The sequence below is a fragment of the Zingiber officinale genome, chromosome 1B (genome assembly GCF_018446385.1).
Source record: "Zingiber officinale cultivar Zhangliang chromosome 1B, Zo_v1.1, whole genome shotgun sequence".
Taxonomy (NCBI): Eukaryota; Viridiplantae; Streptophyta; class Magnoliopsida; order Zingiberales; family Zingiberaceae; genus Zingiber; species Zingiber officinale.
This window is the reverse complement of record NC_055986.1, coordinates 2,350,453-2,488,243: the sequence shown is the minus strand read 5'-3', so window position 1 is coordinate 2,488,243 and position 137,791 is coordinate 2,350,453. Positions and strand designations below refer to the sequence as shown.

Sequence of the window (137,791 nt, the reverse complement as noted above, 5' to 3'; positions counted from 1 at the left end):
ATCAAAGACGTGCTTGGACTGTAGCAGTATGGCGTCAGGCAAGCTCTCCTACAAGCACATACCAAGGTATGGGCTAAGGACACTGTGGGTACGCACGAGTTCTTTCACCGCTCTATATAAGGAGCCTCATACTTCGCCGGAGGTACGCGTTCTACGGTTTTTGAGAGCCACTTCTTTGTTAAGCTTTGCCTGACTTGAGCGTCGGAGGGTCGTCGCCGGGAACCCCTTCCCGGCCCGACTTCTGTGCAGGTTCACCGGAGGTCCGTGCGGGCAGTCAGGAGATCTACGACAGCCGTTGGGAGAGTGTCACGTGCCCAGCGTCCGTTGGTTCGATTTTCGGATAGGATCAATTTGGCGCCGTCTGTGGGAACGCTCCTGCATCCGAACGGAAACCATGGACGAGGCTGGACGACAACATACAGTGACGCTTTCTACGGAGGAACTCGATGCTCTGGTAGAGTCAAGGGCCGCCAAGCTTGTAGAACAAAAACAGAATGCAACAGCCGAGCGGCCCGAGCAACCAGCAATGTCAGCGTCTGGTGGCCGAGCGGAGGCACCCCCGGCCATAATTCAATTTCATCGAGCCCTCTTCCGCACTCCTCCTGAAGCTGCCGCAGCCCATCGAGATAGAGGCTCTTCGTCAGAAGAAGTGCCAATGCGAGACAACAGAAAAGGCAAAGCCCCCCGATCGGACGCTTCGCCCGATCGGGTCAATCGTCAATTCTCAGAGGCCATCTTAAGGGACCCTTTGCCAAAGCACTACGTGTCCCCGGCGATCGGCGAGTACAATGAGACCACCGACCAGGACGATCATTTGGGTAAATTCGACAATACTGCAACCTTTCACCAATATACGGACGGGGTGAAGTGTCGAGTTTTCCTAACCACCCTCTCTGGATCGGCTCAACGGTGGTTTCGGAGGCTGCCGGACGGGTCCATCACAAGCTTCAAGGATTTCCGAACGGCCTTCCTCCACCATTTTGCAAGTAGTCGGCGCTACCAAAAGACTAGCGTGAGCCTCTTCGCCATCAAACAAGAACCAAGGGAGTCGCTCAGGGCGTACATCCAACGCTTCAACCAGGTGGCCATGGATATTCCAACGGCCACCTCAGAGACAATGATGAACACATTTACACAGGGCCTGACAGACGGGGATTTCTTCCGATCGCTCATCCGGAAGCCGCCCTGTGACTACGATCATATGCTGCACCGGGCCAACGAATACATCAATGTAGAAGAAGCTCAAGCGGCCCGAAGAAAGGAAATGCCCACCGAACGACCTCCCCCGTCCGAGCGGAAGCCTCATACCGCCCACCAACCGCCAAGGGGACCGAGGATCGAAGCAATCCGCTCCCCCCATGTGAGGACCCACGTGCAAGAAGTAGCAGCCGAGCGGCCCAAGCCAAAGAAGAAATGGACTCCCATGTTCTGTTCTTTTCACCGAACGGACACACACAACACTAGAGATTGTCGGAGTCTCCCCTTGATCGCTCATCCCGTTCCTCGGAGTGGCGGTCGTCGATCACCATCGTCAGACAGGAGACAGAGAACCCGGGAAGCCGATTGAGCGATACCCGACAGGCGGCACAGGCAGGCTCCTGAGCGACACCACACCCCTAGGCGTGAAAATAATCCGCGGATGTCCAGAGAGCGGCCCAGATCGTCCGCTCGGGAAGAAGAAAATAGAAACAATACTTCCCGAGGTGAGATCAACATCATAGCTGGAGGGCCGACCGGCGGAGACTCCAACCGGGCAAGAAAGGCGGGTGTCCGACTACTCCAAATCCATGCAGTCGGCTGCAGCCGGGAAAAAGCAAGCAGACCTGAGATCAGCTTCGGACCCAAGGATTTGGAAGGGGTCGAAGTGCCGCATGACGACGCTCTGCTCATCAAGGCGGTAATAGCCAATTACACTATTCACCGCGTCTTCGTTGACACAGGGAGCTCGGTCAATATCATATTCAAGAAGGCCTTCGACCAGCTGCAAATTGAATGGGCCGAGCTGCTGCCCATGACGACCCCCCTCTACGGGTTCACAGGCAACGAGGTTCTGCCGGTCGGACAAATCCGATTGGCCATCTCACTGGGAGAGGAGCCGCTCAGAAGGACGCGGACAGCAAATTTCGTGGTAGTCGACTCTCCCTCATCGTACAACGTCATTTTGGGACGACCAGCGCTCAACGAGTTCAGAGCGGCCGTGTCTACCTTCCACCAGAAGATCAAGTTCCCTGTTGAAGACAAAGTGGGAGAAGTACGTGGAGACCAGTTAGCCGCTCGACGGTGCTACATCGAGATGGTCCGATCAGAAGCCAATTCTGCTCGAAAGATGCCCCGGATCGAGGTGAACGCGGTAACTGAAAAACCTCCCTCTTTAGTTTATGAAGAAAAATAAGAAGTACAAATCCACCCGACCCGATCGGAGGCCACAACTTTCGTTGCGTCCGACCTAGAGGCAAGCCAGAAACAGGAAGTGGTCAGATGCCTCTAGAGAAACTGCGATGTCTTCGTCTGGTCAACACATGAGCTGCCGGGGATTTCGCTGGATATAGCGCAGCATGAGCTCCATATTCGATCGGACGCTCGGCCAGTGAAGCAGAGGAAAAGGGATTTCAGCGCCGAACAGAATGCTATCATCCGGGCGGAGGTTGAGAAGCTTCTGGAGGCCGGACATATACGTAAGATTCAGTTCCCGAGCTGGCTGGTGAACGTAGTATTAGTCTCCAAGCCGGGCAACAAGTGGAGAGTCTGCATCGACTTTCGGGATCTGAACAAAGCATGTCCGAAGGATTTCTACCCACTGCCTCGGATTGATCAACTAGTGGATTCCACGGCCGGATGCGAGTTCATCTGTATGTTGGACGCATATCAGGGTTATCATCAGGTGCCGCTCGCCCGAGATGATCAAGAAAAGGTCAGCTTCATCACCGCTGACGGCACTTACTGTTACAATGTAATGCCGTTCGGATTAAAAAACGCAGGAGCAACTTACCAGCGCATGATGAATAAAGTATTCAAAGAGCAGATCGGACGCAATCTAGAAGTATATGTGGACGACATTCTCATCAAATCCATCCGAGCGGCCGATCTTTATACGGACATGGAAGAGACATTCCAGACGCTGAGGAAATATGGAGTGAAGTTGAATCCGCAAAAATGTTTATTTGGAGCCAAAGGCGGACGCTTCCTGGGCTATATTATAACCGAGCGGGGAATCGAAACCAATCCAAGTAAAGTGAAAGCGGTACAAGACATGCTGCCTCCCAGAAACTTAAGGGAAGTACAGCGCTTGACCGGTCGGATAACTGCCTTATCAAGATTCATATCCAAGACTGCTGACCGGAGCTTCCCATTCTTCAAAATCCTGCGAAAGGCCACTAAATTCCAGTGGGATGAAGAATGCGACCGGGCGTTCGAGGAGTTAAAAGCATATCTCAACTCTCTGCCTATACTTGCCAAACCGATCGGGGGTGAGCCGCTTTATATTTATCTGTCTTCTACCACGCACGCTGTGGGCTCAGCACTTGTGAGTTTGAGCGGCGGAGAACGACCGGTGTATTTTTTAAGTCACATTTTAAAGGATGCTGAATCTCGCTACACCGGGCTCAAAAAGTTGGCTTTTGCTTTGGTCCTTGCCGCTCGGCGCCTTCGCCCCTATTTCCTGGCTCACACCATCATTGTCCGTATGAACAGCCCATTGGGGAGAGTATTGTTGAATCCTGAAGCGTCCGGCCGGCTCATCAAATGGACCACGGAGTTGAGTGAATTCGACATTCAATATCAACCCCGCTCGCCGATTAAAGCGCAGTCCCTAGCGGATTTTGTGACTGAGGTGCAGAATTCAGAGTCGGAAGCTATGTGGAGAATATATGTGGATGGATCATCCACTTGGCTCGGAAGCGGGATTGGAATACTGCTGCTCTCCCCCCAAGGAGAAAAGATGCACTTATTCGTCCGGCTGGATTATAGAGCTACAAACAATGAAGCGGAGTATGAAGCCCTCATAGCCAGATTGCAAGCAGCTCGGCATGTTGGAGCCGGTCGGGTAACGCTCCATTGGGATTCACAGTTGACCGCTCAGCAGCTCTCTGGCACCTTTGAAATTAACAACGATCGGCTCAAGCTCTACGCTGAAGCCTTTGAGAAGCTTAAAGCCAATTTTAGAGAGGTCATTATCCGGAAGATACCCCGAGCGGAAGACCGACGAGCTCTGTCGTTAAAAATCGAGAGACGAGCCGGCGTCTATAAACCCGCCGAGCGGAAGACCGACGAGCTCCGTCGTTAAAAATCGAGAGACGAGCCGGCGTCTATAAACCCGCCGAGCGGAAGACCGACGAGCTCCATCGTTAAAAATCGAGAGACGAGCCGGCGTCTATAAACCCGCCGAGCGGAAGACCGACGAGCTCCGTCGTTAAAAATCGAGAGACGAGCCGGCGTCTATAAACCCGCCGAGCGGAAGACCGACGAGCTCCGTCGTTAAAAATCGAGAGACGAGCCGGCGTCTATAAACTCGCCGAGCGGAAGACCAATGAGCTCCGTCATTAAAAATCGAGAGACGAGCCGGCGTCTGATGTGCGTAGATTATATACTCTTTTATGCATATTTTTACGCACATTTACATACTTTGAGCATGCTTGATCTATGCATTTTTATACTTCCAGCTTTCCTTTTAGCATATTTACTCTTTTGGTTCGGAGATCTTCTTTTTGTGCATTTTCTGTACACAGGAGTCAAAATTGGTGAAGATTATGCGTCCTCGGACAAGTTTGGAAGGAATTGAAGGGAGAGAGAATTAGGCCGTGTACCACACACGACCGTGTAGTTTTAACAGGAAGGGAAGAAGACATGGCCGTGTGAATCTCACACGGCCGTGTCTTGATTTGAAGAAATAAGAGCAGATGCTTTACATGGCCGTGTAGATCTACACGGTCGTGTGAGGTTTCCAGAGGCCAAGCAGGTGGTGGCCGTGTGCACCACACGGCCGTGTAGCATTTCCAGAGAACAGAAGGGTCCTGGCCGTGTGGATCTACACGGCCGTGCTTGGTTGCTTTAAAGAGAAGAGAGCTAGGCCGTGTGAGTCACACGGCCGTGCAGCTTTGGCAGAGAAGGAACTGGACATGGCCGTGTGAATCTCACACGGCCGTGTCATGGGGCCATGTGGCGCCCGATTTCTTCCTCTATTTAAACCCTCCTTCATGAATTGAAAATGGATCTCTCCCCCTTTTGGGAGAAGGAAGATTTGGTGGTTTCCTCCCATTCTTGGGAGGATTTCTGGGCGATTCGAGGGGAGTTCTTGACGATTTCGACTCCGGAGCGAGGATTGGATCCGAAGACGAGGCTTCTTCGTAGATAAGTTTTCTCTTTCCCCCTTTTCTTGGTTTCTTGGATTGGGGATTTAAGAAATGCTTGTAATCTTTATTTCTTCGGGTATTCTTCCTCGATTCATGGAGTAGATCTTGTATTCTAGGATTAAGGGAGTATTTGTATGATGGATTGATGTAATCTCTTATGGATTTGTCATTTTCTTGTTTCAATGACATTGTCTTGCTTGTATCAATTAGATCTTGAATGATTAATGGTGATTTGTGCTTAATTCTCATTCTTGATTGATTGTTTGGATTACTTGTAGACTTTGTAAAGATAAACTCTCACTCGATCATCCGAGGGATCCACGTGACAGGTGCAAGCCCGTGTAAGGACGTTTGAGAGATAATCTTGAAGAGGAAATAGGAATATTCAAGAGAGTAGGATGGATCTTGTGATTAGTTTCTTGTATCTTGATAGATTAATAAGTGTTGGGACCGAAATGTTGCTAGAGGGGGGGTGAATAGCTCTTCGCGCTTCTCGTGTGCTTGACGTTGCTTGTTTCTTCAAAGATGTGCAGCGGAAATACAAAGAAACAAAATGCACAACGCTAACAAAAGGATTTACTTGGTATCCACCTCACAAGAGGTGACTAATCCAAGGATCCACACACTCACGCACCCTCTACTATGAAAACTCTCCTTTATGGTAACTACCAAAGGCGGAGAAGCCCTACAAGTTCACTCTACAAGAAGAAAGGGAAAGGATACACAAATACAAGCAAAAGCTTACAATAAACCCTAACCCTAGCTTTCTTCTTCAACTGTAGATCCGCCTCTTGACTTGGAAAACCTCCAAGAACCTTCAAGAACTGGCGATCTGAACTTTGTGGAAAAGCTGTGGAGTTGCTGTGAAGATCTAAGATGAAATCTAGAAGTTCTTCCGCAGCCATCGCACGCCTGCAGCTCAAATACGACACAACGGTCGGATCTCGATCGATTCGAAAGCTCCCAATCGATCGGGGAGGCTTTGGATCGATCCAGAGAACCTCTGTGCTCTGGGAAAATGCCTGGATCGATCCATGGATCGATCCAGTGCTTATCGCGAGAACCAGCAGCGTCCCAATCGATCGGCTGATCGATTGGGACCTCTGGATCGATCCACTGATCGATCCAGAGGCTTTCTGTTCGCTGGGAAAGGCCTGGATCGATCCAGCTCTTGGTTTTTGCCCAAAACCAAGTCCCAAGTCTCTCACACCAACATTCGGTCAACCTTGACCTGTTGGTACATCATGCCTAGCATCTGGTCACTCCCTTGACCTGCCAGGACTCTCCACCAAGTGTCCGGTTAATTCCTTTGACCCACTTGGACTTTTCTCTTCGTGCCAAGTATCCGGTCACTCCTTTGACTTACTTGGACTTTCACCAGATGTCTGGTCAACCTTGACCCATCTGGATTTCCTCATGCCAAGTATCCAGTCAATCCTTTGACCTACTTGGACTTTCACCAGATGTCTGATAAACCTTAACCCATCTGGATTTCCCTTACCTGGCTTCACTCACCAGGACTTCCCTTCTGCCTAGCTTCATTCACTAGGACTTTCACCTAGCTTCACTCACTAGGATTTCTCTTCTGCCTGGCTTCACTCACCAGGACTTTCTCTTCTGCCTGGCTTCACTCACCAGGACTTTCACCTAGCTTCACTCACTAGGATTTCTCTTCTGCCTGGCTTCACTCACCAGGACTTTCTCTTCTGCCTGACTTCACTCACCAGGACTTTCTCTTCTGCCTAACTTCACTCGCTAGGACTTTCACCTAGCTTCACTCGCTAGGACTTTCCCCGTCAAGTATCCAGTCAACCTTGACTTACTTGACTCTTCTTCAATCACACTGATCAGTCCCTGATCAGAATCTCCCCACATGAAAAACTGCATTGTCCATGTGTCTACCTGCATTGTCAAACATCGAAACTATGACCAAGACTCAAGCTTGGTCAACTCAGTCAATCTTGACCTAAGGGATATTGCACCAACAATTTTCCCCTTTTTGATGTTTGACAATACCTTTAAGTTAGGACCACTTTGAGTTTAGCTAATCTCATAGCCTTAACTCACTTCATGCCAAAGTATGAATGTTGGTTCCCTTCATTCTTGCCCTATGATCACCCCCATAGGTAATGAAAGCCTAACTTAGACCACACATTCTCCCCCTATTGGCACACATCAAACCATGCCCCATTCTTGGGCACACATCAACAAATTCACTTGTTGAAAAAAACAAACTCTCCCCCTGAAGAGTTGCTCATCGTTATTCACAACTTCACTTGTTGTGATCAACACGATAATGAAGGTCTCATACCCTTCATTTTCCCTACATTCTCCTTCAATGTAGATAAATGCCCAACCTTGAGCATTTTTCATTCTTTCAATCACTTGAAAGACCACTTGAAATAAGGAAGATACCCACTCCCCATTTCAAGGTCAAATGCTCATTCATGAGCATTTTCGCTAAGGAAGGTTAACCACCTTCCAAGGTTTATGAAAAATAATTTTCATGTCTTTAAAGAGTCCCTCCCCGTAAAGACATGGTGGTAACTTCTGTCATTGCACCAACAATGACTTGGAATCCCTAAACCTTTAGGAAACCCAAATTTAGTAGTTTTGAGATTCAAATGTTCAAACTTTTAAACAAATCTCAACCTAAACTTCAATTTAGCCTTCCTTTAACCAATCCATCCTTGTTTTCAACATGAAAACACCCTTTTTATGTATACAAATTTATTTTGAGGGGTTAGGAATGGTTACATAGACTAAAATAGGTTCAAAATGCTGAAATCAGGCCTTCCCAACCAAAATCAGCAACTTGGATCGATTGAAGTTGGGTTTCAATCGATTCAACCTATTTGAATCGATCTACTGATCGATTTAGGATGTGTGGATCGATCGGCTGATCGATCCAGCGAGCTTCTGCTCGCGAGAATTGCCTTCTGAATCGATCCACTTATCGATCCAGGCACTCCAATCGATCCATGGATCGATTGAAGCTCTGATAGTTGCTGAAATTCCATTTCAGTCAACTTCAGAAACCCCTAGAAAATTCTACAAAAATCTAAAAATTGTGAAAATTTGTGTAGATATTATTTAGGGCATATACTATCATGGAAAAATAATTTTATAAGAAAATACTTCATATTTTCCAAGATTGACACAAACTAGAGAACTTGCAAAAGCTTTAGTGTTTTCTTCTAGTTTGTGCTCAACTATTCAATGATGATCACTATCAAAAGATAGGCTTCATCAAGGTTTTCCAAAAGCATTTTAAAATGTTTTTTTAAAACCAATATCCCACCATGTTCCTTGGGCTTAATGCACATGACTTGTACATTAGCTTTCCCAATGATGGGAAAACACATAACTATGTGTTTTGATGAACTTAAGACTCAAAAGAATGCACTAAATCAACATCTTGAGTTTTGTTCATCATCCTAACATCTCACTTGTATCTAATGTGCACTAAAACACATACAAGTCACCTTATAGTCCTTGTGAGATGTGAGATTTTGGTTTTGCCCTGTTCTAGGGATCATGCATATCTATCTAGGCATTTTAAAGATATTAGACATCCACCTAGGATGTCACTTGTTAATAAGTGTTGTTAAATGACATTTGTCCTTAATTACAAGGAAATAAACTTAATGCATGGTTATGTTATGGCATACATCAAAAGAAAATAATTTTTAAAAGAAAATATCCTATAACTACATGATGTATGAATGTCATGACATGGTATTTTTGGATTTTTCATAATAAGATATGAATGCAAAAATAAATATGATGTCATGGCATATAATGGGCAAACAATCATGTCAAAGTTTAGCATAAATAATAATATACCTAGATTACCTATCTAAGTATCTTTAACCACTAAGCTAACTCAAAATACCACTTGTTTTAACTTAAAACGTTAAACCTAGATTGCCCTAAATGCTTTAAAGAAATGCCAAAATCTACATTGACATTCCTATTTCTCTTGATTTGTTTATGCCACTTAAAATTAAGCATATCCTCAAATGTTGGCATATTTCATTTTTCCACAAGAGTAGCACTTTAAATTAAGGCTTAGCTTGCCTTTAATTTCCTAAGAACATACCAAAATCCCAACTTGGTAGTTCTTATGTTTTCTCAAATTGTGTCAATTTAAAATAAAATCAATACTTCTCCAATTTGGCACATTTTACTCTTTCAAAGAGTAAATCATAAATCCATTTCATTTTCAAAGGTTAATAATAACCTTGAAAATGCTCCTTGAGTGTCAATTTCTTCAAAGTTGGGTTAACTACCCTTCTTCTTAGAGTTGACACTCTCTAACCCATCTATGGGGTAGAGAAAATGCTCCTAGGAACCCAAAACCTATTGGTGTTCCTTGGATGCTCTAGGTATTCGCTAGGGATACCTTCCTTAGATACCTTCCTAGTGACCTTGTTTGGCTTCTTAGAAGTCTTGGTCACCATTTCTAGGTCAACCCTAGGGATTTCTTCCCTTGTGACATTCTTTGTGACTTTCTTTAACTTCTTAGAAGTCTTAGTCACATTAGTTGCAAAAATACTCTTAGGGATAGCCTCCCTAGTATTTTTGACTTTCCCACTAGACCTAGGGTTGGTTCCATAGCTATATGGAACCCTATGATAAGAAATTTCATCCTTCTTAGCCTTTGGTTTGTATCCCAAACCTTTATGGCCATTGGATGACTTTGATACTCCTAGCCCTAGATTTTTACCCTTAGACCCTTGTGTCTCTTTTTCGATTTTTCTAACGGTCCTTTCTAATTTATCAAGTCTTGACCTCAAGACTTGATTTTCCTTCCATAATCCCTCAACCATAGATTTTTCACTAAAATCATGATTTTTATTCTTCTTAGGCACATACCTAGAATCCTTTGGGTTCTTGCCTAAGTCCCTATCTATCTTTCTAAACCTAGATTGAGAGGTCTTAGCATGATAAGCTACATGATTTTTCTTAACCTTATCATGCCTCCTATTTTCATGGTAAATAGCATTGAGATGATATAAATTTGACCTAGCATGCTTTTTACCATTATGTAGAGGGGTAGGCTCAATAAATGTTACATTCTTCTTTACCTTGGAGGCTCCCCCTTGATTAGAGCTTTCTCCAAGAGCTTTGGCCACTTTCTTCCCCTTGGGACATTGGCTCTGATAATGTCCCTTTTGTTGGCACAAGAAGCACACAATGTGCTCCTTGCTTTTCTTTTTCGTGGGGATGGTCTCCTTGGGTTTCTCCTTGCCCTTAGGTGCCACTTGGTCCTTCTTCTTGGCCAGTTTAGGGCACTTGCTTTTGTAGTGCCCATGTTCCCTACATTCAAAGCATATAATATGATTTTTATTATTAATTAAAATTTTTATACCTTTTTGTGTAGGGATGACACTTTCTCCTTTTGATCCGGAGGTTGAAACTTCCTCTTGATCAGAACTTGATTCTCCTCCATTTGACTTTGCTTTACTCGTGGAGGTGGAAGCTTCTTCCTCTTCCTCTTCTCTTGACCCGGATGTAGAAGCTTCTCCTTCTTCTTGATCCGGCGTCACCAAGGATTGCTCCCCCTCAATCCTAGAGTTGGAGGCTTCATCATCTTGAACATGGAACAAGGAGTATGCTCCCTCCTTGTTACCTTCATTGCATTCCCTCGAAGATGAAGCTTCTTCTTGGACTTCTTCTTCGGAGGTTGAGCATCTCTCAACCTTAGAGTCCTCCTCTTGATCTTGCTCCAATGAGTCGCCCTCTTTGGATTCTTCATGATCTTGTACAGTGGAGGGGATCTCATGGATTGATGCCACCTTGCTCCATAGCTCCTTGGCATTTTCAAACTCTCCAATTTTCTCCAAAATGTTGCTAGGCAATATGTTGACCAAAAGCTTGGTCACTTTATCATTTGCCTCACATCTTTGGACTTGCTCCGGGCTCCATTTGCTTTTCTTTAGAACTTTTCCCTTTGAATTTCTTGGAGCCTTGAAGCCTTCCATTAGAGCAAACCATTGCTCTATCTCCACCATCAAGAAATTTTCGATCCTTGATCTCCAAAGATCGAAGCTTGTCATTGTGAATAGTGGAGGCACCCGTGTGTCAAATCCAAGTCCATCTTGGAATTGCATCTTGAAGTTGAGCTTCTTGAATTCTTTGACTTTGATGAATTTGCTCCAACTTCTTTACCCTCTAGCTTTGCTTGTTTTGTTTGCCCCTTCCGGCGATGATTCCGGTGAAGAGCAACCTGGCTCTGATACCACTTGATGGGACCGAAATGTAGCTAGAGGGGGGGGGTGAATAGCTCTTCGCGCTTCTCGTGTGCTTGACGTTGCTTGTTTCTTCAAAGATGTGCAGCGGAAATACAAAGAAACAAAATACACAACGCTAACAAAAGGATTTACTTGGTATCCACCTCACAAGAGGTGACTAATCCAAGGATCCACACACTCACACACCCTCTACTATGAAAACCCTCCTTTATGGTAACTACCAAAGGCGGAGAAGCCCTACAAGTTCACTCTACAAGAAGAAAGGGAAAGGATACACAAATACAAGCAAAAGCTTACAATAAACCCTAACCCTAGCTTTCTTCTTCAGCTGTAGATCCGCCTCTTGACTTGGAAAACCTCCAAGAACTGGCGATCTGAACTTTGTGGAAAAGTTGTGGAGTTGCTGTGAAGATCTGAGATGAAATCTAGAAGTTCTTCCGCAGCCATCGCACGCCTGCAGCTCAAATACGACGCAACGGTCGGATCCCGATCGATTCAAAAGCTTCCAATCGATCGGGGAGGCTTTGGATCGATCCACGGATCGATCCAGAGCGCCTCTGTGCTCTGGGAAAATGCCTGGATCGATCCAGCGCTTATCGCGCGAACCAGCAGCGTCCCAATCGATCGGCTGATCGATTGGGACCTCTGGATCTATCCACTGATCGATCCAGAGGCTTTCTGTTCGCTGGGAAAGGCCTGGATCGATCCATCTCCTGGATCGATCCATTGATCGATCCAGCTCTTGGTTTTTGCCCAAAACCAAGTCCCAAGTCTCTCACACCAACATTCGGTCAACCTTGACCTGTTGGTACATCATGCCTAGCATCTGGTCACTCCCTTGACCTGCCAGGACTCTCCACCAAGTGTCCGGTCAATTCCTTTGACCCACTTGGACTTTTCTCTTCGTGCTAAGTATCCGGTCACTCCTTTGACCTACTTGGACTTTCACCAGATGTCTGGTCAACCTTGACCCATCTGGATTTCCTCATGCCAAGTATCCAGTCAATCCTTTGACCTACTTGGACTTTCACCAGATGTCTGATCAACCTTGACCCATCTGGATTTTCCTTGCCTGGCTTCACTCACCAGGACTTCCCTTCTGCCTAGCTTCACTCACTAGGACTTTCACCTAGCTTCACTCACTAGGATTTCTCTTCTGCCTGGCTTCACTCACCAGGACTTTCTCTTCTGCCTGGCTTCACTCACCAGGACTTTCACCTAGCTTCACTCACTAGGATTTCTCTTCTGCCTGGCTTCACTCACCAGGACTTTCTCTTCTGCCTAGCTTCACTCGCTAGGACTTTCACCTAGCTTCACTCGCTAGGACTTTCCCCGTCAAGTATCCAGTCAACCTTGACTTACTTGACTCTTCTTCAATCACACTGATCAGTCCCTGATCAGAATCTCCCCACATGAACAATTGCATTGTCCATGTGTCTACCTGTATTGTCAAACATCGAAACTATGACCAAGACTCAAGCTTGGTCAACTCAGTCAATCTTGACCTAAGGGATATTGCACCAACAATAAGTTGTGGGCTTCTATGTTGATATCCGAGGAAGGCATAGTAATAGGTGCGCTTCTGTGTAAGGACAACGTAGGTTCACATCTATTTGATCATATTTAGATACATTTCTCAGTCATTAGCCGGTTATCTATTGCAAGAGACAACCGGCAACTTTCTACAAGTGTTTGGCAATTGAGGGATAAGAATTGGTGAACCATTTACATTCAAGAAATCTTACAAAGAAACCGAAACTCCTAGAATCTCCCTTTATCATAACCCAAAACACTAAACTCTTGTTTGTTGATCTTTAATATTAGATTTGTTTACCTTCACTTTGCATTTGAAACAATTGGATAGTTGTTTAGCTAATTCGCATTGAGACATTTCTAGTGCTTACTACAGTCCCTGTGGATACGATAATCTTTTATATTACTTGCGACATTTCCGTACACTTGCGGAGCGTAACAAGTTTTTGGCGCCGTTGCCGGGGAACTGCTCTATAACATTAGGAATTATCAATTGAGTTAGACTAAACATAACATTTGTTTTCCTTTCATATTGCATAGTTGTAACTAATCATTAGATTTCTGTTTTTACTTTCTTGTATAACTTTTACTTCTTGTTAATTCTTTTTGTACAAATTCAATTCTACATTTTTTATTCTTTTTTATTCTTTAGATTTCTTGACACTATCTTGTTCTTGTATGTCTTAAGATCTAACTTTGCAGGGGAATTCTTTCCTTTTGACCCTGAGATTGACAGAACTTTTCATAAAAGAAGAATTCTGCAAAGGCAAATTGAAGAACAGGAACATTTGAATATGGTGAATAGACCACTCAAGAATTATGCAGCACCTTATGCAAGAGGTTTTCGATCTAGTATTTCAAGACCTTCAGTGGAAGCTAATAACTTTGAGATCAAACCCGTAATTATATCTATGGTGCAGCAGAACCAATTTGGTGGAGGACCTCATGAAGACCCCAATCAACACTTAGAGGTCTTTTATGAAATATGTGGTACCATGAAAATGAATGGAGTTCCTTCAGAAGCAGTTAGATTATTATTATTTGGGTTTTCTTTAAGAGATAGGGTAAAGCAATGGCTGAATTCTTTGGCCCCTAATAGCATCACCACTTGGGAGCAGTGTGAGCAACAGTTTCTTGATAAATTCTATCCACCAAGCAAAACAGCTCATATGAGGAATTTAATTGCAAGCTTCAAGCAAACTGACTCAGAATCTCTTTTTGAAGCATGGGATAGATATAATAGTATGCTCAGACAATGCCCACATCATGGGTTGGAAAGATGGTTAGTGTTGCACACTTTTTATAATGGTATCAACTATCATACCAAAGTGTCCCTTGATTCAGCTGCTGGAGGGGCACTTATGAATAAAAGTTTAGATGAAGCTGAAGAAATTATTGACAGTGTAGCACAAAATCATCATCAATGGGCAAATGAAAGAAGTGGTGGCTATTCTTCTGTAAACCCAACAATTAAAGCATCAGGGAAGTTTGATGTAGATGCAGTCACTCTTTTATCTGCAAAATTGGACGCTCTTACAAAGAAATTTGAGAATATGGGGACTAGTGATAATATGGTCAATGCTATTAGTACATCTTGTGAAGTATGTGGGAGTTCAGAGCACTCAAATGACTCATGTCCATTGGGAGCTATCACTGCACAAATCAATCAACTGGAACAATGTGATGCAATCATGAGTTACAATCAAAGGCAGAACAACCCATACTCAAATACTTATAACCCTGGATGGAAGTGTTAGGATGTATACTAAAAGCCTAGCTTTTGATATAAACATTTAATCTTGAAATAAGAATCACATTGGTCAAATGTCTACATTTATAATAAATGTAGTTGTCCAATTAATTTATATTGTAGATAACATGGTGTGTGGTGTCACACACAGAAGATCATGTTATTGGTTCCTTATAAATTATAAACAGTAGCTCACGACCAAGATAGAAAGGAACAAACCATTGGAAGGTCGTAGTGTAATTATGTATTAGTTTATCTTAACTATATAATTACACTAGTACACTTAGAGTGTATTGAGTAGGACCATTAGAGGTCGTTTCTTTTATACTGACTTTATAAAGAAACAATGACCTCAGTTATTATGGAAGTGTGTGCTATTAATCCTAATATAATAACAAGCACATATATTTGATATTTATTTCTTTAATTTATCAATGGGTGAGATTTAGTTCGATGAATCAATAAGCCCGATAAGTTGGGAAATGATATCACTTATAGTGTGTGTTGTTGATTATAGAAGGAAACTGTGTCCTAGAGATACTAGGTTGATAATGTCCCCAAGATGAGCTCATAAAGATTGTCATGTTAAACTCTGCAGGTGGACTTAGTCCGACATGATGATAAGGTTGAATGGTACTATTCTTGGACTAAGATATTAATTAAATGAGTTGTCAGTAACTCACTTAATTAGTGGACATTCGATATCTTAAACATAGGGAGACTAACACACTCATAATAAGAAGGAGCCCAAAAATGTAATTTGGGATTGGTGCGGTAGTTCAAAGATAGTTCTCTAGTGGAATGAATTATCATTGATAAAATTAAGTTGTGTGTTCGAGGCGAACACGGGATGCTTAATTTTATCGGGAGACCAAAATCAATTCCTCCTCTCGGTCCCTATCGTAGCCTCTTATTTATAGAGTACTATACCCACCTATACCCACCTTCATACCCATGATAAAGGGGCCGACCAAGCTAGCTTATGGTTCAAGCTAGGGCCGGCCAAGCCTTGATTCATGGGTGGTCGGCCCTAGCTTGAACCCAAGCTAAGGTGGCCAGCCCCCATTAAATTAAAAGGAATTTTTATTTTTCTCATGTGAAAGATATAATTTATTGGAGAGAATTAAAATTAAAATATCTCTCTTGTAAAAGATCTACAAAAGAATTAAAGGAGAGAGATTAGATCACTTTCCTTATTTGGAGATTGGAGAGAGATTTTATTTTCTCTTTAAAAATTATTCACATGATGAGAAATTAAAATTATGGAAATTTCTTTTGATCAACCATGAAGAGATTATTTTGGAAAAATTTTATTTTAAAATTTTTCCGGAAGCAAATAAGGAAACTTTAATTTTTCTTGTGGAAAAATTTTTCCTTAATTGATCTCTTTTGATGTGGTCGGCCATTATGTTTTAATTGGGGAAATTTTATTTTTCTCAATTAAATCATGTCAAGGAAATTAAGGAAATTTTATTGTAATTAAATTTCCTAATTTGCCAAGGCCAAGGAATATAAAAGAAGGGGTAAGGGTGCCTTCATGAGGTGAACCTCTTATTATTTCTCTTCTCTTTTCCTTGGTGATTGTGGCTGGCCAACATCCTTTCCCTCTCTTCCTCTTGTGGTGGCCGAATCCTTCATCTCCCTTGGAGTTCTTGTGGTGGCCGGATACTACTTGGAGAGGAAGAAGAAGAAGGAGAGAAAGCTTTGATCCCTTGGAGCATGGTGGTGGTGGCCGGCCAACCTCTCTTCCCCTCTTCCTCTTTGTGGTGGCCGAACCTTTCTCTTGGCTTGGAGCTCTTGTGGTGGCCGGATACTACTTGGAGAAGAAGAAGAAGAAGGAGAGAAAGCTAGTATCTCTTGGAGCTTGGTTGGTGTTTTAATCTTCATCCTTGGTGAAGCTTCCTTGTTGTGGCCGAACCTAGCTAGGAGGAGAAGAAGGTGGTTGGTGGTTTCTCGTCTCGGAAGATCGTTGCCCACACAACGTTCGAGGTTAGAAGAGGAATACGATAGAAGATCAAGAGGTCTTTCTAGAAGGTATAACTAGTAGTTTTTCCTTTTCCGCATCATACTAGTTATTTATGGAAATAATACCAAATACAATAGGCTTACGATTTTAGTATTTCGAATTTATTTTCGATGTAGTGTTCTTAAGTTTTTTTTCCCCTTGTGTTTTGATTGTTCTTTTCGGTTAACCTAAAGTTATTTTAGGAAATTAAATATTAGCTTTCCATAAAAGGTTTTGTCTAGTCGGTGGTGGTTGCTCCCATATCCAAGAAGGCCATGTGCCTCGCCACGTCAGTACTGGAAACCAATTATGGAAATTAATATTTAATCGAATTAATAACTTAGGTGATTTGGATCAAACGTGTTAAGTTCTGCAGGAGATCCAAGTCTAAACCTAAATGAATAAATAGATTAAGTTTTGGATCAAACGTGTTAAGTTCCGCAGGCGATCCAAAATTTAATTTAAAAGAACACATGGTAGCTAGGAATAGCTTCAGACCTTTGTACAAAATTTTTGTACAATGGAACCTCTAGGTTTTCCGAGTAGCAACCAACAATTGGTATCAGAGCTAGGGTTTGCCTCTATGTATTTGGTATTTAGGATAATTATGCACATGTCATACATAATTTAGGCAATATAATAGTAGGATGTGCTAACTCTTTGGTTGCAGGCTCCAACTATTATGGCTTTTAGTTATTATGTGTGTGATTGGACCCTTGGACATGTCAAGGGCATTTATTTGTGTGTGCATGATTGTATTATAAAATACAGCAGGAGCTGTATTTAGTTTTATTAGGATTTTATTTTTTGATCTAGTTACATGTACATTCCTTTTATGGAATATAGGATCAATGGATGTAAATTTTATTTTATGTTCGATCTAGTTTACATGTACATTCCTCCGAGGAATATAGGATCGAAAAATGTAAAATTCTATTTATGTCGCGGATCGAATCTTGCAAGGCGTGGAACCTTTTGAGGACCAGAGGCGCAGCGGAATAAGGAGTAAGATGGATGTGACAACTAGACCCGGTGGCGGTGGCCAAAGATGGCAGCAATTAGGCTTGGCAACACACGGAGGACAGCAATAGATAAAAGCCATAATAGTTAAAAATTAGTTTTTCTATTTATTGCTTTTTATGTTGTGTTGTGTGTGCTTGTTAGTATGTATGTTAGGTAGACTAGCATAGGCAAAATTCCTCACTTTAAATAACTAAGTGGGAGAGGGATTTATTTTAAATAAATTCCACGGTCTCCATTACTGGTTTATAAGTGATGCAACAAGCTTGCGCGTTGGCTCTGAGTGCCTTCCTCCATAACGGATGAGCTTGTTTGTGGATCACTAGATTAAACTTCCATTTTGGATGACTATAGGAAGTTAATTAAGAGCGTGTGATCTTCCCCAACGGAAGGGGCATAATCTTATTAATGGACTTAGTGTCAAGTAATGGTATACACTTAGGCACGTCTAATAGTATCCTCCCCATCGGAGTCACTGCTATTATTTGTGTGATCGAAGAAAACCAACTATTAATTTGTCAAATAACTAGGTTGACAAGATAATAAAATTAATGGGTTAAAACCTCTCTTACAAATGATTGATTTTGTATACATTCACACTAACGTGACATACAAAATTAATGGTGTTTGAGATAATTTTATTTGTCATAAAGTTAGGTTGACAAAATAATTAATGGGTAAAACCCTCCTCTTACAAATGTTGATTTTGTATACGTCCACACTAACGTGGCATGCAAAATTCACGGTGTTTTGAGGTGTTGGTAAATTTAAATAGTATTGTTAGAGGAATCAATATTATTTTAAATTTAGAGTCTTGACCAAATATTTGATCAAAGATAGACCAACTATTAATTTTATTTGTCATAGGTTGACAAGATAATAAAATGGATAAAATCTCCTTTTAGAATTTGTATACGTCCACACTATCGTGGCATACAAAATTCATGGGGATTTTGAGATGTTGGCCTTGATCAAATATTTTGTGATTCTTAGGTTTTCAAATGATTAGTCAATTCCCTAGTTGTTATACTATAGAATAGACTTAATTGTCCCAATTTGTAATACAGATGCTATTAATCATGTCTACAATTTATTGCAGGGGTTCCAGGAAACCCGACAACTAAATGAAAATAAAAACACCATCCACATGGGCACTGCTGTAAAAATGACAGCTGTTGCAGTGGGAGATGTTTATCTTTTGATAAGAATAAAACATGAATTTTTGAGTAATTGTCTTTATGTACCAAGTTTAGAAAGAACTAGTTTTCAGTTTCTAAACTATTCAAAGAACTTGATATTCTACCTCTTTTAATAACAAAGTTGTTATTAAGGAAAAGAGGGAAGTTATCTGTTCTGGTATGTTGGCAATTTATAAATCCAATAACTTTCACGATGCAACAAATGGAAATTAGTAACACATCTTCTAACTTTAAGAGAAAGCAACCTTCGGAAATGAACCAATTATATCTTTGGCATATAAGGCTAGGTTATATTAGCTTGAGTAAGATTCATTGGTAGCTGATGAACTTTTGGGTTCATTAGTAGTGGAAATCATTCCGACCTGCGAGTCTTACTTGGAAGGAAAAATAACCAAGAAGCCTTTAAGTCTAAGGGGTATGGATCCAAAAGATATGTAGGAATTGGTTCATTCTGATTTGTGTGATCCTATGACTATCCGGGCAAGAGGTTGTTTCAAATATTTCGTCTATTTTATAGACAACTATTTGAGATACGGATACATTTACTTGATGTGCCGCAAGTCTAAGTTCTTTGTTAGTTCAAAGAGTGCAAGGCTGATGTGGAGAAATGTCAAAGTAAAAGTATCAAGACACTACGGTAAGATTGTAGTGGCTAGTACCTCTTGGGAGAATATAGAAGTCACTTATCAGAAGTAGGGATTCAATCCCAACTAACTGCACCTCGTACACCCCAACTGAATGGTGTAGAAAAAGGAAGGTATAGGACTCTTATAGAAATAAGTAGATTGATGATGATTTATTTAGAAAATTACCAAATCATTTTAAGGATATACTCTGGAAACGGAAGTGAATATAGTACCTTCCAAAGTCAGAACTCTCTACTCATATAGAATTGCTGAATAGGCATAAGCCTATTTTGAAGCATATTCGGATTCGGGTAGTCCAGCACATATGCTGAAGAGAGATAATGATAAGTTGGACAGGAATTCACTTGTTTGTGGGTTATCCTAGAGAAATGAAAGTAGGTTTATAGTCTTAAAAATCAGAAGGTCATTGTTGGCATCAATGACCGATTTTTAGAAAATGACTATGTAATAAACCACGTGCCCATTAGTAAATTTGTTCTTAAGGAAATAATTAAGGACATGTCTAATCTAGTATCAACTGTACAAGATGAGATACCACAAGGAAACTGCAACACGTATCACAAATGATACACAATTGCAGAAACTGCCTCATCGTAGTGGGAGGGTTGTTAGGCAACCTAAAAAGATTCATGTTTTGGGAGAGTTTTTGGACTCAATCCCTGGAGGACATGAACCTGATCTCCAGACATATGATGAAGCACTTCAAGATAAAGATGCAGCATCTTGGCAAAGAGTAATGAATAATATAATTAGAATATATGTATTCTAATAAAATCTGGAAGCTTGTAGAATCACCAAATGGTGTAAAAGCCTTTGGGTGTAAAAAGGTCTATAATAGGCAAAGAGGGATAGACAGGAAGGTAGAAACTTTCAAAGCAAGGCTTGATGAAAAAGGAAACTTTTTCACTGGTAGCCATGCTTAAGTCTATCCGGATTCTTTTATCTATTTGGCAAGTGGATGTCAAGACAACATTCCTTAATGGAAGTCTTGAAGAAAGCATCCATATAAAGCAACCAGAAGGGTTCATTGCAAAGGGCTAAAAGCATCTTGTGTGCAAGCTCAATCAGTCTATGGACTGAGGCAAAGCTTCAAGGTCTTGGAACATCCGGTTTGTCAAAGTAATCCAGACCTATGGATTTATTTAGTAACCGGATAACTCTTGTGTATACAAAAGGTGTGATGGAAACGTGGTGGTATTTCTTGTACTATACGTAGATAACATTTTTGGTAGTTGGAAATAATATCAAAATGTTGTCAGAAGTAAGGGTATGGTTGTCCAAACAATTTGATATAAAGGACTTGGGAGAATGTATATATTCTTGAGATCAAAGTAATAAGGGATCGCAAGAAAAGAATATTTTTTACTTATCCCAAGCTTCATATATCGGAAAAATCCTTACTCATTTTAAGCATGCAGAACTCTAAGAAAGGTTTCTCACCTTTTAGGCATGGAGTAGCTTTATCTAAAGAGATGTCTCCGAAGACATTAAAGGAGATAAAGGACATGAAGGCAGTTCCTTATGCTTCGGCTCTGGGAAGCCTAATGTATGCAATGCTGTGTACGAGACAGGATATCTGTTTTGCCGTGGGCATGGTTAGCAGATATCAAAGTAACCCTAGACAAGGACATTAGTCTGCAGTAAAGCATATATTGAAGTACCTTAGATGCACTAGAGATTATATGCTAGTTTACAAGGCAGCTATTTTGGTCCCTGTGGGCTGCATGGATTTTGACTTCCAATCGGATAAGGACAATAATAAGTCAACCTCAGGGTTTTGTGTTTACTTTAGGAGGTAAAGTCATAACTATGGAAGAGTGATAAACATAGGTGTTTTTCAGGTTTCGACCATAGAAGCTTAGTATATGGCAAGCCTCTGAGGTAGCCATAAAAGCTAAATGACTCAATAACCTCAAGATAGACTTAGATATGATTTCTAGTTTGTCCAAAGATTATTACAATTTATTGTAATAATATTGGTGCAGTAGCAAACTCGAAGAAACCATAAGTCTATAAGGCAAGTAAAACACAATAGAGCGCAAGTACCACCCAATACGAGAAATCGTATAAACGAGGAGAAGTTGTTGCCGCCTAGATTGCATCAGGTGATGACCTATAGATCCTTTCACTAAGGTCCTTAAGGCAAGATTTTTTGATGGGCATGATGAAGGGTTGGGAATCAGATGTATGGTAGCAAATATGGCAGCTTAGTCTTTTAGTATAAGTGGGAGATTGTTAGGATGTATACTAAAAGCCTAGCTTTTGGTATAAACATTTAATCTAGAAATAAGAATCACATTGGTCAAATGTCTACATTTATGATAAATGTAGTTGTTCAATTAATTTATATTGTAGATAACATGGTGTGTGGTGTCACACACAGAAGATCATGTTATTGGTTCCTTATAAATTATAAACAGTAGCTCACGACCAAGATAGAAAGGAACAAACCATTGGAAGGTCGTAGTGTAATTATGTATTAGTTTATCTTAACTATATAATTACACTAGTACACTTAGAGTGTATTGAGTAGGACCATTAGAGGTCGTTTCTTTTATACTGACTTTATAAAGAAACAATGACCTCAGTTATTATGGAAGTGTGTGCTCTTAATCCTAATATAATAACAAGCACATATATTTGATATTTATTTCTTTAATTTATCAATGGGTGAGATTTAGTTCGATGAATCAATAAGCCCGATAAGTTGGGAAATGATATCACTTATAGTGTGTGTTGTTGATTATAGAAGGAAACTGTGTCCTAGAGATACTAGGTTGATAATGTCCCCAAGATGAGCACATAAAGATTGTCATGTTAAACCCTGCAGGTGGACTTAGTCCGACATGATGATAAGGTTGAATGGTACTATTCTTGGACTAAGATATTAATTAAATGAGTTGTCAGTAACTCACTTAATTAGTGGACATTCGATATCTTAAACACAGGGAGACTAACACACTCATAATAAGAAGGAGCTCAAAAATATAATTTGGGATTGGTGTAGTAGTTCAATGATAGTTCTCTAGTGGAATGAATTATCATTGATAAAATTAAGTTGTGTGTTCGGGGCGAACACAGGATGCTTAATTTTATCGGGAGACCAAAACCAATTCCTCCTCTCGGTCCCTATCGTAGCCTCTTATTTATAGAGTACTATACCCACCTATATCCACCTTCATACCCATGATAAAGGGGCCGGCCAAGCTAACTTGTGGTTCAAGCTAGGGCCGGCCAAGCCTTGATTCATGGGTGGCCGGCCCTAGCTTGAACCCAAGCTAAGGTGGTCGGCCCCTATTAAATTAAAAGGAATTTTTATTTTTATTTTTCTCATGTGAAAGATATAATTTATTGGAGAGAATTAAAATTAAAATATCTCTCTTGTAAAAGATCTACAAAAGAATTAAAGGAGAGAGATTAGATCACTTTCCTTATTTGGAGATTGGAGAGAGATTTTATTTTCTCTTTAAAAATTATTCACATGATGAGAAATTAAAATTATGGAAATTTCTTTTGATCAACCATGAAGAGATTATTTTGGAAAAATTTTATTTTAAAATTTTTCCGGAAGCAAATAAGGAAACTTTAATTTTTCTTGTGGAAAAATATTTCCTTAATTGCTCTCTTTTGATGTGGCCGGCCATTATGTTTTAATTGGGGAAATTTTATTTTTCTCAATTAAATCATGTCAAGGAAATTAAGGAAATTTTATTGTAATTAAATTTCCTAATTTGCCAAGGCCAAGGAATATAAAAGAAGGGGTAAGGGTGCCTTCATGAGGTGAACCTCTTATTATTTCTCTTCTCTTTTCCTTGGTGATTGTGGCTGGCCAACATCCTTTCCCTCTCTTCCTCTTGTGGTGGCCGAATCCTTCATCTCCCTTGGAGTTCTTGTGGTGGTCGGATACTACTTGGAGAGGAAGAAGAAGAATGAGAGAAAGCTTTGATCCCTTGGAGCATGGTGGTGGTGGCCGGCCAACCTCTCTTCCCCTCTTCCTCTTTGTGGTGGCCGAACCTTTCTCTTGGCTTGGAGCTCTTGTGGTGGCCGGATACTACTTGGAGAAGAAGAAGAAGAAGGAGAGAAAGCTAGTATCTCTTGGAGCTTGGTTGGTGTTTTAATCTTCATCCTTGGTGAAGCTTCCTTGTTGTGGCCGAACCTAGCTAGGAGGAGAAGAAGGTGGTTGGTGGTTTCTCGTCTCGGAAGATCGTTGCCCACACAACGTCCGAGGTTAGAAGAGGAATACGATAGAAGATCAAGAGGTCTTTCTAGAAGGTATAACTAGTAGTTTTTCCTTTTCCGCATCATACTAGTTATTTATGGAAATAATACCAAATACAATAGGCTTACGATTTTAGTATTTCGAATTTATTTTCGATGTAGTGTTCTTAAGTTTTTTTTTCCCTTGTGATTTGATTGTTCTTTTTGGTTAATCTAAAGTTATTTTAGGAAATTAAATATTAGCTTTCCATAAAAGGTTTTGTCTAGTTGGTGGTGGTTGCTCCCATATCCAAGAAGGTCATGTGCCTCGCCACGTCAGTACTGGAAACCAATTATGGAAATTAATATTTAATCGAATTAATAACTTAGGTGATTTGGATCAAACGTGTTAAGTTCTGCAGGAGATCCAAGTCTAAACCTAAAAGAACAAATAGATTAAGTTTTGGATCAAACGTGTTAAGTTCCGCAGGCGATCCAAAATTTAATTTAAAAGAACACATGGTAGCTAGGAAAAGGTTCAGACCTTTATACAAAATTTTTGTACAGTGGAACCTCTAGGTTTTCCGAGTAGCAACCAACAGGAAGAGCCATCCCAATTTTTCTTACAGAAATAATCAAGATCAAGGACCATCTATGGGGGCAAGACCAAATTTTCAAGCTGGGCAACAAAATTTTCAACATCTATCTTCTCAAGGCTTACCAAAGTCAAATATTGAAAAGATGCTTAAAGAAATTATCTCAAGTCAGAATGAAATGAAGCAAGATTTAGCAAAGCTCATTCAGAGAATGGATAATTCTGAAAAGCATCAAAAGATCCAGGATAGTCAAATTGCCCAACTAGCTTCCTCATCATCCAGAGCACCAGGACAACTTCCAGGAAAACCTGATGTGAATCATATGGAGCATTGCAATAGAATTGAGCTTAGGAGAGGACGGACCTTGAGAGACTCCCAAGTGACTGCTCCAAAAGGGATACAAAAAGAAGAAGAGCTCTCTCCTCTTATACCAAATCAGATTCAAGCTAATGAGGAGAGTACCATTGAGGTTGAAGAGACTCTTCCACTAAACCATCAGAGCAAAGCTATCCCTTTTCCTTAGAGACTTACAATACTCAAGAAAGATGAAGAATTTGGCAAGTTTTTAGAAAAAGTTAAGGAAATTTGTGTAGAGGTACCTCTTATTGATGTTATTCTTCAAATGCCTAGATTTGCCAAATTCCTGAAGGATCTCATGTCAAACAAGAGAAGAAGAGGAGAGGTTGAGACCATTGCACTTAGTGAGGAATGTAGTGCTATTTTGGAAAAGAACACTTCCCCAAAACTAAAGGACCCAGGGAGCTTTTATATTCCTTGCAACATAGGAAAAGAATTTTTTGAAAAATCTTTTTGTGATTTGGGGGCAAGTGTTAGCCTCATTCCCTATTCAATTTGTAATAAATTAGGTCTCAAAAATATTAAACTTACTACTATGGCACTTCAACTTCCGATCATTCCTGCAGGTACCCTTTGGGTATTATAGAAGATGTGCCAGTAGGGGTGGATGGGAATGTTATTCCCACAGATTTTGTCGTGTTGGACATGGAAGAGGACCCCAGGATTCCTATCATATTAGGAAGGCCTTTCCTTGCTACAGCTGGAGCTATAATTGATGTCAAAAATCATAAGCTTTCTTTGGTAATTGGTAAGGAAAGGTTGGAATATGATTTATCTAATATCTCTAACCATGTCTCATCTCTTTTAAATGCTTGTAGCAGGACAAGCATTTATAAACTTGAGGAATGGAATTTCCATCCTCATGGAAGGCCACCAAACGAAGGAGACAATGTGGTGGAAGATGTTGGGAGAAGATCTCCCAACAAAAACGAAAAGTATATCTGTCCTCCAAGGGCGAGGAAAAGAAGTGAATGATCAAGTTTGGTCGAGCTAAAGACCTTAAACAAGCGCTTCTTGGGAGGCAACCCAAGGGTTCTTTTAGTTAGTTTTGATTTGTATTTTAATTTCTTTTAGTTTAATGCATTCTTTTGATTTTGTTTTCAGGTTAGGTGCAAAACAGAGCCCGGCCGTGTGCTATACACGGCCAGGCAAAGGTAGCAGAGAAGGGAAGTGCTTGGGCCGTCTCATACAGACACGGCCGTGTAAAGAATCCCGAGGAGAAAAAGGTCTAGGCCGTGTCCCAAACACGACCGTGCAAAGAATTCCGAGAAGAAAGATGGAGAGGTCGTGTCCCAGACACGGCCATGTGAAGAATCCAGAGAAGGAAGAGGGGGAGGTCGTGTGGATCTGCACAGCCCGTGTAGGAGAGTTATTAAAGTCTTCTTTCTACCTTACACGGCCAGATCTTGGCCGTGTTCCGCACACCCCCAACTCTCCAAAACATCTCTTTCTCTCCCAATCTCTTAAAAACTACTCTCTAATCTCTCAAGATCTCTTAGATCCGGATTCTCCTCCTCTCTAAGACTTGGACTTTTTGTTCTCCTAACCTAAGATCTTTGCTCTTTGAAGTTTTGTTCTTTGAGTTCCATTTTTCCAACCTTAGATAATTCTTCCCCTATCTAAACTCATCAAGATGTCCAACATTTTGAAGAAACTTCGCAAAAGAGGTGGTGGATCCAGTGGAGACAAAGAGAAGGAGCCATCAAGGGACAAAGGAAAACAACCAGTGAAGGGCAAAGGCAAAAGGACTTCACGCAACGAAGGTAATGACAATGAATTCAATATTGTGTTTAGAAATGATGATCAAGTAACTAGATTTGCAATTCTTATCAATAGAAAGATAGTGTGTACTAGATATATGGACCCAACTGTTCTTGATATGCTTGGAATTAAGGAAGATGTAGATTTGATGATTGGGTTTTTGGATTGGAGTGATATTATGTACACACATTTGCCTACATATCCTCATCTTGTTTTGGAATTTTTAAGTTCATTGGATGTCCATTTTACTAATGAAGATGATTATTTTGGAAAAATCTCATTTAGACTAATGAATCAAGAATTTCTATGGGCATTTAGTGACTTTAATTCTTGTTTTGGATTAACCACCAGTAGCCCTCGTAGGTTTGATCCAAGGTTTAATTGGAATCATTTTTGGAATACAATAACTGGGTTAGATCAACCTTATGAGCCTTCAAGAGCTAAGGCTTCCCATATGCAAAACCCCATCTTTAGGTATCTACATAGAGTCATGAGTAAAACTATTTTTGGTAGGGGAGAGAGTGATGGGGTGGTTAAAAAGATAGAGCTTTTTGCTTTATGGGCTATGCTTTATAAGGTTGAATTTGATTCTGGTTTTCATTTTGTTCAAACCTTATTAAGATCTGCTAGGGCATCATCGGGATCAATTGTTTTTGGTGGTTTGATTACCCGAATAGCTTATAATTTAAATCTTAATGTTGATGGGTTGGAAATAATTCATGGTAATGACATGATTGACATTGATACATGTCTTGCTATGAAAATGATCGTTCGGGATGAGAATGGTTTCGCGTTTCCTAGGAGGAGTGGTTCTCCTTTACCCCTTCCTTTTCCTGAACGGACTACTATTCATAACCCGACTAATTGGGTAATTTCTGAGTTAGATTTTGAGGATAACCCTTCTATACCTGGAGACACTGAGCCACATCATGAGCCCTTGTCATCTGGACACCCGCAGCCTTCTAATTTTATGGAGTCTGCTAGGCATTCTTTTGCATATGGCACGGGATCTTCTAGGTTTGATTTTTCAGATTTTCGTACGTCTCTAGAATCACTTCATGAGAAGTAAGATGCCCAACGAAAAATGTTGGAGGGGCGCTTCTCTTTATCTGATGATCAGTTTAGGGAGGTACAAAATCATTTTCAGTTTACGAGGAATTTTCAAGGTCAAGTGGCTGAGTTTGTGCAGGATTATGATACTGATCAGGCTAGGATGAGAGATTTTATGCAGAGCATGATGCTTACTGGCCAACAAGTAGATGCTTTATATGAGTATCATATATCCTTGGGTGAGATTCCAGGTTTTCCTAGTTTTCCTATTGGCCAACCACGTCGTAGACCTCCTTTCCCTCGTCCACCTCCACCTCCTCCACCATATTGATTTCATCGGGACGATGAAAAGTTTAAGTCTGGGGGGATGTCATGTACTGTTTAGTTTGGTTTTCAGTTTTTAGTTTTTGTTAGTTTTTCATGTTGGTTCTTATTTTCATTGCTTGTTGCTTTATATTGCTTGTTTTTGAAATAATCATGGCAAAAAAAAAAAAATTGAGAACATCAAATCTTCACTTATATGCTTTCTTGGATTCAAGTGAAATGTTAGCACGATTATTGTCTTGATTCATGATGTTCGAATGATGCTAGTAGTAAACTTTGTGTAGTTCTTTTTTCTATCTTGGGAAGCATTAATAAGCTAAGAATCTTATGGTGATGAGTTTTAGTTTTGGTTCAACCTTAAGGATTTTATCTTCACTACACTTGTGCTTGATGCTTGAATAGTTGATGTTATTGAAATAGTCATGATTCATCTTGTTTGCTTAGTACTTGGTTTCCATGGTGATTTCTCAACTTTCATTTTGGTTACTGGATGAGGCTCAAATCATTAAAGCTCATTTGGAAAAATCAAAATATCCCAACATGTGTGCTAAAAGTACATTTGTGAATAAGTTTTGCGCAATGCAAACACTTATAAAAAAAATAAGGGATATAAAAAATAGTTGTTATGAGTGGAATCTAGCAAGTCACCCCTTTGAGACCGAGTTAGGTTACTGGGGAAATGACTGCTTAGCTTCCCTTGAGATTGAGCACACCTTTGAGACCTTGGGTTAGTTGAGAAATATGAACCAAGTGAATGGTGAGTAAGTGTCTATCACTGGTTACTTGTCTTTCACTGGAAACACTAGGAATTCAAATTTGATGACGACTTGACTAGGACATGGATTGAAACTTGAAGGGTGTTGAGTTACTTTTACACTGTGCACAAGATTCTTATGCTTGAACCATACTTTACTTGTTTCCATGATCACGCTTGTTAATGAAACTTTATGATAGAGTTAGGAAAGTGCACTAGGTTTTATGAATGTGTTGTAGAACATATGAATTTAGACTGTAGCATTTTGCTTGAGGACAAGCAAAGGTTTAAGTCTGGGGGTGTGATGTGCGTAGATTATATACTCTTTTATGCATGTTTTTACGCACATTTACATACTTTGAGCATGCTTGATCTATGCATTTTTATACTTCTAACTTTTCTTTTAGCATATTTACTCTTTTGGTTCAGAGATCTTCTTTTTGTGCATTTTCTGTACACGGGAGTCGAAATTGGTGAAGATTATGCGTCCTCGGGCAAGTTTGGAAGGAATTGAAGGGAGAGAGAATTAGGCCGTGTACCACACACGGCCGTGTAGTTTTAACAGGAAGGGAAGAGGACATGGCCGTGTGAATCTCACACAGCCGTGTCTTGATTTGAAGAAATTAGAGCAGATGCTTTACATGGCCGTGTAGATCTACACGGTCGTGTGAGGTTTCCAGAGGCCAAGCAGGTGGTGGCCGTGTGCACCACACGGCCGTGTAGCATTTCCAGAGAACAGAAGGGTCCTGGCCGTGTGGATCTACACGGTCGTGCTTGGTTGCTTTAAAGAGAAGAGAGCTAGGCCGTGTGAGTCACACGGTCGTGCAGCTTTGGCAGAGAAGGAACTGGACATGGCCGTGTGAATCTCACACGGCCGTGTCATGGGGTCGTGTGGCGCCCGATTTCTTCCTCTATTTAAACCCTCCTTCATGAATTGAAAATGGATCTCTCCCCCTTTTGGGAGAAGGAAGATTTGGTGGTTTCCTCCCATTCTTGGGAGGATTTCTGGGCGATTCGAGGGGAGTTCTTGACGATTTCGACTCCGGAGCGAGGATTGGATCTGAAGACGAGGCTTCTTCGTAGATAAGTTTTCTCTTTCCCCCTTTTCTTGGTTTCTTGGATTGGGGATTTAAGAAATGCTTGTAATCTTTATTTCTTCGGGTATTCTTCCTCGATTCATGAAGTAGATCTTGTATTCTAGGATTAAGGGAGTATTTGTATGATGGATTGATGTAATCTCTTATGGATTTGCCATTTTCTTGTTTCAATGACATTGTCTTGCTTGTATCAATTAGATCTTGAATGATTAATGGTGATTTGTGCTTAATTCTCATTCTTGATTGATTGTTTGGATTACTTGTGGACTTTGTAAAGATAAACTCTCACTCGATCATCTGAGGGATCCACGTGACAGGTGCAAGCCCGTGTAAGGACGTTTGAGAGATAATCTTGAAGAGGAAATAGGAATATTCAAGAGAGTAGGATGGATCTTGTGATTAGTTTCTTGTATCTTGATAGATTAATAAGTTGTGGGCTTCTATGTTGATATCCGATGAAGGCATAGTAATAGGTGCGCTTCTGTGTAAGGACAACGTAGGTTCACGTCTAATTGATCATATTTAGATACATTTCTCAGTCCTTAGCCGGTTATCTATTGCAAGAGAGAACCGGCAACTTTCTACAAGTCTTTGGCAATTGAGGGATAAGAATTGGTGAACCATTTACATTCAAGAAATCTTACAAAGAAACCGAAACTCCTAGAATCTCCCTTTATCATAACCCAAAACACTAAACTCTTGTTTGTTGATCTTTAATATTAGATTTGTTTACCTTCACTTTGCATTTGAAACAATTGGATAGTTGTTTAGCTAATTCGCATTGAGACATTTCTAGTGCTTATTACAGTCCCTGTGGATACGATAATCTTTTATATTACTTGCGACATTTCCGTACACTTGCGGAGCGTAACAGCGTCTATAAACCCGCCGAGCGGAAGACCGATGAGCTCCGTCGTTAAAAATCGAGAGACGAGCCGGCGTCTATAAACCCGCCGAGCGGAAGACCGACGAGCTCCGTCGTTAAAAATCGAGAGACGAGCCGGTGTCTAAAAACCCGCCGAGCGGAAGACCGACGAGCTCCGTCATTAAAAATCGAGAGACGAGCCGGCATCTATAAACCCACCGAGCGAAAGACCGACGAGCTCCGTCGTTAAAAATCAAGAGACGAGCCGGCGTTTATAATCCCGTCGAGCTCCAACGTTAAAAATCGAGAGACGAATCGACGTCTATAAACCCTTCGATCGGAAGACCGTCGAGCTCCGACGTTAAAAATCGAGAGACGAATCGGCATCTATAAACCCTCCGATCGGAAGACCGTCGAGTTGCGACGGTAAAATTTGACGTTAGAAGGCGGGCAACCGGAGCCTACAAGGTCGCTAGACGGATGGCTTTCTACGTAACCCTCAGTCGAAAGGGCCGGCCTGCGGTCGAGCCCGACGTAAAGGCGAAAAAGAAGACATTGCATGGCCGAGCGGCTCCTTTATAAAATGTACTTGGATACAAGAAACCTAAGACCCTGGCAAAAATTAAAGATTGACGCTGGAAGAACAAATGAATAGCAAAAGGAGATAATTCATTCGCGCCGACCGGCGGATAGACAAGATTTATAATGTTTGCCCCGAGCGGCATGCATACAGGAAATTACAAAATACTTAAAAAGAAACCTCACAGACACTCATTCACAATCATCAAAATTGAAAAGAGAGTCGGGGATGGAGCCCATCATGGTCGCCAGGTCTTCGGCAGGGACGGACAGATCGGCAGGAACATGGCCCTTGTTCTTCATGTAGTCCACCGCCACTTTGATCGCCTCCTCAAAAGTCAAGGAGAGCTTATCGCTAAACTTTTCGCCAAATTCGTCCGAGCGGACGAAGGCTTTGCGGACCTCCGCCGATCGACCAGGCTCTCCATCTTGATACTCTTTGAGAGTAGCTCTGGAAGAGTCCAGAGCAGCTTGAAGATCTTGCAAGGCCCCTTCTGCTTTTGTCTGATCGACGGAGCGACCCTCCCGTTCGGCGGTCAGTGAGGCGTCTAGCTCCTTCACCCGTTGCTCCAGCCCCCGATTCTCCACCTTCATCAGGTCCATGTCATCAATGGCCTTGAGCTTCCGAGCGGTCGCGATCTTTATTTCTTTATCCCGCTGCTTGACTAAGGCTTCGAGGCGGGCAACCTCGCTCGTCAAGCCAGAAGTCTTGCCCCGTTCGGCTTCCAGCAACCTCTTGGCCTTCTCCAGAGCGGTCGTTGACTGCCTACTTTCCCCCGCAGCCTTGAGCTTTTTCAGCTCGTCCTCCAGTTCGGCCAAGCGGTTGCTGATGGCAATCTGCTCCACCCAGTTCTGAGAACGAATGTGAACAAGTCAAAAACTCAATCCAAAATAAACAAAGCAGCGAAGGAATGTACCCCGGTCGCCTGTTGTAAGTTGATGTCGCCGAGCTGACTGTGAGTCATCGTGGTGATTCGGAGCCGAGCAGCCTCCCAGGCCTTGGCAAGGGGACCTGTAAGGGTGATCTGCTGCTCAGGGACCACCGACCGATCAGCAGCCGCCATATATCCTTCTGATGGGAGGCGTAAGACAGTTTTTAGCAACCTCGGGCTGCTTGGATCGCCTTGGGGCGCAGCGGCCTTGCCGGACGGCTCGCCGGTAGAGGAAGAAGGACGGTCGCCCAATCGCCTAAGATGCCGCATGGTTCGAGGAGGACTGGCTGGCGGCACTTCAGTAGCAGCTCTTGGAGAGCCGCGCGGCGTTGGTGTGCTCTCCATTGAGACCGTCCCGGATAGGACCGGGACTTCATCGTCCCGCTCGGAGCGTCGTTCGTCTGATACAGTCGGCCGGGAAACTCGCTCTGGTCGTCCTCGCTTCCGAGTGACCAGGGGGGCTTCATCAACCGAGCGGTCCTCTACCCCAACCTTAGTAGAAGGCTCCGCGTCGCCTGAGGCCTCGACGATAGAAGCGGAAGTGACTAAGGCTTCGGGAACGATTGGGGTCCCCTCACCCTCTCCCATGGTTGGGCCAACTGAAGCCAAGCCCCGTTCGGCAACCTCTTTGTTCTTGGTCGCCTCGATCTCGGTGGCTCTCAGTTTCAGCCGCTCGGTAGCCTTGGCTCGCCACATGACTTCGGCTGCAGTCACAAAAAATAAATCAGTTAGAACAAAAGAAAGAGGATGATAAGAGTACTTACTCATGCTGCCTGGCAGGTCGGCCAGGACAGAGGACAAGCCAAAAATGTATAGTACTCCCGGAAGGAGCAACTTGTCGATGTGGTATCGTTGTCCGACCAGCCGGTCAGCCGCATGAAGGTAGGCCAGATCGCCCCTAAACTTGCCGAGCTCCGGTTGTGTTGGCATCGCAGTTTGCCATTTGATGCGGAAGGACGGTGGCTCGGGAAAGCGAATGTAGAAGAAATGCTCCTTCCAGTGTTTGTTGGAACTCGACATGTTATCAAAAAGGACGAACCCTATTCTAGACTGGAAAACAAAAGTACCCCACTCAGCTTGCTTGGGGTAATAGAAATAATGGAAGATTTTGGGGTCGAGGGGAATGCCGTTCAGTTTAAAAAGAATTATCACCCCGCTCAGCAGCCTTATGGAATTTGGAACTACCTGGCCGAGCGGGATGCGAAAATAGTTGCATACTTGAAGGAAAAAATTATGAGGTGGAAAGCGCAGCCCGGCCAGGAATTGGTCTCAAAAGAAAGTGACAGTGCCGGGCAGCGGGACATGTGGCCGGTCGGTGGGGGTAGCTAATACTATATGGTGATCGGTCGGCAGGTCATAGGTTCGAGTGAGGCGCAGGGCGTCCTCCTCGTCAAACCGGCTCTCCATGGTCGTATACCAGAGGCCAGGAGTATCGCCGGTCGGCTGTGAAGTGCTGGTCATGATTGAAAGATAAAGGAATGCGGGACCGAAAGGAAGGGTTCGAGCAGGAAATGGATGGAAACCAACTGAATGAAACAGCTAATCAAAAGAAGAAAATGTAGGTAGCGAAGAAAAAAGTCTTACGAGCGAAAGGGACGATCGACTGAGGCTCGGAGGTTGCCGAAGGGCTAAAGGGCAGGATCACCGGAGAGGAAAAGGAGCAGAGAAGCGTGGGAGGCGGACGAAGCAGAAGTGTGGCGAGGAAGGAATCGCAAGCTTTATATCGCCGGCCGCGAATAGCCTCCGCCGTTCGATCCAGGTCGTGAAGAACGATGCCATCATCTAGCCGTTTATTTCAAACGGCGGCTGTCCCATCGGAGGTAACGTCGCCGCCATACACTGACCAAAGAGAGGTCGCCACGCGTCAGCAGGGTACAGGCCATTTAATGAGTTCCCCTTACCGAGAGCAGAGCACGTGATGCAAGGCATCGCCGAGCGGACGAGCATCCCTCAGCCTGGCCGAGCGGATCAATTTAATGGCTGTTACACAGTCAGATCGGCAGTCCGGTCAGTCGGACTCCACCTCCTTCGACCAAACTTGAGGGGGAGGCAAGTGATCCGGCAGTTAGAACAGGGGACCCCCATGTTGAGGGGACGATGCCACGTGGAAGTCAAAAGACCAGGCGTCCAACCAGAGGGGCGGCCAGCTGACTGGAGAATCAGCGATGGCAAAAGGTGCCCCGACAAGAGTCGGGGTTCTAGCGCTCAACTAAGCAGAGGGCCGAGCGGAGTTCAGGCTCACTCGACTGAACAGTAACGCAAGTCCGAGCGGAACTCATGCTCAGCCGAAGACAAAGTAACATACTGCAAACAGTCTCCATAACACCTTACCAAAAGGACTGCCGGCCGGCCGAACGTGAGATGAGTGCCGACTGGCCGGGCTGGGAATGAGTGTCGGCTGGTCTGACACCCCGACAGGGAATAGGGAGAGGATAAAGAATATCTTGTGATGGCTGTCAAGTCCTATGACTAAGCCATACCTCAAATCTGGCGACAAGGTGTTCTGCTGTCCCATCAAAGACGTGCCTGGACTGTAGCAGTATGGCCTCAGGCAAGCTCTCCTACAAGCACATACCAAGGTATGGGCTAAGGACACTGTGGGTACGCACGAGTTCTTTCACCGCTCTATATAAGGAGCCTCATACTTCGCCGGAGGTACGCGTTCTACGGTTTTTGAGAGCCACTTCTTTGTTAAGCTTTGCCTGACTTGAGCGTCGGAGGGTCGTCGCCGGGAACCCCTTCCCGGCCCGACTTCTGTGCAGATTCATCGGAGGTCTGTACGGGCAGTCAGGAGATCTACGACAGCCGTTGGGAGAGTGTCACGTGCCCAACGTCCGTTGGTTCGGTTTTCGGACAGGATCAGTACCTATCACTACCTCGATCACATGTGTTGTTGAATCTGCCAAAGCAGAGCAACACATATTATCTTGGTAGGGTACGGAGGGACAATCTTGGTCCCGCTTATCAACGCATGGGCGAGTACAAACTCAATTAGATTGAGTATTCCTAGTTAACTCGGTTGGATCGAGTACAACTATAGGTATTCTTCCAACAGTTGGAAAAATAGGACATAAATCATATTTATATTAATTCTTGGGCGTATTAGACAAAGCTAACTCAAGTTTTAATATAACTGCGAATAATGATCCTATAAACAAGAGTTGCATAGAGATGTAATTGGTAAATCGTTACCTACTGATCATACTAAATCTTGGGCGTATTAGCCAAAGCTAACTCAAGGGTTAGTATGATGTGGATCTTGTCCCACATGAATTATAGAATTCAGTGGGAGCATCATTTAGTTAAAGGCTCAATTAAATGATTTAAAAGTATATGATATTTATTTTCTGTTGTAGATAACCATGATGTCGAATACGAACACTTTCTCTCTGCGTTCTGTCATTGAGAAGGACAAGCTCAACGGAGCAAATTTCTTGGACTGGTACAGGAACTTGAGAATAGTTCACACCCAAGAACGTAAACTGTACGTTCTGGAGCAGCCCATTCCGGAGGCTCCTCCTGCCAGTGCCACGCGAGCTGACAAAGATGCTTATAAGAAGCATCAAGATGACGCATTAGATGTGTCCTGTCTAATGCTCGCGACCATGAACTCTGAGCTTCAGAAGCAACACGAGTTGATGGGCGCTTACGATATGGTTGAACATCTTCGTCAACTGTATCAAGGACAAGCGCGGCACGAGAGATTTGAGATCTCAAAGGCACTGTTTCAGTGCAAGATGTCAGATGGGGCTCCCGTAGGCCCATATGTACTCAAAATGATTGGGTACATAGAAAACCTACAGAGGTTAGGATTCCCGCTTGGCCAAGAGGTGGCCACTGACCGGATTTTGCAATCCTTGCCGGATAGCTATAGTCAATTCGTTCTAAACTACAACATGAACGAAATTGACAAGTCACTGCCCGAGCTGCTTAGTATGTTAAGAACTGCTGAGCTGAACCTTAAGAAGGTTAAGCCCCACTCTGTTCTGATGGTTCAGAAACACAAGGGCAAGGGCAAGCCCAAAGGCAAAGAAAAGTCCCAAGCCAAGGGCAAAGGCAAGGCACTGAAGCCTAAAGGAGGGGTCGCCAAGGATGCTACCTTCTTCCACTACGGTCAGACCGGGCACTGGAAGAGGAACTGCAAGGTGTACCTGGAAGATCTTAAGAAGAAGCGAAGTGAGACTTCCACTTCAGGTATATATGTTATAGAAGTCAATCTATCTATTTCTTCATCATGGGTATTAGATACCGGATGTGCTTCTCACATTTGTACTAATGTGCAGGCACTGAGAAATAGCAGGGCATTGGCAAAGGGTGAGGTGGACCTACGTGTAGGCAATGGAGCACGGGTTGCTGCTGTTGCTGTAGGGACTTATTTTCTATCTCTGCCCTCTGGGCTTGTACTAGAGTTGGATGATTGTTGTTATGTGCCTGCTTTAACTAAGAACATATGTAAAATACCGAAAAAATAGGGAATATTAATAAGGGAATTTTCTGAAAATTTTGGAAATTTTTTGGGAATTTTTCGGAGCTCGTATAGACGAGTTAACAGGGATAAAAATGAGACCCGGGAAAGCCTGTTTAGGCTACCCCGTTTTAACAAGGAAATGTTGATTTTTCTTTATTCCTTTTTCTTATTTCTTTTCCTTATTTTCTTTTTTCTGTTTTCTGCCTCGCCGAGACCCCCCGTGTGCGCCCGACGCCCTCACCCGCGTGCCCTAATCTCCCTTCTCCTCGCGCCGAGTTGCCGACTCCTTTCCCTAACCGCCGGCGGCGGTTACTCCTCGAGCATACAACCCCTCCGCCAAGCCCTCTCTTCTTCTTCTCCATTTTGTTCTCCTCCCTTACGCGCGCGACTACCGTTCTGACACTGAGACACCGCCGGCCACAGGAACTCCAATCGCCTGAGCCCTAGCCGGTGCCACCACAGTCCTCTTCCTCTACAGACTTGGCGTCTTTGAGCCCTAGCCTTAGCCGTGACACCCATCTCTTCGGCAACATCCGAGCACAGCCGGCCCTATCTGTGCCCTAGCGTAGACACACTTCTCTTGAGGGTGCCCTAGTGTGGAATCCAAGCCCTAGTTCTTCCTCTTGCTGCCACTGCCGAGCGAAATTGCTTCTTCCCTCTATTTTTCAGCGATCACCTCTGTGTCAGCCACCAAATTTGCCATTGCTCTTGATCAGTCCACGGTGAGGTTCAATTGTTGGTTGGGAATTATGTGGACTCAAGGATTTGATGAATTGTTTCCCTTTTGATTATCTACTGTTTTTTATTAGAATGTTGTGTTGTATTGTGGGATTGATCATTGTGGTAGTGAATGTTTTCCTGCAGCATCGTTTGATCTCCGGCAGTAGATAGATTCCAGCAGCAAACAATTCTACTTCCAACAGTGATAAACGGCTGTGAGTTTCAGGTAAGGCATAGGAATTTGATATATGCTATTGATCATGTATGGGATAAATTAGGTTTATGTGTTGGTCAGGGATTTGCCCTAATTTAGGGTTAGAGAGTTTATTTAGCTATTTATGAGAATGTAGCTAAATAAAAATATATTCAATTGGTAATACAGGATCTTGACGTGAGACGAGTATCTCGATTATCGAACTGGACCATTTTATCGGAGGCGGGTACTTTGACTTATGTCTTTTGATATGCATAATAAAGTGTTTAACAAATAGCAATGATTGTGTTTCCCATTTATTTCGGTTGGTCACTACATGATCTGATACATATTTGCTTGTTTACTTATTATGCACTGCATGTTATTATTTACCTGATCATACATGCTCTAGAGGTAGTGACACAACCATTTTATATATTATGTTCAGGACCTAGGGTTTATTTGATGCCCTATCTGACTTGTGTACCTTCTATTTGATACATCGTCCTGTGGTACACACTTTGTATTTATTCATATGATTATTGCTGTGTTGTTCATTAGATTGCCATGTTTAGTGTCATGCATCATCTTGCATGATTGTATGCTGTACGATTGTCTGCTCCATTATTGTCGAGCACATCGCCAGTTACATGTATCTGTACACACCACCACTCATGGGTTAGTGGTATTTCAGACAGGTGTGTGGTAGTTCTGTTGTTAGGCTCCGCTGGTCTGGTGACTTAGCGTGGTAGCCGGCGGACGGTTCTGCTCTGTTTGGCTCCGCTGGTTTATTCATCCGCGTAGTAGCCGGCAGGCAGTTGGATTTTGTTTGGCTCCGTTGGTCCGCTCATGGGTAGTGTGACGTAGCGTGGTAGCCGGCAAAGATTCCTCCCCGTCATCATGTACTGGGAGATGAGAGCATTGCGCTCCCCCATTTATGATTTGGGGTAGGAGTATGTGTGTACTCCGACAGCATCTCGTCCACTGGTCACTCATCAGGGGCAGTGATGTCAGAGTGCACGGTTGTCACAGCCCTACCCTCTCGGACTCACCATTGTGTGTGAGATGGCTTACTGGCGTCAGGGGTGACCATGTCATTGGCATCATATGCATGATGCATTTATTGCTTGTGTTTGCTGCATTTATATGGATGCATATGATTGACATGCATACAGGATTATGACACTTTCGGTCTGACGACCTGCTATTCTTATACCTTGGTCCTGGTTAGTACAGTTTTCTCCTATTTCTTTTGGTTGCATTTACTTTTCTTGTTTTAGGAGACTGTACGCATGATTAGAGCTTTTGTTATATTCTTTATTTTTGCATATCAGTTGTACCTGCTGAGTGTTGGACTCACCCCGCCTCCATTGTTGATATTTTCAGGTTGATGCTGTCAGGAGAGTGTTCCAGTTGCTAGTCCCCTGCAGCTCACGAGACTATTTACTTATCTTTTGACTTATGTATTAGACTATGTTTTGAATTTGTATTGTTTGGACACATGGAGCTTGTATGGATTATATTGTTGATGGATGATCCGGTGATAAGGTGGGCCCCCCTTTTTTTTTCTCTCTCGTAAAGAAGTCAACAACATGTGAAGACCAAGGCCAGAGGCCGATTGGGGAAGGGCGACCGACCGGGTAGTAGGGGCGGAACGGCCCAAGGGCGTAAGCAGAAACATAGACCCGACGAGGGGTCGGGTTTCAGACGCTAATGATAAACAAGTACGCCGAGCCGACATAGAGGTCCACTCGGCCGATGCACAAATCAAGCGGACTGAATAGGCATAGCCGAGCGGCAGGACGTTCACCATAAATGTGAAGCAAGGGCACATTTTCTGACAGTAAGTATGGTCGAAGGACCTGTTATGTACGAAGGTCTAGGACAGAATGTCCTCATGTCCCGTCAAAAAGGTGATCGAACTATAGCAGTATGGCGTCAAGCAAGGTCACCTGACAAGCAATACCCAGGTATGGCCACAGTACACGTGTACACCTCGATTAGTGTACATCAACTTCCTCCAGCTCTATATAAGAGCTCACAGATTTCGCCAGAGGGGGAGGTGACTCTCATATTCGAAACCACTTTTTTTGCTGCTTGCTTGCCTGACTTGAGCGTCGGAGGGTCGTCGCCGGGAACTCCTTCCCGGCCCGGTTTCTTTGCAGGTTCGCCGGAGCTCCACACGGTCAGCGGGGAAGCCACATCATCTACTAGGAGAGCACCACGTGCCCAGCGTCCGTTGGTTCAACGATTCAGACAGGATCAAATTGGCGCTGTCTGTGGGAACGCACCTGCATCCGAGTGGAAGCAATGGACGAAGCTGGACGACCGCATGCTGTGATGCTCTCCCAAGAAGAGATCGACGCTTTGATTGAGGCACGAGCAACCAAATTGGTGGAGCAACAAAAACAAAAGACACAGGCTGAGCGGCCTGAGCAGCAAGCAACGTCAGCATCTGGTGGTCGGGCGGAAGCACCACCAGCCATAGTTCAATTCCATCGAGCTCTCTTCCGCACTCCTCCTGAAGCTGCAACAGCTAATCGAGATAGAGGTTCTTCGTCAGAAGAAGTGCCAATGCGGGATAACAGAAAGGGCAAAGCCACCCGATCGGATGCTTCACCCGATCGGGTCAATCGTCAATTCTCAGAGGTCATCTTAAGGGACCCTCTGCCAAAGCACTACGTGCCACCGGCGATCGGCGAATACAATGGGACCACCAATCCGGATGATTATTTGGGTAAATTCGACAACACTGCTACCCTTCACCAATATACTGACGGGGTGAAATGTCGAGTTTTCCTAACCACCCTCTCTGGATCGGCTCAACGGTGGTTTCAAAGGTTGTCGGACGGGTCCATCACAAGCTTCAAGGACTTCCGAACAGCTTTCCTCCACCACTTCGCGAGCAATCGACGCTATCAGAAGACTAGCGTGAGTCTCTTCGCCATCAGACAAGAAACAAGGGAGTCGCTCAGGGCATATATTCAACGCTTCAACCAGGTGGTCATAGACATTCCAACGGCCACCTCAGAGACAATGATGAACGCATTTAAACAGGGCCTGATAGATGGGGACTTCTTCCGATCGCTCATTCGGAAGCCGCCCCGAGACTACGACCATATGCTACACCGAGCCAACGAGTACATCAATGTGGAGGAAGCTCAAGCGGCTCGAAGAAAGGAAATTCCAACCGAGCGGGTTACCCCCGCCGAGCGGAAGCCTCATACTGTTCATCAACCGCCAAGGGGACCAAGGGCCGAAGCAAGCCGCTCCACCCATGTAAGGTCCCACGTGCAAGAAGTAGCAGCCGAGCGGCCCAAGCCGAAGAAGAAATGGACTCCTATGTTTTGCTCGTTCCACCGAACAGACACGCACAACACGAGAGATTGTAGAAGCCTTCCATTAATAGGTCACCCTGTTCCTCGGAGTGGCGGTCACCGATCACCATCATCCGACAGAAGACAAAGGCCTAGGGAAGCCGATCGGACGATATCCGACAGGCGTCAGGAAAAAACTCCGGAAAGGCGCCACACTCCGAGGCGTGAAAATAATCCTCGGATGTCTGGGGAACGGCCTAGATCGTCCGCTCGGGAGGAAGAAAACAGAAATAACACTGCCCGAGGTGAGATCAATATCATAGCTGGTGGGCCGACCGGAGGAGACTCCAACCGAGCAAGAAAGGCGAGCGTCCGGCAGCTCCAGATCCATACAGTCGGCTGCAGCCAGGAGAGGGCGAGCGGACCCGAGATCAACTTCGGGCCCAGGGACTTAGAAGGAGTCGAAGTGCCACATGATGATGCTCTCCTCATCAAAGCGGTAATAGTCAATTACACCATTCACCGCGTTTTTATCGACACAGGGAGCTCGGTCAACATCATTTTCAAGAAAGCCTTCGATCAATTACAAATTGATCAAACCGAGTTGCTGCCCATGACAACCCCCCTCTACGGGTTCACGGGCAATGAAGTCCTGCCGGTCGGACAAATTCGGCTGGCCATCTCGCTAGGAGAAGAGCCACTCAGAAGGACGCGGACTGCGAACTTCGTCGTAGTGGATTCCCCGTCGGCATACAACATCATATTGGGGCGACCGGCTCTCAGTGAATTCCGTGCGGTCGTGTCCACCTTCCACCAGAAGATCAAGTTCCCCGTCGAGGACAAGGTGGGAGAAGCACGAGGAGATCAGCTAGCAGCTCGGCGATGCTATGTGGAGATGGTTCGGACAGAAGCCAACTCCGCTCGGAAGACGCCTCGGATCGAGGTGAACACTATAACTGAAAAACCTCCCTCTTTAGTTTATGAAGAAAAAGAAGAAGTACAAATCCACCCTACCCGATCGGAGGCCATAACTTTCGTTGCGGCCGATCTGGGGACAAGCCGGAAACAGGAAGTGGTTAGATGCCTCCAGAGAAACTGTGATGTTTTCGTCTGGTCGACGCACGAGCTGCCTGGAATTCCGCCCAGCATAGCACAGCACGAGCTACATGTCCGACCAGACGCTCGGCCGGTGAAGCAGAGAAAAAGAGATTTCAGCGCTGAACAGAATGCCATCATCTGGGCGGAGGTTGAGAAGCTTCTGGAGGCCGGACATATACGCGAGGTTCAGTTCCCGAGCTGGCTGGCGAACGTAGTATTAGTCTCCAAGCCGGGCAACAAATGGAGAGTGTGTATAGATTTTCGGGATCTCAACAAAGCTTGCCCGAAAGACTTTTATCCCCTGCCTCGGATCGATCAGCTGGTGGACTCCACAGCTGGCTGCGAGCTGATATGTATGCTCGACGCTTATCAAGGCTATCATCAAGTGCCGCTCGCCCGTGAAGATCAACAAAAAGTCAGTTTCGTTACAGCTGACGGCACCTATTGTTATAATGTGATGCCGTTCGGGTTGAAGAACGCGGGACCCACATATCAGCGCTTGATGAACAAAGTTTTCAAGGAGCAGATAGGGTGAAATCTAGAAGTATATGTGGACGACATTCTTATCAAATCAGTCCGAGCGGCAGATCTCTCTAAAGACATGGAAGAGACTTTTCGGACGTTGAGGAAGTATGGAGTAAGGCTAAACCCTCAGAAGTGCCAGTTTGGAGCAAAAGGCGGGCATTTTTTGGGTTACATAGTGACCGAATGGGGTATCGAAGCGAATCCCGGCAAGGTGAAAGCTCTACAAGATATGCCGCCTCCAAGAAATCCAAGGGAAGTGCAGCGCTTGACCGGTCGGATAACTGCTTTGTCCAGATTTATCTCCAAGACTGCCGACCGGAGCCTTCCTTTTTTCAAAATCCTGCGTAAAGCCACTAAGTTTCACTGGGACGAAGATTGTGACCGGGCATTCGAAGATTTAAAGACATATTTAAACTCCCTACCTGTGCTAGCTAAGCCAGCTGCGGGCGAGCTGCTTTGTATATATCTATCTTCGACTGAGCAAGCAGTCGGCTCGGCACTAGTAAGGGAGAGCGGAGAAGAGCCTGTGTATTTTTTGAGCCATATCTTAAAAGATGCTGAGTCTCGCTACACCGGACTCGAGAAGTTGGCTTTCGCCCTGGTCCTCGCCGCTCGGCGCCTGTTGGTTGCTACTCGGAAAACCTAGAGGTTCCACTGTACAAAAATTTTGTACAAAGGTCTGAACATTTTCCTAGCTACCATGTGTTCTTTTAAATTAAATTTTGGATCGCCTGCGGAACTTAACACGTTTGATCCAAAACTTAATCTATTTGTTCTTTTAGGTTTAGACTTGGATCTCCTGCGGAACTTAACACGCTCGATCCAAATCACCTTAAGTTATTAATTCCATTAAATATTAATTTCCATAATTGGCTCCCAGTACTGACGTGGCGAGGCACATGGCCTTCTTGGATATGGGAGCAACCACCACCGACTAGACAAAACCTTTTATAGAAAACTAATATTTAATTTCCTAAAATAACTTTAGGTTAACCGAAAGGAACAATCAAATCACAAGGAAAAGAAAAACAAAAGAACACTATATCGAAAACAAATTCGAAACACTAAAATCGTATGCCTCTTGTATTTGGTATTATTTCCAAAAATAACTAGTATAATGCAGAAAGGAAAAATACTAATTATACCTTTTAGAAAGACCTCTTGATCTTCTACCGTATTCCTCTTCTAACCTCGGACGTTGTGTGGGCAACGATCTTCCGAGATGAGAACCACCAAAGCCACCTTCTTCTTCCTTCTAGGTTTCGGCCACAATAAACTCCTCCAAGGATGAAGAATTTCGGCCACCACCAATGCTCCAAGGGATGCTAGAGACGAGACTTGCTTTCTCTCCTTCTTCTCCTTCCTTGATCCGGCCACAAACAAAAGCTCCACCAAGAGATAAGTTTCGGCCAACAAGAGGAGAGGAGAGAAATAGGGCCGGCCACCAAAACCAAAGAGGAGAGGAAAGAAAAGAATAGAGATCATTAGCCTTGAAGTCTCCTCTACCCCCTCTTTTATAATCCTTGGTCTTGGCAAATAAGGAAAATTTAATAAAAACTTCCTTAATTCTTTTGCCATTGAAAAAGAAAATTTATTTAATTAAAAACAATTTTTCCTTTTCAATTTGTAATGGCCGGCCACCACATAAATTCTCCAAGCAAATAAAATTTTAATCACAAATTAAAACTTCCTTATTTGCTTCCGGAAATTTATAAAAATTTCTCCAATAATTTTTATCCCTTCATGATTGGTTTATAAAAAGGAAATTTAATAAATTAAAATCTTTCTTTTAAACATGTGGATAAAAAGAAAGTTATCTATAAAAATTAAAATCTCTTTTAATCTACAAATAAGGAAAGATATCAAATCTTTTCTTAATCTTTTGTAGAAACTTATAAAAGAGAATATTTAATTTTAAACTCTCTTTTAAATCATGAACATGGTTAAAAAGGAAAGTTTTCTTAAAATTTAAAATCCTCCTTTAATCAACAAATAAAGAAAGATTTCAAATTTTAAACTCTCTTTTAAACATGTAGATGATTTACAAATAAGGAAAGTTTTTACCAAAAAATTAAAACCATCCTTTTAAACTACAAATAAGGAAAGAGATTAATCTCTTCTCTTAATCTTTTGTAGAAAGCTATAAAAGGAAATTTTTAATTTTTAAACTCTCTTTTAAAATCATGATATCCACATAAGAAATAATTTTAATAAAAATCCTTTTTAATATTCTAGTGGCCGGCCACCTAAGCTTGGGACCCAAGCTTTGGCCGGCCACCTACATGGCTCATCCACTTGGTCTTGGCCGGCCCTAGCTTGGGTTCCAAGTTAGCTTGGTCGACCCCATTGGATGGGTAAGAAGGTGGGTATGCGGTGGGTATAAATCTCTATATACTAGAGGCTACGATAGGGACCGAGAGGAGGAATTGGTTTTGGTCTCTCGATGAAATTAAGCATCCCGTGTTCGCCCCGAACACACAACTTAATTTCATCAATAATAATTCATTCCACTAAAGAACTATTATTGAACTACCGCACCAATCCCAAATTACATTTTGGGCTCCTTCTTATTATGAGTGTGTTAGTCTCCCTGTCTTTAAGATAACAAATGTCCACTAATTAAGTAAGTTACTGACAACTCACTTAATTAATATTTAGCTCCAAGAGTAGTACCACTCAACTTCATCGTCATGTCGGACTAAGTCCACCTGCAGGGTTTAACATGACAATCCTTATGAGCTCCTCTTCGGGACATTCTCAACCTAGATCACTAGGACACAGTTTCCTTCTATAATCAACAACACACACTATAAGTGATATCATTTCCCAACTTATCGGGCTTATTGATTTATCGAACTAAATCTCACCCATTGATAAATTAAAGAAATAAATATCAAATATATGTGCTTGTTATTATATTAGGATTAAGAGCACACACTTCCATAATAACTGAGGTTTTTGTTCCTTCATAAAGTCAGTATAAAAGGAACGATCTCAAATGGTCCTACTCAATACACTCTAAGTGTACTAGTGTAATTATATAGTTAAGATAAACTAATACCTAATTACACTACGACTTTCCAATGGTTTGTTCCTTTCCATCTTAGTCGTGAGCTACTGTTTATAATTTATAAGGAAACCGATAATATGATCTTCTGTGTGTGACACCACACACCATGTTATCTACAATATAAATTAATTGAACAACTACATTTATCATAAATGTAGACATTTGACTAATGTGATTCTTATTTCTAGATAAATGTTTATACCAAAAGCTAGGCTTTTAGTATACACTCTAACAATCTCCCACTTATACTAAAAGACTAAGCTGTCATATCTGCTGCCATACATCTGATTCCCAACCCTTCAACATGCCCATCAAAAGCTCTTGCCTTAAGGACCTTAGTCAAAGGATCCATAGGTCATCACCTGATGCAATCTAGGCGGCAACAACTTCTTCTCGTTTATACGATTTCTCCTATTGGGTGGTACTTGCGCTCTATTGTGTTTACTTGCCTTATAGACTTATGGTTTCTTCGAGTTTGCTACTGCACCAACATTATTTCAATAAATTGTAATAATCTTTGGACCAACCAGAAATCATATCTAAGTCTATCTTGAGGTTATTGAGTCATTCAGCTTTTATGGCTACCTCAGAGGCTTGCCATATACTAAGCTTCTATGGTGGAGTCCAGAAAAACACCTATGCTTATCACTCTTCCATGACTTTACCTCCTAAAGTAAACACAAAACTCCGAGGTTGACTTATTATTGTCCCTATCCGATTGGAAGTCAAAATCCATGCAACCCACAAGGACCAAATTAACTGCCTTGTAAGCTAGCATATAATCTCTAGTGCCTCTAAGGTACTTCAATATATGCTTTACTGCAGTCCACTGTCCTTGTCCAGAGTTACTTTGATATCTGCTAACTATGCCCTTGGCAAAACAGATTTCTGATCTCGTGCATAGCATACATTAGGCTTCCGTCAGCCGAAGCATAAAGAACTGCCTTTATTTCCTTTATTTCCTTTATCTCCTTTGATGTCTACAGAGACATATCTTTAGATAAAGTTACTCTATCCTGAAAAGGTAAGAAACCTTTCTTGGAGTTTTGCATGCTTAAAACGAGCAAGGATTTTTCCGATGTATGAAGCTTGGGATAAGTAAAATATTCTTTTCTTGCGATCCCTTATTACTTTGATCTCAAGAATATATACATTCTCCCAAGTCCTTTCTATCGAATTGTTTGGACAACAATACCCTTACTTCTGACAACATTTTGATATTGTTTCCAACTACCAAAAATATTATCTACGTATAGTACAAGAAATACCACCACGTTTCCATCACATCTTTTGTATACACAAGACTTATCCGATTACTAAATAAATCCATAGGTCTGGATTACTTTGATAAACCGGATGTTCCAAGACCTTGAAGCTTTGCCTCAGTCCATAGACTGATTGAGCTTGCACACAAGATGCTCTTAGCCCTTTGCAATGAACCCTTCTGGTTGTTTTATATGGATGCTTTCTTCAAGACTTCCATTAAGGAATGCTGTTTGACATCCACTTGCCAAATAGATAAAAGAATCCGGATAGACTTAAGCATGGCTACCAGTGAAAAAAGTTTCCTTTTTCATCAAGCCTTGCTTTGAAGGTTTCTATCTTCCTGTCTATCCCTCTTTTCCTATTATAGACCTTTTACACCCAAAGGCTTTTACATCACTTGGTGGTTCTACAAGCTTCCAGATTTTATTAGAATACATATATTCTAATTCTATTATTCATTACTCTTTGCCAAGATGCTGCATATTTATCTTGGAGTGCTTCGTCATATGTCCAGAGATCATGTTCATGTCCTCCAGGGATCGAGTCCAAAAACTCTCCCAAAACATGAATCTTTTTAGGTTACCTAACAACCCTCCCACTACAACAAGGCACTTTTTGTAATTGTGTATCATTTGTGATACGTGTTGCAGTTTCCTTATGGTATTTCATCTTGTACAGTTGGTACTAGATTAGACATATCTTTTATTATTTCCTTAAGAACAAATTTTCTTATGGGCACATGGTTTATTACATAGTCCTTTTCTAAAAATCGGTCATTGATGCTAACAATGACCTTCTGATTTTTAAGACTATAAACCTACTTTCATTTCTCTAGGATAACCCACAAACAAGTGAATTCCTGTCCAATCTTATCATTGTCTCCCTTCTGCATATGTGTTGGACTACCCAAATCCGAATATACTTCGAAATAGTCTTACGCCTATTCAGCAATTCTATATGAGTAGAGAGTTCTGACTTTGGAAGGTACTATATTCACTTCCGTTTCCAGAGTATATCCTAAAAATGATTTTGGTAATATTCTAAATAACTCATCAATCTACTTATTTCCATAAGAGTCCTATACCTTCCTTTTTCTACACCATTCTGTTGGGGTGTACCAGGTGCAGTTAGTTGGGATTGAATCCCTACTTCTGATAAGTGACTCCTAAATTCTCCCAAGAGGTACTTGCCACTATGTTCTTACCATAGTGACTTTTACTTTAACATTTCTCCGCATCAACCTTGTACTATCAAAGTACTTAGTCTTGCGGTACATTAAGTAAATTTATTTGTATCTTGAATAGTTATCTATAAAATAGACGAAATATTCAATATTACCTCTTGTCTGGATGATCATAGGATCACACAAATCAGAATGAACCAATTCCAATATATCTTTGACTCCATACCCCTTAGACTTAAAAGCTTCTTGGTTATTTTCCTTCCAAGTAAGATTCGTAGGTTGGAAAGATTTCCACTACTAATGAACCCAAAAGTTCATCAGCTACCAATGAATTCTACTCAAGTTAATATAAACTAGCCTTAGATGCCAAAGATATAATTGGTTCATTTCCGAAGGTTACTTTCTCTTATAGTTAGAAGATGTGTTACTAATTTCCATTTGTTGCATCGTGAGAGTTATTGGATTTATAAATTGTCAACCAACGTACCAGAATAGATAACTTCCCTCTTTTTCTTAATAACAATTTTGTTATTTAAAAGGGGCAGAATATCAAGTTCTTTGAATAGTTTAGAAACTGAAAACTAGTTCTTTCTAAACTTGGTGCGTAAAGACAATTACTCAAAAATCCATGTTTTATTCTTATCAAAAGATAAACATCTCCCACTGCAACAGCTACCATTTTTACAGTAGTACCCATGTGGACGGTGTTTTAATTTTCATTTAGTTGTCGGGTTTCCTGGAACCCTGCAATGAATTGCAGACATGATTAATGGCATATGTATCTATACTCCAGGTTCTGGTAGATAACACCACTAAACATGTTTCAACTAATAAATTAAATACACCTATGTTGTTCTTAGTTCTAAGAAGACAGTCTACCTTAATGTCCAAGTCCTATTTCCAATCATTACAATTGGGACTACTAAGTCTTTTCTATAGTATGACTACTAGGGGATTGACAAATATTTAAATCCTAAGAATCACAAAAATATTTAGTCAGGATCAACTCCTTAAAATCCCCATGAATTTTGTATGCCACGATAGTGTGGACGTATACAAAATCAAAGAGGAGATTTTTATCCATTAATTTTATTATCTCGTCAATTTTACTTTATGACGAATAAAATTAATAATTGATCTGTCTTTGATCAAATATTTGGTCAAAAACTTTTGAATTTAAAAAAAAAATATTGATTCCTCAAACAATATTATTTAAATTCACCAACACCTCAAACACCGTGAATTTTGCATGCCACGTTAGTGTGGACGTATACAAATTCAACATTTGTAAAAGGAGGGTTTTAACCCATTAATTTTATTATCTTGTCAACCTAACTTTTTGACAAATAAAATTAATAATTGGTATCATTTGGTCACACAAATAATAGCAGTAACTCCGATGGGGAGGATACTATTAGATGTGTCTAAGTGTATACCATTACTTGACACTAAGTCCATTAATAAGATTATGCCCCTTCCGTTGGGGAAGATCACACGCTCTTAATTAACTTCCTATAGTCATCCAAAAATGGAAGTTTGTTCTAGTGATCCACAAACAAGCTCATCCGTTATGGAGGAAGGCACTCAGAGCCAACGCGCAAGATTGTTTGCATCACTTACAAACCAGTAATGGAGACCATGGGATTTACTTAAAAATCCCTCTCCCACTTAGTTATTTATAAATGAGGAATTTTAACTATGCTAGCCTACTAAATATGCATACTAACAAGCACACACAACACAGTATAAAAAGCAATAAATAGAAAAACTAATTTTCAACTATTATGGCTTTTATCTATTGCTGTCCTCCGTGTGTCGCCAACCCTAGCTGCTGCCATCTTTGGCCACCGCCACCGGGTCTAGTTGTCGCATCCATCTTGCTCCTTGTTCCGCTGTGTCTCTGGTCCTCAAAAGGTTCCACGCCTTGCAAGATTCGATCCGCGACATAAATAGAATTTTACATTTTTCGATCCTATATTCCTCGAAGGAATGTACATGTAATCTAGATCGAACATAAAATAAAATTTACCTCCATCGATCCTATATTCCAAAAAGCAATGTACATGTGACTAGATCAAAAAATAAAATCCTAATAAAACTAAATACAGCTCCTGCTGTATTTTATAATACAATCATGCACACACATATAAATGCCCTTGACATGTCCAAGGGTCCAATCACACACATAATAACTAAAAGCCATAATAGTTGGAGCCTGCAACCAAAGAGTTAGCACATCCTACTATTATCCTGCCTAAATTATGTATGACATGTGCATAATTATCCTAAATACCAAATACACAGAGGCAAAACCCTAGCTCTGATACCAATTGTTGGTTGCTACTCGGAAAACCTAGAGATTCCACTGTACAAAAATTTTGTACAAAGGTCTGAACCTTTTCCTAGCTACCATGTGTTCTTTTAAATTAAATTTTGGATCGCCTGCGGAACTTAACACGTTTGATCCAAAACTTAATCTATTTGTTCTTTTAGGTTTAGACTTGGATCTCCTGCGGAACTTAACACGCTCGATCCAAATCACCTTAAGTTATTAATTCCATTAAATATTAATTTCCATAATTGGTTCCCAGTACTGACGTGGCGAGGCACATGGCCTTCTTGGATATGGGAGCAACCACCACCGACTAGACAAAACCTTTTATGGAAAGCTAATATTTAATTTCCTAAAATAACTTTAGGTTAACCGAAAGGAACAATCAAATCACAAGGAAAAGAAAAACAAAAGAACACTATATCGAAAATAAATTCGAAACACTAAAATCATATGCCTCTTGTATTTGGTATTATTTCCAAAAATAACTAGTATGATGCGGAAAGGAAAAATACTAATTATACCTTTTAGAAAGACCTCTTGATCTTCTACCGTATTCATCTTCTAACCTCGGACGTTGTGTGGGCAACGATCTTCCGAGATGAGAACCACCAAAGCCACCTTCTTCTTCCTTCTAGGTTTCGGCCACAATAAACTCCTCCAAGGATGAAGAATTTCGGCCACCACCAATGCTCCAAGGGATGCTAGAGACGAGACTTGCTTTCTCTCCTTCTTCTCCTTCCTTGATCCGGCCACAAACAAAAGCTCCACCAAGAGATAAGTTTTGGCCAACAAGAGGAGAGGAGAGAAATAGGGCCGGCCACCAAAACCAAAGAGGAGAGGAAAGAAAAGAATAGAGATCATTAGCCTTGAAGTCTCCTCTACCCCCTCTTTTATAATCCTTGGTCTTGGCAAATAAGGAAAATTTAATAAAAACTTCCTTAATTCTTTTGCCATTGAAAAAGAAAATTTATTTAATTAAAAACAATTTTTCCTTTTCAATTTGTAATGGCCGGCCACCACATAAATTCTCCAAGCAAATAAAATTTTAATCACAAATTAAAACTTCCTTATTTGCTTCCGGAAATTTATAAAAATTTCTCCAATAATTTTTATCCCTTAATGATTGGTTTATAAAAAGGAAATTTAATAAATTAAAATCTTTCTTTTAAACATGTGGATAAAAAGAAAGTTATCTCTAAAAATTAAAATCTCTTTTAATCTACAAATAAGGAAAGATATCAAATCTTTTCTTAATCTTTTGTAGAAACTTATAAAAGAGAATATTTAATTTTAAACTCTCTTTTAAATCATGAACATGGTTAAAAAGGAAAGTTTTCTTAAAATTTAAAATCCTCCTTTAATCAACAAATAAAGAAAGATTTCAAATTTTAAACTCTCTTTTAAACATGTAGATGATTTACAAATAAGGAAAGTTTTTACCAAAAAATTAAAACCATCCTTTTAAACTACAAATAAGGAAAAAGATTAATCTCTTCTCTTAATCTTTTGTAGAAAGCTATAAAATGAAATTTTTAATTTTTAAACTCTCTTTTAAAATCATGATATCCACATAAGAAATAATTTTAATAAAAATCCTTTTTAATATTCTAGTGGTCGGCCACCTAAGCTTGGGACCCAAGCTTTGGCCGGCCACCTACATGGCTCACCCACTTGGTCTTGGCCGGCCCTAGCTTGGGTTCCAAGTTAGCTTGGCCAGCCCCATTGGATGGGTAAGAAGGTGGGTATAAATCTCTATATACTAGAGGCTACGATAGGGACCGAGAGGAGGAATTGGTTTTGGTCTCCCGATGAAATTAAGCATTCCATGGTTGGAATTAGCGAAATATTACGTTTTCAAAAATTTGTGGTAATATTATTTTAATATTATTTTAATAGTATTTTATTTTTTTTTCTCGAAATTCCTGAATTACTATCTTTATTTCTCTCCCGCACTACTAATCCACGACTAAGTCTTGGAACAAGCTTTATTGTGTTTATTTTGCGAGATTGTGTTTCTAAAATGGCCCATCAAGAAGGCTACAACACTGCTCGCCCACCGCTCTTCTCCGGAGATGATTTCGGAGACTGGAAGGGTCGGATGGAGGCGTATCTCCAGACTCACTTTGAAGTCTGGATGATCGTCAAAACCGGGCTTCACCTGCCAACTGACGGTGTCGGCAAGCCACTACCGTACGAGAACTCGGGCGCGAACCTTATTAAAAAGGTAGAAGCAAATGCAAAAGCAATGTATACACTTCAGTGCGGCTTAACGAATAAGGAGCTGAATCGTGCAGGCCCATTCTCAAGCGCCAAGAAGCTGTGGGAGAATCTGATAGAACTTCACGAAGGTATGTCAAACGCAAGTAAGCATGATTTAAATGATTTATTTGAATTGGATGAACAGAATGATACTACTTCGGCCGAGGAAGGTATTACGATGGTTGCAGGTACAAGTAAGACAAAGAAACATATGTTGAAAGCAACCTGGTCTGAGTCATCAGATGAATCCGGATCCGTTGAAGAGCAACCGAGCCTTCTCGCTCTACCAGTACTAGCGAACATTATCGACACCGAGTCCGAGTTCGAGTCCGATTCAGAGACCGAGAGCGAATCAGACACTGAGTCCAAGCGAAACCACGGATCCGCATCCGTTTCCGAAGGACCAAAACCCACAGTAAGTGCTTTAATGTCTAGTATTAACTTAGATGACTCGCAAAATTTAATTCCATACTTGCTTAAAAAATTGGCTAAATCCAACGTCCGGGTTAAGTCGCTCCAAAAGGAGGTAACAACCCTTAAGGAAGCGACTGACTCGAGTTCTTTAACTGAGTCAGTTCAAATTGGAAGTTCAACTCAAGTCCAACAACTTGAGGAAGAAAATTCCAATCTGAAAGCTCAAATTAAAGAACTCAAGAACACATTGGAACGGTTCACCTTGGGTTCCAAGAATCTGGATCTGATTCTTGGAAAACAGCGAGCCGTTTACAACAAAGCCGGACTTGGATTTAAGACCAAAACGAAATACAAATCGTATTTATCATTAGTTAATAGAAATAATATAAAGGTAGTCCAAGCATGGGTCCCCAAGTCCAAATTGATCAATCAAGTTGGACTTGGCCAATACTGGATTCCGAAGGATCAAATACACTACCTCGATAGACCATATCGAGGCCATGATCCAGGGGGAGCAAAAAGAAAAACGCTATTAATCAAACCAACTTAAATTCAAAATTCAAATTACAAATTTAAAAATTCAAATTACAAATTTAAAAATTCAAATTACAAATTTAAAAATTCAAAATTAAATTCAAAATTCAAATTACAAATTCTAAATTCAAAATTAAAATAAAATTCAAAAATCAAATTACAAATTCTAAATTCGAAATTAAATTAAAATTCAAAAATTCAAAATTCAAATTACAAATTCTAAATTCGAAATTAAAATAAAATTCAAAAATCAAATTACAAATTCTAAATTCGAAATTAAATTAAAATTAAAAAATTCAAAATTCAAAATTCAAAATTCAAATTATAAATTCAAAATTCGAAATTAAAATAAAATTCAAAAATTCAAAAATGAAATTACAAATTCTAAATTCGAAATTAAATTAAAATTCAAAAATTCAAAATTCAAATTACAAATTCAAAATTTAAAATTAAATTAAAATTCAAAAATTCAAAAGTCAATAGAAGGAGGATCCAGAATAGCTGGCACCCACAACTAAATTACCCGACTGGGTAACCGAACTTAATCTACCCGGAATGGATAAATAAGAGTAGACTACCCGGCAGAGTAATTAAGGTTAGATAAATGGGAGAGGTTTAACTTGACCCACGGTACTGGTGAAGTTTTTGGATGATAGTACGTTAGGGAAGCTTGGGCATCGCATGTCTAGGAAGATATGGCTTCGACCTGATGCATTTGGCCAAGTGAAACTGACCGAAGCTACCCTTAAATGGATCATAACTAGTTAGACCAAGGTTTAGTATTAAGATCAGTGGGTAGGACTATTTGGAAAACCTCGAAGGCATGGTTACTTTAATGAGTTCCTTGTGACTCACCATAGCCCAGAAGTTTATCCAAAGAATACTTACTTGTTGAATCCAAAACTAAATCTAAATCTAACACAAAGTTAAACCAAACCCTTAAATTGAACCTCAATTCATCTCACAAAAATTATAGGATTACCTGATTGAAAACTTAGATCGGGTGAGATGACTAAGGAATTTAAAATTCAAATTAAACTCATAACTATAATTCTATAATCAATTAATCAATTTGAAAAATCATTTAAAATTTTTTTTCAAAAATCATTTTAAAATCTTTTCAAAACTTAATTTCAAAATCTTTCAAAATTATTTCAAAATCATTTTAAATAATTCCAAAATCTTTTCAAAAAAATTTTCAAAATTATTTAAAATTCTTTTCAAAATTAATTAAAAATCTTTTCAAACTTAATTTTAAAATCATTTTAAAAATCTTTTCAAAATTAATTTCAAAATCATTTTAAAATCTTTTCAAATCTCTTCAAAATTACTTTCAAAAATCTTTTTAAACTTCATTTCAAAATTATTTGAAAAAACTTTCAAAATCATTTTAAAAATCTTTTTAAACTTCATTTCAAAATTATTTGAAAAAAACTTTCAAAATCATTTTAAAAATCTTTTTAAACTTCATTTTAAGATTATTTGAAAAAATTTCAAAATCATTTAAAAAATCTTTTTAAACTTCATTTCAAAATTATTTGAAAAAACTTTCAAAAACATTTTAAAAATCTTTTTAAACTTCATTTCAAAATTATTTGAAAAAAAACTTTCAAAAACATTTTAAAAATCTTTTTAAACTTCATTTCAAAATTATTTGAAAAAAAACTTTCAAAATCACTTTAAAAAATCTTTTTAAACTTCATTTCAAAATTATTTGAAAAAACTTTCAAAATCACTTTAAAAAATCTTTTTAAACTTCATTTCAAAATTATTTGGAAAAACTTTCAAAATCATTTTAAAAATCTTTTTAAACTTCATTTCAAAATTATTTGAAAAAACTTTCAAAATCATTTTAAAAATCTTTTTAAACTTCATTTCAAAATTATTTGAAAAAAAACTTTCAAAATCACTTTAAAAAATCTTTTTAAACTTCATTTCAAAATTATTTGAAAAAACTTTCAAAATCAGTTTAAAAATCTTTTTAAACTTCATTTCAAAATTATTTGAAAAAACTTTCAAAATAATTTTAAAAATCTATTTAAACTTCATTTCAAAATTATTTGAAAAAACTTTCAAAATCATTTTAAAAATCTTTTTAAACTTCATTTCAAAATAATTTGAAAAAACTTTCAAAATCACTTTAAAAAATCTTTTTAAACTTCATTTCAAAATTATTTGCAAAAACTTTCAAAATCATTTTAAAAATCTTTTTGAACTTCATTTCAAAATTATTTGAAAAAAAACTTTCAAAATCACTTTAAAAAATATTTGAAAAACTTATTCAAAACCTTTGAAAAATCTTTGGAAAACTTATTCAAAAACCTTTGAAAAATCTTTGTAAAACTTATTTCAAAATCCTTTGAAAAATCTTTGAAAAACTTATTCAAAAATGTAACCACCCACCCTTCTTACTCCTACTCTCTAAGGGCGAATGTCACCTAACTACAACTCTCTATCTAGTGTCACTGACGCTATTATTAGAGTCAGTTAGATTTATCACGGTTCAGAGGAATTCCTACCAAAAAATTTCGGCAGAATCTCCCCTGTACCGGTGACCAAATCCATAATACACAAGATATATATACGCAGCCACAGGCGGCTGGAACTCATTTTTCACAACCACGCAGTTATAAAACAACAGTAAAGACAACCAACTATTTCGCTCCACAGATAATTAAAGTGACTAAATGCATATGCGGAAATAAACTCAACTACAATCTCACAAACTTCATAATAGTGTTAAAGGAAAGAACTAAAACATAAACTCTAATCAAATAGGTCCTGCAAGTTTGATAATACTCTCTGGATCTCTCCATAGTCGCAGTCATCACACACCTTCATCACCACCACCATCCAGTCGTCTCCCTTCATATCTTAGCTTTTCCTTTATCTGCGGTAGGAGGAAAAAGAAAAGATCTATAAGTGAAAACGCTTAGTAAGTACTAATCTATCTCACAAAACTCGAAATGCATAAATGTAATGCAATAATACTGAAACTGAAATGCTAAAGCCAATCTGCATGTGCTCATGGTATACAGAAAATGAAACTGAATACTAAACATGCTCACTATCTAACAGGATAATAAGAAATGAACACTGTAAGCTTAGAATTAAAGAAACTAACTTTTTATTTATTCTAAGCATAAAACTTATTATATTTTCTTATATCCTTGTAATAGAAATTAATCTTTTAATTTCTACCTTTTACTTTCTTCTTCTTTCTTTCTTTCTTTCTTTCTTTTGGTTTTCTTTTCTTTGGGCCCAGGCTTAGTACCATCTCATGCGCGTTCCCTAATAGGTTGGGGTTGCGAGCCACCAATCCTAAAAGAGCAGACCTCGGTCTACCAGGGCCAAGACCTCGGAAATGGTCACCTGGATTTGTTTAACGACAAGCTCTTGGATGTCGGGTACTAGCCTCTTGCTTGACTTACTTGTCATCTTTCTTATTCTTTTATCTTCCTTATTATCTTTTATTAAAGATTGTGGGAGTCCTTTAAATATACTTAACAAGTATGGGTGTATAATCAACTAACCATGCTATATAACAGAATAAAACATGTAACTTAAAGCTTACCGATCATGCTATAAGCTAAACTAAAGAAAGCAATTTAAAGCCTTTGAATCATACGGTGAAAACATGGCAAAGGATGCTATTTTAGTGCTTCTAAACATGCTGTAAAATCAAGTATGGAATGATTCTAATCATGCTATAAATAAAGCAAAAGGAAGCTAACTTTGGGCTTTCTAAGTATGCTGTAATAAAAGCAATATATGTAACTCTACACTTTCTACCATGCTGTAGAAACAGAGCATGGAATGCTACTTTAAGGGCTTCTAAACCTGCTATTAAAACATGACAAAGAATACTACTTTAAGGCCTTTAAACATGCTATACAAAATAAGGTAACATGCTACTTTAAACTTCTTAAACATGCTATAAACGAAGCGTAAAGGAAACTAATTTCTTGGCCTTCTAAGTATGCTGTAAAGACAAGTATAGGATGCTACTTAGAAATTCTCATCATGCTATAATGGAAGCAAAGGAATGCGACTCAGGTTTTATAAGCATGCTGTCCAAATTATTTACTTATCAAACTTAAGTATGTACAACATGACCCTAAAGCAAAGAGGTTCATGAACAACATACGCTCAAGAATAAAATGCATACAATTCTAATTAGCACTAAACCATTCTACTTGCTCAATTAGCCTAGATGATACTTGGAGTTCCCTATGCAGGTCACGGCATAAACCCAAACTTCATGTGCAGGTCACGGCAGGTATCAAGGCTTCCTGTGCAGGTCTCGGCAGCACTCGGATGGCACCAAAAATCCACCCACTTCAACCCCGCAAGCTCAAATCATGCTATACTTAGGCTTAAAACCGAAATCTACAAACCCTAATGTTAAAGGATGTTGTTCGGCTATGAACAGGGCATGGAAAGGAAACAAAACCGAGCTTACAATTCTACACGGCAAGCAAAAATCCGAAAGCAACCATATCAAACGAAGCAACTCCTACCACAGGTGAGAGTAGTACTTACTTGCTCTCTTGGACTTACAATCGGAGAAGAGGTCTCTAGGGTTTCGGCTAGCTTCAAGTCTCGGCGTTCCTTTATGTCCGCGTGCTCCCTTCGACGAGAGAAGCTCGGGTCCAAGAGGAGCTCACGGCAGTGTCCTTGTCCGACCGCCGGAGGCGAAGCCCGAGCGGCGGCTGCGATTTCGCCCGAGAGGAAGTCGGCGCCGCGAGAGAGGAAGGGATCGCGGGTTTAGGTTACGGGAATACTCCCCTTCTCCCCTTAACTTATCCCTTTTATAACCTAGGTTTAACTTTGCCCTTTACTATGACTCATATATATCCGCTTCATACTTATTAACAAACCACACGTAGCCCAGTTGGTTGGCTGCGTCCGATTAGGTCGGGTTCGGCCGGAGGTCTTGGGTTCGAGTTTCACCTTCAACGATTTTTGTCACAACTTCTTTTCTTTTTGTAACCCTACCAAACGACCTCCAAAAATTACGTAAAAATACTCTAAAAATTCCTAAAAATCTCTAGAATATTTTAAAAGTATTTCCAAATATTTTTTTGGACTTTTAGAACTTAAAATAAGGAAAATTGGGTCGTTACAATCCCCCATACCTTATAAAAAGTTCATCCTCGAACTTAGAATAGCTCTGGATACTTCTGTCTCATACTGTCCTCCCGCTCCCAAGTGACTTCCTCGTGCTTCTGGTTCTGCCAGATGACCTTCACTAGTGGTACTTCTTTATTTCTTAGTCTCTTAACTGCTCTATCCACTATCCGTGTAGGTCTGCTCTCATAGCTAAGATCCTCTTGGATCTGCACTGACTGAGGCTGAATCACTTGGCTCGGGTCGTGAAGACACTTCTTTAGCATAGAGACATGAAATACATTGTGTATTGCTGACATGTCTTGCGGTAAGTCCAGCCTATAAGCTACTTTCCCAATCCTCTCTATGATCAGATAGGGTCCTACGTAGCGAGGACTTAATTTGCCCTTCTTGCCAAATCTCATCACTCCCTTCATAGGAGCGACCTTGAGGAAAACCGAATCTCCCACTTGAAATTCCAATGGCCTACGGCGCGTGTCAGCATAACTCTTCTGTCTGCTCTGGGCAGTCTCAATTCTCTGTCTGATTTTCTGGATTGCTTGAGTAGTCTCGTCTATCACCTCTGTCTGAATGCCCAACTCTGCTTCCATCTCTTTTCTCTCTCCTGCTTCTTGCCAGCATATGGGTGATCTGCATTTCCTGCCATATAGTGCTTCATAAGGTGCCATCTTGATGGTGGCCTGATAGCTATTGTTGTAAGCGAATTCAGCTAAGCACAAATACTTGCACCAACTTCCTTTGAAATCTAGCGCACAAGCTCTGAGCATGTCTTCTAAAATCTGATTCACTCGCTCTGTCTGTCCATCAGTCTGTGGATGGAAAGCTGTGCTGAACTTGAGTTTGGTGCCTAGTGCATTCTGAACGCACTCCCAAAAGTGTGAGGTGAAGCGCCCATCTCTATCAGAAACGATAGATTTAGGAACTCCATGAAGTCTGACTACCTCTTTAACATATAGCTGGGCCAACTGCTCTATGGAGTGGGACACCTTGATGGCTAGGAAGTGAGCAGACTTGGTCAATCGGTCTACTATTACCCATATCGCATCATATCCATTGGTGGTTCTTAGAAGACCTGTTATGAAGTCCATGGAAATGTCTTCCCATTTCCATTCTGGTATTGGAAGAGGCTGAAGAACTCCTCCTGGTCTCTGGTGTTCTGCTTTGACTCTCTGACATGTCAAGCAGGTACTGACATACTTAGCTACATCTCTTTTGAGTCCTGACCACCAAAATCTCTGTCTCACATCTTGGTACATCTTGGAAGAACCAGGATGCATGGAATATGGTGTACTGTGAGCTTCCTCTAGGATCTTCTTCCTCAGTTCCTCATCATTGGGCACGCAAATGCGACTCCCCTGATAAAGAATTCCGCTATCTATCACTCTAAACTCTGAGTTGTCTTCTTTCTGTATTCCCTGCTTGATCTTCTGGATGTCCGGATCTTCGCTTTGCTTCCTCTGTATCTCCACAAGCAATGTAGACTCTAAGGTCAATGCAGAGAGCTGTCCTTCGATAATTTCAAGTCCAAAATCTGACAACTCCTTCTGCAGTGGCAGGGCTAGTGATGACAAGGACATCAGGGATGCACTAGATTTTCGGCTGAGTGCATCTGCCACTTTGTTAGCTTTGCCTGGGTGGTAGAGAATTTCACAGTCGTAATCTTTGACCAACTCCAGCCACCTACGCTGTCTCATGTTTAAGTCCTTCTGAGTGAAGAAGTACTTGAGACTCTGATGATCTGTGAAAATTCTACACTGGACCCCATACAAATAATGTCGCCAGAGTTTAAGTGCAAAAACCACAGCTGCCAGCTCGAGATCATGAGTAGGGTAATTCTTCTCATAATCTTTGAGTTGTCTGGAAGCATAAGCTATGACTTTTCCTTCTTGCATGAGTACAGCTCCTAAACCCATCTTGGAAGCATCACTGTAGATGTCGAAACTCTTGTCGCTCTGTGGAACAGTCAGAATGGGAGCGCTAATCAATCTCTTCTTTAGCTCTTGAAAACTCTGCTCACATTTATCTGACCATTCGAATCTCTTGTTCTTTCTGGTGAGGGCTGTTAGTGGAGAAGCTATCCTGGAAAAGTCCTCCACGAACTTCCTGTAGTACCCTACTAAACCAAGGAAGCTTCTGATCTCTCTGACGTTCTTGGGTCTACTCCAGTTGTTGACCGCTTCCACTTTGGCTGGATCTACTTGAATGCCTTCTTTAGAAATTATGTGACCTAAAAACGCCACCTGATTTAACCAGAACTCGCACTTGGAGAATTTAGCATAAAGTTGCTTCTGCTGAAGGGTCTGCAATACTATTCTCAAGTGCGTGTCATGCTCCTCTGGGGTCCTTGAATAAACCAGAATGTCATCAATGAATACAATGACAAATTTGTCAAGATACTCTCTGCACACCCTTTAGCTAACATCTGGTGTGCTGCTAGAGATGAGAGGAGCTTCTGGGTCTTCTTCCTTGGCACTCCTGTGAACTCAAAAGTTGGCTCACCTTCTGGACTAAAAATTACTTTCTTTCTGCGGCAGTCCACTGAGGTGCTGTACTTGCTGAGGAAATCCATGCCAAAAATGATATCGAAATCCTGCATGGCGAGAACTATCAGATTTACATATAATTCCCTGTCTGCAATTCTAACCAGTACAGCTCGGAGCCACCGATTGGATTCCATGACTTCCCCAGAAGGTAGGGTCGTCAGGAACTTAGAGTTCGTACTCTCTGTAGGCACCTGTAAACTACTGGCAAAAGGTATCGATACAAAAGAATGGGTCGCCCCAGTGTCAAATAGTACAGTAGCTATGTGCTGAAAAATAACTACTTGACCTGTTACGACCGTGGAGGCACTAGCAGCTTCTTCTTTGGTGAGGGAGAATACTCTGGCGCCATCAAAGGCTGGAACTGGTGGAGCTTCTAACCTTCCTCGACTAATATAGGGTCCCTCCAATGCTGCTTCCATATGGTGCAACTGTGCAGGCTGGCCTCCATATTGCAATGGCTGTGGCTGAGGTACTTTGAATTTGTTAGGACACTCTTTAGCCATGTGTCCCTCCTGACCACAGGAGTAACATCCAGTTTTACCCAAAAGGCAGGCTCCTGGGTGTGTTCTCCCACATTTGGGACAGGGAGGGAACTTGGTCTGCTTGTTTGCTGGTCCTCCCTTCTGGCCACCTCCTGTGTTCCACTGCTTCCTTTTACCTTTGCCTTTCCAGTTCTGCTTACTTGACTGTGACTTCTGGCTTCCTGCTGTCTTGTCCTCTGTCTTCACTGGCTTATGTTGTGCTCGCTGTGCTTTGATGTTGTTCATGTAATGTTCAGCAATTAATGCTCTACTGATCAATTCTTCGCCAGTCTGGGGTCGATGAGCTCCACTGCTCACATTCAGTGCTATCTGTGGTCTCAGCATTCTGAGCATCAGCCTGACTCGCTCCTTCTCTGTACTCACTAGCTCTGGACAGAGACAAGCTAGCCTGTTGAACTTCTTGGCTGCTTCTTCCACTGACAAGTCACCTTGTTTGAACTCTATAAACTCCTCGTAGTGCTTGTTGGTAATCTGCAGGTGGAAGAACTCTTCATAGAACTCTGACTGGAAATCTGCCCAGGTCATCTGATCAGCTGCTCTCTTGGTCTTTATCCTCTCCCACCACATGCGAGCATCTTCAGACAGACAGAAAGAGGCGCACTTGACCTTCTCGACTTCTGGCCAGTCAAGAAGCTCCATAGTGCTCTCTAGTATTTTAAACCAAGCCTGGGCATCCCAGGGCTCAGTTGTGCCTGAGAAGCTTCAGCCACTGTATAAGATAAGCTTCTGGTCTCTGGGGTGCTGTGACGGTTCCCTGAGTAGCTGGTGGAGTCTCAGTTACCACTGGGGTCTCTGCAGTGACAGCTGGAGGAGGGGGAGGAACTGCTGGCTGGTTTGCCATCAGATTGGCAATCACTTGCTGCTGCTCTACTACTTGCCTCTGGAGCTGAGCAACCACTTCAGAAAGGTTGGGCTCAGTTGTTCTAGGCACTTCGTTCCCTTGAGCTGGTTCCTCAGTGTGTGTAGCACGGGGACGTCCTCTTCTTGCCATCTATTTATTCAAGGTAAAGGCTTGATATCTTACTTTAACCCTTCTAATCATATTTAAATATGAATAAAGAAAAGGGAAACTAAATCTTTTATCTTACTTAAGCACTCAAACAAATAAGTACTCTATACTGCAGTTAATAATAAGAAAAGCAGAAATAAGAAAGGATTTAAATACTTTCTTACTTGGAGACGGCAAGGATGATGCTGATGTGTGTGTGATGCTGGAGAATGGAACACTGCTCTGATACCAACTGTAACCACCCACCCTTCTTACTCCTACTCTCTAAGGGCGAATGTCACCTAACTACAACTCTCTATCTAGTGTCACTGACGCTATTATTAGAGTCAGTTAGATTTATCACGGTTCAAAAGAATTCCTACCAAAAAATTTCGGCAGAATCTACCCTGTACCGGTGACCAAATCCATAATACACAAGATATATATACGCAGCCACAGGCGGCTGGAACTCATTTTTCACAACCACGCAGTTATAAAACAACAGTAAAGACAACCAACTATTTCACTCCACAGATAATTAAAGTGACTAAATGCATATGCGGAAATAAACTCAACTACAATCTCACAAACTTCATAATAGTGTTAAAGGAAAGAACTAAAACATAAACTCTAATCAAATAGGTCCTGCAAGTTTGATAATACTCTCTGGATCTCTCCATAGTCGCAGTCATCACACACCTTTATCACCACCACCATCCAGTCGTCTCCCTTCATATCTTAGCTTTTCCTTTATCTGCGGTAGGAGGAAAAAGAAAAGATCTATAAGCGAAAACGCTTAGTAAGTACTAATCTATCTCACAAAACTCGAAATGCATAAATGTAATGCAATAATACTGAAACTGAAATGCTAAAGCCAATCTGCATGTGCTCATGGTATACAGAAAATGAAACTGAATACTAAACATGCTCACTATCTAACAGGATAATAAGAAATGAACACTGTAAGCTTAGAATTAAAGAAACTAACTTTTTATTTATTCTAAGCATAAAACTTATTATATTTTCTTATATCCTTGTAATAGAAATTAATCTTTTAATTTCTATCTTTTACTTTCTTCTTCTTTCTTTCTTTCTTTCTTTCTTTTGGTTTTCTTTTCTTTGGGCCCAGGCTTAGTACCATCTCATGCGTGTTCCCTAATAAGTTGGGGTTGCGAGCCACCAATCCTAAAAGAGCAGACCTCGGTCTACCAGGGCCAAGACCTCGGAAATGGTCACCTGGATTTGTTTAACGACAAGCTCTTGGATGTCGGGTACTAGCCTCTTGCTTGACTTACTTGTCATCTTTCTTATTCTTTTATCTTCCTTATTATCTTTTATTAAAGATTGTGGGAGTCCTTTAAATATACTTAACAAGTATGGGTGTATAATCAACTAACCATGCTATATAACAGAATAAAACAAGTAACTTAAAGCTTACTGATCATGCTATAAGCTAAACTAAAGAAAGCAATTTAAAGCCTTTGAATCATACGGTGAAAACATGGCAAAGGATGCTATTAGTGCTTCTAAACATGCTGTAAAATCAAGTATGGAATGATTCTAATCATGCTATAAATAAAGCAAAAGGAAGCTAACTTTGGGCTTTCTAAGTATGCTGTAATAAAAGCAATATATGTAACTCTACACTTTCTACCATGCTGTAGAAACAGAGCATGGAATGCTACTTTAAGGGCTTCTAAACCTGCTATTAAAACATGACAAAGAATACTACTTTAAGGCCTTTAAACATGCTATACAAAATAAGGTAACATGCTACTTTAAACTTCTTAAACATGCTATAAACGAAGCGTAAAGGAAACTAATTTCTTGGCCTTCTAAGTATGCTGTAAAGACAAGTATAGGATGCTACTTAGAAATTCTCATCATGCTATAATGGAAGCAAAGGAATGCGACTCAGGTTTTATAAGCATGCTGTCCAAATTATTTACTTATCAAACTTAAGTATGTACAACATGACCCTAAAGCAAAGAGGTTCATGAACAACATACGCTCAAGAATAAAATGCATACAATTCTAATTAGCACTAAACCATTCTACTTGCTCAATTAGCCTAGATGATACTTGGAGTTCCCTATGCAGGTCACGGCATAAACCCAAACTTCATGTGCAGGTCACGGCAGGTATCAAGGCTTCCTGTGCAGGTCTCGGCAGCACTCGGATGGCACCAAAAATCCACCCACTTCAACCCCGCAAGCTCAAATCATGCTATACTTAGGCTTAAAACCGAAATCTACAAACCCTAATGTTAAAGGATGTTGTTCGGCTATGAACAGGGCATGGAAAGGAAACAAAACCGAGCTTACAATTCTACACGGCAAGCAAAAATCCGAAAGCAACCATATCAAACGAAGCAACTCCTACCACAGGTGAGAGTAGTACTTACTTGCTCTCTTGGACTTACAATCGGAGAAGAGGTCTCTAGGGTTTCGGCTAGCTTCAAGTCTCGGCGTTCCTTTATGTCCGCGTGCTCCCTTCGACGAGAGAAGCTCGGGTCCAAGAGGAGCTCACGACAGTGTCCTTGTCCGACCGCCGGAGGCGAAGCCCGAGCGGCGGCTGCGATTTCGCCCGAGAGGAAGTCGGCGCCGCGAGAGAGGAAGGGATCGCGGGTTTAGGTTACGGGAATACTCCCCTTCTCCCCTTAACTTATCCCTTTTATAACCTAGGTTTAACTTTGCCCTTTACTATGACTCATATATATCCGCTTCATACTTATTAACAAACCACGCGTAGCCCAGTTGGTTGGCTGCGTCTGATTAGGTCGGGTTCGGCCGGAGGTCTTGGGTTCGAGTCTCACCTTCAACGATTTTTGTCACAACTTCTTTTCTTTTTGTAACCCTACCAAACGACCTCCAAAAATTACGTAAAAATACTCTAAAAATTCCTAAAAATCTCTAGAATATTTTAAAAGTATTTCCAAATATTTTTTTGGACTTTTAGAACTTAAAATAGGGAAAATTGGGTCGTTACAAAAAACCTTTGAAAAATCTTTGTAAAACTTATTTCAAAATGCTTTGAAAAATCTTTGAAAAACTAATTTCAAAATCCTTTGAAAAATACTTGAAAAACTTATTTCAAAAACCTTTGAAAATTATTTGAAAAACTTATTTCAAAAACCTTTGAAAAATCTTTGAAAAACTTATTTCAAAATCCTTTGAAAAATATTCAAAAACCTTTGAAAAATATTTGAAAAACTTATTTCAAATCCTTTGAAAAATATTTGAAAAACTTATTCAAAAACCTTTGAAAAATATTTGAAAAACTAATTTCAAAATCCTTTGAAAAATACTTGGAAAACTTATTTCAAAAACCTTTGAAAAATATTTGAAAAACTTATTTCAAAAACTTATTCAAAAACCTTTGAAAAATATTTGAAAAACTTATTTCAAAATCCTTTGAAAAATATTTGAAAAACTTATTCAAAAACCTTTGAAAAATATTTGAAAAACTTATTCAAAAACCTTTGAAAAATATTTGAAAAACTTGAAAAACTTATTTCAAAAACCTTTGAAAAATATTTGAAAAACTTATTTCAAAATCGTTTGAAAAATACTTGAAAAACTTATTTCAAAATCCTTTGAAAAATACTTGAAAAACTAACTTGAAAATCTTGCTCCCCTAAATTTACTAGACTTACAAGAATATGGAATTAGCCCTGAAGGAAATGGAGATTTGAAGTTTGAGCATGCTCATACTTTAGGGCTCTGATACCTTAACAAAACAATCTGGATAACTTAAAATCTATTTAACCTCATGCTTGAACTTAAAGACCAACTAAAATAAATAACCTAAATTAAACATTTAGTCACTCCCTCTTAGTCCTTTTTGTCTTACTCCTATCTTTTCAAAATTAAGTTTTAACGCTAAATACCTTTTAAACTGAACCTACATTCTCAAAATTCATTGTTTACAAAAGGCTTAGCTAAAGTGACTCATATAGCAACCTTCAAACTTTCTCAAACTTAGCCCCCTTATAAATTTTAACTCTAAATGCTAAAATACTTTTCTAAGTTAAAATTATTAAAAGGCATATTTCTTTACTTGCAAAATTTAACTCATGACTTTCAAAAGACTTTTGCTAAGTAAATTGAGACTTCAAATTTCTTTACAAACAATTTGGCTCCAAAATTAAAAAAAAAAATCTAGCTAAGTTTTTCTAACTTTAGTTAGGTATGTCTTTCTAAAAACAACCAAGTCTCAAAAGTGGTTAAAGGCATCATTCGAAATCATCCATATATTAGCCTTTTAAACTTAGGTGAAAAATATTTCGTTTAACTAAGTTTCACAAGCCTTCTTCTACCTTCTCTCAAAAAGATTATTTTCTTAAAATCTTAAAACTTGCTTTCAATTGATTTTTGATATATGGCAAAGGGGGAGAGTAGAAGAAAATTCAAATAATTAAAGAAAATTGAAAGAAGTGAGCTTTTATTAAGGAGGAGTCTTTATATTAAGGGGGAGCTCAGGGGGAGTCTTTATATTAAGGGGGAGCTCTGCACTTAATTTAGCTCTGCACTTAACTATCATTATGCTTGTATTTTCATGCTTATCTTTTAATGGCATTATTTTCTTAACTTTGAATTTTTGTTGCCATAATCAAAAAGGGGGAGATTGTTGGTGCAGGAAGCATCCGACGATCGAACCTAAGTTTTGATAATGGCAAAGGGATTCAAAGTTAAGATTCTCTGTTATCTAACATGTTGAATGAGTATTTCAGGAAAGTCCTAACTGCGGTTAGGCAGGTGAAAACCCTAGGGGGTGGTAACCCTAGGTCCTAGGGGGTGGTAACCCTAGGTGGAGAAAAGTCCTAGCTACGGTTAGGCAAAGGGAAAACCCTAGGGGGTGGTAACCCTAGGTCATAGGGGGTGGTAACCCTATGCGGAAAGTCTTGGCAGGTCGATGGCTTCAGGCAAAAGTCCTAGGGGGTGGTAACCCTAGGTGGAAAATCCTGGTGTCGCGAACCAGGTGAAAGTCTGTACTAGCCGGGAAGCGGATGTCCAGCAGAAAGTCCGGAAGTATCGAGTGATGTACTTTATTGGATATCCCAAGGAAACTAAGGGATATTACTTCTACATTCCCAGTCAGCACAAGGTAGTTGTGGCAAAGACTAGGATCTTTCTAGAAAGGGACTTTGTTTCTAGAAAGACTAGTAGGAGTACGTTTGATCTTGAAGAAGTTCAAGATGCGAACAATAGCACTGAAGCCTCGATGGAAGTTGAACTAGAACCACAAAGTGTTGTGGATGATGTTGTTCCACAAAGAGTTGAGGAATAACAACCAGTTCAAGTAGACATACCTCTTTACAGGTTTGATAGGGTACGTCGTCAGCCTGAGAGATACTCATTTCTCTTGTCTGACCATGATGACATTTTGCTCATAGAGGATGAGCCTACCACCTATCAGGAAGCTGTGATGAGACCAAATTTCGAGAAATAGTAAGAGGTCATGAGATCCGAGATGGAATCCATGTACACCAACCAAGTATGGACTTTGGTTGATCCACCTGAAGGGGTAAAACCCATTGGGTGTAAGTGGGTCTTTAAGAGAAAGACTGACATGGATGGACTTATCTATAAGGGTCGCTTGGTAGCTAAAGGTTTCAAGCAGATTCATGGTATTGACTATGATGAAATATTTTCTCCAGTAGCGATGTTTAAGTCTATTCAGATCATGCTTGCTATTGCAGCTTACCACGATTACGAGATCTGGCAGATGGATGTCAAAACCGCGTTTCTTAATGGAAACCTGCTCGAGGATGTGTACATGACACAACCTAAGGGTTTTATAAATCCACAGCATACTGGCAGAGTATGCAAGTTGCATAGGTCCATTTATGGACTAAAGCAAGCTTCTCGGAGCTGGAATCTTCGATTCGATGATGCAATCAAATAGTTTGGTTTCATCAAGAATGAAGATGAACCTTGTGTCTACAAGAAGGTTGTAGGGGATATAGTTGTCTTCCTCATATTGTATGTGGATGACATACTACTCATTGGGAAAGACATCCCTTTGCTTCAGTCTGTCAAGACCTGGCTAGGGAGTTGTTTCTCAATGAAGGACTTAGGTGAAGCGTCTCATATTCTTGGCATACAGATCTATAGAGATAGATCTAAGAGATTGCTTGGCCTAAGTTATAGTACATATATTGACAAGGTACTCCTTCGGTTTGCCATGCAGAATTTCAAGAAGGGATTTCTACTGATGTCACATGGCGTGAGTCTTTCGAAAACTCAAGGTCCCTCTTCTAGAGAGGAGAAAGACCGCATGGATCAGATCCCTTATGCCTCAGCCATAGGATCTATCATGTACGTCATGCTATGTACTCGTCCTGATGTCTCGTATGCTTTGAGCATGACGAGCAGATACCAGTCTGATCCAGGTGAAAGTCACTACATAGAGGTCAAGAATATTCTTAAGTACTTAAGAAGGACTAAAGAATATTTCTTGATATATGGAGGTAATGATGAGCTAGCTGTAAAGGGTTACAGTGATGCCAGCTTCCAGACCGACTAGGATGATTATCGATCACAGTCGGGGTTCATGTTTTGCATTAATGGTGGTGCTGTGAGCTGGAAGAGTTCGAAGCAGGACACAGTCGCTGATTCTAAGACAGAAGTCGAGTACATTGCTGCATCAGAGGCAGCAAAGGAGGCAGTTTGGATCCGCAAGTTCATCACTGAACTTGGGGTGGTTCCTAGCATTGCTGACCCCATTGAGCTCTATTGTGACAACAATGGAGTTATAGCACAGGCTAAGGAACCTCACTCACACCAGCGGACCAAACACATACTACGGCGCTTTCATCTCATTCGAGAGATTATCGACAGAGGGATGTTAAGATTTGCAGAGTACCCACAGAAGCTAACATCGCAGATCACTTGACCAAGGCTTTGGCACAGAGGAAGCATGATGGTCACACTAGGTCATTGGGGCTTAGAGCCTACACTGATTGGCACTAGTGCTAGTGGGAGATTGTTAGTTAGAGCCCTAGAGCCAATCATTTGATGATTGTGTTACAGACTTGTTGTATCATATTCTTATATAAATAAAGGTATTTATTTTTGGTTATTATACTTACTTGTATTGGTGGCAAATAAACTAAGTATAATAGCGTCCTTGAGTAGAAGGTTCATACCTATATCAATCGATTGGTTGAATCGATAGTGAGATGATATAGGGAACATTACTCTTAATCATTCCTAGTCGAGTATTAACATTCAGGGACAATGTTAATGCGATGAGACTAGCATGTAGGTCAACTCGATGACTTGATCTCACAAGTCATGGATATGGAGATATCAAGTTGACACATGGGTATGCATTGGAGAATGTATACTGAATAACCCACCATGAGAAAGTATTATGGATCGTTATATGAGTGTCATATACTTTCTTATGTGACTATTAGTATGACTACTAGTCCTTAGACCTGAAGTCACGATGGTTCCCTACATAAGGAGTTATGTACTTTGGTTTCGTCAAACATCACCCGTAATTGGGTGGACTATAAAGGTGATTACTGGGTATGTAACGAATTATGTAGAGGGATGTGAGTGATCTAGATGGGATCTATCCCTCCTATATGACGGGAGCGACATCGATATTCTTGATAGAGTGAGACCACGAAGTGCATGACCATGCCCAAATGAGTCAATATGAGATATTGAGCTCATTTGATCGAGTGAGTCTACTTGGAGTTCAAGATTTAGATTGATTAGAGGATGACACGGTCTATGCCTCATATTGATCAATCTAGATGTCTAGGATAGAAGGACATTGTCATATATTGTGAGAAGTCACAATTAGTAGTCACAAGGTGATGTTGGATCTCAACATTCTTGTAACTTGGGTAGTAATGATGTGTTTCTAGATACCGCTCATTACTTATGCTCCTAAATGGGTTTAGGAGCATTGCCAACGTTACAAGAACCTATAGGATCACACACAAAGGACAATTAGATGGAGATTAGGTTCATATGATGAACCAAGAGGATTAGATTCATTTGATGAATCAAATTGGATTAAGAGTAATCCTAATTGGGCTAATTGAGTTAGACTCAAGTTGATTCATGTGTTCAATGAGTCTAATTTAGATTATGACTCATTGAATCAATTTAATTAAATGAATTAGATTCATTATATTAAGTTGGCTTGAATCAAATGGTTAGATTAGATCAACCATGAGAGAGATTTGGTCAAGTTAGGAAGAAGAAAGGTCAAGTTTGACTTGACCATTTGTCACCTCATTTGTGAGTTGACATTAAGTGGCCAATAATGATGTGCCACATCATCAAGGCTAGCACATATGTGTGCCACCTCATAGAGGTTACAAATCTCCTATTTAATGTGGCCTCCATATTAAATGAGAAGGGGGTTACAAGCTTTGTGGTGGCCGGCCACTTATGGGGGTTTTGATGAGGTGAATTTCATTCAAGCATTTTGTAATTCCATCTTCTTCCTCTAGCTCTCATTCTTCTCTCCCTCTCCTCCTCCTTGACCGAACACCCTAGGTGATAGCACACATTTGTTTGGCCTCTCCACCTATTTTGTTCGTGTGGATACTTCTAGAGGATCGTACGCTTGACGATCTTGAGATCCGGCGAACCGTTGGATGAGCGGGATTGCGAAGGGCATCGCATCGAGGGTAAAAGGCTCTTCTCCTCTGTAGATCTAGATGTAGTAAACTTGTACTCGAATTTTATTTTATTTTACTTCGCACGGATCCGGTGGCTGGGGTTTCTGCGACGCGAAAAAGCAGTTTTCGCGGCTCGAAAAACCCAACACCTACAAGTATGAAGCCTAGTAGGCAGGGTAGACTTATAAGAGTGCGGCTTGATTCTAAGGGATTGACCCTTAGGTGGTAGACTTGGAGGAGAAACATTTAAGTAAAAGGTAAGCCTAGTATGTTAGGTAGACTTACAGGAGTGTGACTTGATTCTAAGGGATTGACTTTTAGGTGGTAAACTTGTAGGAGGGATCTTCAAGCAAAAGGTAAGTATAGTAGGTTAGGTAGACTTACAGATATAGACTAAGTTGCTTGTTTGTATTTTATATAGTTGTTTTATAGGAACTTAGAGTTGTAAGCAAAACAACGAATAGACAAACGCAAATAAGCAAACCAAACTTGACTCAAGTCGAACCAAACCTAAACCGATTTAGTAGACCCAACCAGCGGTTCGGTAGACGGACTGGGTTCGGTTCAGATTGCTGAGTTATCAGAAATATTGACATAGAAGATGATGTGACAAATGGATTGTGAATGGATCCGTTGAATGTGAATTGATTGTGAATTGTATATTATAAATAAGATACAATTTGTCAAATAGGGGAGATTCTGTTGAAACTTTATCATAAATTAACGATGAAAATTAATTTTTTGTCGCTAAGTTACGATACTGATTAAGTTATCGTAGTTCAACAACACAAATTTAATTTCTATTTTTAAAATTATGACGGACATATAATTTCCATTGCTAGAATTGTGACTGACAAATGTTTTCCGTCGCTAACTTTAGCGGCGGAATTAAATTTTGGTTCACTAGCTTTAGTGACGAAAGTTTAGTTCCGTCGTTAAATTTTAACCACGGAAATTTAATTCCGTCGCTAAATGACATCAGTGATTGATATTCGTGCGATTAGAATTATCAGTTGTAAGTGTATATAGCGACTGAATATTCGGTGCTAATCATGGTATTTTTTAATAGTGAACCCACTTGTCATTACCCTATCCAATTTAGGACTGGTTGCTCTGAATCTACATCCTATAGCTATTAAGTCTTCAATTGTAGTATGAGAAATGAATGGTATGAGAGGCGTCAGGTGAGCATTACGTTTTGCTAATTTATATTGTGACAAATATTTTTTTAATGTTCTGTTATCTTTTTGCATTAAAATAATGTGCTAAAGTGATTGGTGCTAAACTGAAGAGCAATCAAACTGCATATGACTAGAACTACAGCAACATTCTTGTTTGAAGTCACCTTTTGATGCGTCTCATTCAAAGGAGTTGTTTGGTGCTCCATGATGAGCTAGCGTCTTCGTCTTTGACACAGATCGATCAGTTCGATGTCTTCGTCAGTGACAACTACTGCGTTGGCTTCTTCCTCGAGTTCTAGTCATCTCTCAGGGTAACCAGAATACTAAATTAAAGTGACTATAGGCTATTATATCGATATTCTTAAAAATAGGATATCTTTCAAATTTAATGTAAATTGTTTTTTTGAATTATTTATCTATTTAATATGAATATTATAACGGTTGGATATGATTTAAAACTTATAAAATTTATTGAAACGGCATTAGCTTCTGCCCATACTCTGTTTATTCGCAAAATGAACTCTTTCTTCTCGGCAACGTAGTGTTACGTAGTGTACTGACATTGAAAAAACATATTAAAATATTACCATATCCGAAGTCCATGCACGTACAGAGTTAGAAGCTCGATCAATTAGCCCTCGGAACTTGAGCTGGGGAGCACGGAGCACCTGAAACTTTTTGGAACTCGTAGTGTATTCCTTACATATGGGCATTGGCATGGCTGGCTCCGGTAGCGTTAATTTGGTCATGCGGTGGAAGTGAGAGAAAGGGGAGAGAAAGAGAGAATGATGGAGATGAAAGGATCTCAAAAGGAGTTGGTCTCTTTTACTTAGCTTCAAGTAGTACTTGTCGATGGTCAACTGCAGAAGCAGAACCACCCTTTTTTCATCCTCAAAAGCAAGCCATGTCGGCCAACTCGTACAGGCAAGTCACTTCACTGCAGTCCTTTCAGTACTGAAGAGCAAGAGGACTCGTCTCGATGGCCAAAAGATGAGCAAGGTTATAGCTTTGTCCGATATGCCGATTTCTTATACATGATACAGTACTTGCATCAGCTAAAAAAGCTTCTTAATTCAAACATGCAAGAGTCACTTGCTTGATGCTTCTGTAATCTAGGCAATATATCTTTGTGTGTGTGTTTTTTGGAATAATAGTAATTTACAGAGGTTTTTTTTATATGGACAAATTTTGAGTTGAAAATATTTATCGATTCTAGATTATTTGTTAATGAGAAATTTGTTATTGCCAGTTCTAGGAAAACTAATGATCGTTAACATAAACTATGGCAGTCAAGAAATTAAGGAAATCCCTAAGATTGCAGTGTCTGCAGCAAGGAGAAAATGATGCATGTTTACAATTATGGAATTAGGAGGTGAGAATGAGAACCTTGATGAAGAGCAAGAAATAAAGAAAAAGAATATGTGTGAGTTTTTGAGAGAATTAGATAACAATCAGTGAGGGTTCTGATACTGTGACAGAATTTGATAATTGAACAATTTAATTGATTTTGATAATTTATTATATATAAATGGATTATTTTGAATATAAAAACATTGATATATCGTTTGGAGAGCTGCCCCAATCGAACCCCAGCAACGTCGCCACCTTGATGTCTTCATGCCTCCCAAAGCAAAGGCATGCAACGTGCACCGTCTCCCAACACGTGGCGCCTTCCTCGTTCCGTATAATTCCTTTTCAACTAATCCTTGTAATTAACAAGTTAACACATTAGCAACCAGAGACTGTGCATTTAATGAGTTACTAATTGAGTTGAATGCAAACGATATTCTTTAAATGTTCAGTTGACCAAGAGAGCTATCGAGTGTTTTTTACCTCCCTCTCTGACTTCCTATTGGCCATTTTGAATATTAAACAAAGATATATTTACATGAACAAGATCCCAATTTTGGGGAACAACCTTCCTAAATCACTGACAGTTATTCCACTCAATGATAAAAATAAATAAAAAATTCCCAATCATTCTATTATTTTTCTTTATGGAAGAGGAAGATCTTGTCTTTTGGACTTTAAAAAATGATCAGCTCCCATGGCTTTGGCTTATAAATAGTGCCTCTGTCAATCAGAAAGTTTCATCCACTCTCAACTTTAGCCTCTTCCAACTTCCTTTACACTAACTTCTATCTATACCTCTCATCAAACACTTTCCTCCATGAAGCATTTTATATCAGCCATGCTTGTTCTATTCCTCCTGTTACTCTCACCAAACAGGTCTAAAGGTACAGCTTAAGATATTTAATTTTGAAAAAAAAAAATCATACGAAAATATTTCAGATACAGTTTTGATTTTCTTCCCTCTTGTTCAGGAATCAGGTTATTGATGGAAGAACAGTCACTGAATTCCAAACACTACCATCTCCATGTGAGTATATAAATGTATAGCTTGATGCTGTTTCTAGTATATATTGCTTTGCTAGCTCCTCTGATCAGCTCGCTGATACTGTCCTATTGGATGTTGATGGCAGGAGGATAGTTTGAGGAGCCATGACATGAGTAAGGAGAAGAAGAGTGGAGCATTAATCGACAGCAAGCAAGGGGAAGTGCATGTCTACAGCTCGTTGCCGCCGCGACCGGAAACGAAGCCTCCGACGACGATGCAGAAATACCCTGACAACCTAGATATTGCAGGAATGGACTACTCTCCTGCAAAGAGAAAGCCTCCAATCCACAACTGAAGTAGCATACACGCAGCTTAGGAATTTAGTAGTGGGTATCAGTCAGTAGTAGTGGTAGATAGGTAGAACTGTATGTTGAAGGACAACATTGCTGGAAATGCTGCAGTTTTCTCGGACGAGGTCCCATATTTGTAAAGTGGATTAGATGAAGTCGAGTGAGGCCAAGGGAGGAGCCAATTAGCAGTGGGCTGGGAGAGACAAAGATGGGGAGAGATTTGTCTCAAGTGTGTGTGGCTTAATATGCCTTGGAACTATATCAATTGGGGCGATGGCTCTTGCGTCGATCCTGCACCAATTAATTATGGCATTGTGTGTTACTATCACGAACCTAATCATGTCAGGGCGGTTCATTAATGCTACTGACAGTACTGCTTTTGAAGGTAGCAAACATGGCTGCATGGTGCTAGCATGGCAGTGTGTTACCATGAATGTGATAACCCACCAAGGTTACGCTGTTGCAGATGTTGACACAGTTCATAACTACGCCTGCAGCAATGCAACCACTTGCTCCATGATAATAAAAACAAATTATACAAGTGCAACAAGGAAATTAAAGGAACAAATATAAAAGAACAATATTCCCTTTCATTCATTCAATGGTATTTCCAATCTAATTCAAAAAACAAAGGCGCCTGATTAAAAGAAAATTGAAGATAGTAAACAGATGAATTAATTAATTAAAAAGCTTGGACGACAAAGACAATTTCTTTATATTCTAGATCAAAAGCTCAATGAGGAAACGAAGACTAAATGGACCTACAATCCTGACAAATACTTATTCTGCAAACTTAAGATCTAGTAAATGTATCATTTACAGAAGTACGTAGCTAGGTGAGCTCTGAGTTCACAAGTCAGCCAAATCAAAAGTTCTAGACACGGCCTTGTGCCAAGATTCAGTCCTCCTTTTTCTCACTTCTTCAGATAATTCGGGATGAAATATTGTGTGTTTTTCTTCGTGTCCAGAGCCAAATATCCATTCTTCAGTCCAGACACCGATAGCTAGTCCTGCAGCATAAGCAGCTCCCAGCGCTGAAGTTTCGATATCTGTAGGTCGGGCCACTGGACTGCCCAATAGATCAGCCTACCATCAAGATATCATGAAGTGATTAACTATTCATCGAGAAAAAACGATTTTTTTCTTGAAGATGAGATGAAATGTTGAACCTGAATTTGCATCAGGAGATTGTTAGCCGTAGCACCGCCGTCAACGCGAAGCAAGAATTCGCCCTGCTTAGATTTTACCTCGCCGCCGTCCCATGCATCGCTATGCATCGAAGAGAGCACATCGTTGACCTGAAAGCACATGCTTTCGAGCACCGCCCGTGCTATGTGATATTTGCTAGAGAACGCCGTCATCCCCACGCACGCCCCGCGCGCGTCGTCGCGCCACCACGGCGCGAACAGTCCGTTGAACGCCGGTACGAAGTACACGCCTCCCGAATTATCCACCATCTCCGCCATCTCCTCGATCTCCGCTGCCGTGTGGATGATTCCCAGGCCGTCCCTCAGCCACTGAACGGCGGCGCCGGCGATGGCGATCGATCCCTCCAGGGCGTAGTTGGTGGGAGCCTCAGAGCCAAGCTTGTAGGAGATGGTGGTGAGGAGGCCGTGAGATGATTTGACGATCTCCTCGCCGGTGTTGAGCAGGATAAAAGCTCCGGTGCCGTACGTGCTCTTGGCCTCGCCCTTCCGGCAGAGATGGCCCAGCATCGCGGCGTGCTGGTCGCCGAGGCAGCCGGCGATGGGGATCCCGGAGGTCGGCCACCCGTTGGCGATCATGCCGACGGTCTCCGAGTTGCTGATAATTTTGGGGAGGATGTTGGGGGAGATGCCCAGGGTTTCGAGGGTGGCGCTGTCCCATTGCAGGGTTCGGAGGTTCATCAGCATGGTCCGGGAGGCGTTGCAGCAATCGGTGACGTGGAGGCCAAGCACGGGCTTCTCATCGCGATTGAAGGCGCCGCAGCCGCCGGTGAGATTCCAGATCATCCAAGTGTCGATGGTGCCAAACATGGCGTCGCCGGAGCGGATGGCGTCCCCGATGCCGTCCACGTTCTCGATGAGCCAAAGGAGCTTGAAGGCGCTGAAGTAGGTGCTGATGGGGAGGCCGCAGGAGGGGACGAAGTGGTCGCGACCGCCGGGGAGCTGCTTGATGAGGCGGTGGCAGATGGCGCTGGTGCGGGCGTCCATCCACACGATGGCGTTGTAGAGCGGAAGTCCGGTGGATCGGCTCCACACCACCGTGGTCTCCCGCTGGTTCGTGAGGCCAATGGCTCGGAGGCCGGCGTCGACGTTGTAGCCGGCGGCCGTGGCCTTGTCGAGCGCCTTCGCCATGCACACCCGCACGCTCTGCAGGATTTCCATCGGATCGTGCTCCACCCATCTGCACCTCCATCCATGATTGAATCAAACAACAACAGAAAAAGAAAAAAAAAACATGAAAAATATGAATCACGTACCCTGCTTGGGGGAAGAACTGAGTGAACTCGACCTGGTGAGAGGCGACGGGCTTGGCGTTGTGATCGTAGATGATGAAGCGAGTGCTGGTGGTGCCCTGGTCGATCGATCCGATGAACAACTCTTCCGCTTCTCCCGACATCTTTCTTTCCTTTGATTCGCTTACGATTCAACTTCGGCAAGTTTTTGCCGATAAGAAAACTGGAATTTCGGATAAAGAAGAGACGCGAGGAAGAGGGAGAGCTAGCGAGGTGTAGAAATTAACGAACGATAACGTGGAGATTGAGGAAGAAGAAGATGGCTTCTATGTACACTCCTGAATCGCCTCGTTGACAATTTCCAAGGGTTGAAAATTAAAGTGATTATTTTTTTTCATATTTTAAAAACAACATTAATAAATGTGAAAGCTCAATTAAATATAAATAATAGGAAAAAACATCCCTCTCTTAATTTCATAAAAAATATTTAAAAATGCTAAAAAAAATTCTAATTTTCCCCCAAAAATTACTCTCACCTTATTTCACATTTCTAATTTTTTAAAAAAATAATAAACATGATGTATTTTTTTTTATTATTTTATTATTTAATGATGTTTTTTTTAAAGAAACATGGACACAAATTTATCCACTGTATGTACTTCTCATTAATCTTATTAAGGAAAAAATTTTATAAGACTGGATATCTAAGGCTAATTAATGAAACTAAATAAATTTATTATTATTTTATTTTATTTTTATTAAAAGAAATAATTTGTTCAACTTTAAGGTTCACTCAGAGAGCAGCCGCATAGCATGGAGTGACATTTTTAATAGGGAATTAGTCCATCGATTACTATTTTAATAATAACGTTAAATATTATATTTTGAATTATAAATATTCAATCAATTTTTTCATAAAATTGTAACTCTCCGCAAAAAATTACTCTCACCTTATTTCACATTTCTAATTTTTTAAAAAAAATAATAATAATGATGTATTTTATTATTATTTTTTATTATTTAATGATGTTTTTTTTTAAGAAACATGAATACAAATTTTTCTCTCTCAATAAGACGCACAACTAATATATTGGGCTTCTTGACCACTCACTGTAAATGCTTCCTGATTTATTTAATTTTTAAAAAATAATAATAAACATGATGTATTTTTAAATTATTTTTTATTATTTAATGATATTTTTTAAAAATATGGATATAAATTTTTCTCTAAATGAGATGCGCAATCAAAAGATGTTAGATTTTTTGGGTCACCCACAGTAAGTGCTTCCTGATTTATCTTGTCGTTCCCAGTGCTATGGTGCAGTAGTAGGGCATCCAAGTTGCCACCCAAACATCCACGGTTCGAGCCCCAACTATAACGAATTTGTAGGAATTTTTCCTCCAAATGGGGCACGTAACTAAAGTATATTGGGCTCCTGAGTTGCCCGCTGCGAGCGCTTCCCGATTTACCCTGGTGCCCAGTGGGAAACTTTCGTGGGGTCAGGTCGGTCACCCTAGGCTCAACGTTACCCAGCCTGGTTAATCATTTTTAGCCCCCGGGGCTATTGTGCAGCGGCAGGGCCACCCGCGATTCAAGCCCCAACTATGATGAATTTGTAGGAATTTTTTCTCCAAATGAGCCAGGCAACTAAAGGATGTTGGGCTCCTGGGTTCGCTGTAAGCGCTTCCGATTTACTCTGATAGTTGGTGGAAAATTTTCGTGGAGCTAGGTTGGTCATCCAGACTCACATTACCCAGTCTGATTAATCATTTTTTTTCTTATTTATCTTGTAAATGAGAAAATTTTATAGGGCCGAATCGATTACTAATTAATGAGACCAAATGAATTTATTATTTTTTATTAAAAGAAAGAATTTGTTCAATTTTAAGATTCACTCAGTGACATTTTTAATAGGGAAATAGTCCATCGATTACTATTTTAATAATAACGTTAAATATTATATTTTGAATTATAAATATTCAATCAATTTTTTCATAAAATTGTAATTCTCCGCAAAATTTAATGCGGTACCGCTTAAGTTGGGAATATTTCGCCGCCAGTACATCGTACCTTGTCGCCTGCCAGGTCACCGAATCGGCCAAGTAGGATGATTTCGTCCGCTCCTCCCGTTGGTTGGATCCTTCTACTCCTCTCTCTTCCTTTTGACTCTTCCGCTCTTCGCCAATCACTCTCGTCGTCCAGAAGAGATCGGAGGGGAAAGTGTCTTCTCAGATGGCGATCCTCTACGCTCTGGTGGCGCGAGGATCGGTGGTGCTGGCGGAGTTCAGCGCGTCGCCGATGAACGCGGGTGCGGTGGCTCGGCAGATCCTGGAGCGGATCCCCGGTTCACAGGACACGCACGTTTCCTACTCACAGGACCGCTACATCTTCCACGTCAAGTGCACCGACGGCCTCACCGTCCTCTGCGTCGCCGATGATACTGCTGGCAGTGAGTCCTCGCTTTCCCTACGCTGCTATTCTTCTCTTACATCGGTGCCCGCTGTGGATGCTTGCTTATTGTGCTTTCTTGAAAGTAAAAGGGTCAAACTGTTCCGATCTCTTCAATATCTGTAGCCGTGTACAAAATCTCGTCCTTGTCAAATTGGATTAGAGTATCGTAGAAAGAAATGTTTAAATATATTTTCACCAACCAAAAGGGCCGATTGGAAGAGAAAAGAACAAGTAAAACTCATAAAGAAAAAACCGTTCTTTTCCTCTTTACGAAAATTATTGCTCGTGTCGTATAACCAGACGGACTGGCTAAAAGAGGTCACCTGTTGTTGTATGCAGTACAAAGGGTGGTTTTGACATTATTCGCCAGACCATTCCATATTACCATGGAGGTTGTAAATTCACAATTAAGAATTTAACTCATACATCACAAGGAAGATGGTTGAATTTTGCTTATTTATCAGTATGCTTGCCCGACAGTAGCATTTTGGTGTTTTCACTGGGAAGCCTTTTGCTTTATCTGTCACTTATTGCTTTTCTCTGTTGCTTTGTATGCCGTAATGGTGTGGTGTAGATTTGTCCCTAGTTTATAATGGAAATTCAATGAGCGAACTACTTTCTCCACTATTATGTTGTTGTTGTTTTTTTTTTTAAAAAAAGTATAATGCTTTAATTCTTCCTCAAGGAATCATCATTTATGTAATTCCATATTTCTAATTTTTTAATAAATGGACCAACACTTAACCACCTCCGTTATATTAGTGATATTGCAAGTTGTAAATTGTTGTGTGTTTCAGTGAAATTCTTCTAATTTCTTGCTCCAGTAATCAATATGAATGTAAAGTTAAGTTCCATATACTTGATCGTTGTTAGATGTCAATTCAATACCAATATGATGGAAACCCAATAGTTACAGCAGGTAGGATTGCCTTGTGCGTGATTGGGTTGGAAACCAATACTCTATTAGTATGAAATTGAGCAATATCACAGCTTGTTTGTGAAGCATGGAAGAATTACTTATGTGACATTGTAGAAGGTGTCAAGCAAATACTATTTGAATCCATAAACAGTCGCTTACTACTTTGAACTTGTAGGCATGCATTACATCCCATTGTTTAATGCTCTGATATCTTAGCTACTTATATTCATGCAGAAAATATCCTTGTAACTTCTTATGGTCATTTTCTTCTTTTATCTTTGTACACCTACTCACAATCTTCAAATGCTCAACTTTTAATGAAAGTAATGTGGGAGTATCGGAGCATTGGGCAGTTGGTGGGTGCATCATTCTACACATTCAAGTTAGCAAGAGAATTCCTGTATGTATGGACTTGGTACTTAGCAAAGCTTGGTAGGGATGTCTCACAAGAAAACATCCTTGATCTGGGATGCCTAGCACACAGATCTAGATGATATGCCCAAAAGTTTGTCTAATGCTAAAGATGCAAGTGGTGGTTTGGACTCTAAGAGCATTCAAAGGGACATAGGATCAAATACAACCTAATCTTGTTGAGTCTGAGATGAGCATTTGCTAACCTGAGCAAAGAGTACTAGCTAAATCTCTTAGTTTAAGGTTGTTCATCAATCACTATGAAGCATATCTCTCTGAGCAAACAACTAAACCATGAATTGTTTGTCTTTCTCTTTTCATGGTAACTTTGCCTGACACTAAAGGCAGTGCCTGTTACCTCATTCTAGCTAGTGCTCTCTTTGATACCAAATTACCAACCTTTAAGTAAATATCCGTCTGCCTTTTCATAGTAAATTTGCCTAACACTAAAGGCAATGCCTTTTACTTCATTCTAGCTAGTGCTCTCCTTGATACCAAATTACTAACCTTGGATTGCTTTCGTGTTCAGTGTATCACACTTGGATCTTTCCTAGGAAATGTAAATATTAAGAGCTGTATGTTTATTTTAATTATAACAATAGCTAATAGTCATCAGGCTTTCAAGGCATATCAAATCACTGTTCTGTCAAGAAGATTATTGAGTCATATTGCTCATAAACTCACATTAATTTCATAATTCTCGTTCTATTTTCCTTTTGATTAAACTAGAAAAGATTGACAGACTATGTAGAAATGCCCACCAAATTGCTATTCTTTTCCTGTGATTAAATGCTTTATTATTTGACCTATTGCATCATTAAAGACATTTGTCAAGACAAATAACATGTGGATGCAATGAATGATCCATGTAGGAAGAATTCCTTTTGCTTTTCTTGAGGATATTCATGGAAGATTTGTGAAGACATATGGTCGTGCTTGTCATACAGCACCTGCTTATGGAATGAATGATGAGTTCTCCAGGGTCTTGAGTCAACAGATTGATTACTATTCTAGTGATCCTAATGCAGATAGGATGAATCGGATCAAGGGTGAAATGAGTCAGGTAGATTACATTTTAAATGAATACTTTTAAAAGGCATTTTTGGCTTCCTTTCGTGTGTATACATGGGAAGAAACCAATAAAAGACATTCTCTTGGACAGTAAAGTAATTTGCTCATAATTTTGATTTTTCTTTTGTATTTGTCAAAAAACACATTTTCATTCAACTGAGCATCATATATATTATTTCAATTCATGCAAGTGTGTTGCCGATATTTATCTGTACATATATTTGACTGATTTAATAGTGTTAAATTGGTAGAAAACCCTCATCAATTATAAATTTCACAGTATATAGTTATGTTGAGAACATTTATACTTCATATCTAAAATACACAATAAATATCTTGCTTTCATCATAAGTTGTATGTGATAACATCAATATTTATGCTAGAGCTCTTTTTCTATTATTTCTTTCTGCTCTATCCTCAATGGCAGGCTGCTTACACCTACAACGAAATGAAAGCTAAGTGTTCCGTGGTTTATAAATGCTGAATCTCAACTAAATCATCATTAATCAGGACTTTTTAGAGTATGTTCTTTGGTTTGGACAGGATATAATAATTTTTAACATGAACTGTTAGTATCTATTGTGCAGTCTGCCTTCTTATCTGTTTGAATAATTTAATGATTCTTGATATGTCATAGGTGCGCAATGTTATGATAGAGAATATTGATAAAGTATTGGAAAGAGGTGATCGATTGGAATTACTGGTTGACAAGACTGCAAACATGCAAGGGAATACAATTCGCTTTAGGAAACAAGCACGTCGATTTAGAAATACTGTGTGGTGGCGAAATATTAAGCTAACGTATGCAATATGCACATTTCAACTTCTTGTTAGTTCCTTTTTTTCATGCAATGAACTGTATGATATATTCTATTCTAAAAAACCATAAGATACCTTCATAATATGTATTCTAAAACCAAAGTTACACATTAAATACCAATTTAGCATAAGTGTATAACTAAAAGAATCCATGGTTTTAGTTTTCTGATCTTCCAGTAGCAACTTAGTGATTTCAGCTCATGGTAGGCAAGTTCACCTAATTGAACGTCTGAAATCCAATTATACTTGATGTGGATTGTTTTGCATGATGACCAATCAGTTTCTTGTCAGCTGATCTGTAAAGTGGAAAGATCTACATAAAATATTCTTCCATGACTCACTTGGGTTAAAATTCTTATTCTCATTATATAGAAATTTGAGTATGGAATTTAATTACTGACCTCCTTTAGCACATAGCATCTACTCATTTTAACTCGGTTATGTAGATAAGGTTGTAAATCATGTCAAGCAGATCGGAAACAACCCAAATTAGCTGTATCTATAAGGATGCAAGTTATGAAGTGATGAAATTGTAGATGATTAAAATCTTACCACTCCTTAGGCTTCCAAGTGTCAAAAAGTTTGCAAGATAGCTTATTGTCTGTGGCATGGTCATGAATGACAATCAAAATGTGACTATGTACTTGAGTAAGCAGGTCTTGCAGTGTGTTGTTTAGATTAACCTCTTGCAGTGTGTTGTTTAGATTAACCTCCACATCACGGATAATTATGCATGAAGATGCATCTATTTGATCAGTTCTTAAATATGTAAAAATTGTTTATTAGTATATTGTTGCACTTGGTTATATGTTGTCTTGTGCTAGTTTGCAATGTTCCTGTGAATCTTATCCTTGTTTTTGAACTATTACTAACGAATTTGTCATGTTTTTGTGTTCACAAATAAAATTATGAATGCAATTCTCGTTGTATAGCAGTTATTTTTCTAAGCTATTTATATTGATCATTAATTGCCAACTATTTGTGGTTTTCATTTATACCTATTTTTCAGCATTCATAATGATATGGCAATTGCCAGAACATTCTCTTGAAGATACTTTAGTGTTTTATTAGAAGTTGTTCTTTGTTTGTACTTTATCTAAGTTTTAGCGTTTCTGCTTCAAATAAGAACATTCTCTGACTTCGACAAGTTGTCTTTGCAGGATTGCACTTATTCTACTCATCCTGATTATTATATATGTTGTGCTTGCATTTCTCTGCCATGGCATTGCATTGCCAACTTGTATCAGGTAGAGTTTCTTACAGTCTTCTCTTCTTTTTTTAATGTTCATGCGATTGTAATTTGTGATCCATCCACCGCTGTAATGATTTGCATTTTCTCATGCGTTGTTGACATTGTAATGGTATTCTATCAACATAGTATTATACATTTTCTGCTACTTTTCTTTTTCTACTACTTATTGAGTGAAGGTGATCTGTTTACATGAATCTTGGATGGGATTCATAATGTTCATGTTGACGACAAACCTTTTTCTGAGTTAGGGATTGTGGCAGTTTGTGAGTAGTCATCCAAGATACAAGTGACATGCTAATTTAGCCATTTTAATTTCGGTCACCAGTTAGAGATTATATAAAAGTAATTAGTAGATATATCTTGCTTGATTGTGGCTAATGGAAATGAAACCAGATATGAGTCCAGTTATCAGCTTTGTGATTGTCAGGCTTCAGTGCTTTCCCCACACAATTCAATTTCACTTTTGATCAATACATAGTTTTAGTTAGCTTTTTTTTTTCCTGCATTTTTTTTTGTATGATATAAGGACAAAGTTTCAAAAATCACAAAAGGTTACCTTGGCTGTCTTCAAAATTTACTTATTTTGTGATTGCATTTTAAGAGACAAGCAGAAGCCTACTGAGAAGAAATAAATGATGAATTAAGTAACACCAGTCAGTTTGGTTCTACGGAAATTTTTCATCGGGAGCGGAAGCCTACTAAAATCATGATTAAGAGTTGCTGAAAATTAAATTTACAATAATGATGCTTGTAATTCATTAAAGTACACAAAGTGAGCCACGGCTGCTAGGGCAGGTCCATAGCAGAGTTTTTTTTTTAGAAAAAACTGTTTTTTGGCCCTCCAAAAAACAGGAAGAATGAGACTAAGAAGTTAAATTTGAAATTCCGGACTCATTTTAATAAAAAGTGATTATATTCCTCTTAAATGCTTTTCACATAATTAATATATAGTTGATTGTCATTGAAAATTTATCATTATCTCATTATAATAAATTTGTCATCCTCTATATCTCTGATTAACTGAGCACCATTGAAGATTCGAAATTTTAAACCCAACTCATAGTTTTTTTTTTTGACATATAAGTAAAAAAATCAGTATTCAGAAAATTAAGAACCTAAAAAAAACTCGAGATTCCCCTAGTTTGTCTGTTTTTTCGTCCACGAGAAAAATAGAGAAAACGTCTTATCCGTAGGGGCAAGTAGCATCTCCCTTGAAATTTTCGTTGCTTTGATAATAAAATGTGTTCGCTGAATAATTATCCGCTGGCTTCTACGTGAATTTGTAGAATCCGTATCAGATTTTTTTTAATCCAAAATTTAAAATAGAAAAATTATGTTATTAAATTTATATATCCATTTTTACTTTTATATATAATACCTCAGTTTCCTATAATTTATTATTTTTTATTATTATCTAAGAAATGACAAACATAATAATAAATAAAATTTTAAAAAATAATATTTTAATATTTAAGGAATAAATTTTATTTTTTAAATTTAACGAAGTATTATTTATAAAATTTAAATTTAAGGAAAAGATGTAAACAAAATTTAATATAAAATATAAAAAATATGATTGAATGCTTATTTAAGGGTCATTTTTAATTACGTGAAGCCCTCAATCATCATAAATTTAAAACATGTTCTTGCATTCTAAGAAAGATATTGATCCTATTTAAAAATTGAGAAGATGTATTAAGTAGGTAAAACTGAGAAGATGAAGTATTAAGTAGATGACTCCTACCTTGATCAGAAAAAGACTGTGAGATGACATCGGGACTTAGTTTTATTACGCACACTAGAAAGATTCAATAGAATGTTAAAGTGAGAATCAGGGAAAAGATCCCTAGCACAGGTATCTCAAAATGTTAGCGTACCTGACTAACAGAGAGAATCTTTTTTTATATCACCTTTCATAATCTCTACAATAATATGACGATAAAGAATATTTGATGCCAGAAGATATTGGATAATGGAAGATGTATAGTCTTCTTCCGAGAAATCTTCCATTGCATGCGTATTAACAGTCTTGTATAACTTCTGCAATAATGATAAAAACTGAGTAACCATCTTCATAAGAAAGTTTTGTTGTATGTATATATCAGATAGCAGAATATTCTTTGACGTTTTGACGTGCGAGTTATTACAATTCTTTGATAATATTATCCTTTGGATATAGTCCGATCGAATCTTTAGTCGACCTACTGTATATTGTGATGTCTATCTTTGAAGGATGAGAATCCAAATCCTGAAAAAAATTTATACTCAAATAATGAGGAACTAAATCTCCCAAATCTAATTAACCTATTACTAGGTCAGTCAGTTTATGCTAGCATAATCATAGCGCTGAACGAGAAGTTAGCGTTTTTATGAGAATAATATGTTCAGATGTATGTACTCTTACCTAATTATCACCTCACCTAATTTTGACCCTATCTCACGTTGACTATGAATAATCTGTCATTTCTGGTCCACTTACAACATGCCGTGGTAATAAAATGCACAAACTTGTTCTTGATGCATTTGAGATCCGTTTGTTCTTAGACAGCATCCGAGCAAAGATCACTCCTTGCGGAACTAAAGGAGATGACGATCTCCTCGGCCGTCCGGGTTACCAAATCAAAGATGGTGATCAGAGGCCGCAGTGTCCTCTCCGGCGTTCCTGACAACGTTGTCGCCGGCGCCGTAGTCAACTCCAGCCCCGTCGACGCCATCTTCCTCGGCGCGGAGTTTTCGTCGGCGAGCAACCGCCATGTGTCTCCCTCGGCACTCTGAGGTCCGATTTGAACCTTCAAGATCTTGTCTTGTTGGTGGTGTCGAATTTGATTCATTTTAGATTGATAGAGATGTGAGGTTCATGGCGTGCTTTCGGTTCAAGGCTTCGAGCTGTGGTGGATCGCGCAGCGGATGGGGAATCAGGGGAGGGGCATCCCCTACGAGACCCAGTTCCTACTCTTGGAATCCAAAACTGAATCTTTTAACGGCGTCGGTGATGACGAGGCTGATTACGTCGTCTTCCTCCAACTCGTCGAAGGCCCCTTCCGAGCCTGTCTCTAGGGCAACGCCCGCGACGAGCTCGAGCTATGCTTGGAGAGCGGCGATGAGGACACCAAATCTACCTCCTTCTCTCACGCCCTCTTCCTTGGAGCCGCGGCCTCCGACCCCTTCGCTGCCATCACCGGTGCCGTCGAGACCGTCAAGTCCCATCTCCGGACCTTCTGATAACAATCAAATAAAAAAGAGTCAAAGAAAACACCTGATAGCACTTAGATGAATAAGAGAAAGATAGCAGAGAATTAATGTACTATTGGTTTCTCATTAAAAGTTCATACAAAGCATAGGCTATACATATGTCTTTATATAGCAGTAAGAAAAAAACAATCCGATCCTAAAATTATGCATCTAGATCTAGCCTTAGCCTTTCATTTATTCAAAGCATATCCATTAAATACGGATATATTCTATCTTAATTATGACTTGATTTAAATAATACAACATAGCCTCCCTTAAACCAAGTCACAAATGTTAGCCATCCCAATTGCCTTCTTCAACATGAGAAACATCTCTGTCTTCATTGGTTTTGTAAAGATATCTGCAACTTGACATTCACTAGGACAATACTCGATGTTGATTTGTTTTTCCGCAACCCATTCTCTGATTTTATGATACTTGATATCTATATGCTTGCAGCGGCCATGAAATACTGGATTCTTAGATAATGCAATTGTTGACTTGTTATCACAAAAAATTGTCGTAGGACCATCTTGTTTGTGTTGTAGAAAATCTAAAATCTTTCTTAGCCAAATTGCTTGCATAGCACAATTTGTTGCCGCTATATATTCTGCTTCTGTTGTTGAAAGTGCTACCACCGGTTGCTTTTTAGAAGACCAAGAAAATATAGCTGAACCAAGATGAAAAGCATATCCCGATGTACTCTTTCTAGTCTCAACATCTCCAGCCCAATCACTATCTGTATATCCAATAAGTCCCACAGTTTTATTAGTAGAATACAAAATTCCATCATTAATTGTACCTTTGACATATCTAAGAATTCGCTTTGCTGCGGCCCAATGCGAATCCTTTGGTTTCTCCATAAACCTGCTAAGTACTCCAACTCCAAAAGAAATATCTGGCCTTGTAGCAACCAAATATCTTAGACTCCCAATCAAACTTTTATAAGCAGTAATATCCATACTCTTACCAGTTTCATCTTTAGACAACTTTATCTTTTCAATCACTGGAGTAGGAACTGGTTTGGAGCATTCCATCCTAAACCTTTTCAAAATATCAGAAGCATATTTCTTTTGTGAGACAAAAAACTCATCATCCATCTGAATAACTTCAAGCCCTAGGAAATAACTCATTAGACCCATATCTGTCATTTCAAATTTACTAACCAAGGCTTCCCTGAATTCTATGATTAATTTTAAGTTATTTCCGGTAAAAATCAAGTCATCAACATAAAGACAGACTATGAGTGTATCACCAGATTCAATATGCTTAACATACAAAGTATGCTCATAAGGACATCTCAAAAAACCATTTTCAATAAAATAAGAATCAATACAACTATACCATGCCCTTGGTGCTTGTTTTAAACCATATAGAGCTTTCTTCAACCTGTACACCTTATTCTCTTCCCCTTTCTTCACATATCCTGCAGGTTGTTCGACATATATTTCTTCTTCCAAGAAGCCATTCAGAAAAGCAGATTTTACATCCATTTGATACAGTTTCCAATTATTTTGAGCAGAAAGTGAAATAAGCATGCGTACTGTATCAAGTCTACTTACAGGAGCAAAGACCTCAAAATAATCAATACCTGCTTTTTGCTTGTAACCTTTTGCAACCAACCTCGCTTTAAAACGATCAATTTCACCATTTGGCTTATACTTTGTCTTGTATACCCACTTTACTCCAACTGGTTCTTTTCTTGGAGGTAATTCAGTCAATTCCCAAGTACCATTAGTTTCAATGGCTTGAATTTCCTCGTCCATTGCCTTCAACCAATGAGTCTTTTTAGCAGCATCTTCAAAAAATATAGGATCACAATCTGAAAAAAGAGCAAACTGAACAATTTCTTCATCAGACAGATCATTATCATTACTTAACACATAATCTTGCAAGCGAGCTGGTAATCGGCACTCGCGTTGTGATCTTCTAGTTGGTGCTTCAGATTGTACAGAAACTTGAACATTATCTTGAGTAGGCTGTTCATCCAGAAAGTCGTCAGGAATATCAGGAACAATAATAGACTTTTCTTTTTCTATACACCAATTCCAACTACCATGTTCATCAAAGACCACATCACGACTAATAATAACTTTCTTAGTTTCAGGGTTATATAGCTTATAAGCCTTTGATGTATCACTGTAACCAATAAAAATACACTTCTCGCCTTTATCATCAAGTTTCTTCCTCAACTTATCTGGTACATGTGCATATGCCAAACAACCAAAGATCTTGAGATGTTTGACAGTCGGCTTTCTTCCACTCCAAGCTTCCTCAGGTGTCTTATCATGAACACTTCTTGTTGGACACCTGTTCAACACATAAATAGCACAAGATACAGCTTCTGCCCAGAAATGCTTAGGCAGATTTTTTGATTTCAACATACATCTTACCATATCCATAATAGTTCTATTTTTTCTCTCAGCCACTCCATTTTGTTGTGGAGTATATCTAGCTGTCATTTGATGTTGAATACCATGCTTCTTTAAAAAATCATCACACACAATATATTCTGTACCTCTATCAGTTCTTAAGATTTTGATTTCAAGTCCACTTTGTTTTTCAACAAATAATTTAAATTGCTTGAAAATATCACATGCTTCTGACTTGTGATGTAGAGGATAAACCCAAGTTTTTCGACTCAAATCATCGATAAAAGTAATAAAATACTTATTACCTCCAAGTGATGGTACTTCCACTGTGCACAAATCTGAATGTATAAGTTCTAACTGTTTTGTGGCTCTCCATGACTTGCCTACAGGAAAAGGTTCTCTATGCTTCTTGCCAATTAAACAAGTCTCACAAACATGATTAGACTTCACAATATCAGGCAACTCAAAAACAAGCTTCTTTCTTGCTAAATAATTTAATCCAGAAAAATGAAAATGCCCAAAGCGCATATGCCACAACCAATTATCATCCAAAATCTCAGAATTAAAGCAAGAAAGAAATTTATGCTGAATTTTCAAAGGAAATAATCTATTCTGAGACATTTTTACCTTTGCTATCAACTTCCCATTTCCATCTGTTATGATGCAATACCCCTGAATAATGCATATTTTATAACCCTTTTCTGATAATTGTCCCATACTTAATAAGTTTTGGTGAAGTTCTGGAACATAAAAGACATCAGATATAAAATTTTGAGAACCATCCTTCAACTGGATATAAATTTTACCTTTTCCCAATATTGGTACTTTTGTCTTATTTCCAAAAGTAACCTCTGATTGAATTGATTCATCTAATTCCGAGAATAACTCTCTTCTTCCACACATATGGTTACTACATCCAGTATCCAAAAACCATACGTTCTCATTTGCAGGTAAACTATTACTAGCCAAAAGTAAAGTCTCAGATTCATTAGAGTCCTCACCATAATTTCCAGCAATGTTTGCCTGGTTGCCATGATTGTTGAATTTCTTGTATCTACAATCTGCAATTTTGTGCCCATATTTTCCACAATTATAGCAGTGAGCCGAAAACCTCTCTTGCATGGCATTATCTCCACTTCTTCCTTGATTTGAGTAGTTACCTCGACCTCTTCCTCTATATCCTCTTCTTGCTCTTCCTCGACCTCTATTGAATCCTCCTCCTCTTTGACTAGAGTCAGTCGTGTTAAGAGTAACCTGACTCTTTAAAGCTTCTTCATTTGCTGGTGTTTCCGTCTTTGCTTCGATCCTGTCAATATGGCTTTCTATCATACCTTTTAATTCTGCAATTGTCAGCAATTCAATGTCATGTGATTCTTGAATTGAGGCCACCACATGATCATACTTCAATGGTATGGTTCGAAGAATCTTCTCAACAACAGCATCATCTCCAATTTTATCACCATATAATCTCATTTTATTGACAAGATCAGTAAGACGTGAAAAATAATGCTCAACTGTTTCTGTAGATGACATCTCGCATCGATCGTATAACCTTCGTAGCGACTGCAACTTGGATTTTTGTGCTCGATCAACTCCTTTGTATGACAATTTTAAGGTGTCCCACGCCTCCTTTGCCGTCTTGGCATTTGCAATCAAACCAAAAATTGAATAATCAACTCCTTGATGAATTTGTCCCAACGCAAGTTGATCTCGACGTTGAGAGTTTGCATCGGCTCCTTCTGAAAGACCTGAATCAATAGAGCTCCAAAGATTTTGAGCTTTTAAATGTGTAGACATCATTATCTGCCAATAATTATAATCGAGCTTCCCATCTAATTTGGGACCAGACCAAACAACATTAAAATTGTTTGTCATATTTTACTACAAAAAAAAAACGAGCTAGAAGGTTACCGGCTCTGATACCACTTTGATAACACTCAAATAAAAAAGAGTCAAAGAAAACACCTGATAGCACTTAGATGAATAAGAGAAAGATAGCAGAGAATTAATGTACTATTGGTTTCTCATTAAAAGTTCATACAAAGCATAGGCTATACATATGTCTTTATATAGCAGTAAGAAAAAAACAATCCGATCCTAAAATTATGCATCTAGATCTAGCCTTAGCCTTTCATTTATTCAAAGCATATCCATTAAATACGGATATATTCTATCTTAATTATGACTTGATTTAAATAATACAACACCTTCCGCCACTGGATGGAGAAGAAGCTCCCTGACATCGTGGACTCTGGACTTATTCGGGTGGTGCAAGTGGGACGCGTTCTACCAGGACGTGACACAGGAGGGTGTCGAAGCCGGGATCCGGAGCCTCTCCGACGGCGCCGCTGCGCCAAGGTTCGTCGTCATCTACGACGGATGGCAGTCTGTCGGCTCCGATGACGATGACTCCGGTGATGGAAAACTGACGCTTCTTCCGGCTCACCAGAATTAAAGAAAATGATAAATTTCAAATCAAGGATGACTCCTCTGATATCATAGTGTTGAATATATGTGAATGGAGAAAAAATGAAAGAGACATGGAGCTCCATTGTGAATGGGACTTTAGTCTCATATTAAGATGTTCAAAATAAATTGGTTGATTTATATTGATTTACATGCTTTGAAGGTGTGAACAAATGCAAGAGAGACTCTTTCTCATACGTGAGTGTGTAGGGGGTTGCCGTTGAAAGCTCGCCACTTATACCCCTCTCCCTGTTGTGCAATTCTTGCTCGTCGCAAGTCTTGATTCACTTAGGTTACGTTTAGTTGGGCGTAATGTAATTGAGCTTGTGATGCAATCAAATTTGTAATATAATATAATGGTGATTACATTCTTTTGTTTGATGTCCATTATTTTTATAAGGAATGTAATTCGTATTATTATAAAATGATAAAAATATTCTACGACTTCTACCGGCGGACGCTACATCTTTGTCGGAGCTTGCGGTGGCCGCTGCCGCCTGTCGCCGGTCGTCGATCGTCGCTGCCGGTCGCGCGGTTGCCGGTCGGTCGCCGGCCGACGGTGGTCGTCGGTCACCGGCCGCCGGCGATCACTGGTCGTTAACCGCCAGGGGGCGGTGGCAGTGGCGACGGGCAAAGATGGACGGCGACAAACTAAGGGTATATTTGGCATTCAAATTTTTGTTAAAAGGTGACCTCATAATGTAATCGGATTACAATGTGTTTGTTTTGTAATCCCGACCGGTTGCATTCGTTCGGCTGTCATTTTGCTCGTTCGGTCACCTTGCTGCACTGTCTGATCGACCACTTGGCTACTTCGCTCGCCCGACCGCACATTCACTCAGTCGCCCAGCTCTCCAGCTAGGCCTCTCTACCTGGACGACCTCCAGCTCGTTCGGCAGCTAACTCGCTCATTCGGCCTCTTTGTCTGGACGTCCTCCAATTCGCTCGATAGCTAACTCGATCGTTCGGCCTTTTAATTTTGCCCAGACGACCTCCAGCTCGCTCAACAAAAGTTTGCTCGGCCTCATCTCGACAGATAATTTAAATTTAATTTCATGTAATTTAAATACGACAAAGTTCCAAATATCTCCAGCAACTTCAAGACTATCATATGGACGGTGAAAGAAAACTACGGCCTCAAATACATCTACGTGTGGCATACCATCACCGGCTACTGGGGTGGCGTCCGGCCAGGGACGGACTACAATTCCAAGATGAAGTACCCAAACGTCTCCCAGAGTGATGGAGAGCGAGCCGGGGATGAAGACGAACAACCTCACGGCGCAGGGATCGGACTAGGCCTTGTGAATCCCAAGAGCGTCTACAAGTTCTACAACGAGCTCCACAGCTACTCTGCGGGGGTCGACGTTGTCAAGGTCGACGATCAGTGCATCTTGGAGGCCCGCGGCGGCGAGCTCGGAGGGAGGGTGGAGCTCACAAGATAGTACCACCGAACTCTGGACGCTTCCATTGGCCAAGAATTTCCCTGAAAATGGATGCATCGCTTGCATGAGCCACAACACTGATGCTCTGTATTGGTCAGTCGTGCTCTGTGTTTGCTTCATTGCTTGACTACTCATCCATGAACTTGATGAGACTGATAGATTCTTGATCTTGGGAACAAATTGTAGCTCGAAGCAGACGGCAGTGGCGAGGGCGTCGGACGATTTCTATCCCAGGGAGTCCGTGTCGCACACCATCCACATCGCGTCAGTCGCCGACAACAGCGTCTTCCTCGGTGAGTTCATGATCCCTGACTGGGATATGTTTCACTCTCTACATCCGGCGGCAGAGTACCATGCCTCTGCTCGTGCTATCAGTTGAGGGCCAGTTAATGTCAGGTGAGCTCGACCATGTTTACATTATTATCATCCTCATCGTGTTTGTCTTAACTGTTCCGAGAGGTGTCTAAACAGGCCGCCGTCGAACGTGTTTAGACCGTGCTACAAAACAAGTAATTTAGATGTACAATATTTTGAACTTGCAGTGATGTTCCTGGAAAGCACAACTTCAAATTGCTGAAGAAACTGCTCTTGCCTTATAGGTCAACTCTACGTGCTCGACTACCCGGTAGACCCACTCGAGATTGCCTCTTATCCCACTCGTGATGGCACTAGGTGAGCACCATATATGATCCTCAAAGCTTAACATTGCGTTGATGGTTTAACACTGCTAATGCTGACTATCCTGCTGATCAGCTTGTTGAAGATATGGAACATGAACAAATGCACAGGTGTTATCGGAGTCTTCGACTGCCAAGGTGTAACATGGAGCTACACAGAGGAAGAATATTTGCCCAGCTGTCAACGTAGAGATTAAAGTAAAGATGATCAATACCAAAGAGTTAATGAGCTCACCTCTGGTGGCCAAGTGGAGGGTACTGTAATTGCCAATCGGGGGCTGGCAATGCCCGATCGACAAACGACTTGTCCGAACAGAACGCTCGGCTAGCTAGGAGCACTACAATAAAATCATCAAACACTCCGTGCGGATCGATGAAATGTTAAGCAGGCTAGATCGCTTGTCCGATCGGGAGAAGACAAGCCACTGTACCTAGTTACCGCAAGGAAAAGCAACCGATGCCGATTGAGCGGAGAAGTCCTTAGTCGAGCGGCTATCCTGCTCGGCTGAGCAACGACATCATTGACGTATCTCTCAAATATCCTTTTGGGATATAGTACCGTTGACACAAGACATGGTCAACATGCGAATCGTATGACGGAAGTTTTCACTGTCTCATCAAAGATTTACATATCTTGTTAAGGTATGATATCAGAGACATTTTTTTGACATGTCTTTTCATAAGATGGTTAGGAAAGTATACCCACGCCTTGGGGAAAGTGCACATCGTTCATCAGGATGCTATATAAAAGAGGGTCCATGTACCGGTAGAGTTACGCGTTATTCACTATTCACGCTTGTGCTTATTGTTGCTCCGCTTTCTTCTACTGTGTCAGTAACTGACTTAAGCGTCAGAAGGCTAACGTCGGGACTCCTTCCCTGACCTGACATTGACATTTCTTGTGTTGCAGAGTGAACAACATCTACATCTAGTAAACACAGAAGTCACATCCTCAACTAACCATCTCTAAGATTTTCGGACAGAATCTATCGTGATTGGAGTAGTGACTGTGTCACATTCCGGCAAACTGATGGGAAGATCGTGGTCCTCCCGCACAAAGCTGTCATTCCGGTGACCTTGAAGGTTTTGGAGCATGAGAATCTTTACCGTCTCTCCCATCAAGGTCAATTTGCAGAATTGCTTAGATTTTTCAAAATTTATCGTGAAGGTTTTTGCGTGCTGACACCTGATATTGTGGGCTAATGATGCAGGATTTGGCACCTGGTCTCCGATTTGCACCAGTGGGTTTGGTGAACAGGTACAATGCTGGAGCAGCAGTGGTAGATCTCACATACCATGTCTTGAATGTTTCTTCATTGTCGAAGGATTGTTCTTCAGCGAAGGGACCTGAGGCTGCTGCAATAGTGTGCATGGAAGTGAAAGGATGCGTATTCTTCAGTGACGCCTAGGACATGCCTGCTGGACTCTGCTGATGTTGAGTTTGCTCATGATTCTGTATCTGGATTCCTGGCTATTCATCTGGAGAACATGCCCAAGGCTGAGAAGAAACTTCACAATTTTGTGGTTGAATTTTAGGGTGTTGCCTTAATCGAAAGTGTTTTTTATTTTCCGATTTGGTTGAGGTGTGATTCTATTGTGTTACAAGTGGAGATTACACTCATCATCCATGATTAGATCATCATCATCATCATCATTTTATCATGTTAGTCTCACTATAAGTCTTTCATATTAATTAAATTTTCAATTCGTCTTATGGCCATTTTCTTAAAATTTATTTTCTCTTAAGTTGACAGATATCAATGACACAAATAAGATGAACAAAGAACACTCACATGGCTGAAGTAGGACAAAAGCTTGTGAAAACTATGGTATGATCACAAGCCTTTAGGATAAAAATATAAAGTTACAACAGTTGTCTGCACTTTGGGCTACTGATCACCATGGGTCCAGTGACGGAGCTGCCACTTATTCCGGCTGCAGTAGATCCACACTTTATGCTCAAGGAACAACATGAAATGAAAAAAAAAAGTTCAACTCAAGCTTGAAGCAAAGAATCTGGTTAGTCTTCTTTAAGAAAGAAGGCAAGGAAACTATATTTTAACATGGACCAACTTTAAGTGAAGATAAATAGCAGGTAACAGCTTAGGTTAAGGAGCAATGCAAGATCAAGATGAACACTGCCCTAACATGGATACACTTCTCGGTACTAATCCTTGCGCTGTTAATACCAAGATCAGGTAATGAGCCTAGTTGCCTGTTTTTCCAATTTTCTCAGATGGAATATTAAGTTTGCTTTGTAATGCAACTTACCTTCATGTAAGTACTACTAAATTTCTTCGATATGTGGCATAATATGTAGATGGGGATGATCTGCCAAGGCAGTGGTGCATAGCAGATGAACAAACACCAGATGATGTTCTACAAGCAGCCCTTGATTGGGCATGTGGCCCTGGGGGTGCAGATTGCAAGATGATCTTACCAAACAAACCTTGCTATCTTCCCAACACTATCAAGGACCATGCATCTTTTGCTTTCAACAGCTACTGGCAGAAATACAAAAATCAAGGAGGCTCCTGCTACTTCAGTGCTGCTGCTATGGTTTCCGACTTAAACCCAAGTATGATCGTACCTTCTTAGATGAACTTAGGATTCACAGAATTCGTATCTTAATTTCACAGATTCTCAAAAACATAATGCATGATCCAAACTCCAAATTTATAAGCTACGTAAGCATGCATCAGCACATGAAATGAACTTGTTAAGCATTCAGTAACAGTTGTAAAAGCAAGTTCAGAAAAAGCAGTCTTGACTATTATAGAGCTTTAGCCATAGCAAAATGACAACTGCTAAATGCATACTTACCTCATTGGTTCTTTCAGGTCATGGCGCTTGCCAGTACGAATCACACACTTGAGACAAATGAGAGGGCAAACATTCATAGCTTATCCTTATTTGCCATATCTCTGTCTTAATAATAATATTTAGCAGATTTTGGCATTTACCATTGTACTTGAATATCAGCGCACGAAAAATGCTACTGTTTCTGTTCCAGATGTTTAAAATCTCTAGTTCATATGTTAACTGAATGAAGCTTAAGGTTTACTAGCTTTAACTAGGCTGATGGCCTGATTGTTTAACAATTGTATTCGAGAATTTTCTGTCAATATATTGTTCTTCCACCTTTCTTTCCAATATCACTGTATACCTGATTCAAGCAAGTCTATATAACAATCACATATCTGTTGGGCAAAAGTCATGTCAAGAGTATCGTGCATATAAGTCACACCTTGTTTTCATTGACAATATCTGATAACAATATTACTTAATTATTTGAAACGCAAAATGCGCATAAAGACTGAGAAGAACACCTTTGACCGTTTGTTCAAAACATCCAAGTATCTATTTTAAGTTACAACATGGATGTTTGTACACAACAGCTTGACACTTATTCATTGATGACCTTGTTTCTGTCCACCTGAATTAACTGGTGGTAACAACAGAATGTTGATCTTAAACTGTAAGAGAACAAAGAACCACAAATATATTGCATATAATATACATAACACTATAGAAGAGTAAACTTAGCCAAGCAGCGATAAATGTACATAACACTATCAAAAGAGTAAACTTAGCCAAGCAGCGATAAATGCAAGCCCACCGAATGGTGCAAGCATAGAGTAATGCTTATCTTCGATGTAGGCTGCCATGTAGCACCTAAAGAAACCACGGGCACTAGCATTAAGATACTGTTGTAATTTTTCCACCAGGAAAAAAAGCATTAACAGTTTTCCCTCAAAAAACAAAGAAGCACCAACAGTCCAAACACCCAATATACTGTAGGTTTAGGAACTAGAAAATAACTATTGTTAAACAAAATTATTCAAGTAGCTATTGTGGATAGCAATTGCAATGCAAACTATTCAGTATGAGGGTAAATTGATGAATTAGTCGATGAAATAGAATGATAAAGAATGTATCGAGTAACATGAAACAGAAACAAGCTTAGTGATTCTTCATGTTTTGAAGTAGTTTAAGCAGAATGACCTCATGCTACAATTATTTAAGAAATCCAATTGAAATCAATCATGAAGTGCTGAAGAAGGAAAACAATTTGTTTGGCAATTGCAAAAACTGGATAACAAAGAAAAGTAGCATCTGAGCTACATTATCAAGTTCTACCTGCACCAATGTATTGAGCTGGCCTACAAGACTGGCATGTGAAGGCATACATACAAAAATAAAGGTAAATTCAAGATTTTAGAGTTTCAGCAATTGTTCCAATTTTTATCATTATACTCCATTTTCCTCATTCGTCAATGAAGAATAAAACATTGCACAGAATTATGAATGATTGTATTTAATGTTGCAGATTCAGAGATTTACTCTCCCTCTGCATCTGCTTCCACTAGAACTCTAAATTGCTATAACTTATAGCAACTCTCTGCAAAAATCTGACCGCCAAAAAAAATTAAAACCAACAAAATTATAAGAAAATAAGTTTTAAAATCGGAACTTATTTTTACATAAAAGAATATTGGTATGATAAACCAATAAAAGGGTTTATAATTATCCTAGAGAATCTTGTACCAATTAACAAATGAAAATGAAAAGAAGGAGAAGATTCACTCACGATCCTGAGAACGCCAGGATGCCGGCCGTGAGAAGCCCTCCGAACTGCTCAAAAGAAGAGAGATAAAGGTAAAACATAATCGACGCCTGTTCAGCGATTAAACTCACAAACAAGAAGGAAAACTAACGATGTTGGGGCGTTTGGTGATAGGAGCTCCAATCAAGGCGACCGTGTGGACCAAGTGGTATAAAGAGGCAGTCCCCCAAACCTTCGATTTCGGCGTCCAACAAGCACAATAAAGAACAAATCAATTTCTTTTCTATAGAGAACACTCCACGGAAACCACGGAGGGACACCCTAAACGTTAAGAGCTTCGTGCTTACCTCTTTGAAAGATGGATTTTTGGGGTCGAAGAAGTGAAATCCGTAGCTCCCGAGGCCGATTGCTGCAGCTCCTGATTCATTCGATCGGGTAAAAGACGGAGAAGAAAAGATCAACAACGAATAAGAGAAAGAGAAGGGATCGAAGCCGATGATGTTGCCGTACCGGAGATTGCGGCGACCTGATGCCAAGTCTTGGGATCGATCGAGATCGTGGGCGCCATATTGCTTTCGGTTGCTAAGAGGAGCTTTAGCAGCTAGCTAAACACTTACGTGGACTATAGTGTCCAACGGGCAGATCGGGCAGGCCGACGTCCGGGCCTGCTAGGCCCAAGAAACTGCTTTCGCGAGGTCATTATTCTATTTTTTCAAAAATAGATAATTAAATTAAGTTTACATTAAAAAATTTATTTGATTGACTTAAACCTCTAAATTATTATTTTTTTTATTGTTCAAATCATTTCATTAACCAGCATTGTTATTTGATCCGGCAGTAAGAAGGGGGGATCCACTTCCTGAAGGGTCTCAGCCTGAGAACCGATGAAAGGCTGTGCGGTGGATGGCCGAGCCGAGCGGATGGGTAGGTCCGAACGGAGCTATAGATAAACCCATCCATGGGCTCATGTTTCCGACGCCCAGGCAGGAAGACCGAAGGGCCGAGCGGGAGTCCGATCGGCAGGGGCCAAGGGCCGAGGGGGTTGTCCGTTCGGCCAAAATAGGGGCGGGGGTATAAAGGGGGTCGAGCGGCCTATGCGCTCGACTCAGGATATGAGATGTCAGCCGAAGCATGTCTAATGATTAGGCCGTACACAAGATCGCACGATCTTGCCGTCACATCATGTAGAGGCTGATACAGTAGCAGTATGGTCTCATGGACGTCTCCCTGACAGATCCATATTTAGACATGGCCCTTCTGACAGACCCATACCTGGGCATGGTCAAAGGCAGGTGGTTGCTTTGATTGGCACGCCCAGGCTTCTTTGAGAGATCTATATAAGGCTTCCATTTCTCCACTGGAGGTATGAAAAATCTTCATCTTGAAGCCACCTTTTTGTTATTCCTCGCCTGACTTGAGCGTCGGAGGGCCGTCGCCGGGACACCCCTCCCGGCTCGGTTTCGTTGCAGGTTCACCGGAGCATTCGAGGATCTAGCAGGAAGCGCCACGTGCCCAGCGTCCACTGATTCCCGGTTCGGACAGGATCAAATTGGCGCCGTCTGTGGGAACGCTCCTGCATCCGATCGGTAACAATGGACGAAGCTGGACGACAAAACACGGTGACGCTTTCGAGGGAAGAGCTCGACGCTCTGGTCGAGATAAGGGCCGCCAAACTTGTTGAACAAAAACAGAAAGCAGCGGCCGAACGACAGGAGCAACAAGCGACATCTGCGTCTGGTGGCCGAGCTGAAGCACCTCCAGCTACCGTCGCATTTCACCGGGCCTTATTTCGCACCCCTGAAGCCGCACCAGCTCGAAGAGATAGAGGTTCTTCTTCGGACGAAATACCAAGGCGGGATGACAGAAAAGGTAAGGCTCCCCGGGCGGACTCATCTCCCGAGCGGGCCAACCGCCAATTTTCGGAGGCTATTCTACGAGACCCTCTGCCCAAGCACTACGTGCCTCCGACGATCGGCGAGTACAACGGAACAACGGACCCGGATGATCATCTGGGTAAGTTTGATAACACGGCCACGCTCCATCAATACACCGATGGAGTGAAATGCCGCGTCTTTCTTACCACACTCTCGGGATCGGCTCAACGGTGGTTCCGGAGGTTGCCGGACGGATCTATCACAAGCTTCAAGGATTTCCGAACGGCCTTCCTCCACCACTTTGCTAGCAGTCGGCGTTATCAGAAGACAAGTGTTAGCCTGTTCGCCATCAAGCAAGATCCAAAGGAATCGCTTCGGGCTTACATCCAACGATTCAACCAAGTGGCAATGGACATCCCAACGGCCACATCGGAGACGATGATGAACGCCTTCACACAAGGCCTGGTAGATGGTGACTTCTTCCGGTCGCTCATCCGAAAGCCGCCCCGAGATTATGATCACATGTTGCATCGGGCCAACGAATACATAAACGTGGAAGAAGCGCAAGCCGGAAAAAGGAAACTCTAGCCGGCGTGCACTGTCGGTAGGCGGAAGCGACCGCCGCTCGGCGACCACCTAGAGGACCGAGGGTGACAATTCGATCCCCACGCGGATCACATGTACAAGAGGTGGCTGCCGCTCGGCCAAGTGGAAGTTCTGCTCCTTCCACCAGACGGATCGCACAACACGAGGGATTGTCAAGTCTTCCCTTTGTGACTAATCCCATTCCCAGGAGAGCCGAACGGTCTCCTCCCATCGACAGAAGACAAGGGACCTATGAAGTGACCGGATCCGCACAGAGGCGACATCACCAGACGCCCGATCGGCATCGATCCCCAAGGCGGGAGAATCGCCGGGCGTCCAGAGAACGGTCCCGGCCGTCCGCTCGGGAGGAGGAAAACAGGAGCAATACTTCCGGGGCGAGATCGGTATTCACCGGAGGAGACTCCAACCGAGCCAGAAAGGCGGGCGTTCGGCAGATGCAGATCCACGCGATCGGCTATAGCCAAGAGCGGGCAAGTGGACCGGAAATTTTCGGGCCCGGAGATTTAGAAGGAGTAGAAGTGCCCCATGACGTGCTCATTAAAGCGGTAATAGCAAATTACACCATTCACCGCATATTTATTGACACGGGAGCTCGGTCAACATCATATTCAAGAAGGCGTTCGATCGGTTGCAAATTGATCGAGCCGAGCTCTGCCCATGACGACCCGCTCTACGGGTTTACGGGCATTGGACAGATCCGGCTAGCCACCTCGTTGGGAGAAGAGCCGCTCAGGAGGACCAGGACAATAAACTTCGTGGTGGTCGACTCTCCGTCATCCTACAACGTCATTTTGGGACGACCGGCGCTCGGCGAATTCCGAGCGGTTGTCTCAACTTTCCACCAGAAGATAAAGTTCCCGGTGGAGGACCAAGTAGGAGAAGTGCCTGGAGATCAGCTAGCATCTCGGCGGTGCTATATAGAGATGATTCGGGCAGAAGCTTGCTCCGCTCGGAAGGCGCCTCGAATCGAGGTACACGTCATAACCGAGAAACCTCCTGCTTTAATTTATGATGAAAAGGAGGAAGTTCAGATCCATCCAACCCGATCGGAGGCCACGACTTTTATCGCCTCGGATCTGGAGGAAGAACCGAAGGAGAAGCTGATCCAATGCCTCCAACGAAATCACGATGTCTTCGTCTGGTCGACACATGAATTGCCCGGAATTTCGCCGAGCATAGCGCAGCATGAGTTACATGTCCGACCGGACGCTCGGCCGATAAAGCAGAGAAAAAGAGATTTCAGTGCCGAGCAGAATGCCATCATCCGGGCGGAAGTAGAAAAACTTCTGAAGGCCGGCCACGTACGCGAGGTGCAGTTCCCGAGCTGGCTGGCCAACGTAGTATTGGTCTCCAAGCCGGGCGGCAAGTGGAGAGTTTGCATCGACTTTCGGGACTTGAACAAAGCATGTCCCAAGGATTTTTATCCTCTGCCCCGGATAGATCAGCTGGTGGACTCTACGGCCGGCTGCGAATTAATCTGCATGCTTGACGCCTACCAAGGATATCATCAAGTGCCGCTCGCCCGGGAAGATCAAGAAAAAGTAAGCTTCGTGACGGCCGACGGCACTTATTGCTACAAAGTGATGCCGTTCGGATTGAAGAATGTCGGGGCCACCTATCAACGCTTGATGAACAAAGTATTCCGGGAGCAGATCGGGCGGAATCTGGAAGTTTATGTAGACGATATTCTTATTAAATCCGTCCGAGCGGTAGATCTCTGCAAGGACATGGAAGAAACCTTCCGAACGCTGCGCAGATATGGAGTCAAGCTGAATCCCCAGAAGTGCCTGTTCGGAGCAAAAGGAGGGCATTTCTTGGGATATATAGTGACCGAGCGGGGAATTGAAGCCAACCCCAGCAAGGTGAAAGCTCTGCAAAACATGCTTCCTCCTAGAAACATAAGGGAGGTACAACGGTTGACCGGTCGGATAACTGCATTGTCCAGATTCATCTTCAAAACCGCCGACCGGAGCCTGCCATTCTTCAAGATCCTGCGCAAGACTACTAAGTTCCAGTGGGATGAAGAGTGTGACCGAGCATTTGAAGAGTTGAAAACATATCTAAATTCTCTGCCTGTGCTGGCCAAGCTGAGCGGGGGTGAGTCACTTTATATGTATCTATCGTCAACTGAGCATGCTGTAGACTCAGCACTTGTGAGGGCGAACGGCGAAGAGCAGCCGGTGTACTTTCTGAGCCACATTTTAAAAGACGCTGAGTCTCGTTACACCGAGCTCGAGAAGTTGGCCTTTGCTTTGGTTCTAGCCGCTCGTCGCCTTCGACTGTATTTCTTGGCTCACACCATCATTGTCCGGACGAACAGTCCACTCGGAAGAGTGCTGTTGAATCCAGAAGCATCCGGACGGCTCATCAAGTGGACGACAGAATTAAGCGAGTTTGACATCCAATATCAGACCTGCTCGGCGATTAAAGCCCAATCCTTGGCTGATTTTGTGACCGAAGTGCAAAGGCCTGAGCCGGAAGCTATGTGGAGAATATATGTGGATGGATCCTCCACTCGGCTCGGAAGTGGGATCGGAATAGTACTACTCTCACCTCAGGAAGAAAAGACGCACCTATCCGTCCGGCTGGATTACAAAGTTACTAACAATGAGGCAGAGTATGAGACCCTGATAGCCGGACTGCAGGCAGCACGGCATGTGGGAGCCGGTCGGGTGACACTTTATTCGGATTCACAGTTGGCCGCTCAGCAGCTCTCCGGCACCTTTGAAATCAACTGTGTTCGGCTCAAACTCTACGCTGAGGCCTTTGAAAAACTCAAAGCTGCTTTCCGAGAGGTGCTTATTCAGAAGATTCCCCGAACGGAGAACCAGGCGGCCGATGAGTTAGCCAAGCTCGCGAGCTCGATAACGCCAGTCGCCCTTCAGCAACCAATTGAAAAAATACTGCTGGTAGCGCATGTCGACCGGATGCAAGGCCTCACGTTTCCAAGTGACTGGAGGACACCTATTATAGAATTCCTCCGTTCGGGCACCACACCATCTGAGGAATATGCAGCCCGGCTCCTCAGAAGAAGAGCCGGTCGGTTTACACTCATCGGAGATCAGCTTTACAAGAAAGCTTTTTCGCGTCCTTTGCTGAAATGTGTAAGCTCGGAAGACTCAGCTTACATCCTCCAGGAAGTACATCAAGGATCATGCGGGGGACATCCGGGCGGGCGCTCGTTGGCCAAGAAGATCCTCTTGGCCGGATACTTTTGGCCAACCTTACAAACAGATGCCGCTCGGACAGTATCTACATGCCTTTCATGCCAGAAGTATCATAACTTCATCCACCGACCGGCAGAGGAGATGAAGGCATCAACCATCTCATGTCCGTTTGATCAATGGGGAATGGATATTGTGGGTCCATTTCCGATGGCGACCGGGCAGAGGAAATTCTTACTAGTGGCGGTAGACTACTTCTCCAAGTGGGTGGAGGCCGAGCCACTCGCAAAGATTACTGAACAAATGGTTAAAAAATTCATCTGGCAACACATCATTTGTCGGTTCGGCATCCCCCGCCGACTAGTGTCCGACAACGGGCGGCAGTTCACAGGGAAAATGTTAGAAGAGTGGTGCAGGAGCTACGGCATTGAGCAACATTTCACGTCTGTGGCCTATCCCCAGAGCAACGGTCAGGCTGAAGTCGCCAACAGGGAAATTCTCCGTATTCTGCGTGCTCGGCTTGACCATTTAGGGGGAAGTTGGCCAGATGAAGTGTCGAGCGTCTTGTGGGCCATCCGAACGACGCCAAAAGAAGGGACAGGAGTCACACCGTTCCATTTGGTATATGGCGGTGAGGCCGTCATTCCAGTCGAAGTCGGCGTTGATTCAATCCGGATCCAGAGCTACGATGATGACAACGCCGAACGAAGAAACATGGAGCTGGACTTGGTAGAAGAGGAGAGGGCGAAGGCAGCCGTTCGACTGATGGCATACCGCCAGCGGATGAAGCAAACTTACAACCAGCGCGTCATTCCCAGATCATTCCAGGTCGGCGATCTTGTCTGGAAGAAAGTCAAGCCGGTCGGCGACGTCGGCAAGCTTGAAGCTCCATGGGCCGGTCCCTTCAGAGTCATCGAAAAGCTCCGCTCGGGCGCGTATTATTTGGAAGACAAGGACGGTCGGCAGCTAGATAGACCGTGGAGCGCGAACCACCTCCAGCCTTACCGGGCGGGATGAAAGGTGTATCACTGTAAATCACTCGGTGTACTTCATTTTTCGACTGAATGCTTGAAATGCATAAATGAAGAGTCAAAAGGGCGAAAATGAGACGTTATCGTGGGTCGAAGGCCCTGTACCGTTCGAACGGCGGTAAATTATCTTAGCAAAAATGCTCGACGAAGCAGACCCTGAGCCGTTTGGCCAGGAATACGTTCTTCGCATTGGGTGAAAGGTGCGCTAAATGTAACTGTATATGCTCCTCGGTCGCCTAGGCACTTGCGATGCAGGAAGTAGAAGGATGATAGCACAGGGTATCCTCTGCGAGACGGAAGGCCAAGGTCGCTCGACCTGGTAAGGAGTTAGCCCTAAAGCCGTCTAGCCCAGACATTAAACCGGAGAGCCGGGCTATAAATATCCGCGCCGACGCACCGTCGTTAAAAATCGAGACGGGCCGGCGTCTATAAATAATGAGCCGACGAGCACCGTCGTTAAAATCGAGAGTCGCACCGATCGGGCGCCGAAGAGCCCGTCGTTAAAAATCGAGAGCGGGCGTCTATAAATAATCCGAGCGACGAGCACCGTCGTTAAAATCGAGAGCCCGACCGGCTATAAATATCCGCCGGCTAAATCGAGAGCCGCGCCAGCCGGCTATAAATATCCGCGCCGACGAGCCCGTCGTTAAAAATCGAGAGCGGCGCTATAAATAATCCGGGCGGAAAGCCGACGAGCACCGTCGTTAAAATCTAGCGCCGCCCGGCTATAAATATCCGCACACGAGCACCGTCGTTAAAATCGAGAGCCGCGCCGGCTATAAATATCCGCGCCAGGCCCGTCGTTAAAAATCGAGAGCGGCGCCGACCAAATCCGAGCGGAAAGCCGGCGAGCACCGTCGTTAAAATCGACCGACAAGCACCGTCGTTAAAAATCGAGAGCGGGTCGGCGTTAAATATCCGGGCCGGCGAGCACCGTCGTTAAAAATCGAGCCCGCCGATCGGCTATAAATATCCGCGAGCCCGTCGTTAAAAATCGAGAGCGGGCGGCGTCTATAAATAATCCGAGCGGAAAGCCGACGAGCACCGTCGTTAAAATCGAGAGCCCGACCTGCTATAAATATCCGCGCCGAGCACCGTCGTTAAAAATCGAGAGCCGCCGGCTATAAATATCCGCGCCATAAAATCGAGAGCGGGCGGGCGTCTATAAATAATCCGGCGGAAAGCCGACGAGCACCGTCGTTAAAATCGAGAGCCGCGCCGACCGTCTCGAGCCGGCGAGCACCGTCGTTAAAAATTGAGAGCCGACAGGCTATAAATATCCGCGCCGAGAGCCCCGTCGTTAAAGAGACGGGCCGGCGTCTATAAATAATCCGAGCGGAAAGCCGACGAGCACCGTCGTTAAAAATCGAGAGCCGCGCCGACCGGCTATAAATATCCGCGCCGACGAGCTCCGTCGTTAAAAATCGAGAGCCGAGCCGACTGGCTATAAATATCCGCGCCGACGAGCCCCGTCGTTAAAAATCGAGAGACGGGTCGGCGTCTATAAATAATCCGAGCGGAAAGCCGACGAGCACCGTCGTTAAAAATCGAGAGCCGCTCCGATTGGCTATAAATATACCAAGCGGAAGAACGAATATCGGAGTAAGAAATTGCGGAAACTATAAATATTAAAGCATTCAGGCCCGGAGGGGGGTTGGTCCTTCGACACTCGGCGTTTGTTGACTTCACGCAAGCAGGATACGTGCAGAACGAGTAGGTCTGCTCACTCGCACTTTATGCAATGTGCCAAGCCGATCGGACGCGTGAAGGAGAAAGTTTAAGAGCACGACTGGCGAAAATTTTACAAGCATTAATGTTAAGCAAACAGAAGAATATTATGGACAATGAGTAGGAAGACAGGAAAAGGGGCATCGTTTCATTAGAAGAAAAATTATGCCGAACGACACGTACAAAAATCTCACATCCGCCGAGCGGAGGAAGTACAAAAAATGCTTGAAATAACCCACATCACTCCGGATCCTCAAAATTAAAAAAGGTGTCCGGGATGTCGTCGATCATGGCCGCCAGTTCGGGAGGGGGAATGCTCAGGTCAGCAGGAAGATGCCCCCCCTTCTTGAAGTACGCCGTGGTGACCTTGACCGCCTCGAGGAAGGTTGAGGAGATGTTGCCACCAAACTTTTCACCAAATCGCTCTGAGTGGATGTATTCTTGGCACGCTACAGCTAGGCGACTCGGCTCTCCCTCCTTATATTTTTTGAGCAACGCCCGGGAAGCAGTTAAGGAATCTTGGAGGGCCTTCAAGTTTGCTTCAGCCTTTGAGCATTCAGCCGAACGGACCTCCCGTTCGGCGTTCAGCTGGGCCTCCAGATCCTTAGTTCGCTGATTTAGCGCATGGACATCTACTTTCATTCTGTCCAGGTCAGCGATCGCCTGCCTCTTCCGGCTACCGGCGCGCTTCACATCTTTGTCACGCTTCTTCACCAAGTCCTCTAGCCGAGCTACCTCAGCAGCCAGGTCGGCAGCCTTCTTCTGTTCGGCCTCAAGAGCTTGTTTCTCCCGCTCGGCCGTGGGACCTTCCGACACTTGGAGTTTTTCCAGAAGGCCCTCCAACTCGGCTAGCCGATGGCTAGTGGCAATTTGCTCAGCCCAGCGCTGTAAGGGAAATAATAATGTCAGGAATCAAACAATAGCATGACACGGGAATGAAGAGGGGTTTACCTGAGTGGCCTGCTGCATATTGTTATCGCCGAGCTGCTTGGGCGTCATAAGGGCCACCTGAATCTGGGCGTCCTCGAAGAGTTTGGCGAGCGGACCAGTCAGGGTTATTTCGTGAACGGGGCTCGATGGCCGATCGGCAGACAGTAAATATTCCTCCGATGGGAATCGGAGGGTAGTCTTGATGGTAGGGTGGCCGGACGGCGCTTCTTCAGTCGCGGCCGCCTGATGCGAGGACTCCCCTATGGTGGAAGTTTCGCCCATCCGACGTAAGCGGCGGCGAGGTCGGGGAGGAGAGCCAGAAGACTGTGCGGCAGGCGAAGCCATAGGGGTCCCGATCCGGGATGGCGTGCGGTCGGGCGAAGTTACGCCGATCGGCGCCTGTGGTTCCCCCTCTTGGGCTGACGGAAGGCGGGGGTCTCTTCGACGTTTCCGCCGAACCTCCAAAGGTGGATCTCCAACCTGGGGAACGCCCAGCTCGGCGGGAGCCGAGGAAACAGGATCAATTTCCGCCTCAACCTCCGCTGAAGCGGATGAGGCAGCTTCTGTTTCAGGAGCGGACTGTGCCCCTCCCTCTCCTGCATCTGCCGGGCGGCTAGGGATTAAACCCCGCTCGGCGAGCTCCTTTTTGGTGGCCGCTTCAATTTCTACAGACTTCAATTTCAAGTGAGCGGTAGCCTTGGATCGCCACATGACATCAGCTGCAGTGAAAGAAATTAAAATCAGTTAGACAAAAAAGACTAAGAGAGTAAAGAGTCCTTACTCATGCGGAAGGGGAGATTCGCCCGAACGGGAGATAATCCGAAAATATATAGCACCCCCTTCAAGAGCAACTGGTCGATCTTGTATCGCTGGCCGGACAACCAGTTCGCCGCATGAAGATAGGCTGGATTACTTCTGAACTTGCCAAGCTCCGGCTGGGTCGGCACGGCGGTCTGCCATTGGGTGCGGAAGGCTGGCCGATCGGGAAGTCGGATGAAGAAGAAAAACTCCTTCCAGTGTTTGTTGGAGGTCGGCATGTTATCAAAAAATTTAAAGCCTATTCTACTTTGGAAGATAAAAGTGCCCGGCTCGGATTGTTTGGGGTAGAAGAAGAAATGGAATATCTTAGGGTCAAGAGGAATACTGTGCAACTTAAAGAGGACGACCATCCCGCTCAGCAACCTAAAGGAATTCGGCACAAGCTGGCCGAGCGGGATGCGGAAGTAATTACAAACCTCCAGAATAAATGGATGGGTAGGAAATCTAAGGCCGCCCTGGAATTGGTCTAAAAAGAAACAAATTGAGCCAATCGGCGGGTCATTTGGACGGTCGGTCGGGCCAACTATAATTATTTCGTGGTCATCAGGAAGCCCGTATGTCCGAACAAGGCGCTGGGCATGCTCCTCATCGAATCGGCTCTCCATGGTCAGGTACCAGGGGCCCGAAATGTTAACAGCGGGTTCGGAGGAACTCGCCATCTCAGAAAGAAATCAAAGGAAGGGAAACGAAAGGAGCGAAATGAGCAGGGAAGACCTATTAAGTGAAGGCAGAAGACTCACGGGGAAGGAAACGGGGGGAAAAATCACCGAGGAGGTGATCGCCGCTTAAGAACAGACACTGGGTCGCCGAAGGCCGCAGCAACAGGACGAAGCAGGGGGCAGCGCGCAAGCAAGCATGCGGCGGAGGAAGGAGACGAGGGCCTTATACTGCCGAGGCTGGATAGCCTCCGCCGTCGGATGCAGGTCACGAAGGACGAGGCCGTCATCCGACCGTCTATTTCAAAGCAATCGCGTCCCATCGTATTAAGCATCGACGCCACGCGAGAAGAGCCACGTGGCGTCTTGCCACTAGGCACAATTAATGCGCGTCATACCGCGCATGCTGCAACTTAATGGAAGGGATTTGTATGATTTTCGAGAAGATTTAGACAAGCCAACATCCACTTTGAGCGAGGCATCCGAAACGAAGAGCCGAGCGGCTAAATCCGGCATAAGGGCCGAACGGCTAAAGAAAGAATATAAGCTACGGAAAGGAGGCGACAGCCCGCTCGAATACATATAGTCCAGTCAGTCGGACTCGCTGCCTCCTTCGACTAGACTTGAAGGGAAGGCAAGTGATCCGACAGTAAGAAGGGGGGACCCACTTCCTGAAGGGTCTCAGCCTGAGAACCGATGAAAGGCTGTGCGGTGGATGGCCGAGCCGAGCGGATGGGTAGGTCCGAACGGAGCTATAGATAAACCCATCCATGGGCTCATGTTTCCGACGCCCAGGCAGGAAGACCGAAGGGCCGAGCGGGAGTCCGATCGGCAGGGGCCAAGGGCCGAGGGGGTTGTCCGTTCGGCCAAAATAAGGGCGGGGGTATAAAGGGGGTCGAGCGGCCTATGCGCTCGACTCAGGATATGAGATGTCAGCCGAAGCATGTCTAATGATTAGGCCGTACACAAGATCGCACGATCTTGCCGTCACATCATGTAGAGGCTGATACAGTAGCAGTATGGTCTCATGGACGTCTCCCTGACAGATCCATATTTAGACATGGCCCTTCTAACAGACCCATACCTGGGCATGGTCAAAGGCAGGTGGTTGCTTTGATTGGCACGTCCAGGCTTCTTTGAGAGATCTATATAAGGCTTCCATTTCTCCACTGGAGGTATGAAAAATCTTCATCTTGAAGCCACCTTTTTGTTATTCCTCGCCTGACTTGAGCGTCGGAGGGCCGTCGCCGGGACACCCCTCCCGGCTCGGTTTCGTTGCAGGTTCACCGGAGCATTTGAGGATCTAGCAGGAAGCGCCACGTGCCCAGCGTCCACTGATTCTCGGTTCGGACAGGATCATTATTATTATTATTTGTTCCTTTTTTATTAAGATTCAAATAGTCAATGCTTATAGGATATTCTTTAATATTTCAATTTAAATTAGTAATTTTTTGACTTTAAACCATAAATAAGTGGTTTTTGTTCGGTTTTAAAAACACCATTTCCATGAGGTTGTAATAATTATTTTTTAATAAATAATTAAATTAGGATGACTTTAAAAATTATTTCGTTGACTTCAAACTTCCAAATTATTCTTATAAATATTATTATTTATTATTCAAATCATTCAAGTCGTTAGCAAAAAAAAATTGCTATACTTTTAAGTTAGTCAGAGGTCAACACTAGCGAAAAAAGATAGTCAAAGAATTCCCAAATATAAATTAAACAATTAAATCACTATAATATTATTATTAAAAGTTTAAAAAAATCAAACTTACAAAATTCTTTTGAAAAATACCAAAGGATGTCCATTAAAATTACTTAATTGGTAGGAAATTGTTCATGCACCGAAAAATTAATTACATCAATCTTCTCGATACCTAAAAATTTAAATAAGACTGAATAAACAAATAACAATACCCTTCCTTCCTCAGTTCCATTTGATAAATCTAAGTATAAATTGTTCCAGCGCTATTAATTAATCTTTTTTCAACCGTAAGTATAAAATTTGTCATTTTAAAATGATGATTCAATCTGACCTTAAAATAATCCAATAATCTCCTATTATCCTCCGAATATTCTATATATGGTCAGTTGTTAAAATCCATGGAGCATCTCTAATCTTCATTCTTCAGCGTAGTCCAGTTTGTAGTTTGCAAACGATCGATCGACACAGGAAAACAGACCATGAATCCCTTTTGTGAGATCTCTTCTTCTTCATTTTATCTTTTGAAATGGATGTGTTTTAATGAAGCTTATGAATTTGCATGTCAAGATACGATGTTGATTAACATTCTTAATTAAAGAGATTTATTACATCAATTATCTTCGATAATTGACCATATTTTGTAGGGGCTACTTGTTTGATTCTATCGTCCTTGCTCGAGGGGACTCGTGGGAGGGTGCTCTACCCACTGCCAAGCAAAGAACACAAACACAAACAGCCATTGCAAACATCGAGGCCTTATAATATTGCCCATCGAGGTTCGAATGGAGAGATTCCCGAAGAAACAACGGATGCTTATAAAGTAATATTCATTGATCAAACAAGATACAGTACTGCAATTAGTTAACTGTTGCTTAATTTCATGCTTTACCTTTCCTCGCAGAGAGCTATTGAAGAAGGTGCTGACTTCATAGAAACTGATATCCTCGCAACTAAAGATGGCGAATTGATATGCTTTCATGATGTAACACTCGACGATACTACCGATATTGGCAATCACACTGAGTTTTCTGATCGCAAGAGAACCTACCAAGTTCAAGGATTCAATGTGACTGGATTTTTTGTAGGCGAGTATTTATCCTGCATTTCTTCCATGAAAAACCATTACTAGCTCTAAATTCCATTTTTTGTTGCTTCATTTCCAGTGGATTTCACACTCGATGAACTTAAATCCCTCAGGGTAAGGCAGAGGTACCCATTCCGAGATCAACAATACAATGGTACACTAATTCCGAGCTCCATTAATTTGCTTTCCACTCGCCTTTAATTTTGACACAAAACCGACATTGCAATGTTTTAACTAGGCAAGTTCTCAATCATCACATTTGAGGAGTACATCGCCATTGCACTCGATGCCAACAGAGTTGTTGGGATTTACCCAGAGATAAAAAATCCAGTCTTTATAAATCAGCATGTGAGTGAGTGATGATATCTGTCTTGGTTGACTTCAGTATCGTCAAACTACAGTTACCTTGTCTCATCGACTTGCCTTTTCACAGGTCAAATGGCCCAACGGGGAGAGGTTCGAGGACAAGTTCATCGAGTTGCTTCAGAAGTATGGATATGGAGGTGCATACATGTCTGCTAAATGGCTGAAAAAACCAGTGTTCATACAGTCTTTTGCTCCGACTTCTCTAATATACATTTCAAACAAGATGGATTCTCCCAAAATATTGCTGATTGGTGATTTCAGCATGCCAACACAAGACACAAATCAGGTTTAATAATTTCTGCAGTATTGCAATCGTATTTGTCTCATATTTTTGATACGAGCTGCTAATGTTTCTACCTCTGTTGCAGTCATTCTGGGAAATTACTTCAGATAGCTACTTTGAATATATTAGAGACTACGTAGTTGGCATTGGGCCCTGGAAAGACACAATTGTTCCTCCACTAAACAACTATTTAACTGCACCCTCTGATCTCGTCTATAGAGCTCACGCACATAATCTTCAGGTAATCATGATTTCTACATTTTTACTGTCGAAAAGTTTTGAATATAAATAAGAATGACAAATCTTTTGCTGTGCGATGCTTGTAGGTGCATCCATATACATACAGAAATGAGAACTCTTTCCTGCACTTTGATTTCCATCAAGATCCTTATGAGGAGTACGAGTACTGGATCAAGACAATTGGGGTAGACGGGTTGTTCACCGACTTCACGGGGAGTCTCCATCGATATCAGAAGTGTGCATCAGGCATCCTCAGATGAAGCTAGTGCATACACTACATTGTGGTTTTCGATCGAATTTAAACAATAAATTCAAGTCATCCGCACCGTTGCTGCAGGGAAAATATCTCCCTGCTGCCCCATTCATAAATTATTCAGTTAGATTCCATTTTTGCGGCTAAGATTCGATACGCAACAACAGATTCAATGCATCATTTGGATTACCCATGACGGCGATATTAATTAAATTCAACTAAATATTTGGTAAAGCTACACAAAAAAAAAGAACCTCACAACTACCCAAATTAATCAATTCAAAGAGGCTGCTCTGTTCTTCTTCTTCTACTTCTTCCGTTCCAATCATTCACTTTCCAGCAATCGTGGTTCATGGAAGCTTACTACTACTATCCGCTCCGGTCATCTCGATGGCCCTTCTTCCCTGCTTCTTATTCCCTCTTCTCGCAACGCTCCGCCGCCGTCCTCCGACAAAACTATATCCGATGGGATGAGACGCAGGACTCACACCTCTTCACTGCACAACTCGCAGGTCCTAATTCAACTCTTCCTCTTATTTCTCTCAATAACGATGAAAGAGTTGAGTTTTTTTTCAGTTTGCAGGGTTGAGAAAGGAGGATATCAGAGTGGAGGTGGAGGACTCCAAGTACATGATCATCAGGACCGAGCGGGCGGTCATCGACGACGACGACGACGAACATAGACCAGAGTTCATAAGGAAGTTTCGGTTGCCGGAAACGGTCGACGTCGAGGGCATCGTAGCGAAGTACGAGGACGGAGTGCTGACGGTGACCGTGCCGAGGTCGATGAGTCTGGGGCGGATAAGGATCAGGCGGGATGATGCGGCGGATGGGCGCAACGCCGTAGCTCGTGCCGCTTAAGGAAGAAGCATTCATTTGGGTGTTTGAATCAATTGTTGTAAGATAAAGTCTGTTAGGATTTGATATCTGTGATTCTTCGTTCAGGGTTTAATATAAGGATCTAAGATGAACTCAGTCTACTGTAAAAATCCATGCTTGAATTCCACTAGATGTATAAAGATATCTGTTGCAGATGTTAAAGCTAGTGAAGTTGCAGACAAATTCATTTGAAGTAGATTTACTTCATTCGCAGTTTGCAATAAGGCAGCATTCAATCTTGCATTTTAATTTAACAAATTATGTGAAATTTTGCCTTGTTATGTAAAACACCAAGCCATCATTTTCCAGATGATTTATCAGCTTTAATTTATGTTGTAAAAGAAAAATTATTTACTTTTCATTTCCTTTCGCTGTTTTAACCCTTTTGAAAAGGACAAGAAAAAAAAATCTATAGTCAAGAATCGAGAAGACACAGATGCCCGATGGCCATCGTCTGCACGCGTGGCATTCATCTGCTCTACGACACAGCGTACCCTGTTGATCTCAGCCGTTGCGCAGCGTGCGATATCGGTTATATAATCTGTTGCTGCAGTGAGTCCAGTTAGGGTTTTGTCTCACCATTTCCTCTTCGATCCTATCTTTCAACACCGGCCGCCGGGGCTTCAAGAGGTTCGAGTCGCATTCTCTCTCCAGTAGACCGTTCCGTCCCCTCTTCGGTCGATTGTAGTTTCCTATTCCATTCTGCTGATTTTGCTTTGTATCAGATGGTGAAGCCGAAAAAATTCAAGATGAAGAAGAAGAAGAAGCAGAAGCAGAAGCAGCAGGGAGCGAATTCCCTGGATCATTCAAATAAGAAGGTAAAAGAGAATGAGGAGCAGTCGGAGGAGAGCGAGCCCAAAACCCAGCCTGCTGACGAAGCAACGACCTCTGCAGCCAACACGAGCAGTGCGGCTGACAGTGGGAAGGAAAAAACGACTCCATCCCTGACCCCGTTAAAGAAGATCAAGAAGGATAGAAAGAATGAGCTACAAACTAAGGAGAGTAAGCCGACAACCCTGCATGTGGGCGTAGCAGTGGCTTCTGCTGCCAACAGCCGCAAGGCTGCGGACAGTGGGAAGGGAAAGGAGCCTGCCACAACATCAGAGAAGAGCGCTGGATTCATCTTCATGTGCAGCGGGAAGACGAAGCCCGAGTGCTTCCGTCTCCACGTATTTGGGCTTCCCAGAGGAAGGAAAGATACCGTCGAGAAGATCAAGCCAGGCGCCAAGTTATTCCTATATGATTTTGATCTGAAGCTTCTATATGGGGTTTACAAGGCTTCCTGCCAGGGTGGGATGGATCTGTCACGGAATGCCTTCAGAGGTGCCTTCCCCGCCCAGGTAACTGATGTTGCTATGAGATTTTTGATCTGTTTACTTCCAAATTTTTTTTCGATTCTCTAGCTTCTTAAAATATATTCGCTGGGAAATGAGCACGTTTGCTTCTTATACATTTTTAATCATTCACATTATATTTCTTGATGTATAATGGTGCAAAAAAAAAAAAGATAGATTGCAAAATTAGGAGCTTGAAACAATGGATTAGTGTCTGATATACTAAAATCCCAAACTTCTGCTATGATGTCATTTAGCTTATTAGATTCATCATATGACAATCATACTTCTGTTTGTTTTCTTCTGTATGTTGGCGGTGCAAAAGATGAAAAAAAAAATTGCATCCTGTGTGAGCAATATTGTTAGTCATTCATATGACCAGTACATGTTAGTTCAGAATGTATTCAATATAATCATGGTTCTAAGAGGTGTTCTCCGGCGATAGACAATCAACCCACTGCATAAAGCATGTGTGCTAGAAAATATCACTATTATATATTGATGAAAAAACTAAAAGACTTACATACATAGATAGATATCCAACAAAGAATATTATCCAGTTAAGTAATCTGCTACTGGCATATACCACCTATTATACATGTATATGCTTAATTCCTTAATAAGAGTGACCATTTTGATTGAGGCAAGACCCAAAAAAGTTACTTGGGGAGGTGAAGATTTGTCAGCCTTTATCCAGTTGTTCCTTCTCCTACCTCCTATCACATCTCTTTGCAAACTGCATAGTCCATGATGAACATGACAATTTGAAACTAATGGAAAGCAGCGTATGACATCAGAAAATGATTCTGAAATCTCTTCCTGAGCTGGAGTTTTGGTCCTTAGCTGGAACACAAATACTGAGTATGCTAGATGCCGGTGCCGGTGCTGGTGAATGTGCGGAATCGTGGGAAAAGAAGTGGTAAGAGTGGAGAAGGGGAAAGATCCGTAAGGTTTGCTGGAGAAGGTAAACACTTGCAATTCTATGGAGGGAGTGCTTGCGTTGTCTTAGATTCGATGCTGAAAACTCGCCTTGTTGTTTGATGTCATCTCACAATTGATTTGACGACAGTAGACTCACCTTGTGTTTAATTTTACTATGGGGAATGAAAACAATTTGATTCCATAGAGGAAAGGCTTCCTTTGTTTGATTTGACAATGGAAAGCTTGTCTTGTGTTTGTTTTGATGTAGAAGGAAAATGAGATTTTGTGGAGACAAGGCTCACCTCATGATTTGATGCTGGAAAAGGAAAATAGGTGTGCCTAGGGGGAAAGTCTGGCCTCAGTCATACTGTTACATCAAGCTATTTTATGTGTGGCAGAACGAGAAGTTTTGCCCATGTCAACTAGCATGGAATGTCCATGAGATTTTGGTCAATACTGTAAAGGTACATGAGTGTCAACTAATTATGAGATTAGGATTAATAGCAAAAAGGTGAAATCGTCACCTCGGTGGCCCTGCCAGATGGTCCCAATTGTCTAGAAGGGAGGCAAATCATGAGGGGTTTCTCCCAACAACAGCAGCGCATGCAAGGAGGGATTGAGGCAATCAATGAGGCATTCTGCACTCGTTGGAATCCTAGGCCTATTGGCACCAACACCCTTGCATGAACCAATTATGCCAACCCGTGGGGGCAATTATGAGATTAGGATGAGATGATGGGAGGTGAACTAACACTGGCATTAGCAAGAATGACATCGAGATTGATTGCCTTCCTTAGTCCATTGGACTTACAATTTGGATTACAATCTCACATCAACTTGGTCTGATTCCCATCCATGTGCTGATTTTGACACATCGCCATCTGGTTAACTTGTGAATGATTTGTGTTCTGTCACCATCATTTTGTGATTTTGAATCCAGGTAAGGATGAATATTTTCAGTGGAAAGAGAGATGAGAGCAAAGACTTGTGAAATGAAGAAATAGGTGACAGTTAATAACTGCCCAGATCCATAAAAGGCTAAAAAGGGCCAAATTTTAAAATTTCTATTTGTTGTCTGTAAACAATCTTGAATGCTTCTTTTGCTTCTGCATTACCCTATATTGGACAGAATTAATAGTAACCTTAAGGAAAATGAATGATTTGTCTGTTCAGCTGACTTGTTCCTGAGATGCAATCACTTTAGCAATCAGTAAAAGTATTCACTATCAAGATACACTAACTTTTTAATTTTATTCGTAGTTGAATTGATTATTCCTTCAGTCATAGTGCAGTTCTTAATTGTGTTCGGATCCATATTGATAGTTATTGTAGTTTTTCACTTGCATTGTTGCCTACATTGTTTGTTCACATTTGCCTGTTAGATAGTCCAAGTTCGTATTGCTAAAAAATGATTAGCAACCTATGGATCCTGGACATTGTGAAGGATGTGGAAATCACATATCCAGGTCTGACCTCGTAGTCAAGAAGCCATGTTCATGTGATATAGCTAAGCATCACAATGTTATCAGCTAAGCTTTATGATCTCTTTTGGAACTACTCAGTTTGATACTTCACCATCTATCTAATCAGTATATTCTTATTGCTCCCTTGCTTATTCTTTGGCATATACATACATACCTATTGCTTCCTTTCTTATTCTTTGACATAGGTGAAATTCAAGGTTCATCTGGATTGCCCACCACTTCCAGAGACTACATTTAAACATGCTATTCAAGAAAACTATAACTCAAAGGGCAAATTTACTGCTGAGCTTAACTCAAAACAGGTACATCAAGCTCTTGGCTGCGGCATAGTAATGTCACTAGTAGTGCCTATACTTTCTGTTCATCTCATATTATGTCACTCATAATGCAGGTTCGCAAATTAATGTCATTGTTTCGCCCTTTAAATGAGTCAAGGCCATGGATACCTCAACCTATTAACTATGTTGAGGATCGTCGTTATCCACCACAGTTGCCTCTTGATGATCCATATAGTTCAGCTCATGTGTCACATATCACACCGCCTCCACCTGAGGATCAATATAGGTTGGGTTATCGTCCACTTGTAACAACACATTTGCCGCCTGAAGAGCCATATAGGTCAAGCTATTTGCCACGTGGCCCACCTCATTTGCCACCTGAAGAACCATATAGGTCGAGCCATCTGCCACATGGCCCACCTCATTTGCCACCTAAAGAATCATATAGGTTGAATCATCTACCACATGGCTCACCTCATTTGCCACCTATTGATTCATTTAGGTCCAACCATCTATCAGATGTTACACTAATGGAGTCAAGATATATTCATCAACCGCATTCTAACGATCCCCTTGCTAACTCGTTACAACCCCCTTCTATTGTACCCGCGGTTGATCCATTTCAAGTGGAGACTTCTCGAGCTTACTATTTTGAAAATCCTGCTCAAGGTGAACGGTATGCAATTGCTAACTCCTTCCTATCACTTCTTTAATATGCTGTCCATTTCAAGATCAATATGTTTATGTATATCTAGTTTTTTTTTTCATTAGATGCTTTGACTAACTGCTCATTTTGTTATTGATTATATATATATATATATATATATATTCAGTTTTTTGGTTTTATTTGGTTTAGAACATTTGCTAACTCTCTTTCCATATCTATCTAAACTCAATTAACTTAGCATAACATTATATGCAAATCAACTTCTTTAATATGACCTTTGTTTATTCTTTAGTATTATTGGTAAATTCATTCAGTATTTATGAAGAGAAGAGAGCTCAAAGCTACAATTAATGTATAGTTACAATTTTAGGAGTTTGTTACTCTCCTAGAAATATTTCAGTTGCGAATTTATTCCTATACCTAATGTCAAATTCTTTTACCTAACTGAACAACAATATGAGCATCTTATATTATTTTGCATGAAACACAATGTGATGAATTGTTTTTGTATTTCCTCTTTACTACCTTTGTCATACTGGACCTCTCAGGGTGGCAAAGTACTTTATTTTTTTCTGTGATAGTCATTCGCCAAATACCTTTTAAGAATCATATGCATATATGTTATCATAGGTCTAGGCTAATTAGTGGTGGTTGACCAAAACAGGCTGGCCTATTTTGTTACTATATCAATGCATATTCTTCATATTGCAGAACTAGAAAGTACCAAAATGTCCATTTTGGTCTATCCTATTGCACAACTCCTTTGAGTATAATTGCATTGTAGACTTGTAGTAAATCATTAACCTAAGCATTCACTAAGTTGTTCTATGTGGTACGTGTTGGGGCTCATCAATATCAATTTCTTTGTCAGACTTGTTTATAGGTTAGTTCCGGAGACGATTCCAAGGGCAGATACACATACATTGCCACAAAGCAACTACCACACTATACCTATTCGAGATGGAGATGCTACCATTTCACATGCTGAACAGAGGATCTATGAGCAAGCAATTGGCCACCAAGCAGCAACAGTATACCAAGATCCTAATGTGCAAAGTAGGATTGCCATGCCAAATATGCCTCCTGCTTCCCGCTATTCTTTTGCTGGGGCCACGACAAGATATCGCTACCCGTGACATTGTTACTTTGGATGCTCTTCCCGGTGAATTACAATACTTGTAGGCTGATATTGTGGGAAGTGGGAAATCATTGTTTGGAATATTTGGCAATTAGCTTGGAGGAATCTGCTCCGAACCGCTGTAAAACTTTGCAGCCCTCAGCTAATTGCAACTTACTTTGACAGTTTGGAGTATGTTTCAGACGTGCCATTTAATCTCTCTCATCTCGATATGTGAAATATGATCGTGATTTATTTATCAACCCCAAAACTAAGAAGTGCTAACGTTTTGTTACCAAGAGACTCGATTTATCTAACCGTAAGGATCGTTTTGAAAGGGTTATCTCCTTTTTTTTTTGTTGTATTCCTTATTATTCTTATATACGTGTAATTTATTTCCTTGTAAATTAACATATCTTAACAATCTTTTTTTTTAATTATTTATTTAAATGTCTATATATATATATATATATATACCTCTTCTTGAATGTATCTTTTTCCTCAACATTTCGTTGTAATGGATTGAAATTTTCAACCTATTGCAATTTTGCTTCTTTTCTACTAGAAACACATTTCTCTTTGGAAAGAGAGAGAAAGAAGACTTCACATAGAAACTCACTCTAAGCTTGTTTTAAGCTTGTTTATAACAATATATTGACAATTGGTTGAATTAAAATAAGAATTGATAAACAAAATAATATTGGCATAATCTTTTGGTGAACATACACCAAGAAAATTGCCATTTTTCATGGCTTTCCAACAATTGATGAATCGTGTTGTTTCACATTCCCAGCAATTTGTATCTTGAATAGTAAGTTTAATCTTTAAGGGGTTCCCAAATCTTCTTCTAAGGATCAACATAGTTGACGACCTTTATTGATTCCTTCATACAAACAAATAAAATTTTTATGAAAGGAAATATAAAAGGAGGGGAATAAAACGTCAAGTAGCAACTTACGAAGTTTTAAGACACTTGGTCCAAGTATTTCAGGAAGTCTTCTTATTTCTTTTCTTTTTTAATTTAAAAAGACGACATTAACTTTATCAGTCAAACCGAAGAGATTTAAATATAAATAAATTATAATAAAAAATAATGTAACCTTCATCAGTCTATCTCTCTCCTGTTTGATTTTCTCAAGGAAGCTTATGTGCTTGGAAACCTGCCAAAGTAATTAGCAATTCAATTTTAGTATTTAACACTAAACTCAAATAAATTTTTGTGGGAAAAACAAAAGCAGGGAGCTCCTAAACATTCAGATGTTGCTTGCATGGTTACTCGACAATTGCAGAACATTCAATTGCCTAATCCATAAAGATCTTTGCAATTTACAATACATGGTTTTACCATATATGAATTATACAGTCAAATTTGCTAAACTTCATGCATATGTCACATAGAGATATTTATTTTCAATACTACCAACAGAGACAGATTGTAGAGTTAAGATAGTTACAATTGTACTCTTGTATTTGCGAATAATTTAAAATAGAACTTCTGTAAACATCAAAGAATTAAGTTAGTTTAATGTTTTTTGCACATTAGACTTGAGATTAATGGCAATAAAAAAATATCCATGTTCACGGTAGAAATTGTGGTGGAAGAATACTATTCCCATAAATATATTATGATAGTAATACACGAGTCCTTACAAAGATGATAACATGATGATAATGATAATTACATAAATGGATAAACGATAATCATAGTGAATCAGGGTGGATTAACAATAATCCCCTTCCCTAACAAAAATCTTCTCAATTATCATTCCATTCATTACAGGTTCTTCCTTTTTTTATGGATTTATTCTTCTTGAGCAAGAAACTTTCTTGGCCAACTTGCATTGAGCATGAGCAATTTACCTTAAATGAAGTATCTACCATGCCTCCTTTTCATTTACTCTAAACTTTCTTTCTGATGTTTGTGTATAAATATGTCAGTTTGTTTAATAGGACCACAGTCTGGTATTATTTCCCTGACATGCATTTTGTTGTCTCCCACAATATGGTGATAAACAAGCATTCATTTGTCGAGGAACTCATTTTTAGAGTCAAACTTTCATTCCATTTTACTTAGGAGAGCAGTTACTCTTTCTATTCTATAGACCATTATTGATAGAATATCGAAACAAAATCAAACATTGTACCTTTGCACTCAATTTGAAAGGCAGTGGGCTTTTAGCTTTAAGTCTGTCATTCCTTCTTTTTGATGGGACTTTGCTCTGTAATGTAAAGATTTACACTATGAGAAATAGAACTATTTTCAAGGAACACTGGAAGATCAAAAAAAGTTTATAAATAACTAGGGATATAACTTGTATCTTCATACATTTTGGTCGTTCCTTTGGACTTTACAAGATTCATTGCTTCCGCTGCTGAATCTGCAAGAACAAGACTGTTAGATAATATAAAAGTAAATCGAGCAATCTGGATTCCTTTTTCTTCTTCCTTTTGCACTTCTAAATCTAATCAATTGGTCGATATTAGGCAGCCATATTTTGATAGCTCAACCTCTCAAAATTATCAGTAATCTAGCATAATATTCGGGGAGAGAAATGTTGGGATTAGGTTTATCAACATTCTACAAACCTTCTATCCTTGTTCTTCACAGACGAATGCTCAGTCAAAGTTCCTTCTTCAGCTAGACATTCTGCCGAACATGAAACAGGCGAAGGGGAAAAATCACTCAACTTGGCCTCGGGACGACACTCCAATCCAGGCAGTGCCCAATTCTTCACTTTTCTCGTTTCCTCTCCATCTACATACTCTGCCATCATGACAACCGACTGAAGCCTCTCGAAGGTCTTCACCATGTACATGACGCGCCCTGCCCCGTGCGCTGGCAGGCTGTTCATCGCCTCCTCCAGCATCGATCGCCTCAAAGCGTTCACTTTCGAACTCCCCGTCAAACCCTTGTCCTCCGAATCACTGCCTACTGTTTTCAATCTCCCCTTCTTTGACGTCTCGGAACTCTTCTTCTTCTTCTCCGGAGTGAAAAATGAATCGAGTTTTCGGGACAATTCGATACGCTTCGCCCGTTTATCTTTTGCCGGGGACTTCGACGAGAGTCTTCGGCGAGTAGTGGAGAGCTTGGAGAATCCCGAGGGTCGGCGTATGACGGCTCGAGATATCTTTGCAGCCGCCGCCATTACTCTATCGGGCGCAGTGGGGGGATCGGAGAGGAGGGGGAAGAAGAAGGGTTATCAAGCGAGAGAAAATGGTGGCTCTACGGAAATTCGAACGTTGAGGGTTGGAGTCATCGCAACTGGCAACGGCTAGTTTCCTATGTTAGCCGGAATAAAATAAAATAAAATAATATGAAATGAAGGAATGCTCTTTATTTTAAAAAATTAGAATATCATGGGATAATCCTCATGATAATAATTTAGCAGGTGAAACTTATATGGAAAAAGTATATTGGCCTAAAGATACGAGAATAATATTTTTTTTTCCTTTCCATTTTTCTATCCAACATAAAGTCTTGTGCCAACTGAATAATAGATTATCAAATAAGTGACTATCTCATTGGGAGCAGCTAACATCTATTTGGCTAGACTCACTAGCTCACCTGAGTCACTAGTTCCCGAACCCTGTCACTCGATTATATGAGTGAACATAATTTTGATAACATGATGGAGTCATAACTAAAGACGTGCATAGTAACATCACATATAACCAAAAGACGTAAACACTTATGTCATCACAATCACAAATGGTAAGCCGTGACGAATCAAAACACTACTTGACACCAATAACTGACAGATGTTCTTAATCCCCGCTCAACCTACTTTCCTCCCCACTTAACCTCTTTTTGCAACAACCACCTCATCTTCCACTCAACAACCCTTCATGCAACTACCACCAACAAGGTTCTCCTATAAATACTATCCAAAACTCTTTATGCAAGTGAGTGTTTATAAGTGAACAAGTGTTCTTTCTAGTTTCCTAAGTATTTCTTTCTGTAATTTCCTTTTTTTGGTAATTTCCTATTGTAAGTTTTTTTCTGTATTATTTTATGTATGTACTTTACCAAAAAGTTTGAATATATAAGTTTTATATGACAACATAAGTCTTTTTCTAGGTCATCTTTGTCTTCTTCTTGATTCTAGTGTTTTACACCTTTCTTAGTCCTTATCAAAGTAACTCTGCTGTGAATGGTAACTATATGAACAGTATAATGACCGTATAAGACATGTGCTAGCTAAGTAAGGATGACAAACATGTAGCTTAAGATTTGAAAGTAGTCGGGTTGTTGTTCAGATATTATTTCCTTTATAGGTGAGGCTCATTGGAAGAAACTAAACACTATGACCAGACCATACATCCTTTCACTTGGCCTAGCTCTTCTAAAAATTTCAAACCCCAAAACCCAAAAATTCAACATTCTCTCTTCAAATCAAAGTCATAAAAAACCCCAAAACCCCTCTCTTTAAACCAAAACCATAAAACCTAAAAACTCCAAAAATTTGATATCAGAGCTTAAGACATTGAGACCACAACCATGTATGACTTCTAGTTCAAAGAACTTCAAAGACTTTCAAAAATTAGACTTTTTAGATTTAGCCTCACAATACTCAGCTAAGAAAATTAATACTTCTGATTGATATAAACATAATTGTTATATTAGATCTTACAAAGACAATCACTGCTTCCATAATGATGATCCACACCTAAATACTATTACAGATCTACTCCTTAGTATTAGATCTATCTTGGGCTCTCAACAACAATAGACTAATAATTTATTAGACAAAGTGTTTATTTCGAGTAATTTAAAGCTTCTTTGTAATAGGTGTTTTTGAAGTTCAATTTGTTCATTTATATTTGATTTCTTTAAGTGTAGTGTATAGAATCTTAAGTCTTCTATTATATGCGTTTTATTTGTTGCAATTAGTTCTTTAATTTGAAGTAGTACAACTTTGGACTAAAGTTCAAAGTTTCTAGATTTGTTTTCCTTCATAAGTTTTGACTGAGTTAAAATCTCTTTCTTAATCAGAATACTAAGTAGATTCAGCTGACTAAACCATCTGTTTAAAGAATCTTGTAAGTCATTTAAGAAGTATATGTTTTGTTGTAAGCCATTGATTATTTGAGTTATTGTAATAAGGTTTTAGACACTTTGTCTAATAAATTGTTCGTCTGTTGTTGTTGAGAGTCCAAGATAGATCTGATACTAAGGAGTAGATCTGAAATAGTATTTAGGTGTGGATCATCATTATGGAAACAATAATTATATTTCCAAAATCTAACGTAACAACTATGTTTATGTTGATTAGAAATAATAATTTTCCTAGCTAGGTAATGTGAGGCTAAATCTAAAAAGTCTAATTTCTAAAAGCCTTTGAGATTCTTTGAAATAGAAGTTATGCATGGTTGTGGTATGTGGCTTAAGCTCTGGTACCAAATTTCTAGAGTTTTGGGGGTTTTGTGATTTTGGTTTGAAGATAGGGGTTTTGGGGTTTTTATGGTTTTGGTTTGAGGAGAGGATGTTGAATTTTTGGATTTGAAATTTTTAGAGGAGCTAGGCCAAAGTGAAAAGATGTCTGGTTCGATCCTAGTGCTTAGTTTATTCCAATGTGTCTCACCTGTAAAGGAGCTATTAGTTGAACCGCTGCCCTGGCTATTTTCAAGTTTTAGGTACTTGTCTTGCATTATAAATCTTATACGATCATTCTATTTTTCTTCCTTATGTAGTTACCTTCACAATATGGTTACTTGAATAAGGACTAGGGAAGTCTTAGAAAAGTAGAATCAAGAAGAAGACAGGGCTTTACTCTGACCTAAAAAAAAAGACTTTGTTGTCATATAAAACTTATGTTTTCAAACTTTTTAGTAAAGTACAAACATAAGATAATACAGAGAGAAATTTACAATAGAAAATTATTGAAATAAGGAAATTACAAAAGGAAAAACTTACAATAAAAAACTAAAAAGAACTCTTGCTCATTTACAAACATCCACTTGCACACACTTGCTTCTTTCTTCTCTATATGCTTGCATAAAAAGTCTTGGATAGTATTTATAGGAGAACCTTATTAGTGTTAGCTGCATGAAGGATTGTTGAGTGGGTGCTTCTTCATGAATGGTTGTTGAGTGGAAGATAAGGTGGCTCTTGCATAAAAGGCTAGGTGGTGGAAGAAAGGAGATCAGATCCTTTGCCCCTAGATTCTTGTGTTTTCATGTTCCTTTATCGATCGGACGAATTAAATTACATCTCAAAGATGTAGTACAAATCACGAGGATATCATGACCGTCCGATCGATAAAGGAACATGGGGGCATAAGAATCTGGGGACAGAGGATCTGATCTCGGAAGAAAGTAAGTTAAGTGGGGATCAAGAACATCTGTCAGCTACTATTGTCAAGTAACTACTATTGTCAAGTAGTGCTTTGATTCGTCATGGCTTACATTTTGTGATTGTTATGACTTCAGTGCATATATCTTTTGGTTAATTGTGATGTCACTACTTACGTCTTTAGTTATGGGTTCATCATGTTGTCAAGATTATGTTCACCCATAGAATCGAGTGATGGGATTAAAGAGCTAGTGGCTCGGGATAAGTTGGTGAGTCTAGCTAAGTAGGTGTTAACTGCTCCTGATGAGTTAGTCGCTCGTTTGGTGAATATATTCATTGTTTATTTTTCTTTTTATAATGTTAGCACAGAACTATATGTTGGGTAGAAAAATGGAAAGGAAAAAAAAAATACTATTCTCATGTCTTTGGGTTAATATATTTTTTCCGTATAAGTTTCACCTGCTAAATAATATTTCTCAGGAACATGATGTTTATCCCATAACTAGTTGCTTTCTTGGACTGAAGCACATCAGTATTTGAGTTGGTCAGAGAGGGCTACCCTATTTAAATTGGGATCAATAAAATAATCTTCTTGTTGTAGATATTGGCCATTAACTTCATGAATATCGATCTGAATTAAATGTCTAGCTGACTCAATCTTTAAATTAATTCATTCTGGAGGAGAGCTTTCGAAGATGTAGATGGCAAAAGTTTTTGATTCCTCCATAGCTTAAGCTAGAATGGTGTCTAGAGTATTTGAATTCTCGAACACAATCGAGATCACGTATCGAAAGTATATACAGTAATCCATAGTCCATAAATGTAAAGGGATTAATAAGTCTCCCTTTCAAGTTGCAAGGAATAAATTTCTCAAAATTAATTAATGTGTCTTCCGGAAGTAATAAAGTAATTGGCATAACAACCCAGGTTAATTGAATTTGTACCAGATTTTACTGTCTTTTGGCACTTCAATTTATAGTTGAATTCAACTTTACAAACAATGGGCATTCATGTTGGAGGACTTTCACTTAGTATCTTAAGTAGCTCACATAAATTGAAAAAGATCTGGATAGTTAAATGTTCTGCCAAGCTGTCGATGTAGGTAGAAATATCGTTGGATATAGTGATAGGAACCTATAAGAATTATTTCAAAGGCTATGTTTTCTAATGCGCACCTCAAAAGCAGCCCGGATCCTTTGGATCATTTTTTTTTATGGTTCAGGAGATGATCCCTAAACATATATTGGTAGGGATGAATGGTCCCCACCTATTTTATAAGTAGGGATCATGTACTCCACCAATACATATTTAGGGACCATCCCCTGAACCACAAAAAACGATCCAGAGGATCTGCCCTCCCTCAAAAGAGTCCACATGCCAGCCAACACCCCTAGCTCCATCTCTCCTTCATTTTCACGAAGGAGCGAGTCCGTAAATACGAAGTCGCTCCTTCAAAAAAAAAATAATAAAAAAAAATAAAATGATTTTTTTTATTTTTTTATTAAATAAAAATATTCAAATATTTAAAAAAAATTATTGAAGATTAAAAATTAATCATTGTTCAATGATCAATATTTTTAATTAAAAATCTCTATAAAAATTAGTCGTTGTTCTACTTTTTTTCAACTACTAAAACATCTTTATTTATTCTAAATAGCTGAAAATCCAAATCAATCTATGCTCCTTGAATTTTAGAGAAATGAATTAACGGAAGATGCAGAGTGATTATGTCCGAATGAAGGAAGTTGGAAAGCTGGGAATGGGGTGACCGTTGACGGGAAGAAGACTTCGATCCTACAAAATAAAATCAAACCAGGGAAGGGGTCCCTGCGTTGGCCTCCGACGCTCAAATCAAAATCAGGAAGAGAGAGTAATCAAGAAAAATAATAAATCTTGCCTTCCTCATACCTAGCGTACCCTTTTATACCTTTTTATGTGATCGTTCATCTGTCCTTATTTAATGATATTAATGAGGAAGGCTTATTTGTCTTGACTTTCGTCCATTGATGATAAATGTAGTGTTCTTCTTTGTATTGGCTTCCTCATATTTAATGATAGACAGCGTGTTCTCTTTTGCTTTTTTGTCTCCTCCTATGTAATGTCATTCCTTGCGTCGGACGGGCGGTCCAAGCGGCTCGTTCCCTGTTGACCGGGCCATGATGCACCGACCGGTCGGGTGATGCCCGCTCGACCACTCCTTTGCTGACCGAGATAAATGTAAGTTCGGCATTGACCACCTTGACTTTGACCGACACCGTGTCAATTGACCCGTGACAGGTGGGCTCTCCCTTATCGCCGCATCACAAGCCCCCTCCTCAGGTCTAGTCGAAGGAGACTACAGGTCCGACTGACTGGACAACTCGTTTCCTTGGCGATTTCTACGTTTGGTCGGACGGTTTGGTCTCTAGTATATGATCGACGCAACAACCAACGTCGTTCGATCGTCTAATCATGGCAAGTCGACGATCGGTCCTGTAAACTGTATGCAGAGCAGATGATGAGCGACAATACTTTGAGAATTTTCCAAATGTGCTTCGTCGAGCGAGCACAGTCGTTGCAAATGTCATCTATATTTCTCGAAGCCCGTGTGAATCCTTGAAAATTATGATCGAGCATGCGACCATCCCTTTTAATTAAGTTCATTAAATGCTACCTGGTGACTGCATGCCACATGCCCCTCATTCTGACGTCGCACGCCTGACAAGAAAGGCAAATATCTTCTGCTGATGTGACTAGCGCCTTTTTGAATTCCACTATTAGATCCTCTTATAGGTTTTCAAAACCTTGGATCGGACGGTTGGTAGTAACGTGTCCTGAGGTTTATAAGTCTCGCATGGGTCGTCATCTTCTCCACTTTGCGTTGTCGTCTTCGTCTGCGAGCATCTCGGCAATACCGCACTTTGCTCCTTCACGATCTTCCTCCGACGATCTCTGCAATCTTTCTAGTAAGCCATCGTCCCCCTTCGATCAAAGCTGTTCATTGCTCTTAGTGTCCCCTTTTCCAGTCGCATTTCTTCATTGTTTCTCATTGATTTTTAGTTTCGATGGCAAACTCCTCACATCCTCATGCTTTTGTCCTTGGGTTCTGGTACACATCCCTTGAGTCCAGGTTCGACGGAGGCGATGTTGAGAGTTGGAGAGAAGTTTTTGAAATTCTTTCTAATTACCAAATTGGCCTACCCTCGGCTTTCGACCGTCCAGATGAACTGTCGCCCAATTTCGTAACCTTTTTTAGGGACCAATTTACTGTCAGTCTGCAGTTCCCGATCCACCCTTTCTTTTCTGCTGTTTGTAAATATTTCCGTATTTCTCTCCGCCAACTAGTGTTGAATCCCTTTCGGTTGTTGTGTAGGGTCGTCGTTCTGTTCCTCCTGCACGACATTTTCCTTACTCCTCGCCTCTTTCATTATTTCTATTATCTCAAATTATTTGAGCCGGGGACTTTTCTTTTCCAAGCCCGAGTGGGTCTTGTTTTCTTTGATAAGATGTCATTCTCCAATAAATATTGGAAGAAATATTACTTTTTTGTTTGCTTTCCCGAGCGACTGAACTTCTCGACTAGATGGCAATTAGAGGGGTCGAATCCTCTAGAGCTCAAGAAATATAAGAGCCAATCGGACTACCTCCATGCAGCTTCTCAATTGGTCGGCGCAGAAATACCATATACACAAGTTGCTGTTGGAGGGTGTTCTATACGTGTTTAGCCTGAGCTCGATCCACACAAGACTTCTGTGTAGCCTAGGTACGCTCCTTCTTGGCCTAACTTTTGAATCTAAATGATCTCTTCCTTTCTTTTGCAACTAAAGTCATGTTGCATGCTCGTCTAGCCAGTAAAGCCAAGCTTGTGGACACTAAGATCAATGCGGTGGTCGTGGATGAGTTGGAGAGTTGTGGTTTGCGGCCGATCGACTCGCAAGAAGACCCACTCGAAGAGAGTAAGGGAGCGCTTGCACTAGTGGGTGAAGGGACAGCCAGCCGCATGCCCAACGATGGAGCGGTTGGTACACCGAATCCTCCCTCCGTGTGACTGCCGGTGATTCCGATCGAGGGGGCGTCAAACTCGGCCTCTTCTGGGGAGCCACTGATAAGCCGCAAGAGGCGTCGGGCAGAGGCGATATTGCGATCTACTTCCTCCGTGGTGCTGACCCCCACCAGAACTAGTTCACGCCTTCCTTCTGCCAAGCAAGTTGAAACCTTGACATCAGCTCTCGTCATGGCGACCGTTCCCCCTACATTGTCTGATCGGACACCATCCCTATCCAATCTATCCCAGGGAACCATTTGTGCGCCACCAGTTTCCTTCATGCCGCCACCGCCGAAGATTCAAAAGTCTGGTATCCGACCGGCGTCATCGTCTCGGCCGCCCGTCAGAGCCACCTCGGCCCAATCAACCCCGAGCGGCTAGTGTTACATAACAATGATTATCCATCTTTCGACTGAGGAATGACATGAGTCGGACGACGTTGAATCCCGAGACGCCGAATATCAAATAATTATTCAAGGGTCGCTCACACAGATATGGGCAGACGCTCGAGCCCAAGCAACGATCATGCCTCCGGGGGCGCTCGTGGACAGCTATACCCAGATGTCTACTAGGGTAAGTTTTTTCTATATTCTTAATTTATCCTTGATCGGCTTGTAATTGTTGGAACCCCAAGGTTATTTTGGTGTGATCAACAAGTTAAGTTAGGTCCTGTGTTGTTTCTAACCTTGTGTCTAAGTGTGCAGGAGCTTAGGAGCACAGGTACTCAAGCAGAAGACGCAACTAGCGAGAAGGACGGCACGCGGTGCGTCCGAGGGACGAGGTGCTGCAGAAGAGTACCCCGGTGGACGAGAAGGAAGCGTGCGGTGGTTCCGAGGGACAAAAGCTGGAGCGAAAGATTGCTCGGGGAGTAAGAGACGCAGCTAGCGAGAAAGTCGGCACGGGGTGCGACCGAGGGACGAAGACTGCGGATGAGTACGCTGGTGGACGAGAAGGAAACACGCAGCGATTCCGAGGGACGAGAAGCCGGAGCGGAAGGCTGCTCGAGAAGACTGGAAGTTGGGTTCGGGTGAGCCTTTTTCCGGATGGCAGAGATCACCCAAGCGAGCGGATCCGGAGTAGAAGACCCGGACCGAGCCGAACCGAGCAAGAGCAGTGGTCCCGGATGAAAAAATCAACACGGGTTGACTTTACTGGTCCGGGGCGCCCGGACCAGCCCAGGGCGCCCGGACCAGCCCGGGGCGCCCGGACCAGCCCGGGGCGCCCGGAACCCCTCCGGGCGCCCGGACCAGCATCTTTGACCAGAACGCGTCTAATGCATTCTGAACGTTAGGGGATAAAGTTTTATCCCCCCAGGGCGCCCGGAACCCTTCCAGGTGCCCCAACCAAGGCTATAAATAGAGCCTTGGTTCAAAAGCTTTAGAACGAACTCATTATTTGTAATTCCAACGCTTGTGCGCTTTAGTTTAGAGTTAAGCTTCTGTTTTCTGCGCTTCATTGCTGTACGAGGCTTCTCCGCCTGAAGGAGATTGATAGTGGGCTTTATCTTCCTTGGATCAACAACCACATCGGTTGTAACCAAGTAAATATTGGTGCCTCGTCTTTTTAATGTTTTATTTACTTTCTGCTTATTATTTATGCAAGTGTTAGCTTAAAGAGTTCGAGGAAGGGTTGTTTGCTTTTACTTTACAGGACTATCCAACAACCCTCTTCCAGCCGGTCTCAACGGTCTTACAAGTGGTATCAGAGCCGAGACGCCTCAGAATGACTAACCGCCGTCTGAAGCAACAAAACGATGGTCGGAGCTAGCGAATATCCACCAGCATTCGAGGGGGAGTTTTCTTCATGGAAGAAACAAATGGAGGTATATCTTAATTCTGATTTTGGTATTTCTTTAATATTGAACTGTGGCTATGAAGAACCAAAGACAACGAATGGAGAAGAACTCGATCTACGCCTCTGGAACAAAAAGCAACGTGACGAATCGATGGCATGGCAAATAGACGGGCAGAATTTCATCTTCTAACCGTAATACCAAATGAAGATTTAGACAGAATCGGCGAATACAAAAGTGCAAAAGAACTTTAGGAAAAGTTCTTAAAGCTCTACGAAGAACCTTTGGAAGTCGACGACTCAATAGACACCGAGCCACGGACAGAACCAACAGTCGAAGTACATCTCGAGAACACAGAAAACCCTTCTTCACTAAGCATCGATGAAGGGGGAGAATCTTCGGAAGAAAACAATTCAATAGGGGGAGAACCAATGACCGACGAGGTAAGTAAGGTATGTCCTCTACCCTCTGAACAATTGGTTCAATTAATCGAAAAATTACCTGAAGATTTTTGCGAATTAAAAATTGAATCATCGAAAGAGTTTTTCGGATTAGAAAACCAACTGCCGAACATTTCTTGCAAATTAAGAATATTATCGAAAGAATTTTTTGAATTACAAAATGTTTTGACAAAAAATTCTTGCGAATTACAAATTATTTTGTCAAAAGAATTTTGCAAATCAGAAATATTGTCAAAAGATTCTTGCAAGCTACAAAATATTTTGTCGAATGAATCTTGCAAATTAGAAAAATTGTCAAATGAATTTTTACCAATTATTTTGTCAATACAATTTCCTGCATATTTAATATTTGTTGCTTTAAAGTTGAAAGAAATAGTCTGTCGATTAAAGTATCTCGACAAACTATTAACAGATATTAACATAATACAATTCTTCGCATGTTCAAATTTTCTTACTTCAAATTTGAGAAATTATAATAAGTTAAAATGAAAATTTAAAACTTTTTGATAAAAACATAAGAAAAAATAATAAAATAAAATTAAAAATAAATGCATAGAAATTTTCTTTAATTATTTCTACATGTTCCAAAAAAATTTTATGCATAAAGCTTTCTACTAAGAAAATTCTTAATTTTCATGACAAAACTTAGAAAATTTCCAAAAGTTATTTTTAACAAAGAAATTTTCTCTGATTTTTTTGAGATTGCTTTTTTGAAAATTATTGCAAAATTCTCAAAGTTCTCAAAATTTTCTAAAAGTTCTTAATGAACTTAAAAATTTTCCTTGACTTAGAAATATTTTCCTGAAAATCATTGAAATAGATCTTTATAAATTTTCTAAGTGTCAACCCTTAGATTTTTCTTACAACCCCAATTTTTTATGTGATCAAAGGGGAGAAGAAAAAGTATAAGTCTAGGGGAGGTAGAAAATTAGAATTTTTTGAAATTTAATTTTTTTTCTATCTTGTTGCATGTTATTACAATATAAATTATTTCATTATTCATGTCTATTTGTGACCCTAACTTAACTTGGGTTGATCACATCAAAAAGGGGGAGATTATTGGAACCCCAAGGTTGTTTTGGTGTGATCAACAAGTTAAGTTAGGTCCTGTGTTGTTTCTAATCTTGTGTCTAAGTGTGCAGGAGCTTAGGAGCACAGGTACTCGAGCAGAAAACGCAGCTAGCGAGAAGGACGGCACGCGGTGCGTCCGAGGGACGAGGTGCTGCGGAAGAGTACCCCGGTGGACGAGAAGGAAGCGTGCGGTGGTTCCGAGGGACGAAAGCCAGAGCGGAAAATTGCTCGGGGAGCAAGAGACGCAGCTAGCAAGAAGGTCGGCACGGGGTGCGACCGAGGGACGAAGACTTCGGATGAGTACGCTGGTGGACGAGAAGGAAACACGCAGCGATTCCGAGGGACGAGAAGTCGGAGCAGAAGGCTGCTCAAAAGATCAGAAGTTGGGTTCGGGTGAGCCTTTTTCTGGATGGCAGAGATCACCCAAGCGAGCGGATCCGGAGTAGAAGACCCGGACCGAGCCGAACCGAGCCAGAGCAGTGGTCCCGGATGAAAAAGTCAACACGGGTTGACTTTACTAGTCCGGGGCGCCCGGAACAGTCCGGGGCGCCCGGACCAGCATCTTTGACCAGAACGCATCTAATGCGTTCTGAACGTTGGGGGATAAAGGTTTATCCCCCCAGGGCGCCCCGGAACCCTTCCAGGCACCCCAACCAAGGCTAAAAATAGAGTCTTGGTCCAGAAGCTTTAGAACGAACTCATTATTTGTAATTCCAACGCTTGTGCGCTTTAGTTTAGAGTTAAGCTTCTGTTTTCTGCGCTTCATTATTGTACGAGGCTTCTCCGCCTGAAGGAAATTGATAGTGGGCTTTATCTTCCTTGAATTAACAACCACATCGGTTGTAACCAAGTAAATATTGGTGCCTCATCTTTTTAATATTTTATTTACTTTCTGGTTATTATTTATGCAAGTGTTAGCTTAAAGAGTTCGAGGAAGGGTTGTTTGCTTTTACTTTACAAGACTATCCAACAACCCCCTTCCAGCCGGCCTCAATGGTCCTACAGTAATTTCCTGATTCCTCGTAGTATTGGGTAGAGAACCTGGCCATATGCCAAAGGCTTACTTTTTTGGAGCACGAAGTTAAGCAATTGCGTGCACCGAGCGGCCAATCATCTGCTTCCCAGGCGCAGCTGGAGCAGATGAATATTGAGATGGCGCAACTAAGGGTCGATCTGGCTAAGAGCGTCGAGCTGCTAGAGACAGAGAAAGACAAGAGTGTCGAGCAGGCGACACAACTGGCTTATCTAAATAAACAAGTTGCCTTCTTTAAGTCGAAAATCCACTCGACCAACACCAGAGAGCTCCGAGTCATTGAAGATCTTGAAATAAAAAACAAAGAGTATAGGGTGTTGGCTCAGAATTTGAAGGAGGTTGAAGCAACGCTGAAGGTTGAGCGAGATAGATGATCGACCGAGCAGACTGCAGCAAAGGCCCAGCTCGACGCCAAGGATGAAGAACTGACCAAGTTGAAGGAAGAGTTGAAGGCCTCCCGAGTGGCCATAGAGACTTATCAAGGAGCCGAGTCAAGTAGGTTTGATCTCATGAAGCAAGCCTACATCGGCTCGGATGCTTTTAACTACAAAGTCGTCGATCGAGCTCTTCGTCTATTCGACCTGGCGATCGAAGGGACGTTCGGCCAACTTAGGGAAGACCGCTACCTTCTCGCCGCTCTATCAAGCAAGGTCATCAGTCGGGACAACCTGACTATGTCACTACCTGATGATGTATTAGATTATCTAGAGTAAGTCAGTTGAGAGTTTTTCCTCTGTAAAAATTTTGAAGTTTCATTGAATGCTTGTCCGTCCGGCTAGGCTTTATTTTCTTGTATTTGAATTTTGTAACTCGATTTTCAAGCGTCGCGTAAACTCGTGCGGCCTCATGTTTCTTCCGATCGGCAACGGTTTATCTACTCAGTCGATCGATCCATTTTGTTTTCAAGGTTGTCATTTGACTGTTTTAGCATAGACGAAAGTTTAAGGTCGTCGCTCGACCGCTGACGTGGACAGGGGTTTAAGGTCACCGCTCGACCCCTGACGTAGACAAGGGTTTAAGGTCGCTGCTCGACCGCTGACGTAGATAGGGCTTTAAGGTCACCGCTCGACCGTTGATGACGGCAGGGGTTTATAGTTACCGCTCGACTTTTAACTTGGCCTGGTCAGGCCAAGAGTCTGGAAAACTTCGGTTTTTATTCATGTTGGCCCTGCATCTAGAAGGCATATACACAAGTACATTTATATTTGCTCACACACCTCTCACCCGGGCCTGTAAGATTGGAGATGATTTGCGCTCCACGGCCGCTCGAGTCATCTCCCGTTTTTGTCTTCCAAGTAATAGGCCCCGAGCGGAGTTTCTATATGACCTTGTAAGGTCCCACCCATGGAGCTTCAAGTTTGGTGACGTCACTGACCGACTTGATTTTCTTCCACACTAGATCACCGACTTGGAAGGACCTCGGGATCACCCTCCTATTGTAATTCTGCCTCATCCGCTGTCAGTAAGCCATTAGCCAAACGACCGCTTTATCTCGCGCTTCATCCACCAAGTCTAGCTCCATTAGCCTTTGCTCTCCATTTCCTTCGTCTTAGAGTCGCACCTAGTCGGATTCTATTCTAATCTCTATAGGAACCACCACTTCTCCTCCGTATACCAGCTAGAATAGTGTTACACCAATCGGCACCTTGAGAGTTGTGTGAAGTGCCCACAAGACACTTAAGATCTCGTCGACCCAGCTACCTCCTGCGTGATCGAGCCAAGTTCGTAAGCCTCTGAGGATCTCTCATTTTGTGACCTCTGCCTGGCCGTTGCTTTGGGGGTAGGTAACTGAGGTGAAGGCCTGCTGGATGTCATAGCCCTTGCACCACTCCCTGAGCTTCTGACCCGCGAATTGCCTCCTCTTATCCGAGATGAGACGACGAGAGATGCTGAATTGACAGAGGATGTTCTGCCAGATGAATTTAATGACCATGTGCTCACTTATTCTTGCTAGCGGCTCGGCCTCCACCCATTTTGAGAAGTAGTTCACAGCGACAAGCATGAACCTCCGCTGACTGGTTGCCATGGGGAATGACACCATGATATTCATGGCCATTGGTCAAACGGACAAGATACAGTGGATGACTTCATTTTTCTGTCAGTCGGTGTGAAACATTGTGATACTTTTGGCAGGACAGGCATATGTTGTCGTCTAAGCGGCATCCTCTTAGAGAGTTGGCCAGAAGTATCCGGCTAGGTGAA

General features: G+C 41.3%; 9 protein-coding genes, 1 non-coding gene and 1 pseudogene across 13 annotated transcripts; 7 read left to right on the top strand and 4 right to left on the bottom strand.

Annotated features, from left to right (window-relative positions):
- Positions 1-14,305: 14,305 nt before the first annotated feature.
- LOC121994475 lies at positions 14,306-14,411 on the bottom strand. The gene has a single exon (XR_006115742.1). It is a non-coding gene; the product is annotated as a small nucleolar RNA R71 (small nucleolar RNA).
- A 60,387-nt stretch (positions 14,412-74,798) lies between these two features.
- On the top strand, positions 74,799-75,640 carry LOC121998924. Its single transcript, XM_042554035.1, has 3 exons — positions 74,799-74,924; positions 75,012-75,067; positions 75,171-75,640. Exons 1-3 carry the CDS (start codon positions 74,858-74,860, stop codon positions 75,378-75,380), a joined length of 333 nt encoding a protein of 110 aa, XP_042409969.1. The 5' UTR covers positions 74,799-74,857; the 3' UTR covers positions 75,381-75,640.
- A 429-nt stretch (positions 75,641-76,069) lies between these two features.
- LOC121998082 (glycerol kinase-like) lies at positions 76,070-78,116 on the bottom strand. The gene is made up of 3 exons (XM_042553218.1): positions 77,837-78,116; positions 76,545-77,760; positions 76,070-76,461 (listed from the first exon to the last, which is right to left on the bottom strand). The coding sequence occupies exons 1-3, from the start codon at positions 77,974-77,976 to the stop codon at positions 76,225-76,227; spliced, it is 1,593 nt and encodes a 530-aa protein (XP_042409152.1). The 5' UTR covers positions 77,977-78,116; the 3' UTR covers positions 76,070-76,224.
- Positions 78,117-79,955: 1,839 nt separating this feature from the next.
- Positions 79,956-84,881, top strand: LOC122046740 (vesicle-associated membrane protein 711-like). The gene is made up of 4 exons (XM_042607588.1): positions 79,956-80,262; positions 82,467-82,657; positions 83,303-83,466; positions 84,645-84,881. Exons 1-4 carry the CDS (start codon positions 80,046-80,048, stop codon positions 84,733-84,735), a joined length of 663 nt encoding a protein of 220 aa, XP_042463522.1. The 5' UTR covers positions 79,956-80,045; the 3' UTR covers positions 84,736-84,881.
- A 2,247-nt stretch (positions 84,882-87,128) lies between these two features.
- Positions 87,129-96,463, top strand: LOC121992910 (annotated as a pseudogene).
- Positions 96,464-97,021: 558 nt separating this feature from the next.
- On the top strand, positions 97,022-98,080 carry LOC122046729 (glucan endo-1,3-beta-glucosidase 1-like). Its single transcript, XM_042607563.1, has 3 exons — positions 97,022-97,125; positions 97,248-97,505; positions 97,768-98,080. Exons 1-3 carry the CDS (start codon positions 97,059-97,061, stop codon positions 97,800-97,802), a joined length of 360 nt encoding a protein of 119 aa, XP_042463497.1. The 5' UTR covers positions 97,022-97,058; the 3' UTR covers positions 97,803-98,080.
- Positions 98,081-98,146: 66 nt separating this feature from the next.
- LOC122046732 (transmembrane protein 256 homolog) lies at positions 98,147-100,087 on the bottom strand. Its single transcript, XM_042607576.1, has 5 exons — positions 100,005-100,087; positions 99,842-99,912; positions 99,646-99,726; positions 99,519-99,562; positions 98,147-98,602 (listed from the first exon to the last, which is right to left on the bottom strand). Exons 1-5 carry the CDS (start codon positions 100,060-100,062, stop codon positions 98,503-98,505), a joined length of 354 nt encoding a protein of 117 aa, XP_042463510.1. The 5' UTR covers positions 100,063-100,087; the 3' UTR covers positions 98,147-98,502.
- A 12,402-nt stretch (positions 100,088-112,489) lies between these two features.
- Positions 112,490-114,243, top strand: LOC121992906 (glycerophosphodiester phosphodiesterase GDPD5-like). The gene is made up of 8 exons (XM_042547540.1): positions 112,490-112,502; positions 112,655-112,830; positions 112,912-113,095; positions 113,174-113,248; positions 113,333-113,442; positions 113,528-113,746; positions 113,829-113,984; positions 114,070-114,243. Exons 1-8 carry the CDS (start codon positions 112,490-112,492, stop codon positions 114,241-114,243), a joined length of 1,107 nt encoding a protein of 368 aa, XP_042403474.1.
- A 236-nt stretch (positions 114,244-114,479) lies between these two features.
- Positions 114,480-115,308, top strand: LOC122046721 (15.4 kDa class V heat shock protein-like). The gene is made up of 2 exons (XM_042607549.1): positions 114,480-114,748; positions 114,820-115,308. The coding sequence occupies exons 1-2, from the start codon at positions 114,589-114,591 to the stop codon at positions 115,095-115,097; spliced, it is 438 nt and encodes a 145-aa protein (XP_042463483.1). The 5' UTR covers positions 114,480-114,588; the 3' UTR covers positions 115,098-115,308.
- Positions 115,309-115,630: 322 nt separating this feature from the next.
- On the top strand, positions 115,631-121,190 carry LOC122046693. The gene is made up of 5 exons (XM_042607506.1): positions 115,631-115,745; positions 115,841-116,455; positions 119,040-119,156; positions 119,246-119,808; positions 120,671-121,190. The coding sequence occupies exons 2-5, from the start codon at positions 115,841-115,843 to the stop codon at positions 120,933-120,935; spliced, it is 1,560 nt and encodes a 519-aa protein (XP_042463440.1). The 5' UTR covers positions 115,631-115,745; the 3' UTR covers positions 120,936-121,190.
- A 347-nt stretch (positions 121,191-121,537) lies between these two features.
- Positions 121,538-125,326, bottom strand: LOC122046702. Of its 4 annotated transcripts, none has more exons than XM_042607530.1 (6): positions 123,503-125,325; positions 123,243-123,294; positions 123,061-123,135; positions 122,017-122,076; positions 121,875-121,927; positions 121,538-121,799 (listed from the first exon to the last, which is right to left on the bottom strand). In XM_042607530.1, the coding sequence occupies exons 1-5, from the start codon at positions 124,060-124,062 to the stop codon at positions 121,904-121,906; spliced, it is 771 nt and encodes a 256-aa protein (XP_042463464.1). In that variant the 5' UTR covers positions 124,063-125,325; the 3' UTR covers positions 121,538-121,799; positions 121,875-121,903. The 4 variants fall into 4 exon arrangements, 3 of the variants coding, with proteins under 3 accessions (XP_042463464.1, XP_042463473.1, XP_042463455.1); XM_042607539.1 differs by having other exon boundaries at positions 121,875-121,922; XR_006130361.1 differs by having other exon boundaries at positions 121,875-122,076; positions 123,503-125,326.
- Positions 125,327-137,791: the final 12,465 nt, after the last annotated feature.

Bases quoted from the DNA above. Each gene is read 5' to 3' on its own strand.
- LOC121998924 (XM_042554035.1), top strand. From the start codon at position 74,858: ATGAAGCATTTTATATCAGCCATGCTTGTTCTATTCCTCCTGTTACTC. The intron at 74,925-75,011 runs GTACAGCTTAAG...CCTCTTGTTCAG, and splicing joins CTCACCAAACAGGTCTAAAG to GAATCAGGTTATTGATGGAA. The intron at 75,068-75,170 runs GTGAGTATATAA...TGTTGATGGCAG, and splicing joins CCAAACACTACCATCTCCAT to GAGGATAGTTTGAGGAGCCA.
- LOC121998082 (XM_042553218.1), bottom strand. From the start codon at position 77,976: ATGTCGGGAGAAGCGGAAGAGTTGTTCATCGGATCGATCGACCAGGGC. The intron at 77,761-77,836 runs GTACGTGATTCA...ATGGAGGTGCAG, and splicing joins CAGTTCTTCCCCCAAGCAGG to ATGGGTGGAGCACGATCCGA. The intron at 76,462-76,544 runs GTTCAACATTTC...TCTTGATGGTAG, and splicing joins ATCTCCTGATGCAAATTCAG to GCTGATCTATTGGGCAGTCC.
- LOC122046740 (XM_042607588.1), top strand. From the start codon at position 80,046: ATGGCGATCCTCTACGCTCTGGTGGCGCGAGGATCGGTGGTGCTGGCG. The intron at 82,658-83,302 runs GTAGATTACATT...GATATGTCATAG, and splicing joins TCAAGGGTGAAATGAGTCAG to GTGCGCAATGTTATGATAGA. The intron at 83,467-84,644 runs GTATGCAATATG...TTGTCTTTGCAG, and splicing joins TGGCGAAATATTAAGCTAAC to GATTGCACTTATTCTACTCA.
- LOC122046729 (XM_042607563.1), top strand. From the start codon at position 97,059: ATGAACACTGCCCTAACATGGATACACTTCTCGGTACTAATCCTTGCG. The intron at 97,126-97,247 runs GTAATGAGCCTA...CATAATATGTAG, and splicing joins GCTGTTAATACCAAGATCAG to ATGGGGATGATCTGCCAAGG. The intron at 97,506-97,767 runs GTATGATCGTAC...TGGTTCTTTCAG, and splicing joins GGTTTCCGACTTAAACCCAA to GTCATGGCGCTTGCCAGTAC.
- LOC122046732 (XM_042607576.1), bottom strand. From the start codon at position 100,062: ATGGCGCCCACGATCTCGATCGATCCCAAGACTTGGCATCAGGTCGCC. The intron at 99,727-99,841 runs GTAAGCACGAAG...CCGAAATCGAAG, and splicing joins AAAATCCATCTTTCAAAGAG to GTTTGGGGGACTGCCTCTTT. The intron at 98,603-99,518 runs GTGAGTGAATCT...TGGTTTCTTTAG, and splicing joins ATCCTGGCGTTCTCAGGATC to GTGCTACATGGCAGCCTACA.
- LOC121992906 (XM_042547540.1), top strand. The intron at 112,831-112,911 runs GTAATATTCATT...CTTTCCTCGCAG, and splicing joins AAACAACGGATGCTTATAAA to AGAGCTATTGAAGAAGGTGC. The intron at 113,096-113,173 runs GCGAGTATTTAT...CTTCATTTCCAG, and splicing joins TGTGACTGGATTTTTTGTAG to TGGATTTCACACTCGATGAA.
- LOC122046721 (XM_042607549.1), top strand. From the start codon at position 114,589: ATGGAAGCTTACTACTACTATCCGCTCCGGTCATCTCGATGGCCCTTC. The intron at 114,749-114,819 runs GTCCTAATTCAA...TTCAGTTTGCAG, and splicing joins CTTCACTGCACAACTCGCAG to GGTTGAGAAAGGAGGATATC.
- LOC122046693 (XM_042607506.1), top strand. From the start codon at position 115,841: ATGGTGAAGCCGAAAAAATTCAAGATGAAGAAGAAGAAGAAGCAGAAG. The intron at 119,157-119,245 runs GTACATCAAGCT...CTCATAATGCAG, and splicing joins CTGAGCTTAACTCAAAACAG to GTTCGCAAATTAATGTCATT. The intron at 119,809-120,670 runs GTATGCAATTGC...TTTCTTTGTCAG, and splicing joins AATCCTGCTCAAGGTGAACG to ACTTGTTTATAGGTTAGTTC.
- LOC122046702 (XM_042607521.1), bottom strand. From the start codon at position 124,062: ATGGCGGCGGCTGCAAAGATATCTCGAGCCGTCATACGCCGACCCTCG. The intron at 123,136-123,242 runs GTATGAAGATAC...TTTACATTACAG, and splicing joins TCCAAAGGAACGACCAAAAT to AGCAAAGTCCCATCAAAAAG. The intron at 122,077-123,060 runs GTACAATGTTTG...TTACTTTGGCAG, and splicing joins CTTTCAAATTGAGTGCAAAG to GTTTCCAAGCACATAAGCTT.